A 103361-nucleotide genomic window follows, 5' to 3' on the forward strand; every position below is an offset into this window, starting at 1 on the left:
TCACACGCGCACACACACACACACACACACCTGTTAGAACTAATTTAAAAATTCAGGAAAGTTGTAAGATATGAAATCAGCACACAAAACAAGTGGTATTTCTATATACTAACAATGAATAGCTCAAAAAGGAAATTAAGGAAACAATTCCATTTACAATAGCAATAAAAAGAATGAAATACTTAGGAGTAAACTTAACCAAGGAGGCACAAGACTTGCACATTTAAAACTACAAAACATTGCTGAAAGAAATTAAAGAAGACACGAATAAATGAAAAGACATCCCACGTTCATGGATTAGAAGTCTTAATACTACCGAAAGCAATCTACAGAGTCAGTGCAATCCCTATCAAAATCCCAATGATGTTTTTTTGCAGAAATAAAAAAATCCATCCCAAAAAATCATATGGAATCTCAAAGGATGCCAAACAATCTTGAGAAAGAGAAACAAAGTAGGACGTCTCGCATTTCCTGATTTTAAAACTTACTTCAAAGCTACAGTAATCAAAACAGTGTGGTATTGACATAAAAAACAGACATATAGACCAATGAAATAGACTACAGATCCCAGTAATAAACTCTTGCCTATATGATCAAATGATTTTTGACAAGGGTGTCAAAACCATTTAAAGGGGAAAGGGCAGTCTTTTCAACAAAGTGTGCTGGGAAAACTGGATACCCACATGTAAATGAATGAAGTTGGACCTTTACTTTGCACTATATACAAAAATCAACTCAAAATGGATCAGAGACCTATGCATAAGAGCTAAAACTACAAAACAAGAGAAGAAAACATAAGGGAAGAACTTCATGACATTGGATTTGGCAGGGATTTTTTTGGGTGTGACACTAAAATAAAGGGAACAAAAGAAAATATAGATGAATGTATGAAATCAAAGTGTGATATCTGCTCAGGTCCCTGGGTAAAAACAAAAGCAAAAACAAAAACAACTTGGATCACACGCACACACACACACACACACACACACCTGTTAGAACTAATTTAAAAATTCAGCAAAGTTGTAAGATATGAAATCAGCACACAAAACAAGTGGTATTTCTATATACTAACAATGAATAACTCAAAAAGGAAATTAAGAAACAATTCCATTTATAATAGCAATGAATACAATAGCAGTGAAAAGGCAACCCATGGAATGGGAGACAATACTATGAAATCATATATCTGATAAGGGATTAAGATAGATAAAGAACTCCTACAATTCAAGAACAAAACAACCCAAACAACCTGATTAAAAAATGGACAGAGGACTTGAATAGACATTTCTCCAAAGAAGATATACACGTGAGCAAAAAGCATATGAAAAGATGCTCAACGTCACCAGTCATTAGGGAAACGCAAATAAAAACCACAATAAGATATCACTTCATACCCATTAGGATGGCTATTATAACAACAGTCCCCCCAAAATAGCAAGTGTTGGCAAAGATACAGTGAAATTAACACCCTTGTGCATGAGGCTGAAAATGTACAATGGTGCAGCCACTGTGGAAGACAGTATGGTGGTTACTGAGAAAAACTGAACAGAATTACATTATGATCCAACAAGTCCACTTCTGGATATATATCCAAAAGAAGTTAAAGCAGAGATTCGGACAGAGAGGGAAACACCAATGTTCATAGCAGCACTATTCACAATAGCTAAAAGGTGGAAAGGACCCAAATGCCCATCGGTGAACAATGGATAAACAAAATGTGGTCTATGCATACAATGAAATATTATTCAACCTTCAAAAGGTAGGGAATCCTGTCACAGGGTACAACATGGATGAACCCTGAAGACATTCTGCTAAGTGAAATAAGCCAGACACAAAAAGACAGATACTGTATGATTCCACTTACATGAGGGACATAGAGTAGTCAGATTCATAGAGACAAAGTAGAATGGTAGTTTCCAGGGGTTGGAGGAGAGGGAAATGAAGAGTCCTTTTTTAATGGGTACAGTTTCAGTTTGGGAAGATGAAAAATTCTGGAACCGGATGTGGGGATGGTTGCACAACAATGTGAAAGTACTTAATGCCACTGAACTATATGCATAAAAATGGGTAAAATAGTAAATTTTATGGTATGCATATTTTACCACAGACAAAACAAAACTTGGAAATTCTTTTTTTTTAAGATTTTATTTTTACTTATTTGAGAGAGAAAGAGTGAGAGAGAGAGAGCATGAGCAGGGGGAGGGAGGGAGAGGGAGAAGCAGATCCCCACTGAGCAGGGGCCTGATGCAGGACTCCATCCCAGGACCCTGGGATCATGACCTGAGCTGAAGGCAGATGCTTAAGCAACTGAGCCACCCGGGCGCCCCAAAACTTGGGAATTTTTTGGTCCAGAGTGGGATGGATATTGAGTAGTGGTGGTGGTGGAGGGAGTAGTCTCAGCAGAAATAAGGTAAAATCATGTCTGGAGGAAGCTTTCACGACCCAGGCCACTTGGGCCATCCACGAGGGAAAACAATCCTCAGCTTTAGCGCACAATCAGAAATTATAAAACACATGAGGAACTGAGCTCCTGCGAGCAGCAGCATACAACACAAATTTGAGATAATAGAACAATCTGGAAGACTTTCAAATAACTATATTAATGATGATGAAGGAAATAAATAGGTAGCTGGAAAAGGGAGCAGGCAGATTTAGGAGGTAAAATGGAGCGTGGTGGGGAGAGAATTTGAAGAGTTCAGGAAAATGGGTCAGTCTGTGGGGAAGAGAAGAGGTGAACCTCCAGGGTAAAGTCCAAGCAGAGGAGAAAAGGTAGGACCCTCCAGATCCCACCAAGGCCCAGCCGGCGGGGGCAGCTCTCCCGGTGTGATTAGCTGATGAAGCTGCGAGATGGATATCTTTCCTCTAGGGACAGGAGAACGTGGCAAGTGCCTGACCACAGCTTGGGCTTGAGATAGAAATAGGGAGATTTAGAAGAAAAGTTCCCAGGGAGTAAAGTGCTGAGACCCAGCCTGGAGAGGGCTGGACAGAAACGGGAAGGACAAGGTTCTCAGATGCCTCCCGGGCAGAAGCAGGCAGGCCACCCCTGAGGCCTCTGCCTGGCCCCTCGACAGCAGGGAAGAACAGCTTTGTAGGCTCACTACACTGGGCAGCATTCACTCGCTCCTCATTCATTCATTCAGCAAAGATTCACAGAGCTTCTCCGCTGTGCCAGGAGCTGAGCTGGGTAAGATAGACCTGGTCCCCACTGTCATGAAGCAGGAGATCCGCCAGGAAACATGGGTAGCATTGTGGAGAAGAGTGTGGGCTTTCTAGCTGGGTGGCCTCTGGCAAGCTATTTCCCTGCTTGCTGGCCTTGGTTTCCTCATGTGTATATTGGGCTTAGAACAGAAGCCACCCCATAGGATGGTTGGGAGCATTAAATGAGTTAATACACAGGTAGGTCTTGGGATAGTGTCTGGCACCTTCTAAGTGCTCACTGAGTTAGCCAGTATGAAGGTATTTTTATTATTTTTATTATTATTATTATTATTTATTATTATTACAGGTGGGATAATTAACAGGGCCTCAGGTTGTAGCAGAGAGAGAAAATACAGCAACCTCCTCGCCTTTTCACCTGGTCAGCTGGAAGGGGAGGACACGCGTAACTCTGAGGGACTGGGGCGCTGGTGTGAGTTGGGGGTGGGAGGGGGGCGGAGAAGGAGGAGCCTGGTTTGCCTGAGAGCGAAGGGTGAGTCGAGTCGGGAACAAAGACTCGGGAGGTTGACCATAGCTAGCCTCCGCGTCTGGGGACAAGGGCGTGCGGCCAGGAACGCCCACTCTGCACGTGCACATTCCCGAGTGGTTCTCAGAGCCCTTACCACGTGGGCGATCTCATTTACTCCTCATATGACAGCTCTGAGATGGGTCTCATCATCACCGCACACAAGGAAACGTGCTCAGAGAGGTTCTGTGCCTGAGGTTGGGGGAGGCTGGGACCAGAGCCTGGGAGCTGCCGCTAGGGGGAGCAAGAGAGCGGGAGAGCGGGAGCTGCGGGCCCGCAGCCCGGAGAGAGAGGCGGGGAGGACAGACGCGAGGTCAAGTTAGGGGAAGGGGAGAGGGAAGGAGAGGGGGAGGGAGAGGTGACAGAATCAGGCACACGGACGATTGGCTGTGGTTTACATCAACTGTGTTTTTGTTTTTTTTTTTAAGATTTTATTTATTTATTTAACAGAGAGAGAGACACAGCGAGAGAGGGAACCCAAGCAGGGGGAGTGGGAGAGGGAGAAGCAGGCTTCCCGCGGAGCAGGGAGCCCGATGCGGGGCTCGATCCATCATGACCTGAGCCGAAGGCAGACGCTTAACGACTGAGCCACCCAGGAGCCCCTCAACTGTGTTTTTATCTATAAACCAGGATTGGGAGGAAATAAACCTTTTCTTTGTTATTTTTAAATTTTAATTAATATAAAGTTATATATAATTTATTTCTAAATATAAACTTACATAAATATATATTTATTATTTCTTTATTATTATGGAGTTATTATCAATACATATTTTACATCAAGTTTCATTTCGAATAACAGTATATTTCCACCACAAAATAATTAAGCCAAAGAGGGGAAAAAAATTCCACCTCTAGTATTTTCTTCTTATCTCTGAGCAGGTGCTCCTCCAAGTGTGGTCCCTGGCCCGGTGCCATTCTGCCAGATGTTCATTACTGCCCCTCCGCACAGCAGGTGCAGAAAACAAGAGGGAGACTTGAGAAACTCCTGCAGCAATCCAGCATAGTTGTTCTACATCTGGGGAATCTGGGATTTACATATTGGGGCTTGTATTTTGCATATCTGTGTTCCATTTCATTTTTCTACTAGTTAATTTTTTAACTTTTTATTTTGAAATAATTATAGACTCACAGAAAGCCATAAAAATAACACAGTGTTCCATGAATCCCTTGCCTAGTTTCCCCTCACGGTGACATCTTCTATAACCGTGGCCCAATATCAAAACCAAGAAAGTGGTTTTGGTACAGTGCTGTTCACTGAATGACAGACTTTGGTCAGATGTGACCTAGCTGTATATGTGTGTGCGCATATAGGTGTCCTTGTGTGTCGTTCCGTTCCGTGGTATTTGCTCCCAGATCCTGCGGTCCTCACGAAACCAAGACCCAGAGCCTAAGGCAGCTCTCTGCTTCCACCCCTTTAAAGTCACACACGCTGCTCCTAATGCTGACCCTGGAGACCACGACTTTATTCTCCATAGCTAGATTTTTATCATTTTTTTAAAAAGATTTTATTTATTTATTTGACAGAGAAAGACACAGCGAGAGAGGGAACACAAGCAGGGGGAGTGGGAGAGGGAGAAGCAGGCTTCCCGCGGAGCGGGGAGCCCGATGCAGGGCTCGATCCCAGGACTTTGGGACCATGACCTGAGCTGAAGGCAGACGTTTAACGACTGAGCCACCCAGGCGCCCCTAGACTTTTATCATTTTAAGAATTCATGTAAATAGGGGCGCCTGGGTGGCTCAGTCGTTAAGCGTCTGCCTTCAGCTCAGGTCATGGTCCCAGAGTCCTGGGATGAGCCCTGCTCGGGCTCCCTGCTCAGTGGGGAGTCTGCTTCTCCCCTTCCCCCTGCTCGTGCTTTCTCTCTCTCAAATAAGTAAATAAAATCTGAAAAAAAGGGGGGGCTGCAACGGGTTCCTGGGGCCGCACAACAAATCACCACAAACTGGGTGGCTTTCAAACAACAGAAATGTATTCTCTCACAGTTCTGGAAGCTAGAGGACTGAGATCAAAGGGCTGGCAGGGCCCAGCTCCCTCTGAAGAATTCTTCCCGGTTTTCCAGCCTCATGTGGCTGCTAGCAATCCTCCTGTTCCTTGGCTTGAGGCTCTGTCACTCTGCCTGTTGTCACATGGCCTTCTTCCCTGTGTGTCTGTGCCTTCCCATGGCCTTCTTGGAAGCACACCAGTCATTGGATTTCAGGCACACCCTAATCCCAGATGACTTCTCCTTGATTTGATTACATCCGCAAAGACCTTACTCCCACACAAGCTCACGCTCACAGGTACCGGGTGTTAGGACTTGAACATATCTTTCAGGGGGACACAATTCAACCCACAACAGTGGCTAGAATAAAAAACAGAGTCAACCACAAATGCTGACCAGGACGTGAGGAACTAGATCCTTCGTACACTGCAGCTGGAGAACAGTTTGAAAGCTTTTATAAAACTAAATACATACTTACCATACGTCTCAGCGATCACAGTCTTGTGCATTTATCCCAGAGAAATGAAAATTCACATTCACACGAAAATCTGTACGTGATGTTCATAGCAGCTTCATTCATAATAAACAAAACATGGAAACAACCCGAATGTCTTTCAGCCAGTGGAAGGTTAAACAAACTGGGTACATCTCTACCCTGGATATTGCTCAGCCATAGGAAGAAGTGAGCTGTTGATACGTGTCACAAAGTGGCTGGATCTCCGGGGCATTCAAGCTCAGTGAAAAAGCTGATCTCAAAAGGCTACATGCTATATGATTTCATTTACATGAATTCTTTTTTTTTTAAAGATTTTATTTTTACTCATTTGAGAGAGAGAGAGAGCATGAGCAGGGGGACGGAGGGAGAGGGAGAAGCAGATCCCCGCTGAGCAGGGATCCTGATGCAGGGCTGGATCCCAGGACCCTGGGATCATGACCTGAACCGAAGGCGGATGCTTAACCGACTGAGCCACCCAAGTGCCACTTGCTGCAGCCTTTCTACTAGGGTGCGTAGTGAGGCCTCATGAGGTTTTCATTCGTATTTCCCAGTGGAGAAGGAGAGTGAACATGATTTTATGTGCTTGTGTGCCATCCTTTTTGGTAAAGAGGTTCATGTCTAATGCCCATTTCTAGTTGGATTGTTTTGTTTTTCTTTTTCACTATTGATTTTGAGAGTTTTTATTTATTTATTTTTTAAGATTAATTTATTTATTTGAGAGAAAGAGATTGAGAGAGAGACTGTCCTAGGCAGACTCTGCCCTGAGCGAGGATCCTGACACAGAGTTTGATCCCACGACCCTGAGATCACCACCTGAGCCGAAACCAAGAGTCGGGCGCTCAACCCATTGTGCCACCAGGGTCCCCTTGAGAGTTTGTAAAAAGACTGGTCCTTTGATAGATGTGTGTTGGTCATTTATTTTTACAGTACTTTACCGAACTTGGTTTGTGATGGACTGAAAATGTTACAAAAACAAACTGGTCCTTCGCCTCTGATAGTTTGAGAAGCACAGTCCTAATATGTTTCCCTCCTCTTTCCTTAATGCAACAATAGCACCCGTACCGTGTTGGCTCCTGATGTTTGTCCCCCAGATAGTTCGTGGTAAATAATTTCTCCAACTTGCTCTGTATCCTTTAAACCACCACCCACAGTGTTTGCACCATATGCCAGAGAAGGGCTGTGTATAGCTTCCTCAGCCAGTCCCCAAGGTCAGACATCAGCTTATTAACCACTGGGGGACTTAGGGACAACTGTGACTCACTAGCCTTTGGGCACAAGGCCTTTTCTTATATTTTGGATATTATCTTTTAGTTCCCATTCTCACCATTGTAGCTCAGCTTGCTCTTTTATTAGGGTTCCGGTGTCAGAGTCAGGCCAGGTTGGCAATTCTTTTTTTTTTTTTTTTTAGATTTTATTTTTTTATTTGACACACAGAGAGAGAGAGAGAGAGTGAGCACAAGCAGGGGGAGCGGCAGAGGCAGAGGGAGAAGCAGGCTCACCACCGAGCAGGGAGCCCGATGCGGGCTCGATCCCAGGACCCTGAGATCATGACCTGAGCCGAAGGCAGATCCTTAACCTACTGAGCCCCCCAGGCGTCCAGGTTGGCGCATTCTTTCCTTGCATGGAAACAAAAGGTCACTGAGCTGAATGGACCCCCCCCACGCCCCCAGTCCCAGCCACTTGATGGTAGAGCAATAGCGAAACTTCACTTTGATTCCATCACAGTGGCTCCAAAGCAGGAGGAGCAGAGCGTGAGAAAAACAGAGATCGTTTTATTTTTATTTTTAATTTTTTTTTAACAGAGATCCTTTTAAAGGACAGACAAGGGCCTCAGAGAGCATCAGAGAACCATGTCCAAAGGTGGAAGCCACTCTGCTCAAAATGCTGAAAGAGACGGTTCTGAATTAGGGGGTCATAGAGAAGAAAACGCCAGGCCTCCTTCCCTCACACCCATTCGATTTATGCCTCTTCCCCTGTCCCCTAGGCCGCCAGCTCACTTGGAAACTGCTGTCCTGGTTTTTCAGACCCATGTGTTGGGCAGCTGCGAACAGGCTCCCCCCCCACCCCAGCCCCTCCACGGTCCCTCTGCCCAGCGGGGAGACTGAAAGCCTCTCTCATCCCCTGCCCTGCACACATGCCCGGTTTGTGGAGTAGCTTCCTGCCTTTGCGTCCCCTTGCCCCCAAATCCTGGGCCCCCAACATGTCCTTCCTGTCATTCCTGCCTCAAACTAAAAGTGATACCTGTGTATGGGAACGCTGCCAGCCCCTTAGAGTTCTTTCTTCCTGAAGCAGTTTCAAGGACCCCTCTTCGCAGTCTTCCTAAGATGGCAGGGTGTGTGGGGTGTCCCCGGGGAAGGGAGCCACCATGGAAGGGCCACCTGGCTCCTGTGAGCCGGCAGCCCGAGTTGTTGAGGGCATGTGCCTCACTCACCTGGAACCCATCATACCTGCACCTCCAGGCCACTTTGGGAAGCCCCCCTTCTTTGGACAGTGAGTTATCATTGTGCTTCAGGGTCCCGTCTTCAAGACAGGGCCCAGGTCTTTGTCCTTTGGGGATTCTCCAAGCCCAGCCAAGACGGGACAGCATATAAACTGGGGCTGAGCAGATTTTTCCTAACAGCAAGTAGAGGCAATTTAATTTGGTTTAAGTATTTATCAGTTAAAAAAAAAAAACATTTGAATGATTGAACTCACTTATAAATAAGAATGGTGGGTTCAAAACTTGACTCTATAGATAAGACCAATATGTTAAAAATAATGCCCACCCCGCCTCCCCGTGATCAGGAAGGAGAGCGCAGAGGAGGGAGTCACACAGATGGAGACCCAGGGAGAGGCCAGGGAGGCCAGACAGAGAGGCCAGGGAGGCAGACTGAGCACCAGAGGAAGAGAGAAAGAGCAGGTCAAGGGGGTTCAGAGGCAGAAGCAGGTCGGACCCATCCAGGCGCTAAACATGTCATTCACTAGGTGTGGCAAAATCACTGACCCCTCAGACTTCACTTTGTTCATATGTAAAATGAGATCCTAACATCTGACCTCAGAGTTGCTGGGGTGATTCAATAAAAACGAAGGCCAAACACTTAGCACTTGGTAAATGGTAGCTGTTTTGAATAGATAGAAAGAGGCAGGAGTTTCCCAGGAGCCTCAGCAGGGGCTGAATGGGATCTGCTAATCGGGTCGGGGGTCTCACGGCTCTGGGAATGGGCGCTGAGGGGCTCTGAGGAGAGGGCGTCACCCCAAGGTGGGGACCACAACAACGTATTACCCCAAAGAGGAGGGCCTGGCTGCCTAGCTGACACCAAATGTTAACCAGGCCCCGGCTCTTCGCAGCTCCACAGAGGCTCCCTCTCCCCCGCTGAAAGACCAAGCTCAACCAATGCCCAAAGCGTGCAGCCAGGAGCCCTTGGCCTCCCCAGGGCTAGGCGCCTGGCCCAGACCTCCCCTGGGCGGCTGGCTTCCCGGTTCAAATTCCTGACAGGGCATAGCTGTCCCAGGCCTCACTGGGACTCTAATGGGTCATAAATGGCCCTCTTTGATGAGGCTGAACTTGCTGTCCCCTGTGTCTTCAATCAGCTAGGACCTGTCAATTTAGGATGATCCACCCCAGTTCTATGCTGAATTTGCGCAAGCCCCTTCATGAGTGTGCAGGCATAAAACTTCCCCGGTTCTGGAGAGACACTCCTGTGGGAAACATTCCCCATGTTCTCCCAACTTGTGGCAAGGAAAATTCCTTTTTCCACTCTTTGGCTTGGTTGTGTCTCTGAGCTTTACACCCACCAAGAAGGGAACCCAATTTGGGGTACCAAATTCTGGCGACCCAGATAGGACCTAACCAATTTGGGGTCCTCCAGCTCTCAACAGGTGACACGGTGGGCAGCTCATCCAGGGAATGCTGTTTGCGTTGCTGGGGAAGCTGTGGGAAAGGGCATAGGAGAATCCCTCTCGGCACCTGATTTGTTGGGTCCTTGTACCTCTACTGACTGAATGGACTCAGTGGCTGCTCTGGTCATCTTTTTTTTTTTTAAGATTTTATTTATTTGACAGAGAGAGACACAGCGAGAGAGGGAACACAAGCAGGGGGAGTGGCAGGCAGAGGGAGAAGCAGGCTTCTGCAAAACAGGGAGCCCGATGCGGGGCTCGATCCCAGGACCCTGGGATCATGACCTGAGCCGAAGGCAGACGCTTAATGACTGAGCCACCCAGGTGCCCCTGCTCTGATCATCTTAATCGGAGAGTCCCTTCAGAGAGGCGAGTGGCAATTACCCCACAAATTAGCTTTAGGGCTCTGCCTGCATATCAAGGGGGGAAAAGGAAGGACTCAGGGTCCACACAGTTAATCTGGTCTTGTCAGATTGGCTCAGAGAGTCTGAGGGATTTGTCAGGGAGCAAGAATTCCAGTCCCCTTCAGGGGGCCTTGTAGCTGGACTAAGAATCAAATTGACATGAGACAGATTAACAGGGAAAAAAATTTAATAGCATACATACAGGGAATCCACACAGACATGGAGATTCCCAAGACGGCCAGGCAAAATAAGGTCAATATGTCATCCTGAACTAAGAAGAAAGGGGTAGGGGTCTGAGACTTCAGAGGAAAGGAATGTCATTCACAGGACAATAAGAAGAGTTGTTTGGTAAATTAGATGTTTGCCCTGGGATACAGATGGGTCACTCAGACAAAATTTATCTCTGGTAATAACACTTATTCTGTGAAAGACCCCCAATATAGATTCTTCTATGTAATTAAAGGATGGGCAAAGGTTTCTCTTGAGCCCACAGGATCTCAATTGCCTTCAGCTGAAAATAATCTTCACGCCAGAGTGGCCCATCTTGGGGCAGCCTGCCCTCGGCCCCCAGGGATTGTAAATGTCCCTGTCTTCCTGAGGCCTGGAGGCTGATGAGGGGGGACTGCGTTGAAGGCCTCAATGAGATAGATCACAGGTTCTGGGAAGTATCTGCAGAGAGGCACCAGTTGGTAAACTTGAACAACTTGAGTGTGCACTTTTAAAATTATCCATTGGCTGGGGGCACCTGGTTGGCTCAGTCATTGGGCGTCTGCCTTCCGCTCGGGTCGTGGTCCCAGGGTCCTGGGATCGAGCCCCGCATCGGGCTCCCTGCTCTGCGGGGGGCCTGCTTCTCCCTCTCCCACTCCCCCTGCTTGTGTTCCCTCTCTCGCTGTGTCTCTCTCTGTCAAATAAATAAAATCTTTTAAAAAAAATTTAAATTATCCATTGGCAGGACGCCTGGGTGGCTCAGTCGGAGAAGTGTCTGCCTTCGGCTCAGGTCACGATCTCAGGATCCTGGGATTGAGTCGCATCGGGCTCCCTGCTCAGCAGGTAGCCTGCTTCTCCCTCTCCCTCTGCCTGCAGCACCCCCTGCTTGTGCTCGCTCTCTGACAAATAAATAAATAAAATCTTTAAAAAAAAACATTAAAAAAATTATCCATTGGAGGCACCTGGGTGGCTCAGTCGGTGAAGCGTCTGCCTTCAGCTCAGGTCATGATCCCGGGGTCCTGGGATGGAGCCTCGCATGGCTTCGGCTCCCTGCTCAGTGGGGGCCTGCTTCTCCCTCTCCCCCTGCCCCTCCCCACCGCTTGTGCTCTCTCTCATTCACTCTCTCTCAAATAAATAAAATCTTAAACAAAATAATCAATTGGAAGAGCTTACTTACCAGCTTTCTGGAGAAGGAAATTTTCAGTGGGCTCAGAGCAGCTGAATCTGTGTCTCCACTAACCTTTATTATAGACCTTTTGGCAGTTGGAAACAAATCCTTTACAGAAATCCAAGGATATGGGGAACCAAACAACGATCTTGCCAGACAGCCTGTTAGAGGGCCTCCTGAGTCATTGCAAGTTTTTGGGTATACCCCAATGACAAAGAAAACTTGTTTTCTTTTGTAATACAGCCTGGCCTCTGTAGGAGGCCAGGAGAAGCGGCCAGAAAATGGCTTGTTAAATTATAGCATACTCCAATATTGTATAATATAATACTCCTATTGTAAGGAGGAAGAGAAGTGGCATGAGATTCCCATGAACAATGCTTAATGACTTTCCACCAGAATAAGGCATTGCAGAAGAAATGTTGGTTTAAGCCTATCCAACTATCTAACTCAAGGGGTAAGACCAAGCTCTTTTGGAGCGACCCCTGAAGACCCCTCAGACTTCCCTTTGCCCCAAAGATCCCCAACAGTTCCCCAGCCCTCAGCCCCATCTGCAACTCTGTCTCCTCCAGAACCTGAGTCTTTGCCAGATCCTGACCCATTTAAACCACCTCTACCTTACTCAGACCAGGGAGAGACTAATGGCAGACCCCCTGAGCTCAGCCCCACCACTGCTAGGAGTGGTAACTCTTATCAAAATGAGAACACTTGCCCTCTGACACAGATGGAGAAGGAAACTTGATTGCTGCACATGTCCCCTTCTCCGGCTCAGACCCGTACAGCTGGAAACCGGATACTCAAGGACTCAGGGCAGACCCGGAGGGCTTTGTGCATCTGATGAGCGCTATTTTTATGAACCATAACCCCACTTGGGGAAACATTCAAAGCATTTAAGTAGCCTGCTTTCAAGGGGAAGAGAAGGCAGCTGTCTTGCTCAGAGCTAGCGAGGAAGCGGACCAGCAACATGCTACCCAGCCAGACCGCATTATTTGGAGACCCGCAGAGGAGTCTGCGCCAGCTGCAGACCCTCACTGGGACCCAAATGCCTGGGGGGACAGGGAAAGCCTGGAACATGATAGGAACCCACTCCTGAAAGGTATTAAAGCTGCCGACTGAGCCAGCGAAAGGGGGCAAGGTAGGCGACATACAACAAAGAAAGGATGAAAATCCCTCTGCCTTTTTGGAGAGGATTGCAGATTGCCTTAGGCAATACACACCTCCCCTGGATCCTGAGGATCCAGGAAGGTCAGTAGTAATAAACATCTATTTCATATTTCAGAGTACTCGGGGTATTCATCGCAAACTTCGAAAGATTGCCATAGGACTCGACACCCCTATCTCCCAATGGGTTGTGGTGGCCTTTAGGGTCTTCAATAAATCAGGATGTGGCAGAAGAAGAAAAGGAAGCAAGAAGAAGAAACAGGCTGCCCTGCTGTCAAGGGCATGGTGGGCCTCTCCAGGTGACCCAGGAGAAGAAAATGGGAAAGACACCGTGGGTGAGTGCCTCCTGCCCCCAGCACAGACACCTGCAGGCCACCAGCAAAGCTGGGACCTAACCAGTATGCTTATTGCAAAAGGAGGGACATCGGAAGAGGGGGCTACCCTGACTTTCTCCAGGGGGAGGGCCCAAGCTAAACCCTCCCCCTTCCAGTTCTCCGGAACTGAGGAAGAAGATTGACAGGTCCTGGGGCTCGCAACTGGCTCCTCAAAGCACCACCCCAATCTCCCCCATGGAGCCCCAGTTCCTTAGAAATAGAAAGAGAGCCAATTGAATCTTTGCTGGCTACTGGCGCCACAATTTCAGTGTTGAGGACCCAAAAGGGCCCCCTCTCCAAGAGAGGATGTAACATCAAAGGGGTGTCAGGAAAGAGAAATACAAGAAAAGTTTTGGAGCCTCTGACCCGTGAAATAGGTTCAAAACTTTTAAAGCATCCACTTCTGTGTGTTCCAGAAGGGCCCAATCCCTCTGGCAGGGAGAGATCTGCAGGTCAAATTGGGAGCCACTGTACATTTAAACTAAGATCAAGTTGGGATCAATGTGCCCAGAGCACAGCGGGGCTACACTTCGGGGGCTCCTTAGTGAAGATCCCGCTGTGCCAGGGCCTATTCCCACCCACATCCTTGATCAAGTGAGGCCAGCGGTTTGGGCAGGAGAGAAAATAGGCCAAGCTGTGAACGCCCAACCTGTGAAGGTTTTAAGGAAGTCAGTGGATCGCTGGCCAAGAGTCAAGCAATGCCCCCTTCGACCAGAGGCAGAGAAAAGGATAGACCCAGTAATAAATAAATCGCTAGGCCAAGGCTTAGTAAGGCCCTGCCAATCTCCCTGCAACACCCTGATTTTACCTGTAAAGCAGCCAGGAATGGAAGAATATCGGTTCATTCAAGATCTAAGGGCAGAAAATGAGGCGACACAGTATATGCATCCTGTGGTCCCAAACCTCTATTCTGCTTCCTCATCTCCTAAGTGATAGCAGGTTTTATACTGGACCATAAAGATGCTTTTTTTCTGTTCATCCTTAACAAGGGCTCACAAGAGCTGTTTGCTTTTGAATGGGAAGATCCCCACTTGCAAAAAAAGCAGTAGTATTGCTGGACTATTAAAAACTCTCCCACTATCTTCGGGGAGGTCTTTTTTTTTTTAATTAAAAATTTTTTTTCTTTCAAAGATTTTATTTATTTATTTGTGAGAGAGAGAGCGTGCGAGAGAGTATGCACAAGTAGGAGGAGGGGCAGAGGGAGAGGGAGAAGCAGACTCCCCACTGAGCAGTGAGCCCAGGACCCCTGGATCATGACCTGAGCTAAAGGCAGACACTTAACCAACTGAGCCACCCAGGGTACCCCCCTTTTTTTTCTTTTAAAGATTTTATTTTTTTAAAATAATCTCCACAGCCAGTGTGGGGTTCGAACCTATAACCTCGAGATCAAGAGTTACATGCTCCACCGACCGAGCCAGCCAGGCCCTCCTCCAGAGAGGTCTTGGGTCAGGATTTGAGAGGACTGCACCTAGAAAAGGGGACAGTCCTCCAATCTGTTGATGACATTCTTATGGCCAGCCCAACAAAGGAGGACTCAGATCAAAATATGACAAAGGTTCTGAATTTTCTAGCAGAGAGGGGATATAAAGTGTCAAAGACAAAGACCCAGATGTCTAAGACAGAGGCCAGGTATTTAGGATTCTTAATTTTTGAAGGAGAGGAGACTTATGAGCCAGTGTGCATATTGCCAGAAAGACAATTTTTTTTTTAAAGATTTTATTTATTTTACAGAGAGAGACACAGCGAGAGAGGGAACACAAGCAGAGGGAGTGGGAGAGGGAGAAGCAGGCTTCCCACTGAGCAGGGAGCCCGATGTGGGGCTCGATCCCAGGACCCTGGGACCATGACCTGAGCTGAAGGCAGACGCCTAATGACTGAGCCACCCAGACGCCCCCAGAAAGACAATGTTAATACCAGGCCACCTCTCAAGAGGGCTGTTCAGCTTTGGGGCACACAGCCGAGGGAGGATGGGCAAGTAGATTTTGCTGGGATGCCTCCTGCATTATCAGGTGGCTTCAAATATCTCCTGGTCTTGGTTGGCACTTCTACTGGCTGGCTTGAAGCTTTCTCTTGCAGAAGAGAAAAAACCAGGGAAGTAGTTAAAGCCTTCCTACAGAATATTATTCCTAGGCTGGGGCCACCTCGAACAGTTCAAATTGACAGTGGGCCAGCCTTTACCTCCACGGTGCTGGCCAGAGTTGCTCACTCCTTGGGTATAAAATGGAAACTGTGGGGCACCTGGGTGGCTCAGTCAGTGACGTGTGTGTCTTTGGCTCAGGTCATGATCCCAAGGTCCTGGGATTGAGCCCCACATCAGGCTCCCTGCTCAGCGGAGAGTCTACTTCTCCCTCTCCCTCTGACCCTCCCTGGCCCTGCTCATGCTCTCTCTCCCTCTTAAATAAATAAAATCTTAAAAAAAAAATGGAAACCGTGTGCTGCCTGGAAGGCCCCAGTCTTCAGGCAAAACCGAGCAGGCTAATCAGACTTGAAAAAGACATTGGCCAAATTGTGCCAAGAATCCCACGAAAACCATGGCTAAAGCTGTTGCCCATAGCTTTAACCCACTTCCAGGAGGACCCCACAAGAAAGTAAAGACTCAGTCCCTTTGAAATGATGAATGGGAGGCCGTCCCCAGGGACAAACGGGGACTGGCCTGAAGTAGATGTGGAAACAGAAAAGGCTGTAAAGCAAATAGTACAGTGAGGGCAAGTTGTGACCGGACCAACCTAAGCTTCCTTCATCCTTATGTTCATCCTTATGAACCAGGACACTGGGTAAATGTAAGGTAAATGTAAGTAAATGTAAAGACATGGAAAACAGGAACAGCCTCAGCTCAACTAAGGCCTTATGGAATGGGCCTTATCTAGTACCGTTGGCCACTCACCCTTCCCTTCAGCTGGATCCGCCATCCCAGAGTAAAAAGAGCCGCTGAGCCCCAGTCAGGCAGCAGAGAAGGGGACCAGGCAAACTACAGCTGTGAACTAGTATGGGTTCTCAAGCCCCTCTTCAGAAAATCTCAAGTCCCTCTTCAAAAGGATTTCAGTTCATAAGAGAAAACTAAAGGTAAGTCTAAAGCCTAAGTCTTCGTGGGAAATGGCTCCTTTCCTCCTATTTTGTCAGCGGGACAAAGTCTTGGAATCTACGGATGCCCTCTCTCACCAGCCCTAGAAAGCCTAGCAAAGAAAGATAACCTTTCCTCTTATTGGTTGTGTGCTCGATGGAATCACACTGGGGATGAGCCAAATATAGAAATACCCTTTGTACCAGAGGTCTTTGTAAGTGTTCCGGTTAAGCCAACGGATATAACTATATAACTTACTCAGTAAAGGGGAGGATGCCTCTGGGGTCCCCTTCCCAGACAGGAGAATCAGATGCAACTTACCATGAAGTGGTGGGAATAGTACACACCTTGCCTTTCGGTGCTGTCATATGCATGCATGGTCTGCATAGACGGAAACAATCGCTTGGACCTCGCCAGCTTCCCTTTGCAATTACGTGGTAGGATACAATCCCACTGACCGCTCTCTAGTTCCAGTAAATACAAGCACCGAGTATAAGGTTAATGCAAGCCTCACTTCAGGTAATAAGAAACATAATGCCTCTGGGAAATGGGAAGCCGAGTTAATCAGAACTAATCCAAACGGGAGTGAATGGGCTATAGATCAGAAGTCTGGTAACCCTTGGCAGCTTGTAAACGGTTCCCCTGAATATAACCTGACCAATTCCACCAATCCCCGTCCAATCCCTCAGCTCATGCCCTACCCTAATCTGCCGCTGAGCCTGTACCCACCTTTCCCGCCCTTTGTGCAGATGACTCTATGCCAGGAACAAAAACAGAGGGTATAAGATCTCTGAAAGCCCAGGGACCCTGCTGTAAACACTGATACTTGATCTGCAGAAACTAATCATACTTGGATCTGGGCCCAAGGGTACCCCACAGCCATCGTCCTAAAGGGTACTGGTTACTTCTTCCTCTGTGGAAGAAATCTCTTGCTTACCCTCCCACAAAAATAGAGAGGGTCCTGTGTCGTGGTCTTTATTCTGCTGGAGGTTTATAACATGACTTCCCTAGGATCAACAGCCCCTATCCCTAACTTGGGCTCATTCCTAGCCACCGCCCTAAATGGGTCCGGAGTCCGATCGGGAGATCCAGGCTTAGAGGGACATGGATTTTTGGCATTTTAAGCACAAACAACCCCATAATAGACCAGAATGGTCTTGGTCATTACTATCTATAGGGGCCTTTCCTGGTTCACTGAGACCCCAGAACTAGAAAAGTCCATCAGAAATATATCCATCCTTGGGGCACCTGGGTGGCTCTGTCATTAGGCGTTTGCCTTCAGCTCAGGTCATGATCCCGGGGTCCTGGAATCGAGTCCCACATGGGGCTCCCCGCTCAGTGGGGAGCCTGCTTCTCCCTCTCCCACTCCCCCTGCTTGTGTTCTCTCTCTCGCTGTCTCTCTCTCTGTCAAATAAATAAATAAAATCTTAAAAAAAAAGAAATATATCCATTCTTATTCAACAATCTTGGAAAGCAAAAGTAGTGACAACAGAATCCCAGAAAACTGCCCTCCATTCTCTGGTTGACTTAGTATCACAAAATAGAAGGGCCCTCAGTGTCATCCCAGCCCAGGCAGGAGGTCCCTGTTCTCTCCCGGAAGAAAAATGTTGCTTCTATATCAATACCTCTAACCAAGTTGAAGAAAGCCTAGAGGTCATAAAAAGAAATATAGAAATAGGGGCCCCTGGGTGACTCCATCGGTTGCGCATCCACCTCTTGGTTTCAGCTCAGGTCGTGATCTCACGGATCATGGGATTGAGCCCCACATCGGGCTCCCCGCTCACCCTCTGTCCCTCTCTCCACCCTCTCTCTCTCTCAGAAATAAATACATCTTGGGGCACCTGGGTGGCTCAGTTGTTAAGCGTCTGCCTTTGGCTCAGGTCATGATCCTAGGGTCCTGCGATTGAGCCCCGCATCGGGCTCCCTGCTCAGCGGGGAGCCTGCTTCTCCCTCTCCCACTCCCCCTGCTTGTGTTCCCTCTCTCGCTGTGTCTCTCTCTGTCAAATAAATAAATAAAATTAAAAAAAAAGGAAGAAATACATCTTTAAAAAAAAAGAAGAAATACAGAAAAATTAGAAAAAAACTGAGCCGTGGTCCTGGGACTCAATCTTTGTCTATTTGGGGGATGGTTTTCATGGTGATGACCTTCGATGGACCCCTGTTAACAATTAACACTACTGTCCTTTTACTGTTTGGCCCGGGCATCTTCAGACTCCCAGTAAACCTTGTCACAAATTCAGCTTCAGCACCTTCTGCTGAAGGGACAAGTGGGGGAAAACAGAATTGGTCCAGCTTTCGTGAGAGTCTCACTCTTCCAGCTGGGGAGACCGCACGCCCATTCTCCGCAGGAAGCAGCTACAGAAAAACGACCTTCGGCCCTATGCCCCTCAAAGAGGAGGAGTGGTATATCTCAAGGGGGAACTTCGTAGGCAGATAGGGTTAGGGGTCCTCGGAAATAGGAGGACGAGACAGCGCAGGAGAAGTCATTTTAGGCCTGCAGCTATTTTGTGATCTCTGCCTGACCGCACTACTGGCCCAAGCACATTTCTTGCAGAACTTCCTGGGAGATTTAGAAACCGCAGAAGAACAAACCTCAGTAGTTAAGCCTTGTAAGGGAACAAAGGAACGTAAGAACAAACAGCCACTCCCAGGCCAGGAGATAGCCTAACCATAGTAGAGACAAGGAATCGGGGTAAAACTCCCCGTGCTGTTGCAAACGGAAAGATCGACTTGATGGAATCCTTCAGAAAGGATTTGAAGGCCTTTGAGCGCTCAGATTCCGGACGTGGCAGAGCCTGAGAACTGATGATGCTGACCCTTGCTGGCCCTCATGACTTCAACCAACTGAAACCTGTCAACTCAGGATGACTTTTACCACAATTCTATATTGAATTCCCCTTTGTGCAAGCCCCCTCATGGATATGCATGCACCCTTAGCTTAACATTTCCCCAATGTTGTGTTATATACAACTGATGAATCACGAAACTCTACCTTTGAAACTAATAATACGCTGTATGTTCATTAATTGAATTTAAATGAAAAAAAAAACTTCCCCAATGTCGTTATTTAAAGAGACCCTGCTTTGGGAAAGATCCCCCGTGTTCTCTTGACTTGTTGCAAGTAAAACCCTTCCTTTTCCTGCTCTTTGGCGTGGGTGTGTCTTTGGGCTCAACACCCAGCAAGAGGCAAACCCAGTGTCAGGTAACGTCCTTAGGAGTATTGGTCCCGGCTTGGTTTTGGAGCTGGGGTTGGGGAGCGTGTGGGAAGGGGCATGTGGTGGGAGTGGTGGGGGCTGTGGCTAGGCAAGCGGGAGGGACACACAACAAGTGTCTGTGACCAGCAGGTCAGCCTTTGCAGGTGTTTGTGCCTGACCCCATCATAGCTGGAAGGATGCTAGATAACCATAGCCATGAGCACCAGAGGAAAGGATGCAGGACCGTGGTGGTGACAAGGGAACAGCCGAATGGCACACATAGGATAGTGTGGATGCAGGATGAGGAAGGTTCGATATCCCCACAGCCAGTCCCTTTGCCCAGTCTCCCAGGCAAGAAATCCCAGCCATTTTGGTCTCCTGTCTGTCCTATACTCAGTTTCCATCCCAGTGTGCACCAATGTCCAGCCCAGCTTCTTTAGAAATGTTTTACTATTGGGTGGCTCAGTTGGTTGAGCATCGACTCAGTTTTGGCTCAGGTTGTGATCTCAGGGTCATGAGATTGAGCCTCGTGTTGGGCTCCACGCTCAGTGAGGAGTCTGCTTGACATTCTTTCCCTCTGCCCCTCCCTGCTTCTCTCTCTCTCTAAAATAAATAAATAAATCTTTAAAAAAATGTTTTACTATTAAGTGGTCATAGTAAAAGAATAAAAGTATAGATAATAAAATATAAAGTATAGATAATAACAAAGATAATAAAGATGAAAGGAAGGAAGGAAGGGAGGGAGTGAGGGGGAGAGAGAGAGAGAGAAAGAAAGAGAGAGAGAGAAAAACAAGTTTTAGTAGGATCTTACCCAGGCTATCCAACACAGTAGCTACTATCCACATTTGGGTAATAGAAAAGATAATAAAATAAAATATAGATAATAATATCTGGCTTCAGAGATAAAACATGGAAGCCCCCAGCATCCCTTCTCTGGATGCAAGCATTCTCACCTTTCTAGATGTAACCTTGGTCTGAATGTGTTGTTTGATATTTGCATGATTTCCATTGTACTTTTACTAAGCACTCCGTATCCACACAACATGTAATACTAGTTTGTATGTTTTAAAACATTAGCACTGTCCAAAAGAACTCTGTGGACCTGTTCTTTATCTGCACTGTTCAAAACGGTGGCCACTAAGAGCATGTGGTTATCAAGCACTTGAAATGTGCCCAGTGTGATTAAAGAACTTCATGTTTTATTTTAATTCATTGAAGTTTAAATAGCCAATTGTAAATCAAAGTAAAAATCAAAGCCAAAAGTAAATCAAAGGCTGATGATTCTCAAACACCCCCTTCACATATGTCTTTCTACCCCCTGTCGCATCTGAGCTCAACTCCTCTGCTTGGACCCAGGCCCACACGACCCGGCCTACCCTATGACACCCTGGGTTTGCCAACCTCCTTCCAATCCCCTGCACACATCATGCTGTTCCCACCTCTGTGCCTTCATTTTCCATGTCAGGCTCCCTTCTCCTCATGCTAGGATGTCTATCTTCCTGCCCCTCCTTCACATACTGAAGTCCATTAATACCTGTGAGAGCCTTGCTCAGGTCTCACCTTCTCTGGGAGAGGTTCTCACTCTGCAGCATTCAGGAGGAAATGCTCATGAAGAACCTGCCCTCAAGGAGCTCACGGCCTGGTTTTCGCCAGTGATTCCCGTCTACTCCGTTCCCAGGTGTCCGCACTTCCCTTGAAGCTTAGTGTGGATGCAGCTGTGGAATGGCAACGTGTGTGGGCAAGGCTGGCGTTCGCCAGGAGTGAGGGGCAGTCATGGCTGGCTTCCTAGAGGCCTGAAAAGGAAACTGGAGGTGGGAGGACCAACCACAGCGCTGGCCTGGCCCTCAGCTCCCAGCGTCGCTGCACTGGAGGACCCTGAAATGGGTGCTTCCCTGGGCACTGCCAAGAGACTGACGCGTATAAACAGGAATGCTTGTTTATAGGCTCACACCTCTCTTCTGGAGACACATCACACAGCAGGAGCCCAAGTATGCCTGCTGTATTTTCTTATATTTACTAGATTTTTGTTAGCATAGTTTCAATCCTTTCTCTTGGGGGCGTGGGTGGAAAATAAGATTTTTTTAAATTTTATTTATTTATTTGAGACAGAGAGAGAACACAAGCAGGGGGAGCGGCAGGCAGAGGGAGAAGGAGGCTCCCCGCTGAGCAGGGAGCCCGATGTGGGGCTCGATCCCGGGACCCTGGGATCATGACTGAGCCGAAGGCCGTTGCTTAATGAACTGAGCCACCCAGGCGCCCCAAGATTCTTTTTTTTTTTCTTTTTAAACAAAAGAAAATGGAATATGGTAGGTAAGAAAATATGAGATCCTGATTAGGACAGAGTGAAGAAAACTTGAGGTCAGGAAGGGAAGGAGAGAGAGTCTCAGCTCTACCTGGTGAGGAGAGTCCTCAGTTATGAAAGAGCAAAAATGGGGCTTTTGTAGCAAGTACTAAATGGTTGTGTAAATCAGTACTTGGTTAATATGATAAAAATGTTAACATCTGTTAAATTTTAGTGGTGGGCACAGATGCTGTTGGAATTGAGAATATACCCAGATGGTACAAACAAAAGACCTGGCCCGAGCAGCCACATTAAGCACAAGACATTGAAAAAAATGGTATGGTAGCTACACAAATATATGGAAAAAAAATGAAAGAGAGGAACACGCATATATAACTGATGAAAACCAAGTCTAGAAGAAAACATCATCTAAAGAACAGAAAAAAATTCCCGAAAGCATGCTGAACTATAGAAAAATTAAATAACATGATTTCAAGAAAGTAGGCAAAGATGAAATGACTGAACGAGGTAAGAGAACAAACTGAGTGCACTTTCATAAAACTAATGCATCAGAAATAACAAGTGGATATGGCTGAAAAAATAAATTGATCTAGAGGAGAGGCTTGAGAGAATTATGGGAAATGAGAAAAAAAGTTAAGTATTAAACAGAGAGAACACCATAGCTGTAAAAGATCAAGGTCATGAAACAAAGGAATAAACACAGCATCTGAAACAGAAAACCCCACAAATGGAAAAGAAAAAGTATTCATAAAGAACACATATAAGCTGTGTAGAGACTACACCTGAAGAGTTCTCATCACAAGGAGAAATTTTTTTTCCTTTTTATTGTATCTACATGAGATGGCAGATGTGAACTAAACCTAATGTAGTAATCATTTCACAATATCTGTAAATCAAACCATCATGCTGGACACCTTAAATTTATACAGTGACATAGGTCAATTATTTCTCAACAAAAATGGAAGAAAAAAAAGAAAGAAAATATAAGGCATTTTTCCCCAAAAGAAGAATGGAAATGCAACTCAAAAGAGCACACTTTAGTCCAGGAAAAACTGATAAGAACCAGAAAAATGGATTCTTCAGGCAGACAAATTAAAAAAAAAAAGGGGGGGAAGAAGAAAATCGCCTTCATTTTAAGGGGGAGTCTGAGGCTAGCCCGTCTTGTCCCTACCAACAGTCAATGCTGCCACATGACAATGTGATGTCCCCAAAGTTCCGAGCAAAAGGAAGTGTGATGCAAGAATGTTTTACTCGGCCAATTTGCATTCAAGTATAAAAACCGCAGAAATATTCTCAAACACAGAAGATAACAGCGTTCGTGAGCCATCCTTGAGGAACTTTATGATGAAATTCAGCCAAGTAAGAGTTTGAAAACAATTCAGGGATGAAAAGTGATGGTGAAAGTAGTACAAGTGAGTCACAAATCAGCTTAAATATAAGATGAGGGCTATGTAACTTGGAGAATTATGGTTTCACAGCAGAAGGCAATGCATGGGTTTTGAGAATGTCAATATACGTACAGATTAACACAAATTGAGAAGCAGAGAAACAGATAAGGTGAGAGAAAGAGCAAGCGATTCGTTCATCTTCAGAGCCTTGAACCATGCCATTGAAAAAGGGAACCTTATTTTTAAAGATTTTACTTATTTATTTTTAGAGAGAAACAGTACACACGTGAGCAGGGGGAGGGTCAGAGGGAGAGGGAGAGAATCCTCAAGCAGACTTCCCGTTGAGTGTGGAGCCTTACGTTAGAAAACCTTATTAAGAATCATTCTAGTTTCTTGATGTTTCTCATAATCTTAACCTCAGAGAGATCTTTTAGGAACTGACATTTTTTCTGTGGGGAAGAAATGCCTACTTTGGTTTCTTTTTCTTCTGTTAGATTCAGATAAAATTGCTTTCTTTTATTCTTTAAATAGCATGACTAGTTCCATTTTAATAAAAGCATTTCTATCTCACCTAGCTAGAAGCATCCTAGGAATGCCTTGTATACTGTCCATCTAATGTTATTAATTATCTCTGGGTGGAGATTTTCATAAGATCACATGAATTATCTTCAATTCTTTATAAGAAGAATGTATCACTTTGACAAAAATAATAAAGTCATTATTCTGGAAAAAATAAGTGGTGAAATATGTCTTCAACATCGTGTCTGGAGGCTTGTCAGTTGGACTTAAGAAAGCCTAAAGGACATGTGTCATGTTGGAGGAATGTGCACTAATAAGCTGGAATTCAAACTGAGCAAAAGAAAGGACGTATCAAAGTTCACAAATAGTATCATGGGATAGGAATTAAAACTTCGAACTAACAGCAACCTGGATGCAACTTGATCTACAGATTCCACACAACCCCAACCAGAATTTCAGCAAGTTATTTTGTGGATATAGGCAAACTGATTCTAAAGTTTTCTTTTGTTAAGACTTTTTTTTAAGTAATCTCTACACCCAACATGGGGCTCGAACCCACAACCCCAAGACCAAGAGTTGCATGCTTTACCGACTGAGCCCACCAGGTGCCCCTGATTCTAAAGTTTATATGAAGAGGCAAAGGATCCAGAATCACCAACACAGTATTGAAGGAGAAGAACAAAGTCGAAAACTGATACCGTCCAACTTCAAGACTCAGTATAAAGCTTCAGTAATCAAAACAGTGTGGTATTGGCAAAAGACTAAGACAAACAACCAACAGAATCAATAGAGAGGCCGGAAATAGACCTATATGAATACAGGCAACCAGTCTTCAACAAAGGAGCAAAGACAATACAATAAAGTGAGGATAATTTTCTCAAAAAATGGTGTTGAAATAACTGGACATCCACATGCAAAAAAAAGAGGAATCCAGACACAGACCTTACACCCTTCATAAAAATCAGATCCTACCTAAATGTAAAATACAGAACTATACATCTCCTAGAAGATGACATACAAGAAAATCTAGATGACCTAGGGTATGATGAGGACTCTGTGTACAATGCTAGAGGCATGATCCATGAAAGACACAATTGAGAAGCTGGACTTTACTTAAGTAATGTAAAACTTCTGTAGTACCGAGAGGCAATGTCAAGAGAATGCAGACAAACCACTGAGTGGGAGAAAATGTTTCTAAAAGATACATCTGGGGGCGCCTGGGTGGCTCAGTTGGTTAAACATCTGATTCTTGATATCAGCTCGGGTCTTGATCTCAGGGTTGTGAGTTCAAGCCCTGCATTGGGCTCCACTCTGGGCATAGAGCCTACGTGAATGAATGAATGAATGAATGAATGGCTATTATCCAAAATACACAAAGAACTCTTTAAAACTCAACAATAAGAAAACGAACACCCTGATTACAAGGTGGGCCAAAGACGTGAACGGCACCTCAGCGAAGAAGCTACACAGGTAGCAAGTAAACATATGAAACAATGTTCAACGTCATCTGTCACAGGGAATTGTAAATTAAGGCTACAATGAGATTTCACTACACAACTATTAGAAAGGCCCAAATCTAGAACACTGACAATACCAAAGGCTGGTGAGGGTATGGTGTAACAGGAACTCTCATTCACTACTGGTGGGAATACAAAATGGTACAGCCATTTTGGAAAATTTGGCAGTTTCCTATAAAACTAAACATTACTCTTACCATATGATCCATCAGTCATGCTTCTTTGGGTATTTAGCCAACAGAATTGAAAACTATGTCCATGTGAAAAGATGCACACAGATGTTTACAGCAGCTTTATTCATAATTGCCAAATCTTGGAAGCAACTGAGATGGCCTTCAGTAGGTGAATGGATAAATAAACTGTGGTATATCCAGACAATGGACAATCGTTCAGCACTAAAAAGAAGTGAGCTACCAAGTCATGAAAAGACATGGAGGAACCTTAAATGCATATTACTAAGTGAAAGAAACCAATTTGGAAAGGCTATGTACCGTATAAATCCAACTATCTGACATCCTGGAGAAGGCAAAACTATGGAGACAGCAAAAAAAACCAGTGGTTGCCAGGGGTTAGCAGGGAGGGAGCAATGAATAGGCAGAGCCTAGAGGATTTTGAAATCCTCAGGCAATGAAACTATTCTGTGTGATACGATAGTGATGGATGAATGTAGTTATACATTTGTCCAAACCCATAGAATGTATAACACCAAGAGAACCCTAATGTAAACTATGGACTTTGGGTGACAAAGATGTATCAACGTAGGTTCATCGATTCTAACAAATGTACCACTCTGGCCAGTAGTGGGGGAGGTTGTGTTGGTGGAGTGGGGGTACGGGGGTGGACAGAGGGTGTATAGGAACTCTTTCTGCTCAATTTTGCTGTGAACCTAAAAGTGCTCTAAAAAAAAATAAAGTCTTGTGGTTAAAAAGAAAAAAAGCCAGCCTAGATGTTTCCAGGAATTAGAGATGGTTCAGTAGAAGTGAGGCACAGTGAAGGTGGAGTGGAATGAGGCTAGAGGGGATGACCAGCACGTGTCCTGGGGTAATGGAGTCACTGAGGAGTGCTGAGCAAGGAAGGGGGCACGTGCCTTAACAAGGACACTGTGGCTGCTCTGTGGATGGTGAATGGAGAGGGTGGGGTGTGCTTGGGAAACAGGCAACTATTGGCAGAGTCGAGATAGGATGGAACTGTGAGGTTCCAAACTGAGACAGTGGCGGTGGGGCTGGATATGCAACAAGGAGGCAGAACTCTCCAGAGCTTGGTCCTGATCAGCAGAGGCTGAGAGAAAAGACAGGAGCCCTCCGAGGCTGCCACAGTCATGGCAGGAACTAGAGGTGCGTCTGGAGAGAACGGGCGGAATGAGCTCGTGACACTCGGGTGTACAAACTAGGGCTCAGGCGAGAAGTGTGGGCTGTGTGCATAGGTTGGAGGCGACTTGGCCCCGGGTGGAGAGGACAACACAGGACTGAGATCTTGCAGGGAGAGTGTTTCTCCCAGGGAGAGAGAGAAGAGGAGAGCCCTGTAGGGGAGACCCATGTTTCGGAGACAGGCAGAAGAAAATACTACAAAGGAGACAGAAGTGGAAAAGAGGAGGTTCAGGAAGGGAGTAGTGAGTCTCACAGAAGCCACAGTGCTACAGAGAGAGAAGAGGACTGAAAACTAGTGATTTTGCTACCTTTTCACATGGGCTCAAGCCCTCCCCCCTTTTTCCTTGTTGAAGTCCAGCTTTCAAAAAGGTAAGTGAATAGCACCATGGAATGGGATGATTTTTGAATTTTTGAAGAACATATATTAGCTGGAGCAAAGAAGGATGAATATACATTTTGTAAAAACAAGTATTTTTATTTTTATTTATTTTTTAAGATTTGTCAGAGAGAGAGAGAGAGAGAGAATGAACACAAGCAGGGAGAGGGACAGGCAGAGGGAGAAGCAGACGCCCCGCTGAGCATGGAGCCCGATGCGGGACTCGATCCCAGGACCCTGGGATCATGACCTGAGCCGAAGGCAGACGCTTAACCGACTGAGCCACCCAGGTGTCCCAAAACAAGTATTTTTAAAACTAACTCCAAACTTCTTGACTAATAACCCAACAATCATCGAGCAGGATGTGACTTAGCCTCAATAAGAAAACAGTGAAATAAATGGCATATCCACACCATGGAATATCAGCCATTAAAGGGGATTAGAGCTACGCCAGCTGACTTGAAGAGAACTCTGGGACGTACTGAGTAAGCAAAGCAACAAATGAGTGCCTGTAATATGACAGCATTTTTGATAAAGCAATGACAAAAGTCTTGATTTATGATTATGATGAGAGAGCATGGAGGAGACCGTGGAAAGACACACAGGAAGGGAGTAAGCAATGTGGAAGAGGGAAAAGTCTGCAACAAGAAACGCAGGAAAGTAAGACAGGACACTAAGCAGCATGTAAGAAATAGGTTGTTTTTTTTTTAAGATTTATTTATTTTAGAGAGAAAGAGACAGAGAGAGAGAGCATGAGTGGGAGGGGCAGAGGGAGAGAAGATTTCAAGTAGACTGTACTGAGCGTGGAGTCTGACGTGAGGCTCAATCCCACGACCCGGAGATCAGACCTGAGCTGAAACCAAGAGTCGGACACTCAACTGACTGCGCCACCCAGGCGCCCCAAGAAATAGTTCTATTTATACATTTATATAAAACTTGTGTGTAGATAAAAAAGAAATTACAAAAAAAAATATGAACACAGCAAATGACTTAACTCAAACCTGCACTGGGTTAACTGAGTGCCGAGAGTGGCCCTGATCAGTGGCAGCTGGCTCCCGTGGGCCAGTAAGGGGCCTGGCTGACCTCCCACGAGAACCGAGGACATCCACAGGGGAGGTGACACCGTGATGGCATCTGGACAATGTGCAGCCAGCTGGGGAGACAGAAAAAGGCAACCAGGGTCTCATCTGATTTCTAGGCAAAGTGCAGGGATGGGGAGAAAAGAGGAATCTGGGAAAGCTGGGAGAGAAAGTGAGAGAGGACAGGGCTAGTGGGGACAGGTGACCGGGAGGCCCCCCAAAGGCCCCTCTGGGCTGCCTAATGAGTACAATGTGGTTAGAGGTCTCCTGAGTTATGGGGGAAGAGAAATCTGGAAATTTAAGAATGACACCAAGTATAGCAAAGTTCTTATCAACCATCATACACCCTTTTAATTGCAAAAGTAAAAACTTTCATTACATAAAACTTTACATACATTCTTTACATGGCGGAAGTCTTTACAAGTTTGCAGTACATTAAGTCACCATCAACATTCTGCACCGAACACGTATTAGAACAGCGTACACCATCTGGAGCGTGCGCGGTTGGGACAGGTGTTTGTCTTCCTCGGCCTACTGGAACCTTCCCTGGTTCCCTTGAAGATGCACGGCAGCTGTCCCAATGCCTGTCCCTGACGAGGGTGGGGAAGAGGCTGAGCATTAGCTGCTGGCTTAGCTCTGCCCCTCCAGTCTGCTCCCCCAGCCTAGGCGTCTGTTACTGACCCTTCTGCAGGAGGGAGGGAGGGAGGGGAGAGACGACAGCCAACATGTTTCTGAGGGGAACACTATGGCAACAAGTTGCGGGGGGTTGGGGGGAAGTTGCCGGTCATGATGAGACTAGGGGTTCTTGGGAATGCCATGTGTCTGTCTGATCCTGTCACAAATTCTTGTGGATAAGAGAGTTTGTTTCTGAAAGGGCCAAAAGTGCCCTGAGGAGCTGGAATTTGGAGGCTGGGACACGGCTGATCTTTGAGTAAAAGTGGCTTCACAGGATGACCTCACCTACCCCACAGAGCTGTTGTGAGGAAATGAGGTTAACTAAGCTTGGCACACAACTGATGGCCTGACCGCCCAGTTTCTGTTTGAAACTCTAGACTGGTTTCCCTTCTCTGCTCAGGTGCCTGCAGCCGGGGCTCATGCTTGGATCCATGCCGCCGACTGACAGATGCACTAAGTGGAGGGGAAATGGTCTCCGGGTCAGCCCCAGCCCCACCATGTCTGGACGGTTCCAGGCCTCCACTAGGAGTTACATAACATTTCTTCTCTCCACTCTTCTGAAAAGCTCTGGACATTTCCCAGTCTCCGGAGAGAGGAAAACGACAGATGTATTTAGCTCTAATGCTTAAATTATGCAGGGCAGGGAAACCAGACACTAAGGGACCTGGACAAGAGACAAGCTGGCTGGACGGTTTCTCACAAAGGCCAGTGCATAAAACCATACTGCGTCCAAGGGTGGGCCGACTTGGGTGTGGTGCAAATAGGGGAGCACCTGTCTGTCTTCTTGGAGATGCTTTTGTGAAAGAAGCCACTAGATATCAGGAGGCTGGGGGTGAGGAGGCCAGGGAGATGCTGATGGCGACACAGAATTTTCCCAGAGCCTTCCATTTTTCATTTGCTACAGGGCTATCCCCATAAGCACTGGCACCTTCCAGCCTCCTGGCCCCGACACCCATTGGCGCTGTGCACAACATGCATAGCTCCAAACAGAATCTCAATCTAAAATGCCATTTAAACCAGTATCGCACTGTATGTTAAAATTTAAATTTAAAAAAAGGGGAGAAATGCCATTTAAAGCACATCCCACATTGCTCTCCTTCTTCCAATTTTAGTGGGTGATGGGTCACCACTGAAAGTTAATGAGTGTGAACTCGTGAACTCAGAGCTGAGTTTCTCCTCCATCACTAGGAGAGCTCAAAAGCCTAAAGGACCCCTCTGATTAAGAACTGATTCTCAAGAGGCAGTCACGATCACTTCTCTCCACGTAACCAGACAGCTTTGGCCCTTTCCCCTATAACTTGGCTTTCTCCTGTGGGCAAGGATTAGGTGAGAAGTGAACATTTGCTTTGGGATTTTGAATGTTCATTATGGAAGCCACTGGTTAAGGAGCAAACTCTCATCCCAAACTATATTAAAATGAGTGAGGCCATTACCTGCGGCGAAGGAGATTGAGAGATTTTAAAAAACAAATTGCTCCTACACAGAGGTCTATGCTGGATTTGGGAAGAAGGGGACGAGAAAATGGAGAGCTGACAAACAAGTGAGGTAAACTCTAAAGGGAGCCACAACTGGAACTGGGCAGAGTCCCTCTTCTGGTCACACATCTGGAAACGTGTGATGGGCAAATGGCTAGACACGGTTGTGTTCCAGTCACGCTCACTCTTAAAGAGCTTTCAAATAGGGAGGGAGAAAGTGAAAGGATTTTTATAAAAGTCATCTGGTTAGATTCTCTCCTGTTCCCTTTCTGTCCAAAACAATCTTGAAAACAAACCCTGAAGAGTTCCTGGCTTGCTGACCCTCTCCCAAGGTCCTCCTGACCCAGTGGGGACACGCCCCAGGCAATTAAGCCCACAGCTTCATTCTTGGGCACCACACTGTGCTGAGGCAGGGAAACAATGTGCTGCAAAACCAACTACCTACTGACCAGCAGTTAACTGTTCTAAGCCCTGTAAAATGTTTCCTGTAAAATGAGGATCTAACGCCTACTTGACAGGACTGAGTAACGATTAAAGGAGATCACGGAGATTGAGGCCCTCTTAGAATGAACTGGACAAATGTTACTATTCTTTCCCTCAGAAAATGAGTCCAAATCTGCCCATTTCTTAAACTGTTTTGTTCTTCACAAAATAAGTAGATTCTGTGTATTTGTTTTTTTAAGATTTTATTGTTATGTAATCTCTTCCCCCAACATGGGGCTCACACTTACAACCCCTGAGATCAAGAGTGGCATGCTCCACTGACTGAGCCAGCCAGGCGCCCCTAGATTCTATGTTCATAAACCATATTATTTTACTCCCTCCCTTCCCTAAAAAAATTGTGTGGGGAGAGGATAAGTTCTGCCTGAACAGGTGTAATGTCTTGTCAATACTTGGCCCCTGCTGACATCAGGACATCTTGACATAAATGCTTCAAACTGGTGCCAAAGCAGCCTTTCTTCCCAGAGAGAAAGTGGGTGCCTATAAGCAAAGTGAAGCTAACCCACGTGTGGAGGTCACCATCATGTCACCTCTTCGTAAACACTCGACAAAACTTGTGAGGATTTTGTCCTTCTTGTGGTGGAGAAGGTGGGGGGTTGGTTAGGTAGTCCCACCATGCCCCCCCAACCCTTCCTCCTCATCTTGATGACTCTCTTCTGCACACCGGGTCATGTGGAGGGACTTCTACTGTTCCCATGAGAGTTGGGTGAGCAGCACCCTCACACAAAGTCTCGGGCTGCCAATCCAGGCCATTCTTGAGGGAAGCCATTCCTGTGTTCTGCTTATCAGAATTGCCTTCAGAAGAAGGCAAATTACTTCGACGTATCCAGTAATTAAGAGCTGAAAACTCTTTGGAAAATTTCTCCCTTAACAGAAATTGACCTTCAGTTCTGAACAGGATAGATTTTAAGCTTAGGAAATGCACGAAAATCTGTTTCTTTGCAGCCACACCATTTTTTTGTTGCACTGTAGACAGCTCAGGGGCTTAGGGGACTTTCCAGGAGATGCCTCAGAACAACAACACACACAAAGGTTTCTCAAAGTTTTGAGCTGAAGTGGATATTTTATGAACATTTAAGGTGAGAAGGGCAGGAGTGAAATGGGGAAGGAACACAGGGTAATTCATAAAGACAAAATAGAAATCTCAATCATCAAAACAGTTTCTTTTCCTTCTAAGAAACCCTCTTTTGTTAACCCAAAGGGCCCAATTGAAGAAAACTCTAAAAAACTTGTTTACATATAATCCTTCTCCATGCACAGCAGGGGTATCTAAAAGCTTGCACAAAGCTGGCCTTGAAATGATCCCTCTGAAATAAAACCTCTTAAATCATACTGCTTAGCAGCATGCCTTTTATATGTACAAAAAATTTTGTTTTTCCTGTATTAACCCACACAAGGCGCGGACTTGTTTAAGGAAAAATTCCCTCAGGTACCGTTTATCCTAATTTCATTCAAGTCTATGGAGGCCGATTATTTCCACCCTGAGCTCTGTGAACCATTCTTGTCCTTTACAGGCTCACAAAGCAAGTCTTTTAGTGCCTTGCTGATCCCCACGGCTGGCTGCTTGGGAGATGTGCTAAGGGAGGGCCCAGGGATAAGGTACAAGGACACCTCCAAGGATGCAGAGGAAGGACCCTGCAAGAAGTCACACCCCCTTCTCTCGCCACTGTCTGCCTCTGGTCCATTCATTCTGCCATGGACACCTGTACTCATCTGATTTCTGAGATTCAGAACCAGGGGCCACAGTCGGGTTTTTTTCTTCAGCTTGGTGACAGCATGACTAGAGGCCAGGTATCTAGCAGCATCAATAAAGGAATAAAGGGGGGGAAAAAAGAGGAAGAAAAGTATCCTTATTTATAACATTTGATTAATACAAAAGCACTTGGAGGAAACAATGAGCATAGGTTATCACCCAACTGAAAGAACATAGCTTTATATTTTTATGAACAATAAAAATACCTCACCTTGTTTCCCAGTACAAAGAGAGAAATCATTTTAAGACAGAAGATCCCAGAGTCGCACACCCAACTGGCAAACACGCTGGGTCTGGAGTTCCTTCCCCAACCACATTACAACATCAGCTTGACACATGTGTAAAACATCTTCCCTGCAGAAAGCTGGACCCTAAGGATCAAACCCGGGGAAGCACCCTCTCCCCAGGCCAGCATTCTAACTTATCCCCTCTGAAGACATTGGTAAACGCAACCCAGTTGACAGAAGCCACGCTGCCTCAGCTGTAAAGGGCTCTGGACCAGCCAGGGAGAGGGGACCGGGAGTCCAACTTCTGAGAAACCATCCTGATAGGCAAGCGAGAAGGGAAGGGAGCGGGGTTGGGGGTGGGCATAAGAACCTGATCAAATGGAGGGAAGTATTACCTTAGGAATTACCATTTCCATTACAATCAGACTCCAACCTGGCATCACTGAGACTCCAAGAGTCATGGACACTGGGGAAAGCAGTGCATTTCTTGAGTGCAATGATTATTTAATCCTGTTTCACTGGTTTCTAGATTCCATTCTGCTGGGGAAACTGCAATGACTTATTTAATCAGGCATGGCTTTCCACAGAAGTACAGGCTGGTGTGGCCAGGAAGACAGGACAAGCAGGCCCACCTGGTAAGGGATGGCTCTGAAGTCAGGACCTGCCGGCTGCCCTCTCTGTGGCCAGGGAGCCGGCAGAGGGGATCAGGCTGTGCAAGAAAGGGAAGGCACCAATCCCGTTTCCTGCCTGAGGGACAGCCTTGAGGCTGCGGTTCCAAAAGGTATGGAAGATGGAAGAGCCCAGTCTCTCACAGGCAGGTATTGGCAAAGTCCTGGCCAAGCAGCTAGGCTGGAAGAGTCGGGAGGGCCAGGCTCTGGCCACGACCTCCAGCATACGGCTGGCTCATACACGCATGCAGAGGGCAGGTAACTAAGTAGCCTTGGAAAGTGGTTCATCGTTTTTATTTCCCCCCTTTCAATCTGGTCTTCAGCTCTCTAAGTTGTTCCTCTGTACAATTCTTGTTACCTATAGTTCTGAGCGGGTGGTTCCATCACAGATGACCAAAGGCTGGACCCCTCGGGCTATCATGTAGACCTTCCAGTGGGTGGCGCCGGCATAGCCTTGAAGGGAAAGAGCAACAGGACAGCAGGTGAATGTCAGGGACGGGGCACACCTGTGGGCAGGACCAAGGCAGGGCTGCCTCACATAAAGAGCCCCAGTTCTCAGGCTTCTGGGTAACCTGCTATCCAGCAAGAGCCACTGTGAACCAAAGCGCCTCATTACCACCAGAAGTCTGGGGAACGAGGACTCAGTTCAACAGGTTTACAAAGGCGGGATGCTCCAGATGAGGCTGGAGCTGGGTATCAATTCTCAGGCCCGTGTCATCTTTATCAGCAAGAAGGATGAGTTCTGAGGGGGAGTAGGAACCCCCCTTCCAATTCCCCTAATGTGATCCCTAACACCATCTCATTATAGAACATCCCGATTAGCTCAAACCAACATGTCCTAAATGGTGTTCTGCAAACAGCAGCATCCCGCAAGACAGAAGGAAAATGGGTTCCATGGTCAAGGAAGTCTGAGAAACACTAGGTTCCACCAAGGCTTCTGGAGCCTTCGGTACACTAATGTGCACTATATACTGACAAGACAGGCAGTTCCCCAAATCAACTGACCCAACAGCCCTATTTGTCAAGGGCCTTTCTAAGGGGCTCCTGTTCCCATCCCCAAGGGTCATCAGTGATCTGAAGAACGGTTAAGGAAACACTGACCTATATTACAAGTGGTGTAAACTTAAAAGCTTTAAAAACTTGAACACTTCAATAGTCTCCCGATGGAAAATTCTCCGGAGTATAATGTACCTTAACTTTCTTTAAACTGAGAGCACTGAATAGAATTTAATCTCTACTTGGTGACTCAAGAAAGGTCACTGTGGGCAGTGACTCTTCAATCACCGCACATGTGTGGGCTCACCAGCATCAGCCTCTGAGGCCTGGCCCCTACATCGTTCTTGAAAATACCTCTCACCACGGGTTTTCTGGTGATCTGTGTCCTTATCCCCTTCCCCTTGGCCTTCAGAGGACAATGTTATTTTTTTTTTAAGATTTTATTTATTTGAGAGAGAGAATGAGAGAGAGAGAGAGAGAGCACATGAGAGGGGGGAGGGTCCGAGGGAGAAGCAGGCTCCCCGCCGAGCAGGGAGCCCAACACGGGACTCCATCCCGGGACTCCAGGATCATGACCTGAGCCGGAGGCAGTTGCCCAACCAACTGAGGCACCCAGGCGCCCAGGACAATGTTATTTTGTCAAAAACCACAGAGCCTGCTTGTCACAGTGTGATTCTTAAGGGTCCCCGAGGTGCTGGAGCTGCCACCTGTCCTACAAGCAGCCCTGAATTATTCTCCTTTGCTGTCAGGGTCTGCTTTCCTGTCCTTGTCTTTATTTATTTTTAAAGACTTCATTTATTGTGAGAGAGAGAGAGCACGATCAGGGGGAGGGGCAGAGGGAGAAGCAGACTCCCCGTGGAGCAGGGGGCCCGACGGAGGACTGAACCCCAGGACCCCGGGATCATGGCCTGAGCCGAAGAAGGCAGACGCCTAACTGGGCCACGCCGGCGGCCCTCTTGTCCTGGCCTTTGACGGTGGCAGCCGCAGCCACGGCTGTTTCTGCCACTGCTTCGGCAGCCCGCTGTCCTCCCCGCCCCCGCCCCCCCGTTCTTCTCCCAGACCTGCCCTCTTCCTCTTGCTCTAGTCAGGCCCCCATCCTTCCCCATGTCGCTGTCCTGTGGCTGGCCTTTCCCGGACACTGCCGCCCACGCCTCCTCTCCTTCTGGCCAGCAAACCAGCCAGTCAGAGTGCGGCAGGTGAGCCTGCTTTGGATCTAAGGCTTTTCTGCACTATTCCCACCAGCCTTTGATGCTCAAGGCTCCTTTGACCCCTGCCGGTCATCCATTTACTCCCCTTAATTCTACAACTGGCATTCTAGATGTCTGTGGGCTCCAGAAACCTAAACTTTGGATAACTGAGGTGTTTCTGTAGTTGTCCGAACTGTCAGGCATTGGTAGAACAGAAGACAGAAACTATTTCAAGCCATCACTATACACTCAACCCCAAATGCCACACAGACTTGTGCAATAGTCCTGCCTTACAGAAGGGTCACTCCACTGCAGGAAAATCGCTTCAGAACAATTTCCACACAAAAGTCCTCTTTTTTGCAGTAATTCCCAAGGGCCAGGCCAGCTGTGCTCCATTATCAGTTAATGCTTAATTTGTGCATTCTTTTCATTTCTAAACTGAAAAAAGTTATGTAATGTGGATTAACGCTTGTCAGAGTTTGCAGTCTGGACCCTACTTCCAAACAAGGGGAAAGGTTTCCAGCGACCAGGGTCTTCTGAAGAGGTAAAATTAAAAGAAATCAGTTAGGAAGACCAGCCTGGACTCTTGTCAGGGGCGCTAGGCTTCCCCTAGGCTTCATGAGGCAGAAGAAACACAGAGGGCAATAGTAACACTTGGTATTTGCTACAGCCAAGAAAACTCTACTGTCAAACTGATCGCTACGGACAGCAGTTGATTCAAACCTGCTTTTTTGGAATAGGCTTTTAGACTATAATGCACAGAACAGGCCACAGTTGGGATATCATGGAGCCAAGGGTGAGTCATGACTATGGGGCGGGGCCCCGGAAGGTAATACTTCCCCACGGGGCTGTTGCCCTTGCATACTGCTTGCGCTGTTTTATGAGCAAAACAGGCAGAAAAAGGGTTTCCTCGAATCTAGAATTGTACCTCCCCGGCCTGACTCTGTTGCAGGGGACACGTAAAGCTTAATGCTTTGCCTAGCTGATGGGAACTTGGGATAGTCACCTCTCCTCTCTGAGTCTCAATCTCCTCATCTGAAAAATAAAGGATTGCTCTAAGTATTTTCCATAATGCCTTCTAACTGGAAACTTTTAAGACCGATGGACACATCATGCATTCTAAATGTATATACAATGAGGCATTTCTCTGTGCTACATTTCCTCCTTAGCATATTGTTCCACCTAAGCATAAATATTGACTCTGCCCATAAAAGAAGCCTATTTTTGACTCTACTTAATTGAAACTTTGTGAAGACAATATTTAATTCTCACAATAGTTTTTGAGTTGAAAACTACAAAGATCTTGTGACTGACCTTGCCCCCTGGGGGCCCCACCTACCAATATCCCCTGGCTCTAGTGGCATCGCCACCGACTGGCAGTGTCTTCGGCATTGGGCGGGAGGGATGAGCTGCAACATGGCCTCACCACTGCCAATGATAAACAGGTCATGCATTCTATGCATCTGGAGGAAAAAAAACAAGGGAGAAGAAAAGGGAAACAAAATAAAAACCAGTGGCATGGGAGATTAGCATACAAAAATATATATATGGCTCTGACTTTTGCCTAAGCAAAAAGGAAAAGAGAACCAATGACACAATTCGCAATTATGCCCAAAGGACAAAAACCAACTAGATTCTCCTAAACTTGGCATCTCCTGGTACTGAGACCAGGGACTCAGTGTCCCTATCTCCTGGTACTGAGATCTCTTCTGTGGGTTCTCCTAAAGAGACACTGTGATTTAGTGGGAGACTTCCTCAGCCCCAGCCCTAACGCAGATCTAGCATGAGCTTCATAATTCACGGCTATTTCTAGCCACAGCTCCAAAGGAGGCTGAAGGCAAATCATCTACGTACAATTTAACCGACGTCTAGGAGAGGCCAACACATAGTGGTCTAAGTATATGATCTTCCGAGGGTCTGGTTGGATCCAGACTTTTCAGAGAAATAGATGGCCTGCATTTCCTTTGGGCAATGTTCCATGGAATAGTGCTTCTTGCTGCCAGGGTTTGGAGGAGAATTGAACAGAAGGAAGTTCAAGTTCACACTTTTGGGCAAGATCTGGGTGAAGAGATATATCACACTACTGATGAAAAACTAATGACAGTAAGAATGGCCTTAGATTTCGAACCCTAAGAAGGCAGCCAGGCTCTACGCCCCCACAGTAGCGACTGCACTTGGGAGAGCAGACTACTGCCACCAACGCGCAGAGTGCAACCGCTCTGTGCCAGGTCCGGCTGCGAACCCTGGTCTTGGGGTAGGCAGGGAGTAGGGGCAAAGGGAGAGGCTGGGCTGGTCTTGCTCAGGCTTTTCTTCCAACCTAGATGGTGAGAGAAAACCTTTAGGGCCTCTCCTCCCTGTCCCCTCCAGGAAAAGCCTTTCTATGCCCACATAACACAAGGGTCTGAAGGCCGGCTCCCCCGGCCATGTCCTGGTTTGCCCTCCAGGGCACTGGGTCCCTCCAGAGCTTTGGTCTGGGCCCTATCTTCTCCTGTCCCCAACCCTGGTCTCTCTGTTGCTCCCACAGGTCCTGGCCAGGATGCTGTTTCCATGGCAACACTAGAGCCATTCAACTGCCAGTGTCATGACAGAAGAAGGACTAAGAAGGACTAGCGGTTTACGACTGACTGGCAGAGGCCCTGACACCTGCAGTCTTGAAGAAATCCCAGGACACCAAAACCCAGTGGATGTAGCTCTTTTTCATCCAGGCCTGAGAGGGGGCGGGACCACGTGCCTCTAGCCCCAGGAGAGGAAGAAACAGACAACGGGATGGAGCTGGCCAGCCTCAGGCGACCCTGTGGACTGGGTGGTGTGGGTCTGGGAGCCAGCCCCTCACCTCTTTCCCCAGTGCCTCTTACAATCGGATCCCCACTGCTTATTTTCTATCCCAAGGCTGTCCCACAGACATATGACTTTACCGGGCTCTAGGGCCCAGGGATGTGGACAACAGGGTGGAGTAACAAGGCTGTCGAGAAAGGAGAGCCTGGGCCAGGGTGGGGAGCAGATGCTCTAAGAAACCAGACTCTCAGGATGTTTGCCTATTTGGATCACTCCCCTTCCCAAAACATGCTTGAGAACCACAAGATGACTCTGATAGGCGTCTGAGTAACTTGGTATCTACCTTCTGGCTGGGATCCTCGGTGTTCCTGTTAAGCAGACTGGTGAAATTAACTTCAGATTCAAGTGGGAAAACCAAGATAAAGACAAAAGCTCTCGCCTAGAATTATATCATCATTATGAAGATGAAATCATACCAGGGCCCTGAGCTCTAGCCGGGGACAGCAGAATAAACTTCTTTAAAATCTGAGGCACAAGCCCAGCACCTCCACCCTACTGCTGGCAGACAGAAGTTCTTACTTCTAGACAAAATGATTGGTTTTTATAGGCTTTGAAATTCCTTTACCACGATTCAGCAAATTTGGAGCCAAACAATAGTACTGGGAGGCTGAAAACACAACCCGAAGTTGGTAAGGGTCATAGTTTGGGAAATTTCATCCTATTAATTCTTCCAAACCAATCTAAACTCAAAATCCTTCCTCAGGAATGAGACTCAACAGGAGAGCAATTCAGAGAAAAGTAAACAGACACAACATAGAACAGCTTGACTCAGTCCACTGGCCCCAGAGACGTAAATGTGGGCTCTGGGTACTTGGCCGAGGATTAAGTGTTGCTACCCAAACTGGTCTGCCTGCCTCGGGCACATCCCGGCAACCCTTTTATCCCCAAACCTCTCAAGCTTTTTGCTTTCCCAGTTCTCCACCTGAAGTTTCTCCTTTGTTTATTTCTGGGGAAAGGTAACCTGGAATGCGGGTTGGTGGTGGGGTGGGTAGAGCCCTCCTATTAACTTGCTGTGTCCTTGGGCAAATCATTCACTCTCTCTGGAGCTCAGTGCCCTATCCACAAAATGAGTAAGATGGGCTGCTCATTTATAGCTTGCCTGCTGTCTACTTTGAGGTGGGGAAGTCAGACTAACTGCATGCTTGGGTCCCTTTAAATTTCAGGACTTTACTTCCTAATGTAGAAAAGTAGCTTGACCTCAGGTGTCAAGGGCAGGAAACAGATCTGCAAAGTAACGAGACTTTCTGTAAGCATGCCTTTGTGGAAGGGTGGGCCACTGCAGGTCTCCTGGCTAGCAACAGGAGGAGAAAACTGTAGATTATGTGGGTGTCCCTTCAATTCACTTTCTGAGTTGACATGCAGGGAAGGAAGGGATTATGACATCAGCCCAGGTGCCAAAAGAGGAGAATTCTAGACCCACGTCCTCTCAAAATGTCCTACCTTACTACCCACAATAGGTTCCGGTTGAAGAAGGAAGCACTTTTTTAAGGAGGCATCTTTTGGAAATGGCAGGTAGGTGAAAACAGGAAAAAGCTCGCGTAAAATGTGTGCTCTGTTTAGAGGTCTTCTCCTGTAAAATTTGAAAGAGACAAAAGCAATTCAGCTGGGCAAGCCAGCTTCTATCTCCATGACTAACAGGGAGCTAAGCAAGGGTGGGAAAACTGTGGGCGGTGGGTAAACAGGGAAAAATATCAGGACAGTATCTTAAGTATTAGGTTCATGAATAACAGTCATGCCAAATCAATTAATTGTGACATGCACACGTACACACATAACTCCACAGCCAATAATTTGTACATGTGGGTGGGGTGTTTATAAAATCCAGCTAAAACAACATATAGAGGAAGGAAAGAAACGGTCCATTCATTCTATCTTGGAAAAGAGACTGAAGTAACTAACAGCAGGCCAGGCAGGAGAACAGAAGGGAGGAGGAGGAGGCAAAAATCATGAACTTTCTTCTAAGGCGGTATGGCATGCAATGGGAAGCCTAACTAGTTAAACCAGAGTATTCGATCAGGCAAATAAATGGCAAATTTTAAAAAAGACAGAAGCACTGAGAAATTATCTAACAAAAAGACCAAAAAAGCAATTTTAATTCTCTTTTGGAATGGTTCTAGATGGAAACTGGCTTTCCTTCTTTTTTTCTGGAGAGCAACCTTCACCCCAAAAATGGTCCATGTTTTCTTTTTATTTATTTATTTTAGAGAGAGTGAGCGTGACCGGGGGAGGGGCAGAGGGAGAAGAGCAGACTCCCTGGATGAACACAGAACCTGATGGGAGGCTCAATCTCATGACCCTGAGATCATGACCTGAGCCAAAATCAAGAGTTGGACGCTTAACCGACTGAGCCACCCACACGCCCTGACCATGTCTTCTACAGGACACAGGGAGGAAGAGGGAGACAGACCTGGGTTTCAATCCTGGCTGGGTGACCTTAAGCAAGGTACTTAACCTCTCTGATTCCCACTTTTCTGATCTGAAAAATGACAATGATAATTCCTACTTCCTACAGCTATTATGAGCATCACCAGTGAGAAACAGACACTGACCACTAAGGCACACAGCCTGGCACAAACAAGTGCCAGGAAATGAAGTTTCCCTTCTATTCTTCATGCTTTCTCTTTAGCCCTCAACACTCAGGATGCATTTTGCACAAACACAAATGTTAAACATGTCCTCAGAAATAAATTATGATGCTATCAGGCAATCTCAGTGTCCACTTATGGTGACAGCCCTCTTGAGACACCTCTTCAACTCATGGCTGATTTTTCAACAGTGAGGTCCTACCATTTGACTTGAAGAGTGCCTACCCAGTGCAAGGCAGGGGAGGGTCTCAGTGGTAGCTAGTATTGTTCTCACACTTGGTCTGCCCGGTTTCTACCACATGCAGGCTAAGTGCCCTTTTCCACACTCACCATGGATAAGGAAATGGGAACCACCGTTCGGGAAAGCAGCGCCACCACTTGCTGAAAAACGCTTCGCTGAAGCCTTCCGTTACCTCAGGGTACTGGCACAGGAAATGCTGAAACTCTTCTGACAACAAGAGCTGTCCCGTCTTGGCAAGGCAGAAAACAAAAGCAAGACAAAAACCAACACAGGATTCCCTCTCAGGAATGTCACAGAGCCTGATGCTTGCAAGCCATTAAACAGATAACCTATCAGTGGGAGAATCAGGCTTCTTGCTCACCTTGATCACCAGAGGATGAAGTCTCTCAAATTTCTTCGGGGTATCTTCCAGGAGCATTACCTTGAGGGGTAATTTCTGGGCACAGCCAGTGCAGTTGGCAGGGATGGGGTCTGACTCATTCTGCTCACAGTTGTTTGTCCACCAAGGGTCAAAGTCTGTGAGAGGAAGGGATATGGAGAAGGCAGATACAGAACACAGCGGGTAAACCCTCAGCCTCAGCAATGAAAGTAAAAAGGAAAGATACAATGATTTTTAAAAGCTGACAATGATCAGCACTGGTGACCTCCGAAAAGGTACATATGAAATAAGTACACCCTCTGAGGAGGGTGTAGAGGGCACAGGGGATAGGGGTGGGCAGGAGAGGTATGTTCTTCTGTATATTCTTCTACACTTCATGGAAAGTATTTTTTAATATGTATAAGTATCTCCTAAGTCAAATCAACTACGTCAACCAGTTGGAGAAGATATTCAGCAACCTGGGGATGGAGATAGAGCTGTCCCACTGTTTTCTAACCCGTGACCCAGACGTCTGAAAGTCTACAGCACATGGGGGAGGGGCGGGCAGAAAGGGTGGTCCCACCACCAGTGATGAGCCCCACTGTGTGTTGTCTCCAAGTGGAGGCCAGGATGACTCTGGGAAAGAGGGGCGGGAAAAGATGGAGAGGAGATAGGACTTCTCATGGGCCCATCTCTGGTGTAAAGTGAATTGCATGTGCCCACTAAGTGCTCTGTGGGGCACCTGGGTGGCACAGTTGGTTAAGCTTGGGACTCTTGGTTTTGGCTCAGATCATGATCTCGGGGTCATAGGATCAGGCCCAGATGGGCTCTGAGCTCAGCGGGAGTCTGCCTGAGATATTCTCTCTCGCTCTGCTCCTGCCCCCTGCACCCCGCTTTTGGGCTCTCTCCCTCCCAAATAAATAAATCTTAAACAAACAAACAAAAAAAGAGTGCTCTGTCCCAGCTCAGAAGTGGGTAGGGCCCACTAACCATGGTGTCTACCCCCCAGGGCTGCAGGTTGGTCAGCAAGGGAAGAATGGCCGACCAGTCCCTGATGTGAGTGCTAGTTGCCTCGCCATCCCCCTTCTCTCGCAGGTCCTCTGCTGAAGAGTTGGCTCGCTCTCTGGATGCAGCCCTTCTCAGTTTCCCTCTGTTCCTTCCCTCTGACACCATTCTGTTTCTAATGTTATTGCATTATTTCTTGTTTGCTTTCTGTTCCACTCTGGGTTTCATCTGTGTTCTCTGAGATATGTGCTTATGATAAACTCTAATTTGGATCCAAAATTTTCACAGATGGTTTCTGATTAAAACCCAGTGGAAACCAAATCGGGAGAAAGCCTAGAACAAAAGACAAACAGACCACCAAATGTGGCTGAAATTAAGTCAATTCTCTGAACCAATCAACACACTTGGAAACTGACTCCTAACCACAAAACATTTGCTGCAGTTGACAGCAAGTGCCTTTTCCTTCTTTTCTTAAGGCAACAGTAGTGGGGCGGAGGAAATCCCCACCAGGGAAGGACTGCATTTGTTCTTAGCTTGTCTCCTGAGCACCCTCCAAATGCCCTCCATCTCTTGCAGACAGAACCTGTTTCCTTGAGGCAGCTGCCACCTCCCCTCCTCACGTGCCTCAGTTGTGGGCAGACTGCCAGCCAGGGGACCCTCTGCTGCCTCCTTATCCTGCCAGGGGCCTCCAGGGACAGCCAGGAATCCTCCTGTGGCACCCCGAGGCTGCGAAGTTATGCCTTTTTCTTCTGGGATTTTTTTTTTTTTTTTTTTTTTTTTGAGATAGAAGGGGGTAGAGAGAGATCATGAATGGGAGGCGGGGGCAGAGGGAGAGGGAAAGAATCTTAAGCAGGCTCCATGCCCAGCACAGAACCCGATGCAGGGCTCAATCTCACGACCCTGAGATCATGGCCTGAGCCAAAATTGAGAGTCGGACGCCTAACCAACTGAGCCACCAAGGCGCCCCTCTTCTGGGATATTTTCAAATGTTCCTAATTAGAGGTCAAATACGATTACTTCTTGCCCAAATACAAGCACTTTGGGTAATGGACATACAATGAGGCATAAGTAATCATAACAGTATGTTACAATTATATAGTATTTCAGTTTCCAAAGTCCTTGTGAGGGAGTTCTATGGAAGGAAGGGGAAAGGACATCGACGTGCTAAATGCCAGGCCCTGGGCTGGTCATGTTCACATGCTCTGTCATTTACTTTTTACTATATGATTATTGAGGAGGCAGCGCTCTTCTCCCATTACAGATGGGCAAGCGGAGAGTGAGGGGCGAGAGCAGTAACCAAGGCACCAGAGTGTGGTGGGAAGAGCACAGAGCGGGTGGCAGTAGAAACGAAAAGTAGGATGGCTGTGAGGAGGGCTTCCAGGGCGTGAAGCACTTCTGACTCTGAGCAAAACAAGAAACCGGCAAAGGCCTTTGGGTAGTGGTTTCCAATGCTTTAGGAAGGTTATTCTGGGCTGTGACTAGACTGTCCGAGAAGAGAGAGGCTGGGAAGAGGAAGACTGGGTTGTACTTTGTTTTTGTCCTTTTTTGGGGGGCGGGGGTTGTACCATGATGAGAGGTGACATATAATGAGAGGTAAACTGAGGCAGTGACGGCACAACCTACAGATTTAAAGAATGCTGTGTGCTGAGATTGCCCAAGCACGCCTCGCCTAAGGGGACCCGGACACAGTGGATGCTGGAGACCTGCAGATTGATCATGACATGTTCCTGCAGGCATGTGTCCTATTCCAACTGAGTCAGTTAATTATGGCAATTTCTCCAGGAGGTAAGAGTCAAGTGTCAGGAGAAGGGGGCATCTTAATGTATACAAAGGTGCTTTAAGGGCTAGGGGCTAGCAGTGAGCGGTTCTGAACCTAAGAGCACAGAGAGATCATTTTAGCTGTGATTTATTGAATTTCGGTTTTATTCTGAGCTTTAGACACTCCTGGGATTTCCAGGTAGAGGTGCCCTGAAAAGGAGGCGGAGGAAGAAAACCCTGGGAAGGAAAAATCAGGAAAGAGAAAGAGAGACTAGAGTACTACCCAGAGGATTCAGTGAGGTGGCAGAATGTAAGGTACACACATCTAGACACATGAACACCAATGACCCCTTCCTCTCCTAGCTAGTCACTGCAAAACTGAAATGGAAATGGCCTCATTCATTACTAGCAGGAAGCTTCACAAGAAAGGTAGAACTATAGAATTTGACTGGAGGACATAAAATAAGACTTGAATAAATAAACATATCATACCGTGATCCTGGATGGGAAGACTAAATATTAAAAAGAGACCAAGTCTACCCAAAGATAAAGTGAGCAGAACTTGGAGAGTCTCCCATCAGAGTTCCTACTGGTGAAGGTAGGGGTGCGGTGGGGCTGTGACAATCTCCTTCTGAAGTTTATCTAGAAGAGGAAATGTGTGAGAACAGCAACAGGCAATAATCCACCCCCTGCCCAAATTAACTCTGGAAATAATTTCAGGGCCAGAGGCATCCTTGGTTATAACAAATGACTTACAAAGTCTGGTCGCTGCTTCAAATCTATGGAGGACACGCCCCCTCGGGCCCAGATACCATTGGACAATACAGGAAGAGCCTATGTCACAGACCCTGGGCAGATGGTGGACCTGAGGACCCTCACCCCTGACTGCTCACGGGTCACTGGACGGCTCGAGCTCTTTACAATGCTGGGCGTGAAGAGGGAAGGACCGGAGGGAAAGGGCATTATTCTGCTGTCTCTGTGTAGATAAAACATTAACAAAAAACCTCAGCTTCACTGAGATTTAATTCCTAGACCATAAAATTCATTCATTTAAAGTGTACAATTCAGGGGCACCTGGGTGGCTCAGTCGGTTAAGCGGCTGACTCTTGATTTCGATCTCAGGGTCCTGGGATCGAGCCCCCAGCCCCGAGACAGGCTCCGTGCTCAGAGCGGAGTGTGCTTGATTCTCCCTCTCCCTCCGCACCTCCCCCCGCCACTCATGCACTCTCTCAAATTAATAAATCTTTAAAAAATAAACTGTGTAATTCAGTGGCTTTTAGTGTATTCACAGAATTGTAGTAACTATCGCTATTATCCAATTTTAAAACATTTTCATCACCCTAAAAAGAAACCCTATACCTATTAGACACTTTTCCCATTCTAACCCCTCTCCTGCCAGCCCTAAGCAACCACTAATCTTTCAGTCTCCATGGATTTGCCTATTCTGGTATTTCAAATAAATGGAATTGTGCAATATACGGTCATTTGTGTCTGGCTTCTTTAATTTAGCCTAATGTTTTCAAGGTTCATCCATGTTACAGTGCTTATCAGTTGACTTTCCTTTCTATTGCCAAGTAATATTCATTATGTGGATATACTACGTTTTGTTTATTCATTCATATGTTGCTGGACATTTCTACTTTGGGGCTATCATGGACAATGCTCCTATGAATATTTGCATACAAGTGTTTGTGTGGACATGTGTTTTCAATTCTTCTGTGTACATACCTAGGAGTGGAATGACTAGGTCATTTGGTAACTCTGTGTTTAATTTTCTGAGCAACTGCCAAACTGTTTTCCAAAGCAGCTGCACTATTTTACGTTCTTGTCATCTGCCTATCTTTCTTGGAGGAATGTCTATTCAAATCTTTTGCCTATTTTTAATTGGGCTATTTGTCTATTATTGAACTTTAAGAAAATAAATTCTTGAAAAAATAATGAGGCACTTGCTCTTCTAGGAGTAAGAACACAGTAGCATTCTATAAAGCTACTGTAATTAAGAGTACAGTCGATCCTCACTATGTACAGATTCCCATCTGTGAATCTGCCTACTCCCTGAAGTTTATTTGTAACCCCAATCAATTCTTGTGGTGCTTTTGCAGTCATCCCCAGCCATGCAGAGTGCCAAAGCCTAGCTGAGGTGAAGAAGGTGACACTTGGCCTTTTTGTTTCACCTCTCAAACTGTAAACGACTGTCCTTTGCACCATCTATTTGGTGCTACACTTTTTTATATTTTTATTGGTGATTTTGCTGTTTAGAGTGGCTCCCAAGGAGGTTACACATTTGTGGGGACAGCGGTATATGGGAACTCTCTGTACTTTCTGCTTAATTTTGTTGTGAACCCAAAACTGCTCAACAAATAGTTTGTTAATTAAAAAAATGGCCTCCGAGCACAGTGCTAAAGTTCTAGCATTCCTTTTTTTTTTTTTAAGATTTATTATTATTTATTATGACAGAGAGAGACACAGCGAGAAAGGGAACACAAGCAGGGGGAGTGGGAGAGGGAGAAGCAGGCTTCCCGCCGAGCAGGGAGCCCGATGCAGGGCTCGATCCCAGGACCCCGGGATCATTATCTGAGCTGAAGGCAGACGCTTAACCATCTGAGCCACCCAGGCACCTCCCCCCATATATGTTGTTAATGAAAGTATACATTGCTAAAAGTTTATGAAGACAATTTGGGTAGTATTTATTAAAATTTAAAATGTGCCTGCCCTTTGACCCAGCTGTTCTAAGAATCTCTTAAAGAAATAATAGTACATGTATATAAAGGTATGTATATCTGAATGTCCCAGGTGCATTTTTTTATAATAGCAAAAAAAAAGGACCAAAAAAAACCTCCCTAGAAACTTATATTATGGAATATTCACAGAATGGAAGAGTATAAAATCTGGAAACGTATATATACTGGGTTGAACAGGGTCCCCCCCAAAATTCAAGTCCTTCTGGAATGTGAGAACATAAAAACAATTGGAAATAGGGTCTTTGCAGATGCAACTAATTAAGATGAAGTCACACTGAAGTAAGGTGGGCCTTAAATCTACTCTAAATGGTATCCCTATATGAAGATGAGAGGACCACACAAAGACACACAGAGGAAAAATGGCCATGTCAAGATGGGCACAGAGATGGGGTTAATTTACCACAGCTAGGGAATACCATGGATTGCTGGCAACCACCAAAAGCTGGAAGAGGCAAACAAGAATCTTCCCTGGAGGGAATAGAGCCTTACTAACATCTTGATTTTGGCCTTCAAGCCTACAGAACTGTGAGAGGATGAATTTCTGATCGTATTAAGCCACCCAACCTGTGGTACTAGACGGAAGTATGTACATAAACCCTTCTTCTGTGTGCGTGTACCAAAATATATTTACATATGTTAAGTATATCTATCTGTATAGCCATGGAAAAATTCAGAAGTATGTTTATCAAATTATAAACAATGGTTGGTTGGGTGGAGGAGTTAGAGGAACTGAGATAAGTTTTTTTCCTTTTTTTTTTTAAGATTTTATTTATTTATTTGACAGAGAGAGACACAGCAAGAGAGGGAACACAAGCAGTGAGAGAGGGAGAAGCAGGCTTCCCGCGGAGCAGGGAGCCCGATGCGGGGCTTGATCGCAGGACCCTGGGATCATGATCTGAGCCAAAGGCAGATGCTTAACGACTGAGCCACCCAGGTGCCCCGAGAAGTTTCTTAATCAAAACTGTATTTTTAAAAATAAAAATCTTATACCTCTTTATTGTGTCTCTGTATGTGTCTTAATGTATTTTCCAAATAAAAATGTCATTGGAGACCATGAAAACTTAAGCTGAGAATATCAACTACAAAATGTAGAGTTCAGTCACCTTAGAAGGCAGGCCTCTGGAGAGGTACCTGACAGGGGCAGAGACACTGGCCAGGCTGGCGGCCAGCAAAGAAAGAAGGGAAATGATGAGGAAAAATGGATCACTGGAATGGGGTAGCCTATGCCATCCATCTGAATTAGGGGAGCCAAACTTCAAGAGGGAGAGCTACTTTTGATCTCTCTACAGCCTTGAGATCACTAAGTGGATGAAGAATGTGTTTATATTCTGGTGGGAAAGGACTGAGGAATGGCCAGGTAGTAATTGTCTTCCTCCCCTTCCCATAAAGTCCCCAACAACAAAAGAATTACCCAGACTGCCTACTTGGCCTCCATCTACTTGAAAAGGCTTCATCTGATGTGTTCTCTATACAACTGGCTGGAACCATCATACCACAAAGTGAGCAACCTGGAAAATAGCCAAGAGCACACAGCAGGGCGCCTGGGTGGCTCAGTTGGTTAAGCGACTGCCTTCGGCTCAGGTCATGATCCTGGAGTCCCGGGATCGAGTCCCACATCGGGCTCCCTGCTCAGCGGGGAGTCTGCTTCTCCCTCTGCCCCTCCCCCCTCTCATGTGCTCTCTCTCTCTCATTCTCTCTCTCAAATAAATAAAATCTTTAAAAAAAAAAAAAAAAAGAAGAGCACACAGCAGATCATCCCATGCCATTCTGTACACAGGTCTTCTTCAGCCGCCTTACATGCTGCGTCTCACTTCTTTCCAGTCCTCTCTTTCTATCCCCTCCCTGTAGCACCAGACAGAAAGGCCTGTGGAAGCTGGATAGTCACTTCCTAACTTTCTTTTATTTTTTTTAAGATTTTATTTATTTATTTGAGAGAGAATGAGACAGAGAGCACGAGAGGGAAGAGGGTCAGAGGGAGAAGCAGACTCCCCGCCGAGCAGGGAGCCCGATGCGGGACTCGATCCCGGGACTCCAGGACCATGACCTGAGCCGAAGGCAGTCGCTCAACCAACTGAGCCACCCAGGCACCCTCCTAACTTTCTTTTAAAGTCTAAGGTTTCTTTATTCCAAATAGCCTCCTTATATTAGCTATTTTTTTTTAAGATTTTATTTACTTATTTGAGAGAGAGAGAGAACATGAGAGAGAAAGAGAGAGATCACGAGCAGGGGGTGGGGTAGAGGGAGAAGTAGACTCCCTGCTGAGCAGGGAACCTGATGCAGGACCGATCCCAGGACCCCGGTATCATGACCTGAGCTGAAGGCAAATGCTTAACTGACCGAGCCACCCAGGCACCCTATACCAGCTAGTCTATATTTTAAAAAGGTATGACAGAGAAGTGAAATCCTACATGTTACACACACACACACACACACACACACACACACACACACACACAGAGGAATATTACTCAGTCACAAAAAAGAATGAGATCTTGCCATTTGTGACAACACAGATGAACACAGAAGATATGTTATGCTAAGTGAAATAAATCAGGCAAATATGAATACTGTATGATTTCACTTACATGTGGAATCTAAAAAACAAAACAAAAAAAGCAGCAAGAGACCCATAAATACAGAGAACAAACTGATGGTTGCCAGAGGGAAGGGGGGTGAGGAGGGATGGGCAAAATGGGTGAAGGGGCCTGGGAGGCACAGGCTTTCAGTTATGCAATGAATGAGTCACAGAGATGAAAGGTACAGCCTAGGGAATGCAGTCAGTGGTACTGTAACAGCACACTGTATGGTGAGAGATGGTAGCTACCCTTGTGGGGAGAGCAGCATGACATACAGACTTGTCTCATTACTGTGCTGCCCACCTAAAACTAGGGTAATATTGTGTGTCGACTACACTTCAATTTAAAAACATGGTTTCTAACTGTGAGACTTTAGAATAGTCAATCCCCTGGCACACCAGTCTCATCTTTGAAATGGACATAAAAATGGCAACCACTCTGATTGCTGTGACTACTGAGGAAATACACGGCCCAGTACATGGCACAGGGCCTGATATCCAGTAAGTGCTTGACACAGTTGCTATTATCACCTCAAATTTTATCTGCAAATAAAAGAATAGGACATTTCCTGAGGTCCGAGCATTTCATCTTTGGGCACTGGCCTAGACTCTGATTAGGTCCTTAGTTCTAAGTCCACGAATGATCTACTATTCTCAAAACTCCTTGATGTTGCTGGATCTACTTCAACCTTCCCTTGAAAGTTCACAGATACATGAAGTTCCAGTTATGCAGTACAGATCAAGAGATACATTTTCTCATTGTAGATGGGAACTATTCCAGGCCTCCTCAGTATAAATGGGTGTCACAGTTAAAAATTATAGATGCCTAGGGGTGCCTGGCTGGCTCAGTCAGTACAGCGTGTGACTCAGGGTTGTGGGTTTGAGCCCTATGTTGCATGTAGAGATTACTTAAAAATAAAATTAAAAAAAAAAATTACAGATGCCTGAAGTAAACAAAGTAATTGGGCCTAACATGAGGGAGCCTGGCTTGGCTGAGGGCAGAAACCGCAGGCAGTATGTGTGGTGTGATGGAAAGAACACTAGACTAGAGTTAAGAAACAAAGGTTCAAGTGCCAGTTTGGTATTTTTAGCTGGGTAAGCAAGTTACTTCACTTCTCCTGCCCTCCATTTCCTCTTTATAAAATGGGGCTATGCATTAGATCAACACTAAAGTTCCTTTTTAGCTCTAAGACTCAGTGATGCCATGGAAGGGTGAAAGCCAAGAGTATGGCTGGTAAGATCAAAGTGGGTATAAAGATAGGAGGCTGGGGGGGAAACAAGAACTAAGAATGTGATTGCAAAGGGAAAACTATGGGTTAATAAGATAAAGGACTTAATCAAATAACAAGTCAAATATTACCCATAAAGGTGCAGACCAGGAAGATGAGCTGGGCTGAATGCCTAGGAAAAGACCAGATCGGGAAAATTCTAAAGGGCCAAGAGCTTGGCTTATCTTTGGATCTGTAGTACCAGCTGCAAAACCTTGTTCTAGGCACTAGGGAGCTGAGAGCTGAGAGTGAAGAACTCCAAAATCAAGTATTTTTTTCCCCCAAAATCAAACTTAAAGCTAGAGTCTTCAGGCATACTATGAGGCTACACACTACTCCCAGCAGAAGCTAAGAGATCAGACTCTGAGGATAGGATGCCTGGGTTCAAATCCTGATCCTATGACTCACTAGCCTTGGGACCTTGGGCAAGTGACCTAATGTCACTGTACCTCGGCGTCTCCATCTTTAAAACAGGCATAAAACCAGAACTTACCTCACTGGGATATTGTGAAGATTAAATGAGACAATATATGGAAAACCCTTTGAACAGGGCCTGGCAATCCGCTAAGTACTAAGTAAGTGTCAGCTTATTTATTTTCTGCTGCAGAGTGGGAGGTTGACGTGAGTCACTAGAGAGTCACTTCGTTCTTCTCATCAAGAGGATTCAGGAGCAGGGTTTCCTATCCAAGGCTAGAACCTAGAAAAAGACCCCCACTTCTGTTGCCTTTTGTTCCCTGGGTGGAGTCAAGAGGAAAAAGTACCAGAGGTCAGGTGGAAACGTAGCACCATTGGTGGCAGTGCCTCAGGTACATCAGCACTGCTCCCACATTTGCCCTTGGTCATTCCCAAGGTGCTGGGGCGGGGGTGGGGGGGGAGGCGGGGACGGGTGACAGGTTAGACAGGCCAGCCCCAATATACTTGTGGGCTTTCCTTCAGGGAGCTGAATCTGCCATGCCATTTCTCTCTACATTTACTTTAAAGGTATCACTAAGTTGGGGCGCCTGGGTGGCTCAGTCGTTAGAGTCCTGGGATCCAGCCCCGCGTTGGGCTCCCTGCTCAGCAGGAAGCCTGCTTCTCCCTCTTCCATTCCCCCTGCTTGTGCTCCCTCTCTCACTGTCTCTGTCAAAGAAATTTTTAAAAATCTTAAAAAAAAAAAAAAGTATCACTAAGTAATTCTGAATAAAAGGCAGCTGTCTTTTTGGTACGACGACATTAGGAACGATAACTTACATTTTTTCCTTTTCTAGCCCTCTTATGGGCCCAGCAGTTCCTATTTCTTGTACCTAATTCTCCCCAATATGTTTCCATTTACCCCTTATAATATTATGCATTCTAAAGTTTCCTTCCAAATGCTATGCAATACGCTGTTCGTTTTACATGGCCACAGCTTCCCAGAATGATCACACACAGGAAAATATGGTGCATCAATATCCACATTTACAAGTAAAAGCAGCACTTTAATAGAGTCAACAACATTAGAGAGCTAAAACCACACCCTTTCAATGCTCTCTCTTTACAACTGAGCTCCAAGGACTCATTTTATTTCCATCTGCAAGGCAAAATATTCATTTGGAGTGGACCCAATAGTTAGGCTTGTGGATGAGATGCTATGGTTTCTTGAATTACTAGACTCTGACTTAGAGAATAAGCAATCATGGTCCAACGACGCTCACTTCTTAATTCAATAGCCTGTGGAAATTTTCCTTACAGGATGGGGAGAAAAAAAGTAACTGCCATCAACTTGGTGTTAAACACTGCATCTCTGTGAGCCAAAGAACAGAAGATACCCTGAGGGAGGCAGTGACAGGAAGAAGGGAAAGGAGGCTAATGCATGTGAGGACGCAGTACAGGCTGGCCTGATTGACAAGTTTCTCTGGATCTTTCCCCCGTGTACTCTGGACCTTCCTGACAGGGATGTTGGAAATGTCACTTTTTTTTTTTTTTTTTACCTTTGTTGATGACATTTCAAAAACAACCCTCTCAATAAATCTGGAATTAAAAACTTTCTATATATGAGCTAATTAAAGAAAAAACCTCACAAGGCTTTTTGTTTTATAATGGTCCCTTCCTCTGATTTTAGTATAATTTTGGAAATCTTTCCATAATTTCCTCCCTCAAGTGTACAAAAATAGCTTTCAAAGGAGACTCAATCCAAGTCATTTTTATGACTGATTAGGTCTTGGCTTAAAGAGGAGCATTATAAAGTGTAGTTTCCACTAGGAAATTTTTGCTGAAAGCAACACTGAAGAGAAAACATACTTCCTGAACAGTTATGCTGGAACCTAAAGGTTTCAGGACATGATTACATAAAAAGTTCTGAAATCCATCTGTGAAATTAATTTACATATTCCTTCATATGGGCAAGTAAGATTACCACCACCAAATAACAAAATCCCCTCCGTTGTTTCTCAAAAAGTAAATTTCAAGTCTTATCATGTTATGTTAATCTCAGAAGGCAAGTCCTCAAATGATGCGTCAAACTAGAAATTCCTGTGGCGCCACTGATGCACCGTTACTAAGTTTAAATGCTTTTTAAATTCAACTTACTAGCAAAACTGTATACTTAGGAGCACTAAATAAGCACACTGTGAGACAGAGAGAAAAAACTAAACTAAAAGACCGTGACAAACTGGGACAAAAACCTAGTCCAACAGGCAAGGACTATTAAAGGATCTGGTTAAAAGCAAGCTGGACTCAGATGCTTTCAGGAAATCAAGAGCTATTTATTAAAATGCTTATTATGGATAGGGAGCACAGAGGAGAAAAGGGTAGAATAATACACATTCAGATCCTTGCTAAAAACAAAAACACTCCTCTCTACCATGTGTGCTTTGGCACTGGGAGGGGGTTTGAATATGCCTCCCCCAGAAGTGTTTTTCTGGCAAGTTTCTTAATCTCTCTGAGCCTCAGTTTCTCAATCTGCAAAACAGGGACAATAAAACCCATCAGTCCCCACAGAATTAAATGAGACGAAATAGGGAAAGTGTTTCTCATTATATGTCAATACATGTTATTTCCTCTCCCATCATATACTGTCAAGAGAGCTGTATCTCCGAAGTAGTAAAATGAAGCATTCTACCTGGAAAGGGTCTGTCTTCATCACCCCCATGCAGAGGAACTCCCTTATTTTCTGGCATATACTTCTTGGTAATGGGCAAGGACATCAGCCGGATGTGATGAATGAGTGAGCGCCAGGTGTGAGCTCCAGAAAGCACCGGTTCAGGTGGTAATGGGCTGAAAGGTTGAATCACAAAGTAGGCAGTGAGCAAGATTAATCCCAGGGTTACAAGGACCTACAAGGAAAGACAGGGAAAGGATTAATAATTGTCCCAGCAAACAAAATACTTTAATGCCAAGAAAAAACCCCACCTCTTCTATTATTTCCAATGTGCCTTAGGAACTAATCCATTTTCATAAACAAGCCATTTACATTCACTTCTTTTTTTTTAAATTTTATTTATTTATTTATTTATTAATTATTATTATTATTATTATTTTTTAAAGATTTTATTTATTTATTTGACAGAGAGAGACAGCTAGAGCAGGAACACAAGCAGGGGGAGTGGGAGAGGGAGAAGCAGGCTCCCCGCTGAGCAGGGAGCCCGACGTGGGACTCGGTCCCAGGACCCTGGGATCATGACCTGAGCCGAAAGCAGACGCTTAACGACTGAGCCACCCAGGCGCCCTATTTTTTTTTTTTTTTACATTCACTTCTGAAAACACTGAAAGTTTGAGAACTATGAGGACTGCAAGGCTCACCAAGCTTCTATCATACGACCTGGGGCTATTAAAAATTATACACAAATACAGTTTAAAATAAACACAAATACAGTTTAACTATAAATATATAGCTTTTCATCTAGGATATTTAACAAAACAGTCAAATTTCCTAGTAACACACAGTAACGAGAGCAAAGGCCAATTTATTCACAGAAAAACTAAGGTTTAGTGGTAGAATCAGGGGCCAGTAGTTTTTGGGGAGCAAGTTGAAAAGTTTATGCTCTGTAAGGTATCTCCACATCAGAACACATTTTTACCTTATACATAGCTATGAGGAGAGGGTACTGGGGTGGCCCCCTCTGAGGTTCATTCTTTTCCAGCAGCTGTCGGATAAATTTTTCAATTGCCTTCTCTGACATGCCACACTGATGGCCCGTTTGTCTCACCAAATCAACAGTCTCTGAAAGTTTGTCATAAATGCTGAACTCACTGGTGGCTAGATCCATGTCTTCCAATACAAAATCCCTGGGAGAAAGAAAATAAATGTAAAAAGGACAGTTTCTTTCAAGTACTTCCTCCTCAAAGCTCCTTCCTTTAGAACAGTGCTTCCTGACCATCTGTTGGGCAGGACCAGCTTTGTGTTTTTCCTAATCCACCGCAGGCCAATGTTTTTGTAAAACAAAATCTATGTCTAGACAATGTCAAGTTAGTGCTACACAGCTTTTAGGTGTTCCTTAATTGTGGGCTGGTAACAAACGGTTTACAGACCCGCACTGGTTCCCAAACACTTTGAGGAGCACTAGTCTAGAGCACAAACAAATCCCTAATGGGACTCTGAAACACTAATACCAAAATGATTTCTGAAACTAATCACAAGAGGTCTGCTACTGGTAATTTACTTAAAAAAAAAAGAAACACAATATGGAGTGTTGTTGATGTTATTTCTTTGCATTTACATCAGATACCCCTTTTAGCAACATAAGAGGAGGAACTAATCACTGAAAGCAAGATATACTGTAGGGAACACGCCAATACACTCTGTTATTGGCAGAGCAAGAATTTCAAGCAACACAAAAACCATGGCACTGGGACTCTTCAGACCTTGTAGGCTGCAGTCCTCAAGCTTTTCCGCAAATACGATTTAAGACAATAAAGAGCCTTTTATTTGTATTTTACATACTTAAAAGACCTAAGGATCTTTGATTTCAAAATTCAGTTTTTCTCATAGTTACTTCAAAGCCAAATTGTTTCACAGTGGCCACAGAATAAAGAGTAAAAACTAAAGTAGTGAAGTAGAATAAAAAATGCAGTTAAATTTAAATTTAGAGTTCTTGTGCTACAAAACAGTATTCTCCTTCACTTACAGAAGAAAAAATAGTGCTTGGGATTTATGTTCTCTTCTATTGGTCTTTTTTCCCTTAAATGTAGAGGTCCTCTTATCTCACATACCTCATCCCCAAAGGGCTTCTAACCCCAAAAAGCACTGACAGGGTACAATTCTATTTTTTCAGTAAGGAGATGCTGCCACCTGTAGAGCAGAGGACAACAGTCCTGGAGCTCAGCAGAGAAAAGCAGGCCCACAGTGCCACCAGCCAGCGAGCACCTCAGCCTATCTCCCCTTCCAGCAGCGCCTCCGGAGGACTGTTTGGTCCTCTTTATGACTATTAACCCTTTAGTTCACTAGTTTTGAAGTGTGCCTACACACTAGAATCACCTAGAGAGTTTTTAATGAACGCTCATACCAGGGCCTCAACCCAAACCAATTAAATCAGAACCAGACTTCTAATGGTGAATTAATAGGCAGGGAATCTAGACTTTAAGGAATTGGCTGGGGGAGGGGAGAAACCCCCCACACCTAATGAGGCTAAATCCCTTCCCCAAAGTCTTTGCTCTTGCTCAGTGTGTTTTTTATAGGCCATCTAGCCTTTCATTTCAAGGTTCAGATAAAAGGACGGGTAAACTCTATTTAACAATGTGTATTTTCAACCAATGGTGCTGGGACAACTAGATATCCACATGCAAAAGAATGAAGTAGGACCCTTCCTCCTACCATACACAAAAATTAACTCAAAACGGATCAAAGACATAAACTTAAGAACTAAAACTATAAACCCTTAGAAGAAAACAGGGGACAAATCTTCCTGACACTGGATTAGGCAATGGTTTCTTAGATATGGCACCAAAAGCATAAGCAGCAAAAGAAAAACTAAATTGGACTACATTAAAATTTAACAATTTTTGTACTGTAAATGCTACCTTTTAGGAAAGTGAAAATGACAACCCACAGAATGGTAGAACATATCTGCAAACCATATATCTGATGAAAGATTGATATTCAGAGTACATAAAGAATTATTATAACCAATAATAAAAAGATGGCCCAATTTTAAAATGGGGAAAGGATGTGAATAGACATTTCTCCAAAGATGATACACAAATGGCCAATAAATTCATGAAAAAATGTTCAACATCATTAGCTATCAGGGAAATACAAATCAAAACCACAACGACACACCACTTCACAACCACTGGAAAGGCTCTAATAAAAAAATAAGATAATAAGGGGGCAAAGATAGTGAGCACCTAGAACCCTTGTACATTGCTGCTGAGAATATAATACGGTGCAGCTGCTTTGGAAAAGTTTGACAGTTTCTCAAGAATTTAAACCCAGTTATCATATGATCCAGTAATTCCACTTGTAAGTATGAACCCAAGAGAATGTAAAACGTATTTCCACACAAACTTGTACACAAATATCCAAGCAGCATTATTCATAATAGCTCCAAAATAGAAGCAATCCAAATGTCCATGAACTACTGAATGGATGGATAAAATGTGGTATATCCATACAATGAAATATTATTGGACAATAAAAAAGTAAAATATTGATCCATGCTACAACACAGGTGAACCTTGAAAATATTATGCTAAGGAAGAAGACAGTCACAAAAGATCACATAAGACTGCATTAATAAAATGCAAAAAGTCAAGAATAGAGGCAATCTATAGAGACAGGAAGTAGATTAATCAGTGGTTATCCAGGGGAGGGAGAGGAGAAGAATGAAGAGTGGCTGTTAGTAGATACAGGGTTTCTTTCTAGAGTGACAAAAATGTTCTAAACTTAAATTGTAGTGATAGTCACACAACTTTGCAAATATACTAAAAATGCACACTGAATTACACATTTCAAATGGGTAAATTTTATGGTATATAAATTAAAGCTCCATAAAGACGTTTTTAAAATGTATATTTATAGAATTTGAACATACGCCTGTTGTAGCATTTATTATACTACACTGCTATGATCTGGCTAAGTCACTTGGTCTGTTTCCTTATCCAAAAAATAAAAGGACTGAACTAGGAGGTTTGCAAAGTTCCCTCTAGCTCCAAAATTTTAAGAGTAGATGAAGACTTCAGGAGGTAGAAAAACTCAGTTCATTAGAAATTAAAGACTTGTATGTATTCCTCTATTACCACTTCCTGTTATGCCATCCTATATGCCAGGCACTGTGCTAAGTACTCTAGAAACGTTATCTTAGTAAATCATCACAGCAATCCCAGAAAGTAGGTGTGACTTTTTTTATTAAGTTTTTAATTTTAATTCCAGTATAGTTAACATACAGTGTTCTACCAGTTTCAGGTGTACATTATAATGATTCAACAATTGTATACATTACTCAGTGCTCATCATGGTTAAGTGTACTCTTAAGCCCCTTCACCTATTTCCCCCATCCCCCCACCAACCTCCCCTCTGGCAACCATCAGTTTGTTCTCTATAGCCAAGAGTCTGTTTCTTGGTTTGTCTCTCTTTGCTTTCGTTTTGCCAAAAGGTAGGTGTGATTAATCCCATTTCACAGATATTGAAATTAAGGCTCAGAAAGTTTCCATAACTTGCTGGGATGTGAAGTCAAGTGTGCCTGACTTCAGGATTGATGCTTTTAACCTTTATGCATGCTGCCTCCCTTACCAAGTATTTTCCTATTCTGAGCTGGCAGTGCGGAAACCACACCACCATGTCCCTCAATTATCACAACTTAGTGGCTGAGAACTGGAAAAGTGATCAACTACAATGATTCCTGGAAAAAGAATAAAGCAGTAACTTATTACAATATTTTTCACATCGTGATTTTGTGAATAGTGATTCCAGAGATAGCATTTTTCTGTTGAAATTAACAGACATTCTATAAGCAAGCAAGGATAATGTTCAAACTACAATTACCCAACAATATCCAGTCAAAATCCATTAAAATTCAGTAAAGGACCAGAAAAGAGAGCAGTCAGAATTCTAGAAAAAATTCCAGTAAAAAATTTGAAACTGTTGGAAGGTGGGGCACATGTAGGTATCCCTCAGGCAGCAGATAACATCACATTATCGTGAACTGTGAAGGGAACAGAAGTGCAAGTGAGGAGAACTACCTACCATCGTAAACCTCTGCCTACTTTTAATACACATAAACATCTCATCAAACCCCCAGTTTGTACTGCAAAAACAAGAGGGTTTTTTTTTTTATAATTCAAGTATACAATGGTATTATGATACTGAATATATTTCTGCAAACTGTACACCCTTCTTGAGATTCTGGCACATTTCCCAAATCACTGGAAGGGTCATTATTAATAATTACATAAAGTTTCTAAGAGCATATAGGAATCTTTATAATAAGTCCTCCTTTTGGCTTTGGTTAGACCAGTGGTCCTCAACTGGGGGTGATTCAGGACAGGGGACATTTGGAAAGTCTGGAGACATTTTTGATGGTCACACTGGAGGGGTATGGCATCTAGTAGATAAGATGTTAATAAACCACACAAAAAATATCCCTTTGGGTTGGGATTTCATACTAGCAAAGCAGCTCCCTTGCTGTGATCTGAAAGTCAGCCCTCAACACAAGGATTTATATTAAAAAAAAAAAAAAATCTTGTCCCTTAAAAAAAAAAAATCAAACACAAAGTCACGACTAAGCATCAAGCACAAGGGGACTGAGTGAAATCAGCTGAGCCTTGATGGCAATTCCTTTACCTCCAGAAAGAAAGAAGATCCAACTCTGGCAGGAATGAGCTTTGCCACAGAGGGAAGTTCCAAAGAGTGAGCTTGACTTCTAACAGTGGCTTATACCTGCGAGGGCACAGGCAAGGTCACTAGCAGAATTATGAAAATCAAGGTATCATGCACCACCCTGGACATAATGAATTGCTAGAACCTCTGGGAGTGGGATCCAGGTGCAGAAGTATTCAAACTTTTCCCTGTTGAGTAAAGGCACACCCCCAATTAGGAGACACTGCTCTAGAATAGCAGTTCTCAAGTAGGAATGAGTTTGCTCCCCAGGAGACGTTTGGCAATGTCTGGAGTCATTTTAGATTGTCACAACTGGAGGGGCACCACTAGCATCTAGTGGGTAAAGACTAAACATCCTACAAGGACAGCCCCCCCCCCCCAAAACAAAGAACTGTCCCACTCAAACTGCTAAGAGTGCTAAGGTTAAGAAATTCTGCTTTCAAGGGAGGCTGGGGTGGAGGTGAGGGGGGAGGTAAGCCAGGAGGCTGTTCACTTCTGAAGGAGCATCTCAGGAATAGAAGGAAGCCACTGACAGCTCCGATGAGATGTTCTCCACAATTCCTTCTGGGTCTCAGTCTAGGAAAAAAACAGGACAGAGGCATAGTTGATCGAATGACTCTGATACAACTGATCAACAAAAATGTTGAAAGCAGAAAACAGGTTAAGAGGTCACACTGAATGTAAACTTCTGCTTTGCCCTGTCTGATACAGAATTCTTTCATGGTTATAAATATGTCCTAAACACTGATTTGACATCACCCTGGAGGTTCTCAGTTTTCCAAACTAAACAGCTGTGCCAAGTTAGGCAACTCTGAGATGCCATATTGATGCATCTAGCTAAAACATGAAAGGGGAAGCCCTAATCCTCAAAAGTGGGGACAATATCCCGAGTAATATCAAATTTTCTTTTTCTGGTACTAGGTTCTTTAGTATTATGCTAGCTATGCAGTATGATAATCCATTCCTTAGTGTTATGAACAAATTCCATTCTATTTTATCCAGTGATTCCCATTAACTGAAGATGTTCTACTAAAATGAAAAAAACGCAGCCTTTGGGTTGTAATAAAAACCGCTAAGAAAAAATAAACATATTTAAAGGAAAAATAGTTGATGAACATTAAAACAATAGGACTTAAAAGAGCAGGAATTTAAAAATGTAGAAGTGCTCAAAATTTACAGCTAAGGGAATTCTACTTTTTTGTAGTTTTAGCATCACTTGACTAAGTCCTCTTTCTGGACATCTTTGTCCATTGAAACTTGGTGAGTCTGATACTTTCTTCGCTCACTGAAAATATGCCTCCTCCACTTTTTCCAACCGCTTATTTTGAAAAATTTCAAGCCTCCAGACAAACGGAACTACTACAATAAACACTTGTATATCCTTCCCTTAGATTGATTGTTAACGTTTGGCCAAATTTGCTTTACCTGTCTCCTCTCTGCTTTTGCCAGAACCATTTAAAAATCAGTTGTGACACATCATGAAATCACTTCTAAATATTTCAGCATGCATCTCCTCAGAATAAGGACACTGCTCTACTTAATCATAAGCAAAAATTATCATACCTACTAAAATAACTCGCTAAGATTACCTAATATCCACTCCATAGTCAAATTTCTGTTAAAAAAACGCCCTATAGTTTTTTAGAAACGCAGGATCCAATCAATAGTCACACATCACAACTAGCTGTCAATTCTCTTTGGTCTATTTAAATCTAGAACAGATCCTGGCGGTTTTTTTTTTTTTTTTTTTTTTGTCCTTTATGGTATTAACATATTTGAAGCAGTAACCCCCACATTTTAAAACTTATTTTTACCTGGTCTTATCCTCACCTTTTCTAGTTTCTACCATTAAAACAACAACAAACCCTTCCTCCCTAGAATTCCAGTGCTCATGTTCACCCTCCCTTCATAGCCAAGCTCCTTAAAAAAAAAAAAAAAAAAAAAAAGGCATCACTTCACCTTTTTTCTCAGGTCTCCATTTGTTTATTAACCTCTTGAAATTGTATTTCTGCCCCGCTCACACCGATATTGCTCTCACTCAGGCCACCAATAGCTCTCTACATGCCAAGTCCAAAGGATGTTTTCTCAACTATCACCTTACCTGACCTCTCCGCAAAAGCTGCTGTTGCTATTCATTTTCTCCCTCAAGTGCTCTCAAACCTTGGCATAATTCTCTTTTCTCAGAGACTATACCCCTGAATGTCGGTATTCATCACATTTGTCCTTGATCTTCTCATTCCCTCCGTGGCTTTAACCACCATCTATTAGTGATTCCCAAATCTCTTCTCCAGTCTACAACTTTCCAGAACTCCAAACCCATCCATCTGTCTATCTACCAGACACCCCGGCCAGAATTTCTTACTGTCCCCTATATGTAATGTGTCCATAACTGACGATTTTCCCCCTGCAACCCATTTCTCCTACCATATTCTGCTTTGTAATTACTGGAAACACCAGGTCTCCAAATTAAAAACCTCTCTTCCTTCTTCCTCAAACACACCAATGAACCAATCACTAAATCCTCAGTTCCACCCCCTGTATAGTTCCCACATTCATCATCTCCTCTTTAGCTCTACATAATGGCAGTTAAGGCCCTCAACATCTCTCCCATGGACCATCACAAAGATATAATTAATCTCTATACTTCCAGTCCTCCTTCTCCTCTCCAATCCATCCTCTACGCTCTCCACAAATTTTTCTGAAACACAAATTGGTTCACGTTGCTCATCTCTTTAAAGCAACTTCTTTGAGGGGCTCCTAGGTGGCACAGTTGGTTAAGTGTCCGACTCTTGATTTTGCCTTAGGTCATTTCCTCAGGGTTGTGAGATCAAGACCTGCGGCCTAGTGTGGAGCCTGCTTAAGATTCTCTCTCCCTCTCAAATAAATAAACATATAAATAAATAAAATAAAGCAACTTCCTTGAATCTCCATGCCCTGATGTGGAACAAGGTAGACAGTGGGTTAAGAAGGCAACGGAGTCGGAAAAAGCTGGACAATTATTTGATCTTCCATCTACTATGTAGCCATGAGATACTACTTAATCTAAGCCGCAGAGTTTTCATTATTTTATAAAATGGGGATGATTGTGTCTTTCTAACACTGTTGTTCAGGGATTACAAGATGATGAATGTAAAACATGTGTCCCGGTACCCAAATTTAATACTTAATAATTGTTGTAAGATGAAGTCCAAATTACTTATTAGCATGGCCCTTTATGACCTGGTCACTGCTTACCTGTTCAGTCTCATCTCCCATTCCTTCCTCACATGCTTCACTGACATACCATTTCATATCTTTTTGCTTTTGTACAAATAATTTCCTCTGCCTACAAGTCTAGCTCCCATGCTTTTCAAATGAGTGAACTCCTTATTCCAGCCTTGATGTTTGTCCTTTGAACCTTAAACACAACTCGATCACTCTGTATTATACTATACCTATTGCCATGTCGCCTCACACTAAATTGTTTCTTGTGTTAAAAAGAAAATCACAGGCCCCAAATGGTGTCTCTTAGGTTAAGTCAGTAAACCAAGACTTAACACCTAACCTAACTACAGTTTCAAATCCCTTAGAACTTTAACCAGTCAACATGGAATTTCTGGTCAGCGCTAGAAAATTTACTGATAGAACTCATCCCATTCCCCTTAGGAGAGTGACCTTGCCTAATTAAAAAAAAAAAAAAAAGCCTTTGTTCTACTCTCTCTACCTTTTTTTTTTAAGATTTTAATTTATTTGTTATTATTTTTTTAGGTTTATTTATTTATTTGACAGAGAGAGGACAAGCAAGGGGAGCGGGAGCAGGCTCCCCGTGAAGCATGGGGCCTGATGCGGGGCTTGATCCCAGGACCCTGGGATCATGACCTGAGCAGAAGGCAGCCGCTTAAATGACTGAGACACCCAGATGCTCCCTATTTATTTTTGGAGGAGGGGAGAGCGGGAGAAGGAGAATCTCAAGCAGACTCCCTGCTGAGTGTAGAACCCAACGCAGGGATCAATCTCACAACCCTGAGATCATGACCTGAGCCAAAATCAAGAGTTGGACACTTACCCGGTTAAGGCACCCAGGCGCCCCTCTCTCTACCTTTAAAAACCTTTCCTTTTCTGTAGCCCTTAGGAGCTCCCCTCTACTTGCTAGACTGGGAATGCTGCCTAATGAATGAATTGATTAATAAAGCCAATTATATCTTTAAAATTTACTCATTTGAATTTCTGTTACTTAACACTTGAAACCAAAGATAAATGGAGAAAATACCAGAAGAAACTAAAAACAGGCATGGAAATTCACCTCAGGGACATGGAACCTGATCAATGTCTACTAAGCAAATTTATAGAAAGGACCTAAAGTGATCATTCTTTTCCCAAACTAATTTACCTAACGCTTTATTCATTTTAACTTTTATTCTTACTCTTAAAAATATATCAACCTAAGAAGAATTTAGATGAGCAGATTAGGAACCTCCCATTTAGACAATCTGTGGTGGTGTAGGGCAGCTATAGAGGAACAGGGATTCAAACTGGGTCTTGAAAGTTGTTTTGGTCCAAAGCAGAAAGGCCTACCTGGGCAAACAGGATTACTCTTTGGTATGCAAGTTGGACTATGTGAACTTCAGTCAAACCTTCAATGTAGCAAAGTTGCATTTGGGTTGTTCTTTAGAAAAGAAATTGTGATAAACTCAAATATACATTTTTATTAAGGGAGAAATGCCCATAGAGGATTCCACCATGGGAAAACCAAATGGCAACCAGAAAAAGTCAGAATAATAAGTATCTGGGAGTAGTTTCTACTATAAAGTGATGACTGAATATTTTAAATGTACTCGTGAATACCAAGGCTATGCAGGCTCTTAAACAGGAAAAGGTGTTAAAAAATAAATAAATACAATAAAAATTAAAAAAATAAAAATAAAAAAACAGGAAAAGGTGTGACAGCAGGATTAATGGTCTTAAGACACTATGGAACACAAGGCAGGCGATTTTTGTACTAGAAAGTGATTACAAACAAGTTCATCGGGTCAATAAACCAAGTCATCAACTTTCTGAAATCTTAGATGCTACGGTTATCACATACCAAGTCCACACTTAAAAAAAAAAATTCTTGACAATTACTAGAAAAAGATGTTGGCGGAAGCGGGAAATCTACTCCCAATATACAAAAAAAATTAGAAATCCGTCAAAAGGGCAGTGAAATCTAGACTTCGCTGGCGCCAATCGTGTTGTGGACACTGCCGTGACGCCTGCGAAACAGGTTCAAGCAAGGTCAACCTCGCTTTGCTCGGCCCCACGGAGCCAAGGAAAGAAAAGAGGTCTTAAGGGAGTCGATCCTGGCGGGGGGGCGAAGGGGGAAGTTGCCGGGGATACAGCCTGCGAAACACCTGAGGCTCAGGAAAAGCGTTTGCGCAGGGGCAAGGGGCTGCTCGAGGATGTCACAGACGGGCGCGGCGGCGAGGCTGTCGCAGCGCGGCCTCCCCCCCTCCCGGCCTCGGGCCCCAGTCACTCACATGCGGGGCCCGCGCCCTCTCGGGCTCCTCCCGCCTCGGGGACAACAGCCGCCGGGCAAGGAGGGTAAGCCGACAACTTCCTGCTTCCGGGCGCGCAACCCGGAAGCAACTCCCACGCCACAGGAGAGGCCGCGCGCCCTAGGGTAGCTCCTTCTTCACGCCCCGCGCTTCCGTCAGAAACAGAACCCGCGACGTTGCCGCGCGCGCAGGCGTGCGAGCAACTCCCGCGAGATCTGGAGAGCACGGGTTCTTGCTCCCCCTGGCGTCAGGTTCTTCCTGTTCGGTCCAGTTCAGTCCATGCCAGGGTCTGTCCTCTGGCTACGCTTAAGGCGGGCTTCGCAGCTGGGCTGATCCATTCAACAAGCTTTTACTGAGCCCCCTACTACGTGGCGGGCGGCGTGTTAGGCATTAAGGGATGGGAGGGGAAGGGCTAGGTAATGGAGGGCTTGCCCTTAAAACCTCTGGGGGCTCGTCTAAAAGAAAGACAAGCAAGCGTTTTGGTTTCCCGGCTAGCGGACCAAGGGTAGTTGGTACAGAACAAACGTCATTGTAATGCATTTGCATTGCGGTTTCACCACACCCCCTTCCCCCTTTCCCCCCTCCACCCCCCCCACCCCGTGGGAGAAAGTGGCCTTGACAGTGCCGGTAGGAACCATGTAGGGGCAAAAGTTCTCCCTCCACACGGGTAGGAGTCTCCAAACGGTCCGATGCAACCTCCATTAAAGACCACCTCCTCCATGGCTCTAGGCCCCACTTACATAGAAGGGGAAAATTCCCTACAGCCTTGGGGTAGTCGTCAATCCCCCTCCCCTCCATCTTGACAAGTGTACTGTTCTTTAATAAAATGCTTTGTGCTTGGTACATTCCTTCTGTCTTTATTCGAGAGCGGATCCTCATAAAAATCTTTTGAGGGGAATCCAAGAACCAAGACTTCCATTGACACAACGCAAGCTTCCACCGGTAACATCTCTTGGTGCCGTGACTCCGACCACACAAGGTAAGATCCGATCGCACAAGGTCCTCACCCCGCTGGGGCTAGAGGACCCATGTCTGATTTATTTTCTCGGATGTCAGCTCCCACTCTCTTTGCAATTTGGCTACTATTGTCTGCATTTCTTCCTTTCCTAAACCTCTTCTCCCATCACTCACAAAGTGTGTGCCCCTCAAAACCCGAGGACGTGCTGTCTGATCTGCTGGTTCCGTCCATCCTCATACTCATTCAACCTCCTGGATGATCCATCTAACCAGGAGTTCTACCTTTTCTGTTGCCTCCTATCAGACCTCCTCACGTGCCCCCCTCCCCTTCTCTTTCTGGAAAGATGGTCTCAATGGGCCTCTGAAACTTAAATCCAAGGTGGGTGCATGATAATCATGGTATCGTGTGGGAGTTTATTTCCAGTTGGGCAAAGGCAAATCTTTGTGCCTATTCCAACTCCTCAAATTAATACTTCTGAGAGGGCCTGGGATGAAATCTGGAAATGGAACTACATAGATGTTGAGGGCCAGGGCACACATCTTGGCACTCGGGGACTCATTAAGAACCATAAAATATACCAATGTCCTCCCTCATGGGCACCTCAATTGCGAGGAGGCAGGTAAAGAAAAGACAGGCTGTAGTAATATTAATTAAGGCTGTGGGCCTCTTCTGGGGGACACCCTCAGGGTTGTTCTTCAAAGCAGGGAGGAAGGCCGTCTCCCTTCTGGATACACAACATTCCAGTGGGGACACTCTTGCAATATTGTGTCTACTCCTCCTTGCTATCCACTGGTTATCAGATGCACCCCAGGATGCATCCTCGCTAACTGGAATGTTTGACCCCCAAACTTTAAAGAGGAAATGGTTCATCTTTTCTGCATACAGCATGGCCCCAATATATAAACTAAGAGATGGGGCAACAGGGCCCCACAATAGGACATTGGATTATAACACCATCTTACCGGGGCGCCTGGGTGGCTCAGTCAGTTAAGCGGCTGCCTTCGACTCAGGTCATGATTCCAGGGTCCTGGGATCGAGCCCCACATCGGGTTCCCTGCTCAGTGGGGAGTCTGCTTCTCCCTCTCCCTCTGCCCCTCTCCCCTGATCATGCTCTCTCTCTCAAAAAAAAAAAAAAAAAATCTTTATAATACCATTTTACAGCTAGACCTCTTTTGTAGAGACTAGGGACAGAGGTCTCAGATCCCTTAGGTCCAGGTCTTCATGTTCCTCAAACAAACCCCAGGCTTTTCAAAACCTGCAAAATTGAGCTGTCCACTTTAGCTCTCCTCACAGATCCAAGCCTTAAGCCCCCTCCCCCACCACCAGAGGAGGCTTCCCCAAGCCCCACTGCCCCACCAAACACTACCATAGTCCAGAACAATGATCCAGTATCCCCATATCTGGGACCACCAACACCCTCAAGCCCTAACAAGCCCCTTCCAATTCTGTCCCCTCTAGGAAATGGATGGTCCAACTGGAACCACCATGTGGGTCCATACTCCATTCTCTATGAGTGATCTCCATCAAGTCCAGAAGGACTTGGGAGATTTTTCTGAGGACCCTGACATTTACATATCAGTTAGTTTGGCACTTTTTTTTTTTTTAAGATCTTATTTATTTATTTGACAGAGAGAGACACAGCAAGAGAGGGAACACAAGCAGGGGGAGTAGGAGAGGGAGAAGCAGGCTTCCCGCCAAGCAGGGAGCCCGATGCGGGGCTCGATCCCAGGACCCTGGGATCATGACCTAAGCCGAAGGCAGGTGCTTAACAGCTGAGCCACCCAGGCACCCCGGCACTAACTTTTGATTTGTCCTCAAGGACACAGTGGTCATTCTCAATCAGACTCTCTCCAAGGCAGACTGAGATGGAACTGGGGAGCCCACCATCCAATTTGGGGATAAACTTCATAGTTCCAGTTTGAGGTATCTAGTAGATAACATGGCAATCCCAATCACAGATCCTCATTGGAACTATGAGATTCTACAAGGACAATGGTCCCAAGACCATCTTACAATCTGCCTAACAAATGGAATGAAAAGATGCCAGTCAAAGCCAATTAATTATAACAAGCTGGCTCTCATAAACCAGGAAAAGGAAGAAAACCCTGCAGCCTTTATGGAAAGACCAAGATAGACTTTAACTAAACATACCAACCTTGATCTCAGATATCTTATAGTTCTTAATGGCTGACTCATCACTCAGACCACCCCAGATATTAGGAGGAAATGCCAAAAGTTTCCCTAGGGTCAGACACCCCAAGCTCTGAACTCCTTAAGGTGATCAATTTGGTGTTCTATGGCCAGGGCCAGGAGGGAAAAAAAGGGAAAAAGGAAAAACATAAGGATCAGAGACAGGCTCAACTCCTGATGGCCTTGCAATACCAGTCATCACCGCAGGGTCGCTCCCTCAAAAGGGAGACACCAAAAGGAGCCTACTACCGTTGCAAAAAGGAGGGACACTGGAGAGATGAATGTCCTTAAGGCCATAATATGATCCGGGCTCAATGTCCTCAAATGGGACATTGGAGGAGAGACTGCCCCTCTAGTCAGAGAACCAGAGGTTCAGAATCCCTTCTAGCTGTTACCACCACAGGCTGAGGAGTCCTAGGGCACCAATAGGCTCCCCCACTCACTGTTTCCAACATTGCAATGGGGCCCAGGGTGACCCTTGACATGGCAAGTAGGACAATGAATTTTCTTTTGGACACGGGAACCACCTACTCTGTCTTAACCTCTTTAGCGGGTAAGCTTTCCTTCAACTCCTATCTGGTTATGGGAATGAATTCCCTACCGACCAAGCTAAAATTCATCTATCTGTTCTTGGGACAGGACTTAGTTAGTGCCTTTGAGAGGCACTATGGGAAAAACAGATACTACCAAAGCCCCACCACTCAAACCCAACTTCCTCAGTCCAACCAGGAGATGAGGTCCTAATTAAAACCTGGAGAGATGGATTTCCTGGATCCCAACTAACTCCTTTATGGACGAGACCCTATACTGTTCTTTTATTCAGCCCTACCCTACAGTCATCAAGGTCCCAGAAATTGCCATATGGATCCATCTCTCCCGAGCCAAGCCTGCTGTGACCTCTAACGAAGAAAACAACCCCGCTACCTTGGAGTATGCTCTTCAAAAAGGGGCCATCTCAGATAAATCCTAAAATTCTCTATTCTGTTATGTCCAGTACCTTGGTGTGGTCAACATTCCTCCAGGGGGACTTCTAAGACTACACCCTTAAAGAAATCAATGGGTACGTCTTTGACCACAACTCACTTCTTCTGCCTGATAATCCCCCTCACACTGCCCTGGACCACACAAGAATGCAACTCTAACCCCTTAGCCCCATCACTTACACTGCTCAACACAATCTCAACAACACCAATTCCTCTTGCTAGATATTTGTGGGACCCCACTTAGCCACTCTAACTCCTGTACCTGCTTCATTGTGGGCCACCACCAACTGCCCCACTAGTTTCACCTATACCTGTCTTTGGACACCAACATGGACCTTGCAGCCCCATGTAAGTGCAAGAAGCTTCCAAAGAAAGGTCATGGAACATAGCACAAAAATCCTAAATGCTCAGGGGCCCCTCCCCAAACCTGCTGTTTTGGGACTGTTATATACTCAACTTAAACTCTTTAATATGACCTTCCCAATCTGTGTTAGTGCTAGCCCATCATCTGGAACTCCAGGGGTTCTATTCCCTTGTCTCAATGCCTTGATTGTTTCAACCTAACTTCAGCAGGTGAGTCATTCTTTTGGGAAAGTGTTTCTGATCACTATTTTAACACCATTAAAATACCCCACCAGAGCCATCCATCAGCCCAAATAACCTCCTTCTTCTTCAACACATCTTACCAACAGCCCTATCTCTCATTGGAAAAACTCCCAGAATGTATTCTGGAATCCTCACTGAAATCTCCTCTTTTCTGAACAGCCCAACACAACTGTACAACATCCAGTCATGACCCCCTTGCCTGCCTCCATATTGGCTTTGGTCCCCTTTAGGGTCACTACTGGCCCTGGGGGAACTCCCTCCAAAAAAGTCCCTTTATTTTCTATCTTTTTTTTTCTTCTAAAGATTTATTTACTTGAGGGGTGGTGGAAGCAGAGGGAGAGAGAATCCCAAGCAGACTCAGCTGAGCATGGAGCCCAATGAATGGCTCCATCTACAGCCCTGAGATCACGACCTGAGCCAAAACCAACAGTCCAACACTCAATCAGCTGCACCTCCCAGGTGCCCTATTTTCTATCCTAACCAAGGCTCACCTGCATCCTCAGAAGGGACTCTATTTGTGGAACTCAAGCATACCTAGCCCTTCCAAATGGATGGAAGGGCACCTGTTTTTGGCCTGGTTAGCTCCAGATATATCCCTCATAGGAGGTACTCAAAGAGTTTCCTACTCTATTGTAACTGAAACATCCATATCCAAGCGGGAGGTCCTAACACTCCTCTCACTAGGGGCCCTCCTCGGAGCAGCCTCAGGATCGCCAAAAGGATCACTGGGACTGTCCTTTCTTCCCAACTCTCTCAAGAATTAGGCAAATCCATTTAAGAAAGTATGCAAGTCTTGGAAACCTTAGGCCACCAACTCAACTCACTCTCGGGGTAGTCCTCCAAAATCAAAGGGTATTAAATATCCTTGCTTCTGCCCAACGGGGTACCTGTGCATTAGTTTAAGAATAATGTTATTTTTATGTCAGTCAGGGTTTATTCAAGAAGTATCAAAAGACTTCACATCTCCTCAGGCACAACCACCACCTCCTATCCTGGGGTCTCATGTTATGAATATTTCCCTTCTTCATGGGACCTCTTCCTTTGAGTGATCCTTCTTTTGTTTTTTGGACAAGATCTTCTTCACCTTATGACAAAGTTCCATCTCCTCTCGTGTTAGACAGGTTAACTTCAGCTCTTACTGAAACAAGGTTATCAGCCCCTACCAAGTGAACATGAAAACTACCATAGCCCCTGGACCAAAGTAGTCAAGCCTTCTGAGACTAGGACACAAGTCCCACTTCACCTTAACTTCATACCACCTCCTGATGGCCCAACAAATAGCAAAGACTGGGACTCTAATGAAAACACTGCCCCTGTTCAGCAGTAAGCAGCTACAGAAGCCTGACTTCCACCCTCCACCTAAAAGAGTTCGAAGTCCCAAGTCTTTGAAGGGGGAATGATAGAGTAGGCTGTTAGATTTGAGCTGGAGACAAGGGCAGCCATAAAGAGGTTACATTTAGAAACTTGAGGACAAACATCCCAGTTTTGTGGTTTCCAACTTTCCAGGACTATAAGACCAAGAGCAGCAGTTGCGGAGCTTGTGCTCTCCTCTTCAACTTCTGCCCCAGGGTAACCCCCGACGTCTTATATTACATTTGCACTGAGATTTGCAGCCGCCTCCCCCCCCACCGCCGCCCGCCAGTGAGGGAAGGCGGCCAAGAACCTTCCAGCAGGAACCTTGTAGAGCAAAAGTTCTCCCTCCCCACCGGTAGGAAGAGTCTCCCAAATTATCAGAGGCAGCCTCCGACTACCTTGCCCAGGACTCATGACCCTACTTACTTAAAAGGGAAAAACTCTGGTAGCCTCAGGGCAGTCGCCAACCCCAGACTTGCCCACTCCCATCTTGAGTGTACTGTCCTTTAATAAACTGCGTTATGCTTGCTACCTTCCTTCTCACTGTCTTTATTCCATTGCGGATCCTCATGTAAATCTTTCGTGGGGAATGCAAGAACCGACACTTCCATTGACACAAGGCAAGCTTCTACCGGTAACAATTAGAAAAACATGTTTTGAAGAGGAGCGGGGAATCTCTCAATATACAAAAAAAATTAGAAATCCGTCAAAAGGGCAGTGAAATCTAGACTTCGCTGGCGCCAATCGTGTTGTGGACACTGCCGTGACGCCTGCGAAACAGGTTCAAGCAAGGTCAACCTCGCTTTGCTCGGCCCCACGGAGCCAAGGAAAGAAAAGAGGTCTTAAGGGAGTCGATCCTGGCGGGGTGGCGAGGGGGGAAGTTGCCGGGGGTACAGTCTGCGAAACACCTGAGGCTCAGGAAAAGCGTTTGCGCAGGGGCAAGGGGCTGCTCGAGGATGTCACAGACGGGCGCGGCGGCGGTGAGGCTGTCGCAGCGCGGCCTCCCCCCCTCCCGGCCTCGGGCCCCAGTCACTCACATGCGGGGCCCGCGCCCTCTCGGGCTCCTCCCGCCTCGGGGACAGCAGCCGCCGGGCAAGGAGGGTAAGCCGACAACTTCCTGCTTCCGGGCGCGCAACCCGGAAGCAACTCCTACGCCACAGGAGAGGCCGCGCGCCCTAGGGTAGCTCCTTCTTCACGCCCCGCGCTTCCGTCAGAAACAGAACCCACGACGCTGCCGCGCGCGCAGGCGCGCGAGCAACTCCCGCGAGATCTGGAGAGCACGGGTTCTTGCTCCCCCTGGCGTCAGGTTCTTCCTGTTCGGTCCAGTTCAGTTCATGCCAGGGTCTGTCCTCTGGCTATGCTTAAGGCGGGCTTCGCAGCTGGGCTGATCCATTCAACAAGCTTTTATTGAGCCCCCTACTACGTGGCGGGCGGCGTGTTAGGCATTAAGGGATGGGAGGGGAAGGGCTAGGTAATGGAGGGCCTGCCCTTAAAGCCTCTGGGGGCTCGTCTAAAAGAAAAACAATCACTCAAATGAACACACAGCTCACTCATGAATATTTATTGAAGCTTACTCTGCCAGACATTACCAAGCCCTTTATACTCGTGAAACCAATTCAACAACACTATCATATAAATAGTTCCTATACGGGCCAAGGGCAGGCCACCCCACGATGGGGCACTTTGGCATGAGGCTTATCTTGAACTAAAAGCCATCAAAACCCAGCAGTTTTAGGAAAAGCTCTCTACCTCCCCCTCAACTGCCTACCTGTACCAGGAAGAGAGCTATTAACACAGATTTCTCTTTACCTAAGAAACTTTCAGGGCAACTTTTGTTTTTCAAACATCTCACCTTCCTGCTAATAGAAGGGAGCCTTTCTCTTCTTTGTATCCCCAGACCCTTGCTCCTATCCTCAGCTCAGGTTGTTTCATATAAGCCTCATGTTGGCTATGTTTGGAATTGTGTGTGTGTGTGTGTGTGTGTGTGTATTCCCTGCATATACGAAACTAAATTTGATTTTCTCCTGTTAATCTGTTGCAGGTGAATTTGATTCTTTGTCCAGCTGGAAGAATCTTGAAGTGCAGAAGAAATTCTTCCTCCTTGATGCCCCACATTTATCCTCATACCTACCAAGCTGAGGTTTATGGAAAGGTTAACTTGCTCAAGATTACACAAGAATGGTGCGGTCACAGTTTGAACCCAAGCTCCTTATTTTGCCCTGTCTTTAGTGCCAAGATCCTAAATGCTTTCTATTAGAGATCTGCCATCAAAATATACTGGGTTCAGACTAATAAAGCTAACTACAAAGGCAGTGTGATACTGATGCAGGGATTAGCAAACTAATTAAGCAGGATAGAGAGACCAAAATGAGAACCACACATATATAGACACTTGCTTTATGACAGAGAGGTACAACAGAGGAGTGAGGAAAGGATAATGCTTCCAATAAATAGTTCTGATAAATAAACAAATAGTTTTTGGTCAGTTGTATATCCATATAGGAAAAAATGAAACCTGACTCCAATCTCACACCATACACTAAACTAAATTCTATGTGTATTATAGCTCTACATGAGAAAAACAAAACAATAAAACTTTAGAACAGCTCTGTCCAATACCATGAACATGCAAGTGACTATTGAGTACTTAAATGTGGCTAGTCAGAATTGAGATGTTCTATAAGAGATAAGATACAGTGGACCACATTAAAATTAGAAACCACACCTCTGATCACTAAAAGACACAAATAAGAGAACCAAAAAGACAACCTATAGAATGAAAGAAACCAACAAAGAGCTTGTGTCCAGGATACGTAAAGAACTCTACCAAGAAGAAAAAGACACCTGGACAGCCAAATAGAAGAATGAGCAGAAGATTTGAACACAAAAAGATAATACCATGAAAGAGGACACCTAAATGGCAAATACACACGTAAAAAAGTGTTCAACTTCACTAATCATTAGTTGTTAGGGAAATGACTACGAGATCTTGCTTCAATGGAAAAGATTAGCAACACTAAGTAAGTGTTGATGAGGAAGTAGAGCAACAGCAACTCACACACTGCTGGTGGGGATGTAAATTGCTACAGCAATTTAGGAAAACAGTCTGGTTAGCTATTAAATTATAATATACATATAACCTATGGCCCAGCAATTCTACTTCTATGTATATACTCCAAAAAATTCACATACAGTGTACCAAGATACATACAAAAATATTCATAGCAGCACTATTTGTCATAGACACAATCTGGAAACATTCTAAATGCCCATTAAGAATAGAATGTATAGGGGCATGTGAGTGGCTCAGTCAGTTGAGTATCCGACTCTTGATCTCAACTCAGGTCTTGATCTCAGGGTCATGAGTTCAGGCCCTGCATTGGGCTCCATGCTGGACATGGAGCCTACTTAAAAAAAAAGAAAGAAAGAAAGAAAAAGAAAAGAAAGGATAGAATATATAAGGCATGTAGTATATTCATGCAACAGAATACTACACAGCCACTGCATACAACAACATGGATATATCTTGCAAACAATGTTAAGCAAAAGAGGCCAGACACACAAAAAATACTTCATGACTTCATTTATGTAAATTTCAAAAACAGAGAAAAACAATCTATGGATTTAGAAGTCATAAAGCGGTTACCTTTGTGGGGGAAGGGGTACTGTTTGGTAGGGGGAGCTTCTCTGGAGTTGGAAACATTTCTTGATTTAGTGGTGGGTTTACTTCATAATAATTAATTGAACTGTTACACATAGGATCTGTCCACTTTTCTGAATGTATTCAGAATTTAAATTTTTACTTAAAAAAAGTACTCTGGGGGTGCCTGGGTGGCTCAGTTGGTTAAGCGTCTGCCCTCAGCTCAGGTCATGATCTCAGGGTCCTGGGATGGAGCCCCGCATCAGGCTCTTTGCTCAGCAGGGAGTCTGCTTCTCCCCCTCCCTTTGTCCCCCCCCCGCCGCCCCACTGCTCATGCTTTCTCTTTCTCTCAAATAAATAAAATCTTAAAAAAAAAAAAGTACTCCAGGGAGTCCACAGGCCCTAGAAAGCCCATTTCTTCCTGGCCCTTCCTGCCAATCTCCATACCACAGCCTGAGTGATACTTCCAACGTACAAAATTTGATGTTGCCACTTCACATGTCCCGATTTTTATTTTTAAAAGATTTTATTTATTTATCTGACAGAGAGAGAGACAGTGAGAGAGGGAACACAAGCAAGGGGAGTGGGAGAGGGAGAAACAGGTTTGCCACCAAGCAGGGAGCCCGATGCGGGGTTCAATCCCAGGACCCTGAGATCAGGACCTGAGCTGAAGGCAGCTGCTCAACAACTGAGCCACCCAGGCGCCCCTCACATGTCCCTATTGCCCTCAGAATCAAGTTCTGATTGATTCCCTCTATGATTCCCTCACACTCAGCTCCGGGATGGCCCAAGAAACACTCTCTGGCTTCCCAAGCTCTTTATAATGTTCCAGATCTACAAAGAGGAGAAATCTGTCCTGGCTTCTGGCTAACCACCATTTTCCACATCTCAGCTCAGGTTATCACTCCCAGGGAAATTTCTGACTACCCATAGCCAGCTCTGGAACAACAAACAGAGGTCAGGAAGTACCATGTGCTTCTTTATTACAACTCTCATTCCACTCTCTTGTAGCTGTATTTGTCTGTCTCTCGTAGGATGTGAGTTGCTTTGGGGCCCGGCGCAATGTCTGTGACCTGTCTTTATTTTCCTCAATGCCTAGTGGCTGGTAGGTGCTCCAGGAAAAGATTTAGGGAGAAAGTGATCTTGGAAGTGGCTGTAAGGATTCAGACATTGGAGACTGAGAATGGACATTTCAGGCATAAGACATGGGAGTAAGAAGATTCAGAGGAGGGAAGATAGGAGCACATTTGGAGAACCTAGAATGTTAATCTGAGTGAGGCCAAGGCTACTTATAGAAGAAGAAACAATGTTTAAAGATCAGTTTGGCATAGGCAGGAAGAACTTGAATGCTAAGACTTTGATCTGAGGGCAGTGGGGAGCCACTGAAGGTTTTTGAGCAGGGTTGTGACATGACCAGAGTTCTATGATGGCCATATAAATCTGGTGGGATGGACAAAGGCTAGATTGGAAGAGGAAAGTTAACTTTGGAAAGTTCAAGGGAAAAACAACTTTGATGGTCTAGGGCGCCTGGGTGGCTCAGTTGGTTAAGCGACTGCCTTCGGCTCAGGTCATGATCCTGGAGTCCCGGGATCGAGTCCCACATCGGGCTCCCTGCTCGGCGGGGAGTCTGCTTCTCCCTCCGAGCCTCTTCCCTCTCGTGCTCTCTCTCTCTCATTCTCTCTCTCTCAGTAAATAAATAAAAATCTTTAAAAAAAAAAACACCAACTTTGATGGTCTAGGTAAAAGGAATGGAAGAACAAGAATCAACTCAAGGAAGATTTCCCAGGTAATAACAAATCAGAAAGGCTGCAAGGTAATAGAAAATCTCAGGAGAGGAAGGCAGGGGAAAGGCTTGGATTTCAGCCCATATTAAATCCTGGTGGGCCTTGGAGCCAATCATTTCCTCCTGTTGGTCACTCAGAGCCCTCCGCTCTAAAACCTGGCCAATGGGAGACAGGGAAGAGACCATGAGTGTGAAAGTGCTTGGAAATCTGTAATGTGTGTGGGATTGTAGCTGAGAGAGGGTGAGGAGTCAAAGATGAGTCTGGTGACTAGGACCACAGTGACTGGGGGCATAGGAAGAGTAACTGTTTCGGGGAGAGGATAGGGAGGGAAATGATGGGTGAACATACTCATTTCTTTAGTCTCAGCTTCTATTTAGAAAAACCCTTGAGAAGGTTTCCAGGGAATAGCACTCTGTACCACAGAATGGCTTGTTTGTGGGTTGGTGCCTTAGCCCTGCCCCAGCGGAGGCTCCCTCTGTCCATGTTCTGGTCTGAAACAGGCACTGGGAGGAATGCTGAACTGAACCAAACTAGGACATGGTCCCAAACATGGGCTTTTAAAAATCTACTTGGAGGGGAGAGACTAAGTGACAACAATGAAAGGTGGCACAGGATTAAAAACCAAGAAGGAAGAAAGTCTACTTAGAGACAGGAAGAATAGAGAGGTTTCCTGAAGGAGTTGGGACAAAGGCTCAGGTGAGGTTTGGGAAGCACTGCAAAGAAAGGAATGGCCCGAGCGAAGGCCTCGAAGTGGGAATGCTCGTGGCACATTTAAGACATGGATGAAATAGCGGAAATCAGGCTAGGGAAGTCATTGAGGGGCCAATGACCAAGGGCCTTCAAGCCTAGGCCAAATGGTTTGGGACTTTATTTTAATAGGCAAAGGGAAACCATTTAACATTTCATGGCAAAGAAGGGACATACTATATCTCGGGAGGAAAGCTTTGGCTGTTGCTGCTGTGTGTGTAGGATGGGTTAGTGGGGAAAAGCCAAAAGGTAGGGAACCCTACAAGGGGGCTTCTAAAATAATCCTGATGTTAAGGTCTGAAACAGCAGTGGGAAGAGGAAGGAAGGGATACAATTTGGGTTATCTTGGGAAAAAAGAACTGACAGGTCTTGATGATGTATCACTTATATGGAGCAGAAAGAAAGAGAATGATCTTCAGTTCTCTAGCCCAAAAAATGATGTTTCTGTAAAAGTTTATAATTTTGTTTTTAATAAAGAACATTTATTCAGAAGACACATTAAGCTTAACAGAATAGATGAAGTAAATATAAGCTACTCTGAGTAATTTAATGTGGACTATTAGTTATAACTCAGAAAAGAAATCTTTGTCAATTCTTCCCTGTAGTCACCCAATGTTTTCTTGGGGACAAAAAGGCTTCCTCTCTTGAGGAAGGATTTTGGAATGAGACAGCAAGATACTGACTTACTCTTGTGTAAAATCCCAATGTATCCTCACCATGCCCTAAGCCTCCCAAAATATACAGTAAGGAACTATATAAGGTCCAGAGAAAGGCAACTCAAATAACAAAGGACAGAATGGACCAATGATGATCACTTTCCTGTCCAGCTCAAGGGTCACAAAGAGGACATGAACACGAGACTGCAGAAGGTGTAAGATTTATTATAGCTTACGTTACACAGCACTCGTCAGTTTAAAAATGTCAATTTTCTGCCCATTAGGCATTCAACAAACCTGAACACCCTATTCTCAGTACTCTGCGAGAAAGGCACAGAGATGGAGAAGGCCCAGCTTGCTCACTGTCTAATTTGATCTTTACAACATTGTATACCCTTATTCCTACCTGACAACTAAGGGAACTAGGGTTGAACTGTGGTTAAACACAGAAGCTCACAGCTGTGGTGCTTTGAGCAAGTTACTTAAGCTTGGTAAGGTTCAGTTTCCTTAAAGGAAAAAGGGAATAGTAATATCTACCTTGTGAGGTACTGAAGATTAAGTGTTGTCAAACTGCCAGAAATAGCAGAAGTAAAACCACTGCATGACTGAAATAGTAATTAGCAAAAGTTAATCATGTACAAAAAATAATTTGCAAACTGGAACCACCCAAACTGGACGTGGGATGAGAGGTTCAGAGGTATATTGTCATGCAGCAGTTCATATGGTGAGGAGGCAGTGGCTTTTTACTCTTCAGATCAGTTAGAATATTAGAGTTTTCCTAGTGATAGGGATGGGTCACAAGTAGTTACTTCACCATTTTGAGAACACTTTAAGTTTCCTTTTTGCTTTTCAGAGGCATTAACAAGAAGTGGCCCAAATTAAGTTTGGCTTATTTTACAGAACAAGCTAAATTAAGATTTGCTTATAGGACTAAACTGGTTTGCCTGCTCAGGAAATTTTCAAGTCTGGTCTCCATTTGTGTTTGATTTTAACAGTGTGAAAGTACATAATAGTGCTTAACTCGATGCCTGACATAAAGAATTCATTTAGCCATCGTTATTAACCAGTGTGCAAAGCACCTATAATATATGATTACTTACCCCATTTCCTTCTCGTCCTCCCTCTAAACTTCGCAGGGACTCTGCGTCCCTTTAGCCCTGAGCAAACCCTCCTAACAACCTTCTATCGCATCTATCCCAGCCAGTCACTCTGAGCCCTGCTTTAGCCCTCATCTCTTTGATCTTCATTCTCCTTTAGCTCTCTTTCCTTCTCATTTTCTTCCTGGCCCTTCTCCTTCCTCTCTCCAGACTCTTTGTGGAGTCTGGAGGCTCGGGTTTGCTCTATGACTATGGACAAATGAACAAATCATTCCACGGCTGGGTCTCAGTTTTCACAACTGAACAGTGGGGACAATAATATCTACTTTACAGGGTTGCTTTGTGGAGTAGATAAGAATAAAGTGTAGCGCTACTAAAATTGTAAAGGGCCTTACAAAGGTCAGACACTAGCAACTCATTTCCATTCCCTTTCAGGTCCTTGCCCTTTTGTGGAACTAGGAAATTATCCCAATTGAAAGTTAGGATATTATCTCCAATCGGAGTGCAGATTTGCTGGTTGTTTCCGCCTTCCACGCCTAAGCGAACCAATCAGAGCGTCCGGAGAGTGTCGCGGTCTTTTCACCTGGGGACCACCTCTACAATGGACCTTGCACTTTTTTCCGTCTTTGCAGGCAGCTTGTTTTCGCCTCGCATCCCGGTTTCTCGGCCTTGGACGGGAGATTCTTCTTCTTCCTTGTCTCTGCCTCCCCAGATCTTGGCATCGCAAAGGTTGAACAACGAAGACCGGAAGTGTGCGCAGCAGCGGAGGGTCCCCACGAACCGACACCGGAAGTAGCTTTGCTGCAGGATTCGGTCGGCTGCGCTATGGCGGCGATCCCCCCAGACTCCTGGCAACCGCCCAACGTATACTTGGAGACCAGGTGAGAGGGGTCGGGCCTCTGGGGCTGGGCTGGCGGAGGCGACGCGGAGCCTGGGCTTTGCCGCGGGGCTGGGTTCCCGGTGTGCTACCCCGGGAGCACAGCCTCCTCGTGGGGAAGCGTGCAGCGGCGGCCTTCGGGGCCGCCTGGGGGCTGAATGGGGACCGCCACCGTCCGCGTCCGAGCTCCGCACCGGCTTGCCCTGCAACCTCAGCGACAGCTGCCCGGTTGCCCTCCTCGCACCCCGTGGTTCACTCCTCTGTTCATTCGAGAAGAATGAATGTGTTGAGTCTACAAGCAGGCGACGTCGGGTCTGGAATCAGGATAGAGGTGCATAAGACACACTGCCTTGCATTTAGGACCTTGCAGTGTAGCGAAAGGGGCAGGTCTGTAACTACTAAAAGTTGTAAGTAGTTAGTTGTATAAACAAATTACCAGGAAGGCACCGGAAGAAATGCATTTCCCCACCATCAAAGAGCGGTATCATCGAGCGCCAATCAGCTAGTGCCATGCCCCTGACGTACAGCATCTCATTTAGTTTAATCCCCTTAGCAACTCAAATCATGTAGGTGTTATTCCACTTTCTCTCCCATTTTAGCAGGGGAAATGACAGTATTTACGAATTAAATGATTTGGCCAAACCCATATATCTAGTAAGTAGGGGAACCTCATTTGGAGCCTGGTCTGTCTGCCTCACGTCCTCCGTTCTCTAGCCCCATTCATTCCATTGCCTCTTTGGAAAAAGTCCTAAGTGATCTTTCGAAAGTAGGACAAATAACCTTAAGTAACTTCTTACTGCTACAACAGTATAAAATTAGTCATAATCTGACATTCAAGGTGTGTGTTTGTTGTTTTGTTTTGTTTTGCTTTTTTGGTCTGGCCTTTGCCTAGCTCTCTAGCTACATCTTCTGCCATTCCCACATCAGTAGCCAAGGTCCAGGCCCTGGTTCTCTGTCTACTTTCTGTTCTTGGCCATGCTGTTTTCCCCCAGAGCACAGTTCTCAGGTACTGCTTTTGCTCCCTGGTCATCTTCCCCACCTTATATGACAATATTCTACCTCTTCAGGCCCCAACTTGAAAGTAATTTCTGAATTCACCTGTCAGCATTTTTTTTAAGTTACAAAATAAATCGAAGTGTATAGAATAAATGAAAGCCACCTCTTCCTGTAGAAATAGTTGGCAGTTCATTGGATGACCTACATCTTTCTCTGTGAATGTATAAACATTTTTCTCCTTTATGTTCTGTTTCTTAAAAACAGGATCATATGATCATGCTGTTTATGTTTTTTCCCCCTGTAATCTGCTTTTCTTTCACTTGCTGATACGGCTTCCCATAGAATTGATATTTTGTATTTTAGTCATTTCCTCTTTGAGGGACATTTAAATTGCCTCTTGTTTTTTGTTATGACAAATACTGGAATAAATACCGTTACACATACTGTATCCTTAGGCACATTTGTAAGTTTTGCTATAGAACACTTTGAAGTCGAAATTGCTGTCAACAGGTGTGCACATTTCACAATTGTATAGGTATTTCCTGATTGCCATTCCAAAAAGTTATTCCCTGTATTTAAAAAATGTGCACCAGAATATAAGCTCCATGAGGGGAAAAACACCTAGAACCGTGCCTTGCACAGAGTAGGTGTTAATCCCTGTTGAAACTTAGTAGTGTGGGGCGCCTGGGTGGCTCAGTTGGTTAAGCGACTGCCTTCGGCTCAGGCCATGATCCTGGAGTCCCGGGATCGAGTCCCACATCGGGCTCTCTGCTCAGCGGGGAGTCTGCTTCTCCCTCTGACCCTCTTCCCTCTCGTGCTCTCTATCTCTCATTCTCTGTCTCAAATAAATAAATAAATAAAAATCTTTAAAAAAAAAGTTAGTGCGAAGGATGAATTGCTGGTAGGCTTTTAGAAAGCTATGTTGTAGCACATATGATATATATATTTATAGAATGCTCACACTTTGCTTGGCACTGGGTATCCAGGCTATACAGAGTTGCCTCAATTTTCATATTCTTGGAGCTTAAAATCTAGGTGAGTGATGGGAGTGGAGGAGAAGGCACCTGTCTGTATTTTACTTTTTCCTTTTCCTTAGCTGTACTTCAGGGGGAAAGTCCTCATCCCATTTGGTAGTATAGAGATTTGAAGTAATCAGGTTTTGCATTTTTTGCGCCCCTCCTAAATACACACAAAGCGTACCTTTTTTTTCCATTAAAATTTTTACAAATAGGTAATATATTTACATGGTTCAAAAATACAAAAGTTTAAAAAAAGATACTCATTGAAAGCCTTCCTGCTTCTCATTTACCCAGTTTCTACCCCCACCCAGAAACTCATGCATGTATAAATAAGTACAAATTCCTGATATGTTAATGTCCTCCTTTAAAAAAATATCAGGGGCGCCTGGTTGGCTCAGTTGGTTAAGCGACTGCCTTGGGCTCAGGTCATGATCCTGGAGTCCCGGGATCGAGTCCCGCATCGGGCTCCCTGCTCGGCAGGGGGTCTGCTTCTCCCTCTGACCCTCTTCACTCTCGTGCTCTCTGTCTCTCATTCTCTCTCTCTCTCTCTCAAATAAATAAATAAAATCTTTAAAAAAAAAAAAATCACCGATCGTGGGAAACCCATATAACCAACCCTTAAATTAGAAAAAAAATTGCACTTAATATTTTTTTAAAATCTTTTTTTTTAAGATTTTATTTATTTATTTGACAGAGAGAGAATGAGAGATAGAGAGCACGAGAGGGAAGAGGGTCAGAGGGAGAAGCAGACTCCCTGCTGAGCAGGGAGCCCGATGTGGGACTCGATCCCGGGACTCCAGGATCATGACCTGAGCCGAAGGCAGTTGCTTAACCAACTGAGCCACCCAGGCGCCCCCCCCCTTTTTTTTTTAATATATAAAGCTCGTTCGAATTTTTAGTCGTCCACAATTATTTTGTTTAAAAGAAGTACCAGAAGCTCCTGTGTGTTTTACTCAAAGAAGGTATCTGTGTTTATGTTATTTACATTGTGATTGTGATGTTTTCCTTGGCCGAGCATGAAATCTGATGTGTATTACAATTTCATGACTTAATGTAAGCTTGAAAATAAAGAGTGCTGGATCAATCCCATAATATTCCTGCTGTTGCGACCTTGTTCTTGACTGGAGCTCTACTGTCCTCTCCCCCTGCAGCATGGGGATCATTGTGCTGGAGTTATATTGGAAGCATGCTCCGAAGACCTGTAAAAATTTTGCTGAGTTGGCACGTCGAGGTTACTACAATGGCACCAAGTTCCACAGGATCATCAAAGACTTCATGATCCAGGGAGGTGACCCAACAGGGACAGGTATATTAAGCCGACCTTGGCTGAATTCAAAATAGGGAAGACTGAGAGAAGAACATGTGTAGAGGGGAAAAACCAAGAATTTGGTTTTGGTTTTGGACACATTCCATTTGAAATACTTGTCAGATCTTCAATTAGAGTGTTGAATAAGTAAAGGGATACGAGTGTGGAGTTCATGGAAAGGTCTGGGATGGAGGTACAAATTTGGGAGTTACTGTCATTTAGCTGGGATTTATTAGTGAAATCGGTGGATACTAACGTTAGTTTCAAAACCCCTTGCTTCTTGGTCGGCATCTTCTCTCTGATTCCTGCTCCTGCTTTTTTGCCTTTAAATAAGTTTGATATCCTCTGTGGCTGTCTTTTTTCTTAGTCCTGTTCTTTGTCATTCTCAGTTCTCTGTTTATCCTTTATGACCAGAGGCATTCAATTTCTTTAATGTGTGTGGACACATGTAAAAAGTACAGTATAGGGGTGCTTGGGTGGCTCAGTTGGTAGACTTGATTTCGACTCAGGTCATGATCTCCGGGTCATGAGATTGAGCCTTGTGTGAGCTGTGCATTCTGCGTGGAGTCTGCTTGAGATTCTCTGTCTCCCTCTGCCCCTCCCCCTGCTTGAGCACTCTCTCTCTCAAAATAAATAAATAAAGTCTTTTTTAAAAATACAGTATATATAGGAAACTACAAAAAAGAACACTCATAAGTATACTTCCTAAAGATCTCTAACCACTGTTAGTGATTAATTATCCTGCAACATTCCCACTTCTTAGAAACAACTAATGTTAACTGTTGGTGGCCATTATTCTAGACATTTTTCTTTTCAGATACCTAGTCAAAAGGATGGATGGATAGATGAATGGATGGATAACTAGCTAAATGGAAATAATTTTAAAAGAATAGGCTATGTCATGCATGCTATTTTTTTAAAACAAAAAATTTAATTTTATATATATAACCCAAAATTTGATTTCCTGCTATGTAAGGTTAGGCAATTAGTACTTAAATTTCTACCCATTCCTATTGTTTAGGAAAAACTCCATTTTGCCTGCCTTCTATGTTGGGAAAAACCTAGTTCTTCCCTTCTGTGTTTTTCTCCTGCATGTCACCTTTACTACTCACACAGATCACTTTGCCTCTGACCCTCCTGGTCACCAAGTGTATGGAGGTTTACCCCCCACAAGCAATTCTGTGACACCAAGTGAGTGTCTTACTCTTTAAGTCAGTTCCAACATCATCTAACTAGAGATAGCATCAGATCCCACAGGTTAAGGCCCAGTCCCACAAGATTGCCCCCTGCCCCACTTCAGTCCCAAGCCTAGGTTATCAGATGTTCCAGTAACCGCCCCCCCCTTAATTTGCCAGAGCAGCTTACAGAACTCGTGGAAACAGTTTACCAGTTTACTAAGGGATATGGTAAAGGGTACAGATGAACAATCAGATGAAGAGATGAATAAGGTAAGGTTTGTGAGGGTCCTGAGGGCAGGAGCTTCTGTCCCTGTGGAATTTGGGTGCATCATCTTCCTGGAAGGGATGTATTTGCCCACCTGGAAACTCTCTGACCCTTGTACTCTTGGGATTTTGAGGAGGCTTCTTCATGTAGGCATGATCAATCATTACCTCCATTTCCAGGTCCTCTCCTCTTTCTGGAGAAGCAGGGGTGGGGAGGGGGGGACCTGGTGGGAACTGAAAATTCCAAGCTTTTCATCATGGCTTGGTCTTTCTGGTGACCAGTCCTCATCCAGGAGCCATTGAGGATCCCACCTGTCTCCTTAGAACAAAAGATGCTCCTAGTGTTCTTATCATAACTTAGGAATTTAAAAAGGTTTTAGAAGCCCTGTTTCAAGGACAGGTCAAAGACCAAATATTAGGGGCGCCTGGGTGGCCCAGTCGGTTAAGCGTCTGCCTTCGGCTCAGATCATGATCCCAGGATCCTGGGATCGAGCCCCGCATCGGGCTCCCTGCTCCGCGGGAAGCCTGCTTCTCCCTCTCCCACTCCCCCTGCTTGTGTTCCCTCTCTCGCTGCCTCTCTCTCTGTCATTTTAAATAAATAAAATCTTTAAAAAAATAAAAAAGACCAAATATTAGAACAACAGATTCTCCTAGTGTTCCTATCACTCAGGAAATTACAAGAGTTTTAGGAGCTCTGTACCGTGAGTACTGTGAACCAGGGATAGGTATATGTAGGTATATCCATATATTCATACATCCTCTATTACCTCACACCTATACTCCCTCCCTCACTCTCAGTTTTTGTCATTAGTTTAATTTTTCCTTGTCAGAGTACATTTTCTACTCTGTGCTTGATTCCCTCAGCTACAGTATGGGTTCTGCATTTAAGAGGGTTCAGTGCCCACTGCTAGACTTTTCTGTTCCCAAGTGTTGGAGGGCAGACTTTCCTGTTGAGTGGTTTGTATTGCAAGGGCTAGGGGGTGTTATATTTTGTAACTCAATCATGTTTGAGAATTTGAAAACAGTAGATTGGGTCTGCTATTCTTGGGCCATACTCGTCCCCTCAGATCGTTTTAGACAGTTCCGCTCTGTTGCCTTCTGGTTTTAAGCGTGGCTTTGGGGAATACTGAGGCCAGATTTACTCCTTCCTTCAGCTTGGGGGAAAATGTTTTGATTTGTATTTTTGAATGTTTTCTCTAATGCTTGCTCTGATTTTCTGTTTCAGGAAACTAGTTATTCTCTGTTTCATGACCTCTGCCTTCCATATCTATTACATTTCTTTTGAGTATGTGGGATGATGTTTTTCTATTTCTTCCCCGCATCCACTGAGATAATGTCAGGCCTTTACTCTGTGCCTTATTCAACTTTTAGTCATGTCTGTCCTGTTCTGTACTGCTCTAATAGATTGATTAGCTCCGTATTGGTGTCACGGGGCTCTCAGTCTGTTTCCTTAGTCTGCAATCTTTTCACCTTATTCTCTTGATTTGTTATCTTGTCTTTGAGCTCTTGTTTTATTGGATTCTTCTTTCTGTTGAAGCATCTCTAGCTTGAGACAGCTGCAGAGAAGCCCTTCTTGGACTATGTTTTTCTCCCAGACTGAGTTCCTCAGGTGTTTTGTTTTTTTTTTCTTACACGCTTTCTTCGTCTCCTTCCATTTGTTGTAATATGTTTGCGTAGTTTCTGTGCCATTTCTTTTCATCTTACCCATGCTCACTGTCGGCACTGATGCTGTGCGTACCTTTGATTTGCTCAGATACACTGTAAGTGCATTCCCTTTGTCATTGTCCCCACCCTTGTGGGACCAGTTGTCCTCCCCAGTCCAGATGCTAAGATGCTTTCTCTTCATTTTACTCCAGCCCGATGAGGTGGTAGGAGAGCTAACGTAGAGTGCACCTTGTGGGAGGACTAGCCGCTGTTCTGTTTTCCCAGCCGCTGTTAAAGTCCTGCCCATGGGTCCCCTTCACCAGTCAGTGGGTATCCCTCCCCCCCCAACCCAGGAGTCCCCTGAGAATAGCTGTGGCGGAGGCAAAAGATCCTCCTACCCTTTTTCATTCATAGCTGGGTCTCCATAACAAGACAGATTGATGAGAGAAAAGCATACAAATTTGTTTGCTGTAAGTTGTTTTTTTTTTTAAGAATTTATTTGTGAGAGAGAGAGAGAGCGCGCAAGCAGGGGGAGGGGCAGAAGGAGAGGGAGAAGTAGGCTCCCTGCTGAGGAGGGGGCCTGATGTGGGGACTCAATCCGGGACCCTGGGATCATGACCCAGGCCGAAGGCAGACACTTAATCGACTGAGCCATCCAGGCGCCCCTGTTGGCTCTAAGTTTTGATGACACCACGGCCTTGATAAAGAAATGAAGACCTGAAGAATAGGGTGTACCTGAGTGTTTTTGTGCTAGGTTTGACCAAGAGTGGAAATTTGTGGGAAAATGTGCTAGGACGAAGGGAGTCTGAGCTAAATGTAGTAAACTGGGGGAAACAGCAAGGCCTGTTCTTTCAGGTTCCTCTGGGGGTCCTTCTGTCTTAGAGATGAGATGTTCTTTTCCTGCAGGTACAGGGACGGCCCCTCTCACATGAGGATCTTCGGACCTACTTCAGGGGAAGGTCAGAATGTCCTTCTCGTAGCTGATGTTTCTCAGATTCCTTCAACTTGAAATTCAGTATGCCAAAGCACCATATTTTGGGGTAGTTTGTCCTGAACCCATCATGGCCCAGTGCTCCCCCCCCCCAAGGTGCCAGGTGCTGGTGGCCTGCCATGTTGCTCCTGAGCGCCTCTGGTATGCACAGGCTTCTGCCATTAGGGGCTTCTCTTTACCTTTTTCAGGGTTGCTAACCCACCCACCCTTCTATTGGCTTCTCAGAACTGGAGGATGTTTGTAAGAATCCTCTGAGTTATACTCCTTCTTTCCTGATTACTACTTTTAGAGAGTGCAGGCGGAAGAATCGCTCATTTCTTTCCTCGGTGACTCTTTTCAGAATTTTTGTAATAAGTTTGTTTCCTTTTTATTTGGTTGATGCTGGTGAATTTGGAGCTTGGAAACAAATGGAATTTTGTGTGTTTCATCGGGCATTAGGGGAGGCAGGAGCCAATCCTGCTTCACTCCACTTTTTTTAAGATTTACTTATTTTATTTTATTTGTTTAATTTTTTAAAGATTTTATTTATTTATTTGAGAGAGAGAGAGAGAATGAGAGAGAGAGAGCACGAGAGGGAAGAGGGTCAGAGGGAGAAGCAGACTCCCTGCTGAGCAGGGAGCCCGATGTGGGACTCGATCCCGGGACTCCAGGATCATGACCTGAGCCCAAGGCAGTCGCTTAACCAACTGAGCCACCCAGGCGCCCAAGATTTACTTATTTTAGAGAGGGAGAGAGAGAGAATGTTCGCGCTTGGGGTGGGGAGGGGCAGAGAGAGAGGGAGAGAAGCAGACCCCATGCTGATCACAGAGCCCGTGGGGCTGGATCCCAGGACCCTGAGATCATGACCTGAGCAGAAATCAAGAGTCAGACACTTAACTGACTGAGCCACCCAGGTGCCCTTTCACTCCGCTTCTTTATCTGAAAGTGTCCTGTAAACACTTTGATGTACTTCTTTCCTGTCTTCTTCTTCTCCCTTGTTGTGAGATAAAATTCTAATTCATAACACCAGTGAGCTGAGAGAGTCCATGATGAGTGTACAAGAATTGGAAGTGACTCCGATGTGAGTTGCTCATGTCAGAGCTTTCCTATATTTCTATAATCGGTTTGCAATCCTTCATAATGTCACATTTCCATGATGCAATTTTAATGAAATTGAATCACTCAGAAGATTTCTAAATAATTGCATCCAGCCTCAAGTATAATGAATGATTGAGCCGGCAGGTCTATGGTAGAAGGCAAACAAGAGTTAGGCCCTCCTGGGTCACTGATGTGAACTGCTCCCTGATTAGGTAACACGTTTTTTGCCACACATCTCAGATGAGCAGCATGAGGCGTCCTGGGCTCATCAGCAAGCCAGTGTACTATTTCTGTCCCCAACTGTCGCTCAGTCTGGCTACTCTGTGACCATTCTTTCCATGGTTTTTTCTTATACACCTTTGCCAGGTGTTTTCTCAATTCAAATATCTTTGACTTCCTACTGGATTTTAAAGTATTTTCCCTCTTAAATTTCTCTTCTTATAATAACTATATGCTGTCTTTTTCCTTAGCTGTTGGAATGTCTTTTTATCTGCTTCTACAAATTCTTCGCTTACTCTCCTCCCTATAAGACATGGCATCCTGTCAAGCCCTTCCTTTCGCTCTTCATGCTCTGCACTTAGCCTCTCAGTGCTCACCAGCTGGCGTGATTGCAGTGATTAATTACATGCTGATAATGCTTTGCATCACCCTCCCTCTGACTTCACATCTCCTCTTGGTAGCCCCAGGAACACCTGAGATTTAACGTGTTGAACAGCAAGCTCATTGTTAATTTTATTCATTTGATGAATATTTGCTAAGAGTCTGCTGGGTATCCTGTACTATTCTAAGTCCCGTGAAGAGACTTAAGCATTAGAAGCCAAGGCATTTTCTTTTCCTTGCAGCTCTCCCTTCTCTGCCAGGAAGACAAGATAGTTCTGATAAGAAATAACTAGAGAGTAATAATATAATATGCAAATATACGGTTGTACGCTCTGGATCGTCTATATAACAGAGGTTGGAATAATAAGAGAAAAAGTACAGTGGAGTGGGATTAGCATGGGATGGAGGCATATTGTGAGGTGGGCCTTGAAGGAAATGTAGAATTTTAACTCTTGGGAGGATAGGGAAGGGCATTTTAGATTTAGGAAGAAGAAAGAGTACAGAGCAGAGGCATAAGTGACAGAGACCTGTCAAGGGTGAAAGAGAGCCCAGTAACCCACATGTCGTGTCTCACATGCTGGACCGGCTCTGTGACATAATCTAGCCACCTCTCCGTGTCCAGGACAAATGTCTGTGGTGTGATTTCTAAGGTCCCTGAACTGCATGTTTAGGGGACAGTTAAGGGGACAATTGGGGACAGAGTGCACAGAGTAGTTAGAGATAGCACGGTGCCTAAGATCAGACCAGTTCATGGAGACGCCCAGACAGGAGTTCACATTTGATCTAACATCATTCTGGAACTATTTTGGGTTCCAGAGTTTCTTGCGTCTGGGATAAGAAAAATATGTGAGGAAATTTACTTCAGTGGTAGTATATGGCAAGGTCACTTAGCGTGGGGTGAACAGCCTGGGTCGTAGAGGCCAGTGGGCTTGGGGTTGAATCTTAGCTTCACACAAACAACTTATTAAGTGTAGACAAGTTACGTGAGCCTTCTTAGCTATAAATGCGGAGTGTGGTTTGGTTGTATGCACCTCATGGAGTTGTGAGTAGTAAATGAGCTGATGTTTGTAAAATGGTGACTACAGGCTTGACACAAAATAGGATCTTAAAAAGATGTCATTTATTATTTATTTTGGTTGTTAACTTATCTAACAAATGTCTTTTGGACTCCTGCCATATTCCAGGCATTGTTCTAAGAGCTGGGAAGGTAGAATAGTGAGGAAGAAAGCCCTTGTGAAGCTCACATTCTAGTGGGTGAGACAGTTAACAACTAAGTACATGATATACTATCAGGTCATGACAAATGATATGGAAAAAATACTGTATAAGCAGGGATTCTCAACCTTGGCACTATTGACATTCTGGGCTGGATAATTCTTTGCTGTAGAGGGCTATCTGTGCATTGTAGGATGTTTAGCTGTGTCCCTGACCTCGCCGTGCCGGATGCCAGTAGAACCCCTCAGTGTGACAACTAAAAATGTCTCCACACATTGTCCAGTGTCCCTAAGGGGCAAAGTCACCCTCAGTTGAGAATCCCTGGGATAGAGAGTGAGGAAGGTGCTATTTTGGATAGTGTGATTAGGGAAGACCTCTCTGATAAGGTGGCATTTGAGCAGAGCTCTGAATAAAGTAGTGAGGCTGAGAGTGTCATGGGCAAGGACACTCCAGGGGGGAATAGCAATCAGAGGCCTTAGACCAGAGTGTGCTTGGCAAGAAACAGCACAGACCAGTGTGGCTGGAGTGGGTGAGTGAGGGGAAGGATGGTAGGAGATGACTTTGGAGGGTAGCAGAGCACCGGGTCATGGAGTCTCATAAGTTGTCGTGGAGACTTTGGATATTGTCCTAAGTGTAATGAACTGTCACTGGAGGATTTTGAGCAGAGGACTGCCATGATGAGGCTTGTTTTAAAAGGATCCCCCTGGCTTCCATGTGCAGAATTAACTGGCGTGGAAAGAAGACGACCAGGCTGGGGCGCCTGGGTGGCTCAGTTGGTTAAGCGCCTGCCTTCAGCTCAGGTCATGATCTCAGGGTCCTGGGATCGAGCCCCGCATCGGGCTCCCTGCTCAGCGGGAAGCCTGCTTCTCCCTCTGACCCTCCCCCTGCTTGTGTTCCCTCTCTCGCTGTCTCTCTCTCTCTCTGTCAGTTAAATAAATAAATAAAATCTTAAAAAAAAAAAAAGAAGACGACCAGGCTGGAAGCAAGGAGACCAATTGGAAGCTTTCGTTGTTGTCAAAGCCAGAGTTTTTTTGTATTTGGACTAGGGTGATAGTGGTTCTGTTGGTTCTGGTCCTCTGGGACGCAGATGCAAAGACAGAGTTAGACATTCAGGACACTGATTGGGATAACACCTGTGAAAGTTAAAGGGGCAAGGGAGCAGGGGTTGGAAGGAGAGGTCTTCAGACGTCAGTGCAGGTCTAATCTGTGAAAGGAGAGAGGGCAGAGGGTAGCCACCAGTAAGGCGGGATCTCAAGAGGGGTGACGTCAGCTGTCAGATGCTGCTCATGGAGCAGGCAAGGTGAGGCCCAAGGATTGACCGTTGGATTTAATGACTTGGTGGTCACTGATGACCTTGACGAGAGCCAGGTCAGTGGAGTGGTGAGGGCAAAAGTCTGAATGGAGAGGGAACGTTCAGAGACAGGAGAGGAAACCAAGACACCAAGTGCTGACAACTTTTTTTGAGTTTTTCTGTGAAGGGATGCAGAGACATAGGGGGATACTTGGAGATGGAGCTTTGTGTTTATTTTTTAAGACAGGAAATAGTAATACCACTTTTTTTTTAATGCTAATAGGAATAATGCACTAGAAAGAAAACTTGATACAGGACTGGGAGGAATTATAGTTGCAAAGTTCCTTAAAGGTAATGGGATTGTAGTGGTGGGATAGTCCAATGAGCAGGGTATTCATACAATGTATCAATAAGGGAAGAAGGATAGCAAATGGGAGGACATACAGGAAGGGTAGTGGATTCCGCCGTGAGAGCCTGTGGAGGTTCTGCTCTGCCTTTTTGTCAGTGAAATAAGCAGCAGCATTACACTCACGGAGCAGCGAGGGAGCGGCGGGAGGGGCGGAGGTTTGCCCACCGAGGAACTGCCGTAAATCAAGGCAGGCCAGCCGCCAGGGTGAACTGATCACTGCCTACAGTTCCCTTTCCCGGAAAATGCCCAGGTTATCTGAGTGCACGGAAACCATGTAGTGGAAAATATGAAGCCAACGCAGTATTATCAGTGATGCTGAGCTCCCTTTAACTATCTCCTAACAAGCCTGTGAGGCAAGTACTACTGCTATTCCTACTTTTCCGGCAAGGAAACTGAGGCTTGGAGAGGATAAGTATCTTGCTTAAGGCCACACAGCCAGTAAGTGGTGGAGTTGGGACGAAAATCTGGATCTCTCTGGCCCCAGAGGCAAGCGAGGAAGAGAGCACTCCTAAGACCTGCAAAGCTTCTTGGAGAAATGTAGCATCATTTCCTCCGGTGTCTGGCATTTGCCCTGGTAATCCAACAGCAGCTCCACCAATTAGTTCCCCCTAACAGAAGACTCTGTTACTAATGGATTGTATCAGTTTGGGATGCTTTTGGCTACAAGTAACAGAAGGAAGAGAGCTTTTGTTTTTCTCACATAACAAAATGTCTGAAGGTAAGCAATTGTAGGCATTGGTTCACCTGCCCCCCCAGAGCTCTCAGGGACCCAGGCTTACTATGTCCTTCCATTCCACCACTGTTAGTGTGTTGGCCTTTGATCTCAAACTTGTCTTATGGTTGTAAAATGGCTGCTGCTGCTCCTGACATCACCTCTGCTTTCAAAGGGGGAAGATAGGGAAAGAGCTGCGGGTGAAAGACAGCAGGAGTGTGTTTGTCCCTTTTTATCAGGAAAGCTGTAGCTTTCCCAGAAACTCTACTCAGCAAGCTTGTATCAGTAAGTTTGTATCAGTAAGTCAGAACTGGTCACTTCTGACCACCTGCAAAAGGAACTGGTCAGTACCTGCTTTCCTTGTCTCTGAAGTTGAGGCAGGCCATGGAGAAGGGGTTAGAGAAGGGGTTAGAAATGCTCAGAGGACAGCTAACCTGCAGTTAGGTGCTCTCTTGCTAGAAGAGAGGTTTTTGATTGGTTTGGTCAGTGGCCTTCTGGTGTCGGGTGCCCCAGGCGGAGCTTTCACCTGGGCCTCCTGATGGGTCATTGGCCCACCTGTGGCCGCTTTGGGGCTGGGTATTAAGCCATGGTCCCATCAGCTGTGGCCTGGGAGCGGTGGGGATAAGTAGCAGTAAGTATGGTAATCTTTGTGTGAGAAACCCCTCTGCATGTCTTAGGGGCCACTCCAGTTCATTGTGGGAAGTTTCTACAGGCAATGAGCAGGGAGAAGAGACATCAGAGGAGAATGGGGGATAAGGGAAGATATTTTTTTTTTTAAAGAGCAGAAACACAGATCATAAAAAGATGAAGGAATTTCACCTGCAAAAAATTCTGTGTGTAAGACCCCAAAAAGAGTGAAAAAAAAAAGTCCACCGGAAGAAAGTATTTGCAAAAGCAGTCACTGACCAAGGATTAGTATCCAGAATACGAATCCTAATAATATAACATATATATATATATAAATGTCAAACCACTCAGTAGATAAGTGGCTGTTGCCAGACGAGGAAGGGTAAATAGCCAGTAAACATGAAACTCTGCACACCTTCAAGGAAATGCAGGTTAAGACACAAGCAATCTGACACCTCTCGGCCTGACAAATGTTAGAAAGTCTGGCTGAAGGACCTAGAGCAGTAAGAGTGAGCACTGTGGATAGGGGTGCACATTGGGGCCACTTCTGGCAAGATATTCGAGGACATGTGGTAATGGGGAAGTACTCAAACTGTGATCCTGCCTGTCTGCCGTGAGGTGTAGCCCCTGAGCGTCTGCACGTGTGTCTGGGAGACAGTCCGAGAATAGTTACTGCAGCGTGGTTTATAAAAGCAAAGACATACAGAAAGGATCCTAAATAACCGTCAGCATGAGAAAAGAGAAGATTGGCGTTATGAACGTGTGGTGGAATGAATACTGCAGAGAGTTGCATGGAACCAAGTGCATAAATATCACTTACACAGAGAAGCTCGTTGCAGAAGAATCCATAGAATATAATTGCATGTGTATAACCCTAAAAACATGCAGAGCAACAATACATTTTTTTACGAATGCATACATAGGTGGTAGAAAGGAAAACGCATGGAAGTGACAAACTCCTGGTCACCATAGTGGTTCCCCGAGGGCAAAATGTGACTATTTGACACCGTTGTTAGCTGGGGGGAGGGGGGAGGGGGGTGCGGAGTGCACGGGGTGCGGACACGCGGTCTTGGACTGGATTAGTCACCCTATTTCTGAGGGGAAGGTGCAGTTGTTCGTCACATTCTTTGTCTCTTTTGTATGTCTGAAATACTAAGTACGTAGACTAAATGTTGAAAGCAAAGGACAGAAGAGTAAAAGAACTCTCAGGGTACAGAGTTCAGAAACCAGACCAGTGCCTGACCCCTGTTGTATCTGCCTGCACTGGGGGAGGCACACGGCGAAGTTTTGACTTCGAACCTCCCAGATGGTCAGCTTTGTATGTGATCGTTGGCATCTGTGTAGCCTGCTCTGCACAAGCAAACTCTTTGATCATTGCTGTCCCCTCCCATCGCTCCCCTGTTCCACATGCCCAAAGGAATGTTTTGATTGGAATGATTTGTCTTTCTGACATTTTGTTGCAAACCCTACTGGGTTGAATTAGGTTATGAAACCATAACATATTATGTAGAAATGGTGCTGTAGAGACCCCAAACTAGTTGCAGCTGGTCCACCTTTGCCTCGTGAGGACAGAGGGGCCTCCGTGCTCTTCCCCCTCATCACTTGATGACTGAAAACCCCTGGCTTCATCTCGGACTCTTGACTGGCCCATCCCTTAGCCTTCCTGTTTGCGGTGCCGTTTACGTGACGGCTTTCAGTTCCTGGAGGACAGGGGCCCTGAGGTTTCATCCTGGCGGCCCCCAGCTTGCAGGGATCACACTTCCAAGGCTCAGGCCGCGATGGACAGCCCACTACTGAACTTCATCCTCCACTCGCTCACCCAAGCCCCAGACTTAGGGCTTGACCACACTTTGCCCGCTCAGCCTTCTCTTCCATCTTCAGCCCTAGCACTCCCACTCACCATCCCCTCCGCCCCCAGCCTCAGGCAGGAACCTTGACTCCCTAGTCAGAGAGAATGTATTGGTCACATAATTGCTGTTTAAAAGTATGCTGGCAGCTCTTCCACAGGACGCCTACACGCAGCCGCTGGGGCCGCCGCCATGTCTCTAGTGATCCCTGAGAAGTTCCAGTACATTTTGCGAGTACTTAACACCAATATCGATGGGCAGCGGAAAATAGCCTTTGCCATCACTGCAATTAAGGGTGTGGGGCGAAGATAGGCTCATGTGGTGTTGAGGAGAGCAGACATCGATCTCACCAAAAGGGCCGGAGAGCTCACTGAGGATAAGGTGGAATGTGTGATCACCATAACGCAGAATCCTCGCCAGTATAAGATCCCAGACTGGTTTTTTTTTCTTTAAATTTTTTTATTGTTAGGTTAATCACCATACATTACATCATTAGTTTTTGATGTAGTGTTCCATGATTCACTGCCAGACTGGTTTTTGAACAGACTAAAGGACATAAAGGATGGAAAGTACAGCCAGGTCCTGGCCAATGGTCTGGACAATAAACTTCGTGAAGACCTGGAGAGACTGAAGAAGATTAGGGCCCACAGAGGGCTGCGCCACTTCTGGGGACTTCATGTCCAAGGCCAGCACACCAAGACCCCAGGGTGCCGTGGCTGCACCATGGATGTGTCCAAGAAGAAATAAATCTGTAGGCCTTGTCTGTTAATAAAATAGTTTATACACCTAAGCAAACAAACAAACAAAAAATAGTATGCTGGCAGGTTGGAATTTTGGGAATGAATTTTTAAAAGGTTCAGTAGTTGGGTACTTTTCCAGAAGGATAGGTAGCCTGGGCCAAGCGGGAGATTTCTCTGAGTCTGTTAGGATTCACCCCCATGTCTGTTTGCATGAGAAGTGTTTTCTTCCAACTGAGCCATCCTGGCACCCCTTCGAAGTGTTTTCTTCCAGGGGCTCCTTGGTCGCTCAGTTGGTTAAGCGTCTGCCTTTGGCTCAGGTCATTATTCCAGGGTCAGTCTTTTAAAAAAAAAAAAAAAAAAAAAAGAAGTGTCTTCTTCCAGAGCCAGAGGCTGTGATAGGCTCTCTCTGGTGGAACATCCTAAAAGTTGATGCAAGGGATTTTCACCTGGGAGGGCCTGGGGGAGAGGTGCTTTAACATCCTACTTTCATAGCAGGCTGTAGGAGGCTAGCTCCCTGTGTCTGGGCTGTTTTCTGGCTGCCAGGCAAGCAGAGTAAGCTGATAAATGCAATGTTCACTTTGTTCCAGGCTGTTTTGTCATCTTGGAGAAACCAAAGTTGTTCAACAAGTCATATTTATTTTACTAAATAATTGATTAGGAGAGTTGCCTCCTATTAGGACATTTTTTTCCACTGGGAAAACTATAATTATTATATCATTTTGCTCTAAGAACAGAACCTGGGTGCACAGTACCACACTCTTGTGGACATAATATAAATAGCATGTGGTGGTGATGTTGCTAGCAGATCATTCCTAATCTCATGTTTCTTCATAATATCCTTGTGATACACTACCTCTCCTCTCAATGGACTCTGCCTGCTATAATATTATCCCTTTCTGCCACATCGCCACTTTCCACCATCTCTCTTCTCCTTAAGCTGGGTATTTTTGACCAAAATGAATGTTATTTTCCTTCATTGCCATCAAGGACAGCAAATAGGTTTTAATTCTTGGGCCATCTCTAATCCATTAAAAATGGCTGCTTGGAGTTCTGAGTTGGTAGGATACAGATCAAAGCTCAGCAGGGAGGAATGCCGATTGGTTAGCAATGTCTGTGATGGGCACAGGGTTAAGACTTGGGGCACTCCTGTCTAAAATACTCCTTAAAAAGTTAAAAATTAAGAAATCTCTTAATACATCAAATTAAAAATGGTAGTTATCTGTAGATGGTTAGATTCTAGGGAAATTTAATGTTCTTTTGAGAATGTTCTGTGCTTTCTGCATATTTGACAGTGAATGTGTATTACTTTAATACCCAGGGAAAAACACTCTTAGTGTTATTTTGAAAAGAAACATCTTACCTGAATGAAACCAGTGATTTGAATGTGCTGTGTCAGTGCTTGATTCTGCTGCTGGGCTCTGTAGTTGCAATATGCTTAGCAGGGGGCTAGGCGTGCTCACTGCTTTTTCCTTTCCTGAACTCCGAAAAATCTTTTGACCCTGAGCCATAATTCTTGCTGTGAGTAGAGCGTGGGACTGATGGACCTGGTCTGTCATCTTCTAACCTGGCAGGTCGGGGTGGTGCGTCTATCTATGGCAAGCAGTTTGAGGATGAACTTCATCCAGACCTGAAATTCACGGGTAAGTATATAATCTGGCTGCACGGGTGGCAGGGAGTGGATTTGAAAAGCTCAGTCTTGGCTGTGATTCTGGGTGCATGCCTGACACCGTGGCAGGGTGCCACGGAGCTGACCAGCTGCGGCGCCACAAAGAGCCCTGGTGGGTTAGAGAGAGTGACGGACACCTCTCTCTCCTGCATAATTCACAGTGCTGGTCTGAGTGTTCTAGACTCTGATTGTTGAATGTTGCTGTTGCAAACTATGGGAAAGCGGAAGTTTCCTCAAAGAGGCCTAGAGATCTTGCTGGGTTTTTGCGGGGCGTCGGGAACATGGTCCAGCAGTTAGTGGGGATCATCATGGATAGAGAAGCTGGGGAGTAGGTGAAGAGTAGGAGGGCGGTTGTTGGAGTAGGGCGGTGACGGCCTTTGTGTAAAGGCAGGGAGCCTGCCCTCGGTGGGGGGGGGGCAGGGGAGAAGAGTGTTTGGGTTACATGATTGACGATGGAGGCCAGAATAAAGTCTGGGGTGGTGGAAGACGCACCCAGCTGGAGCTTTGGGGGTTATTCGTACTCTTTCTTCATTTTTCCCACTAGGGGCTGGAATTCTCGCCATGGCCAATGCGGGGCCAGACACCAACGGCAGCCAGTTTTTCGTGACCCTAGCCCCCACCCAGTGGCTTGACGGCAAGCACACCATTTTTGGCCGCGTGTGCCAGGGTATAGGAATGGTGAATCGAGTAGGAATGGTGGAAACAAACCCCCAGGACCGCCCTGTGGACGATGTGAAGATCATTAAGGCGTACCCTTCTGGGTAGGCTTGCTGCTGCCCTGCACTCACCCAGATCTTTGGAGATGGCCCCAGTGAACCCGCTTTCAGATGACCTAGAAGGACACGTACTTAAACTCCATTTTGGCTTTGCAAGTCACACAGCTCAGGAGACCTGGGGGCTTGGGTGAGTTAGAGATGGAAGTATATTTTCAGAGGATGCTTCTTTTCTCTTCCCCCGGTGCCTAGGTTTACAGAGCATTTGCAGAAATGCTCATAAATGATCATTCACAGGGAACGGCTCCTTGCAAGTGAGCGTACTGCCCCTCCTGGCATGTGTCTGTGCTGATACACTTGGAACAAGATGAAGCCGACTCTGTCGTTCCGTAGTGCCTGACCAAACTTCTTCCTGCAGAGATTTATATTCTGGCCTACACTGCAGTCTTCAGTGGCTGACAGCCACAGAATTCAAAACCAAGTAGTGTCTATCAGCCTTCTTAACTCTGTGCACACCCTATTTCAGTCTCCTACATTTGTTCTTCCGGGAATGTATGCATCTCTATATATATTTTCCCTCTCAAAATCAGAACATCAACACTGCTGTTTCTGACACTTAGACATCCCACGCAAAGCCACATTGAATTTTTGCCAAATGAAAAATGCATCCAGCAATCAAGTTTCTAAGAAGGTGTCAAGTGGGGAATGATAATGTGTAATAATCAAGAAAGGAATTTATTAAAAGGAAGCAGAAACATTGACCATTTTTTCCCCAGGAAGGAGTAGAAATCTGTAGTGAGCCATAAAGACAGACTATGAATTCTCCTGAAAAAGCAGTATTGTCATAAAGGAGAGGCACCATTTAAGTTTTTTTAACCTAAGACTAGAGAAACTAGTTAAGAGATTTTATATGTTAGGTTTTTTTTAAGTCTTTCTGATTTTTTTTTTTTTTTTTTTTTACGGGGTGTGTGGTGGTGGTAAGAGAAAGGAACATCTATGTAATATATAGAAACTTCCCAAATAAAATGCCACTGATGGTTGACATTGCTGCTGTGGTCTGATTTTAAATACTACATGAAGTTTTATTAAAGATTTTTTTAAAATTTCACAGAGAGAGACAGTGAGAGAGGGAACACAAGCAAGGGGAGTGGGAGAGGGAGAAGCAGGCTCTCTGCCGAGCAGGAAGCCTGATGTAGGGCTCCATCCCAGGACCCTGGGATCATGACCTGAGCTGAAGGCAGACGCTGAATGACTGAGCCACCCAGGCGCCCCCTACATGAAGTTTAAACAGTCATTTTAACCTGTAAACGATCTCAAGTAGTGTTGCGGGGCTCAGCTTCAAGATTTCCCATATTTTAGGTTTGTGCATATTCAAGAGCAGGTCTGACTTTAAAAAGACAGTACCAGGGGCGTCTGGGTGGCTCAGTTGGTTAAACGGCTGCCTTCAGCTCAGGTCATGATCTCAGGGTCCTGGGATCGAGCCTCATGTTGGGCTCCTCGTTCAGCGGGGAGCCTGCTTCTCCCTCTGCCCCTCCCCTTGCCCGTGTGCGCTTACGCTCTTCTCTCTCTCTCTCCCTCTCAAATAAATAAAATCTTTTAAAAATTTTAATAAATAAACAAGGCGGTACCGAAGAAAGAATCTAAGTGATGTCGCTTGGCAGTTCTGAGTGAGGGAGAATCACCTGTGGAGGAGCCAGGCGGATGTGCTGAGAGACCTAAAGCATTCCTTGAACGTGCGGGAAATCTACCTTCCTGTTGTTCTGGACCCAGAGGCAGTACGTACTGTACCTTCCTTAAATTGATAGCTCCTTAATTGAAGAGTGGATTGTAGTTTTAGTGTTCTTCTTTATCAGTCCGTGAATTTTGGAAATGATGATTTACTTCATGGAATGGCCTAAAAGTTCTATTCCCCAAGCATTCCCCAGGTTCAGCCTCTCTTTCCATCCCTCTCTTTCTTTTCTCTCAACAACAAAAAAGCAAAACCCAACAACAAACTATGTAAATGGCTTTATAGCTTTTCAGCCGTGGTGTTGGGCAAAGTACTGTTCTAGACTCTGGGGAAATAGAAACTTCTTTTGGCCTAGACTGGGCAGACATAATTGGATCCACCTCTAGGAGCACTTACCTCCCAGAGTTATAATCCTGAAAATACGCATTTTCACCCAGGTCATGGGGGTAGCGGAAACATGCTCTCACTACTTTGAGAAGGAAAGAAGGACCTGAGTACAGTACTCTTGGCGTACTTGACCACACGTAAGAATCACCGGGGGAACCTGCTAGGAAGCAGATCAGGATTCAGCATCTGGCCAGAGATTCTGCGTTTCTGTCCAGCTCCCAGGAGATGGTGACTCCTGATCTAGACACCATACCTTGAGTAGTGAGATCCCAGAGGTCATGTTTGTCCAACATGACATTGGGGGTGGGGAAGATCTTCCTAAGAGCATGGGGCGGTCAGCACCATAACCCCATCTGCCTCCTTGACCGGTGGTGGCCTTGGAAGAGTGAAGAAATTCAAAGTACAGAATGAGCTTTAACTGCTTCTGGCTTTGGCTCCTGAGACTAAGCTTTTAGAAACTTCCCTTCTGCCTTTTTTGTTTAAGATTTTATTTATTTGAGAGTGAGAGAGAGAGCATGAGCCGGGGGAGGGGTAGAGGGAGAAGGAGAAGCAGACTGCCCGCTGAGCAGGGAGCCCGACAACCAAGGGGCTCTATCCCAGGGCTCTAGGATCGTGACCTGAGCTGAAGGCAGACACTTAACTGACTGAGCCACCCAGGTGCCTCTGCCCTTCTGCCTTTTATTCCCACTTTAGTGCACTGTGGACATCAGACCATGGTGCATGGCACTGAGATCCCTGTGTGGGCACCAGGGTGGGTACGATGGTGTAGGTCACAGACGTCACAGAAAATGCAGGGGAGAGATCATCAGCAATTATGACATTGAAGGAAAAGGGCTCTGGAACCAGACTGGGGTTCAGATCCCAGCTTCACCACTTGGCAGTACTGTGAAGGACAAATTTCCTAAGTTCTCTGCACCTTAGTTTCCTCAACTATAAAATAAGGATAATGGTCCTGGCCTCATAGGGTTATTGTGAAGATTTAAATGAGCTAGAACAAGTATCTAGAATAAGCACCAGCATTTAGAAAACAGCTTGTGAGTACTACCAGTGGCCCTTGAAGCCACCGTACACCTCTCCTGCCTCTTCATCCCAACGTTATCAGCACCCTGACCTTGTACAGCTTCTCCCTCCCCCTAGGCTAGCCTCTGAGAGCAAAGCCCTTGTCTTGTTCCCCACCGGGAGCCCCTTCAGCACCTTATGCAATTCTTTGAAGTTATTGTTGAATGAATCAAATTTAAAATTGTTCTCTGTCAGGAAAAGATTAAGATCCATTTGCTGAAATAGCCTTACCCCATCTCCAAACCCAGGCTTTAGCTGGTATGGCAGCAAAGCCTTTCCACTAAGCCCTCTGGAAGTCCTCAGCTCGATTTATTTTTGGATTTGTGTCTCCAGAATATGTCAAAATAGCTTTCCCTACATAAGGGAAATGATTCCTACCCTCAGATACTCGAGCCAATCTGAGCCGTCACTGTGGCCCCTTCTGGCACCACATTCTCGCAACGTGTGGAGGAGGAAACATTGAAAAGCACATTTGTCTGAGTGGCAGAGTTTACTGCCTACAAAGTAGGCTTCATGGCCTCAGAGCCTCATTGCCTACAGAGTAGGTTACTACTCTAGGTAAATACCAGAATAGGGATTTTCCAGCAACATTCTTTTACAGATAAGAGAGAAGCAAAATGCAGGGAAAGAAAACGCGTGAGAGTCTCACTCTAAGGTGGTCTTGGTCTGGTTTTAGAAATTGGATCCTCCTTTGTTCTTCCGAATGGGTAATTCGTGATCCCTGACTGCATCTGAAACCATAGATGCCCAGTTTGGGGCAAAGTTTGCGGACAGACACATGTGAGCTTTTGTGTGACCTCTGGCAAAGCACTTTACCTCTGGAACTTGGTTTCTTTATTTGTCAAGCGAAGATTAGAACTAGGCCCCTGTTAGCCCTAAATTTCCAAATCTAGGTCATTCTGAGAAGATTCTTTCAGTTGCCAAGTTTCCACTTAGCGTGCGGTTCTAGAAGCTTGCCACTAGGGGCCGCTGTGAATACAGTTTAGCCTTGCAGCTGCTTCAGAAGGAGAGGCCTACCATAGCCTCTCAGGATGTTACTAAGCCAGGCCTGCCACCCCTTGGATGTGGAAAACCAGCAACTATTCAGACTGCAAGAGGCCAGAATTGAGATGTCAGCCTGGCAGTAAGTCTGTCCGTTGGTACATGCCAACCAACCCTCGTTCCTGTCTAGATGGAGAAGCCCTCTATGCATGGCAGGATCAGTGGAGGCCTTGCGACCACAGGGCCTGGTTCTGTAGCATGCCTCATTCTAAAGAGCCAGTTCCCGTTTAGCTGCTTAATATTCTGCTTTACAGCTGAATTCATTCAGCTAGTAATCTCGGAGCCCCGAGTTGACGACCAGCAATAGCAAATATTTTTATAGAATCAAAGTCAACAGAAGGAAGCTTAAAATGAAAAGTTATTGCTGCCCTTGTTCCATGCTCCGTGGAAGCTTCTTATTTGTATTTTTCTCTCAATCCCCCAACTCGGTCTCTAAGGTTGGCATTTGTATACCCAGTTGCAGATGAGCAAACCGGAGACCAAAGGTAAGTAGCACAAAGCCTTGTACAGAGTGAATGAGTGAATAGAATATCCGGTCCAGGGTTGCATGGCTAGTAGAAGGCCAAGGCTAGGACTTGAGCTTGGGAACTTCTGATCCCAAGCGCGGCCCTTTTATCTCCACTTTTGGCATGCGGG

The 103361-nt window shown here is 45.3% G+C and overlaps 2 protein-coding genes and 1 pseudogene across 8 annotated transcripts; 2 read left to right on the forward strand and 1 right to left on the reverse strand.

Annotated features, from left to right (window-relative positions):
- Positions 1-28514: 28514 nt before the first annotated feature.
- On the reverse strand, positions 28515-72514 carry CUNH6orf89 (chromosome unknown C6orf89 homolog). 7 transcript variants are annotated; one of them, XM_028120478.2, is made up of 12 exons: positions 65306-65420; positions 64365-64455; positions 60304-60386; positions 59775-59870; positions 55075-55282; positions 54117-54330; positions 41694-41848; positions 41422-41561; positions 39947-40076; positions 37011-37134; positions 33847-33941; positions 28515-28779 (listed from the first exon to the last, which is right to left on the reverse strand). In XM_028120478.2, the coding sequence occupies exons 2-11, from the start codon at positions 64443-64445 to the stop codon at positions 33847-33849; spliced, it is 1326 nt and encodes a 441-aa protein (XP_027976279.1). In that variant the 5' UTR covers positions 64446-64455; positions 65306-65420; the 3' UTR covers positions 28515-28779. The 7 variants fall into 7 exon arrangements, with proteins under 7 accessions (XP_027976279.1, XP_027976281.1, XP_027976285.1 ...); XM_028120480.2 differs by lacking the exons at positions 64365-64455; positions 65306-65420 and adding an exon at positions 72451-72501 and having other exon boundaries at positions 28515-33941; XM_028120484.2 differs by lacking the exon at positions 64365-64455 and having other exon boundaries at positions 28515-33941; positions 60344-60386; positions 65306-65419.
- A 7405-nt stretch (positions 72515-79919) lies between these two features.
- PPIL1 (peptidylprolyl isomerase like 1) lies at positions 79920-99553 on the forward strand. Its single transcript, XM_028120608.2, has 4 exons — positions 79920-80218; positions 83381-83535; positions 97702-97770; positions 98341-99553. Exons 1-4 carry the CDS (start codon positions 80163-80165, stop codon positions 98559-98561), a joined length of 501 nt encoding a protein of 166 aa, XP_027976409.2. The 5' UTR covers positions 79920-80162; the 3' UTR covers positions 98562-99553.
- On the forward strand, positions 94603-96497 carry LOC114222200 (small ribosomal subunit protein uS13-like; annotated as a pseudogene).
- Positions 99554-103361: the final 3808 nt, after the last annotated feature.

The sequence above is a fragment of the Eumetopias jubatus genome, unplaced genomic scaffold, assembly GCF_037043125.1.
Source record: "Eumetopias jubatus isolate StellerSeaLion01/CBP00866 unplaced genomic scaffold, mEumJub1_p1.0 scaffold_6, whole genome shotgun sequence".
Taxonomy (NCBI): domain Eukaryota; kingdom Metazoa; phylum Chordata; class Mammalia; order Carnivora; family Otariidae; genus Eumetopias; species Eumetopias jubatus.

Excerpts from the sequence above, each read along its gene's own strand:
- PPIL1 (XM_028120608.2), top strand. The coding sequence starts at position 80,163 with ATGGCGGCGATCCCCCCAGACTCCTGGCAACCGCCCAACGTATACTTG. Across the intron at positions 80,219-83,380 it reads AACGTATACTTGGAGACCAG|CATGGGGATCATTGTGCTGG; the intron begins GTGAGAGGGGTC and ends CTCCCCCTGCAG. Across the intron at positions 97,771-98,340 it reads TCCAGACCTGAAATTCACGG|GGGCTGGAATTCTCGCCATG; the intron begins GTAAGTATATAA and ends TTTTCCCACTAG.
- CUNH6orf89 (XM_028120478.2), bottom strand. The coding sequence starts at position 64,445 with ATGCAACTTTGCTACATTGAAGGTTTGACTGAAGTTCACATAGTCCAA. Across the intron at positions 60,387-64,364 it reads GAGTAATCCTGTTTGCCCAG|ACTGAGACCCAGAAGGAATT; the intron begins GTAGGCCTTTCT and ends TTTTTTTCCTAG. Across the intron at positions 54,331-55,074 it reads TCCTCATAGCTATGTATAAG|GTCCTTGTAACCCTGGGATT; the intron begins GTAAAAATGTGT and ends CTTTCCTTGTAG.